The following is a 104,497-nucleotide window of genomic DNA, read 5'->3' as shown; positions in this document are numbered from 1 at the left end:
AATTACTGGAGCCTGCTGTATATAGTCTAAATATGCAAATATTAAACATATTACAATTTTTCAAGTTATTTCAGTGCTAAAATTATTAGCTTGACATTTGTTTAAAACTATATAATTGAGGAGTAAACATAGTATCAACCACAATGTGCATTTGAATGATACACAGTGTATGTCAAGAAAAATAACAATCTTGTCATTACGTTAGATGCATGCAGACCCACCTTGGAGAATGCAGGCACAATACTTGTGGAGACACTGACATCTGAATGGCGGCACTCAGCACTGAACTACAGGCTAATGAGGTTCTCCATTCCCACAGAGGCAGAGGCTGTCTGGCGCACCGGAGTCACCATATCTATTGTGCTGATGATACCCGTCTCTGTGGCCTTGTAGTTCAGGTAGGAGAACAGGTACTCCCCTGTAGACTCATTAGAGGAGGACAGGACACATATGACTGAATACAAATCAACTTGGAAAACAGCTGCATTTACAGCCTTCAACTCTCGGTAGGTAGCAAGTGAGTATCTGGGTTTTGAAATCTATAAGTACATGAAGATGATCAGTATGCATTTATGCTGTACATCTACATGAGCAGATTCTCTCCACTGACGTTTGCATTGCATTGGCCCTCCTTGTAGGTGAAGAAGAAGACCATGTAGTCCCTCTTGGCCAGAGCTGGTACATACACATAGTCCAGGCCCTTCAGGGACACAGTGCTTGATGATCTCCACCACAGCAAGGAACCAGCACACAGAACATTTTAGTACTGGCAGCTGACAAAGTTGTGGTGATGTAGTGTAGTGTGACAGAGGTAGAAGCAGTGGCATTACAAGGTGTTAAACAGCTGATAGGCATCCTGCTAAAGTAGTTGTGTGGTACTGCTGAGGGTTGGAGTGCCAGTTGTGGACAGACCCTGTCTCAATGTACGACCACAGCTTTGAGGGCCTCAGAAGTGCCATGCAGAGTGTAGAGTATGCCTTTCACATCTGGGAAGAAGAACACAGAGTCCTGGAAGAGGGAGAGGAGAGTAAGACAGTGTGGTCAGGCAACTGAGATGAATAACAGGATGCATCTACAGTGCGTAATGGTATAATATACTGTGTCATATAAACATATTATTTGATAAAACCAACATAAGTCATCTAAAAGGGCTTTGCCGTTCATTGTCAGCAACAATAAGAATGTGTCCTCATAACCACGGCTCTTCACACTACAGACACACTCAGTCTGTTCTAGAGCTAAGACAGTAATCCCTCTAGACATCCGCGTTGCCTCCCACAAGTTTTCATTTCCCGGCGTGCCTAGGGTCTGGTTTTCCAGACTACTAAGACAGAACTACAGTCAAAGTGTCTCTCACCAGGTGCTTCTTGCCATCTGGGGTCAAGACCATGGTTTTGTATGTGATCTCATAAGCCTTGTGCTGCTGGTAGGGATCAATGATAAAGGAGGAGGACCACTCCAGTGTTCCCCCTCGATCACAGGCTTCCAGCGCTGATTTGTGAGGTAGGACAAGGTCAATGATGGGGGGCATGATTCAGGAGCCTGCCAGGGTGAATTTTATGGCTATTTCTACGGTGTAGGGCAGGTCATCATATCTCAGGTCCTTACTCAGCTCCACAGGGGCAAAGGCCACCTCAAAGGGAACCTCCATCCCAGGACAGATGTAGCCCTCTGCAGGGGTGAAGTCTCTGCCAAACCTCTTCATATCCCACTGGAACTAACAAAATATCTAAATGTATCATGAGCACCAGTATGTGTGTCAGAGTACCTACCTGGCTCCAATTTCTCCAGTGTTCCGCATGATGCGATTTATGGGCTTGCAGCGCTGAGCAACAGCTCCAAAGGGCAGGTAGTCCTGGTCCAGCTTGACCTCCATGTCATGACAGCAGCCATTCAGCACCAACAGTGGGGGTACCGTGCCCAGATACTCAAGTTGCAGCTCTGAGGTGAAGGGAGCCATGCGCTACCTGGGAGAGAATAGCACCTCCACCAGATAGAGGTCCCCAAAAGTCTTCAGGGTCACCTCACCTGGCGGGTTCACTGACAGCACCGACGGTACAGGAGAGGAATACATGTCTCATCACACTCACTCACACAGGTAGAACTAAGCTAGTATGACATCTCTCAACTGTGTTCTCTTTATAGCTACATTCTGAGCAAAACATCCATTAATGTAGCTACTGTACTACTTGCCAGGTCGAGGTAGCCATATGGCTAGCCTTTCAGAGAGAGGACACAGTGACAGTGATGTTGAGGTGGTTCTGAGAGGCGTACAGTACCTTGGAGTCAAGCAGAGTGTGTACAGTGGAGCTGAGCAGAAGGGAGAGGTCAGAGAGGAGGGGCTGTTGTTCACCAGGGGAATCACCCTCCTTATCTTCTGACTAATCTGCAGAGCCCCCAGATTCACCAACTTGTGTCTGGGGTCCTCAAAGTCAACCTGGGAGAAAGAAGTGCACAGGAAACGTATGCATAAAGATGCACAAGCACACACACGTATGCACACATACATACACACAGGCATCTCCTCACCTTCATTTCCTTGACCTAGGGTCTCGACCACCTGCTCGACACAGTCATTGATCTCAAAGACCACTCGCTCATGGTATTGCACTGCCTCCTATGGGTAGAAGGTGATGGGCACCGCCATGGACCCACCAGGGGGCAGCACTTCCGTCTGGAACCCCGCCTCCAAAAACGGGGTGTTAGAGAACTGACAATCTACCCCAGGGTTCCCCAACTGGCGGCCCGCAGGTGGTTTAATTTATTTCTGAGCAACAACAAAAAATAAAACATCCGTTCCCAAGTATTTCCACACATAATAGAGAGACACGACGTGATCGCATACTGAGCAAGGTTTGAAATGATTATGTTTTAGTCAAATATTATATCTGTTTGGGCTTCTTGCTGTCAATTTGCAGCCTACTACTAATTAGTAATTATGTTCCGGCCCCCCGAACATCCACTCAGGAAAAAAATGTCCCGCAACTGAATCTAGTTGATTATCCCTGATCTGGACTGAAGAGGAGAATAACACGCTATGGCAGCTCTTTCATTGAGAGTCACTAATATATATTACCTCTGCTTTTCCCTGCCAGTGCAGTGAGGCCCTCTGTCCTATTCATTACAGTTCATTTGGAAGTATAAGTGAGAGGAAATGAAAAGGGCCAACAGCGAGCCTGTCAATGGATGTAGGCTGGTTTTTTTTTCGGTTTTAAAGTTGTCGCTCAAACAAAGGCAGAGGGCGAGGCAACTTGTCAGCAGTTACCTGATGCCCCTCTCTCCGTTGTTGCTTATGATCAGTGTCTGTGTAGCTGGCACCATCCCTGCATCGTAGATGAAGCCAATTACAAAGGTGTCTTTGGGGAAGGAGAAATCCAGGCCAGCTGAGTCCAGGATGGAACAACTGAACGCCCATTCTTAATCTGAGAGAGAGAGAGAGAGAGAGAGAGAGAGAGAGAGAGAGAGAGAGAGAGAGAGAGAGAGAGAGAGAGAGAGAGAGAGAGAGAGAGAGAGAGAGAGAGAGAGAGAGAGAGAGAGAGAGAGAGAGAGAGAGGAATAGAAAATCGCAAATCAGAACAAATGGTAGACATAGAGGGAGAAAGAGGGAGATTCATTTCTGCTAAGATTCTGCTCAGAGATACCTTGATGTTGAGGCCCATGTCTTTGAGCACACATTTCTGCAGGGGGAAGGGGTGTCATTATAAAACTTCAGACAAAGCAAAGGAGTGAAAAGGTAGCTGTGAATTTGCATTATGAGGAGTTAAGTGTATAATTAGCCTTTCTGTCTGAGTCTTAAGCTTTGAAGCCCACATTTCTCCCCCGTTTGAAGTCCACCTGATGAGGAGAGTTGCCTCAGCTCAGCGACGCCTCCCTCGGTGCTTTCACACTGCATACAGGCGTTCATGCTATCGCCCTTTGTCTTGACATTCATAGTGAGGGGCTGGACCTTCCCCTTCACCTGAGCTAGCAGGTTAAAGATCACCACTCCATCTTGTGTTGAGGTAAAGGACACTACCACAGGAAACCTGCAGGACACCAAGAGAGAGAGGATGCTTTTGTGTCACTGACAATGCCTTAACTGTAACAACGGATGGACTGCTACACCATCCGGTTACATTACATTTAGATGATTTGTTGATGTACCACTGATAAGCTGAGAGTTGAGTCACACACCTGTCTTCAGGTGGCACTACCCCTTCCATAGGCTCCAGCTGCAGGCTGTCCAGAAAGGCTTCTGATTGGCAAGACATTTCTTCAATGATAAACTGGAAGGGCTGATTCTCCCTATTCACCAGATACACTGGTTGGTGAGCCTGGTCTGATAGAGCAGTGTGTCATTTGAAGTGGATGGTCTCTCCTATGGTCACCTCTTCAAGGAGAACTTGGCATAATCACACACAGCACTGATGCATAGTTCCATAACTCTGAATGAGTTCTCTACCATAGCTCTGTGTCTGTCTCAATCCGATGGGGACAGACAGAGCACACTCAATTTACTTCACTAGTTACTGTAATTAAAATACAATGGCCTCTCATCCCTTGCCTGACGACTCAAAAGGAATTCTTCCGCCATTTGTTCGCAACATATTTCATTCTGAGACAGCCACACCCTTGAAGTCATTTGTGGTAATGTCAAAATAAGGGGTGTTGTAGAAAACAGTCATCAGCAATTGGATCATCTCTAACCAATCAGAGTATTAAAGCTAATGACACATTTTCAAAACGCTGCTTTACCCTGGCTCTGACCCAACCCATGGGTTTCTGGGACCAATCAGAACAGATAGAATGTGTTTACATTTCAGAAATCATTGGGGAGGTACTCAGATCCAGACTGATAGAGAAACTGATGTCCGTGGGCGTGGTGCGTTTGACCAGAGCAAGGAGTCTGAGTAGTCAGCAAATATCCTCCCTGCATGGGTCATGATGATAAACAATAAATACAGTCACAAAAAGGTAGCCTTTTTAGTAAGCCTGTGTGACTTTATCTTCTTCTTTGCAGACTGTTGACTACCCACCTGTTTCCCAGACTCAACCCACATGATGGTCCTGAGGCGGTCTTCCCAGTCTGGCACCTGGTCCACCTCCTGCTAGAACACCACCCTGCACAGTTTACACTTGATAGGCTGGGCAGTCAGTACTACGGGCGGCTCTGAGCAGAAGGCCATGGTCACCTCCTTGGTACAGTCTACATGGAGGTGGACCACCTGTGGAGAGAAGCAGACCTGGGGGCTGTCTGTTCCTCACATCAGGCACATAACACACACGGCAACACAGACAGAAAGTCACACAACAACAATATGAGGTAAACAGGAATAATGCAACAGTCGCTACCAAACATCAAATCAATCATCATCCAGTAATGTACCTCGAGGCATATGGCTCTCTTTAGGTTGATGGGCCATTGTCTCATGTCAGATGGCGTCACTCCTACGCAACGCTCGTTCCTCAACCGATCAGTGCAGACGGCAATCGCGCAATCTGGCTTGAGACAAGGGTCCATGCTATCCGGGATCCTTGGGGCGTCTCTACCCCTTTGAAGTTGAACTTTAAAATGGTTAAGGTAAGAATTAAGGTTAGGGTTAGGTCAGGGTTATGGTTAAGGTTATGGTTTAAATAAGGGTAGGGGTTAGGTTTAGGGTTAGGGGTTTGGGTAGGGACACCCCAAGGATCCCTAAGTATGATGCCCTGGTCCTGGGACACACTGAACTCATCCCCCAGCACCTCTAGCCTCCAGGCTACAGGCAGCAGCGTGTTGTTACACAGGTACAGACTCCTTGTGTTCTTCCTGAGGTTCACAACCAGCACAGGGAGAATGTAGTAGAGTGGCGAAAGGAAAATCAACAGAAAACTACCATGACAAAAACAAATCTCCTACTTTGTTACTGAAGCATGTTTAAAAACGATACAGCAGTTTTGGGTAATGTTAATTACAGCATTAATTCATTTCAGACCTGTGCAGCAGATTCTTTTCAAAATGCAGCTGCTTGCGTTCGAGCTCGGGATGGACCCCGCGACAGAAATGCTGGCTCTGGGTTCTCATTGATACACATTTGAACATTTGAACATCTTGGCCACGTTCTGTTATAATCTCCACCCGGCACAGCCAGAAGAGGACTGGCCACCCCACATATGCTCTCTCTAATTCTCTCTTTCTTTCTCTCTCTCGGAGGACCTGAGCCCTAGGACCGTGCCCCAGGACTACCTGACATGATGGCTCCTTGCTGTCCCCAGTCCACCTGACTGTGCTGCTGCTCCAGTTTCAACTGTTCTGCCTTATTATTATTTGACCATGCTGGTCATTTATGAACATTTGAACATCTTGGTCATGTTCTGTTATAATCTCTACCCGGCACAGCCAGAAGAGGACTGGCCACCCCACATAGCCCGGTTCCTCTCTAGGTTTCTTCCTAGGTTTTGGCCTTTCTAGGGAGTTTTTCCTAGCCACCGTGCTTTTACACCTGCATTGTTTGCTGTTTGGGGTTTTAGGCTGGGTTTCTGTACAGCACTTTGAGATATCAGCTGATGTACGAAGGGCTATATAAATAAATTTGATTTGATTCGATTTGATTTGATTTGATACACCACACTGTCTTCTAGCTGCCAGGGCACAACCATGGATGATTGGAGTTTCAAAACGAGAACAAAAGTAAATGGGCGTGAGAATGTTCACTGATAATATCAGTGAACAGTCATAACTTCTAGGTAAGTTTGTGTCACACAGTCAGGGTTCTGACTAATCCGACATCTCAGACTACATTCTATGATGTCATGAGTAGTTCTCATTGGCTTCTTGTCTCTCGTTGGGTTTAAGGGTCATGTTGGGAGGGTGCAGTTGGTAGGTGGCAGCTTTGGTGTCATGCTGGAAGAAGAAGTGAATCTCAGCATCCAGTGGGGTGTTGTTGTGTATCACCAACCTTTCCATGTTCTCTGGATACTTCCTCTTTATACGTATGGCACAGACAGGTAACACACAGGCATGCATCATACATGTTGTCCTCTATGGAGTTACAGTGAATCAACTCACAGAGTAGGGTAGTTGAAGTTAATCCCCTTACCTATAGGTGGTCTTGCCACAGAGCAGTGGGCCAAACTCATAGAGGCCAGAGCGGATGATGTAGCTCTTCTGCAACGCTTCAGCAAAGGACGCTCTTCCTGTGGGCAAATACCATCCTGGGATAGACCAAACGACACACACTCAACACATCATTTACAGTGATAATAAAACATTTCAACCTACAAAAAAGTATGAGATCTGACAAATCTCAGCTATTTATAACAATTGGTTATATTTCACAAGGAATAAAAAAACACAAATGTCTTTTAGAAACAAACAATACTCACTTTGTGTTTCTGCTGATGGATAGATATGTACAGATTCCCCCACAGTACATTTTGAAACATATCTTGGTACCCAACAACTCAAAGTTCAGTGTTTTGTCAAACTTGACAGGGACTTGGGAGTGGAACCAGATCTTCAGGATCTCCTCTCCATAGGGCGGGACATTCCAGTGGAATGTAGTGAGCCTATAGAAAACAACTAAAACCTTTAAGTCACATTCATGCGCATCAGTGTTTATTCTTGTTTATTCTTATGTAGTTTCCACTCCTGTTGGGACTCCTGTTGGCACTGATCAATGTCAAATAAGCGAGTCACAGCCTTTAGAGGAGGGGAGCGGGAGTCATTGGTCCTGGACCCCTTTTTGGCTAGGGTGCGTCTCTTGTCTTTCTGACTCTCTCTGCCCGTGTCTGCCTTCTTCCCCCGTCCTTCAGTAGAGGTCAACACCTCTTCCTGTAAGACCCATTCAGTTAGACCTGGCTATAATTAATAGCTTCATTAATTCATTTATCATCCAATTTAAATGGACAAATGTAAAGGGCATTCAGAAACCGTTGTTAACGAGGTTAACAAGTGTTCCAGGGAATGAGCATAAGTCTAGACATAATGTTAATACAGTACCATCAATCATGTTTTTCAGAGTAAGCAAGAAGTTAAAAATAAACAAGTGGATATGGTGACAATAGTGGATTGATGTGTGAAGTTATGCTATTTTTCATGGAGGACCTTTATACCTTGACCAAGCCTTAAGCTTCCTTTGGGGCTGAGGGCACCATGAAGGGGAAGCAACTAGTGATCTGCTGTGCACTGGGCACAGGCCTGTTCTTAGTGTAGAGTATGACAGAGGACATAGTGGAGGAGGGGATAGGAGTATTTTTGAGTCCAAGCCCTAAACCGTCAAACACATGGGGAACAGAGAAGAGAGGGGACATCAATTAGAGATCATCATTATTATGATTATATATTCATGGGCAAAAATACATAGAAAGGTCAATACGTATTTACCTCTTCAAGAGACTTCAAGAGACTATTCAAGTATGTTGCTTTCCAGGGTCTCTGTTCCACTAGGATAGTCCCTCCCAATAACAGAGAGGTTTATATGGGGTGCAGTCTCCTTTGGACTAGTTTGTCCTCACCCTCTGCCTCTCTCTGTGCCCTCTCCTTGGCTTTGAAGACGTAGTAGTTGATTGAGAGGTTGACCATGTAGATGAAGCCTTGATGATCTATAGGATGCTGCTGGGGTAGTGGCAGTATAGCGTCTCCATCCCGTCCATCACAACACCCCGGTGACAGTCACTCAGCTGCCAGGGGACAACACATACATCACATGCATCATTTACACGCTCTTCGGATCACACGGGGGATTTATTCAGGGTCCATGGACTATAAATTATTGTTGTTGCATTGTCGAGAAGGGACCTGCAAGTAAGCATTTTGTTGGACAGTGTATACCTTGTGTATCCTGTTCATACTGTATGTCTAATAAAACTTGAAACATCCCAGACCAAAGACTGAGAGGCCCACATAGGCTCTGTGTGTCTCTGTACTGTATGTCACCTGTGGTCTCTCTGAGAGGTTGCCCACCAGCAGTTGGTCTGGTAGCAGTCAGTTCATCAGGCCCAGCTCTACGACCTGGCTCACACTCACATTGATGCTCAGCTGCTGGTGGATAGGAACACCACCCTGCACAGAAAACAAGCACTAATAAGAGGCATTACAAACTCCTAGCTTTGTTATTGTAATACACATTACTGTGATGAGCTGCGGGTGCCATTGAGGGGGCGGTGACCTGTTAAATCCTCATCCGACTCACAACACTGTTCTTGTTACTGGTAGAGATGGATGGGGGTCGTTGACTTACTGCCCTCAGCAGGGTGTTTGGCTATAGCCTCCACACTCAGAGTACCAGCACCCTGACCAGCAGGCCCCATCACCTCCACCACAGCCTGGGCTGTATAGACACAAACACACATCACACCTACAGTTAGACAACTACAAACACAGTATATCGTTCATCCAAAGTTAGTTTAATGTTAGGCTTCAATGCCATACATTACAATTTGTTTGATACAGTTATCATTGGCTATCTACAGAGTGAGACGCCCCGTGAATACCTATCCATTAAGCTGAGACTCACCGGGCTACTCCACCCTCTTCTGAGCATGCTCAATGGCAGCCTTGGCACACAGCTTGTGGGCCTGCAGGTTAGCAGAGGTCACCCTGAGGACAATGCAACCAGCACCACAGGATCAATGCTTAGACATGCTGCACCTTAGTGTTTGTCAAGAGTCACTGTTGTGCCCGTTTTACCTGCACACAGATAAATGCTTTTCTCACTGCTACTTTTTCAAATGGTCGATGTGCTGCTGCTTTCCTGAGAGGGGAGCCCCATGCACAATGACTGCGATGTTCGGCGGTTTCGTGTAGCCTGGCCCTTAGGTGACAGGTCAATGCCCATGTGGTGGGCGATAGCTCTGGACACTGGGTTGACCTCCAGGTCCCCCACACTGGCAGTGCTGCTGTCCACTGTGGCTTTGATCATGTCTAGGGACAGAATGCAACGTGATACCTGCTGTTTTTGCTCTCTATGACTATTATTGTGTCACGGATCCGTCCGAACTGTGTCATTGCGCACACCTGGTCCCCATTCCCACTGATTGTATTTGTATAAATGTGCCCTTCATTTCACCATTAGGCTGTCGATTATTGTTACTATGTCCATTGGTGCATGGGAGTACCTGTGCTGTGTGTTTTGGCTTTCGTGCAATTGTGGATTGCGCTGATGATTACGGGTCTCGTCCTGTGTGATAATCATTGTGCTCCTGTGTTATTTATTCGAGGTACACCTCACTCTTTTGTTTGGGTTTCAACCCTGTGTGTTATACATGTGTTTGTTTGGTCTTTGTCCCCGCGCCTTTACATGGCACGCTGTAATTTGGGTGAAATAAAAAAAACAATTAGCCTTCCTGTGCCTGTCTCCCGAATCATTCATACCAGCGTCACATATAATGTCTGTGGTATTCTGTGACAAAGTTGCATGCTGTGAGCAGTGTGAATGATGTTCAGCTGTTCTATCTGTTTCTGCAATGGTAAGTAATTTGTACTGTTCGGAGTGTTATAGTGTTATGTATTTGGTCTTGTTCAGTACCTCCACATGACGTCTCATTTCTTTTCCTCCATGAGTCGTTCTGGAAAGGGTGGGGTGGCCAGCTCCTCCTCCTGCTCTCCCTTCTCCCCTGCTTCAGACGCCTCCTCATCTTTAGAGGAGCCAGCCTTGGAGTCTGGGGAACCAGACAACGCTTTGAGTCAGTGAGAACTTCCACTACAGATTATCCCAGGTCAAATCAAAGCTTCCACTGCAGATCAAACTAGGCCTTTTATACCGAAAGTCCCAGAACTCACCCCTATGGATTATACACGACCTCTAAATCAGTAAGATATCAGTAAATATTAATGCACTGCTTTTCCATCCTGATAAGAGATGTTCAGACAGTCTGACAGCAGAATAAACGTGCAAGTGTGATTCCACTGCAGAGCAGACCTACCGTCCTCCTCCTCACAGTTGTGGTCATTATACTAGTCGATTAGCTCAGGAGTTAGTGACTCTCCTGGGGCGCGTGGGGGCATCAGCAGGAAATTCTGGTCATCATAGCCCTTCATCATACGCAGAGTCTTAAGAGAGAGGGAGTGATTATATTCCAAAGCTCTTAAACAGTATTTCTTCATACTTGGAAGGTAATGCAACCTAAACAGAACATAGGAGATCATCCAACACACAGTTGATGTTTTCTTTGATAAGAACCACGTCTGCCAAGGTCCACCATTAGAGGCAGTCAAATGATTTCACCTTCTCTTCCTCCTGGTATTTCTTGTCAAACTCCCGGGATTAGAACTCGATGGGAAAGAGGCAAGGGTTCCATATGAGCACGTCAGTCTCCTCCACAGCACTGAACGGGAGGGTGGGTCCCAGCTCCAGCACAGAGGAGGATAACTCCAGCTGCGGCTCCTGTCCCTGCCCCTGGCCAGCAGCAGCATCTTCTGGGTGCTTTGGGCCACTGACACCACCAGCCTCTGGCTGTACGCCCTCTATGGAAACAACACAGCCATTCACATCCAGGGAAGCAGCCAGACACTATCTGAACAGCAGCCCAGCCAACACTCTCTCTCTTCCAGTATTCCCTTAGTTGTCTCTGTCTCTCCCTGACTCTTCAACATTACTTTCACCAACCAAACACACTGTAGAGGCTACACCAATCGTTTAGCTAGGTTCAGCTAATCTCCACAAAAAGCCATCAAGACTCTAAAGCACCAGGCAGCAGAACTGTCATTGGTGTGTGTGTATGTGATGGAGGAGGTCCATAATGCGGCAGAGAGAGATAAGGCCCTCTGTGAGTCTGTCCTCTTATCTGTGTCGGCCAGGGCTCATTTCTGTCCCCAGCTGGCTGTGACCAGTTCATCCTGATTCCATCATTCATGAGAAAGATGAGCTCTGGAAATACTGAGAAAATGCCGACATGCAATGTTAACAGAACAGACTAGAGAGACAAGTTCAAACTTTTTCTGTCATTTATGGGAGAGCCGTGGTCCCTGCAGTCATGACTGCTTAAATATATTAAACTGTAATGGGCCTTTTGGACTTACTTACCCACTCAGCTGGGCTGACTTTGACCTGGATGTTGACTCTGTCTCCATGATACAGCACGCCTGTTGAAGGAAGCATCTCAAACACACCTGGGGGAGGATGTTGCTCCAATCTGGCCTTCCATCTCAGGTGAGGGGGACATACTTGTCAATCTAAACACAGGCTATAGGCACATATTACTTGAATTAATAACAATTATTAACTGTAAAGAAAGGGATAATCAACGAGGGGCAATGCATTCTCTGTAAAATAATGAACAACGTTCCACAACGCAAGCCCCGAGTTGATTGTCCCTTTTATACCATGGTTATAATTTAACGCAGAATTGTGTTCATTTGCAGGTGGAAATATGTTCAACATCCACTGAAGTAGCCAGCAGGTTTACTAGCTAGCGCCACCAGTTCCCTTGATAACCAAACAGACTTGCTAGTTTAGCTAATCAAACCATCATCCTAGCTGGCTACTATGAAAATCGAAATAAATAATGCCAATAATGTTTTCGATTCGTCTTTTGCTTTCAAAAGCAGCTCAAACATAGAACATGTAGGAACTATAGCCATTGAATTCTACCGTGCAAATATATTGTGCATTATAGGGAAATAATGCATGTATGCCCTTCAAGCCAATCAGAAACGAGTATTCAACAATGCCATGGTATAATACATTTAAACAATAACAGAGAGATACAATATCTATACCATAGCCTAATTAATATCTATGTGGATAATGTCATTACTGAAGAGGACTTGGTGAATATAGTATCTTGATATTGGTTTACTCTGTGATACAATGCAGTCCTATTGGTAAAGATAAAGCCCAAATATAAATGAGATGAGCTTCACCTCTCAGTAGACGTAGTGTGGACCCTGGGGTCTATAATTATTCTCTGAAGACACACAAGACAAGAAGAAAAATGGGCCAAAGCCCTGCAGCTAATACCCTTAATATCCTGTTTTTAAATATTTAATCCATAATAAAACACAAGATAATGAACAAAAATGCACCTAATTAGCTATTTGCTTTAATGGTAAAAGCACATAATTTAGGTTAAACCCAATGACAAGTCATCTGTTTAAAGGGTGTGTTCTTTTGTACTGTACAGTTTTGCTGCCTGCTGTGTGTGAAAATATCCCTCAGCTTCAACAAACCCCTTATAAACCATGAGGCGGTATAGAATACCAGTGCTTATGCTGGGTAGTGTACCTTCTTCTTGGCCTGTTGTTCTTCTGCGATGCTCCACTCACAGGGGACAGGCTCGTGGTTGAACAGCTGGACAGTGGTCACCTGAAACAGTCCACACTGGAGGCTGTCAAACTGCAGCATATCCGTGGAGGTTGAGAGGGTGGATATGGTGACTACGGCACACAGACGGATCTGGACTGTAAGGCCCCCAACTATCTGGCAATCACAACACACAGTACAACGGCACCACAACGGCACCATGGCACATTCAGCCTGTTTGACCTTTAAAAACTAGGGGTGGAAATATTTCCCACATATGTTGGAAAACAACAAAACAGCACGTACACAGAGGATACTCCAGAGTGCACAGCGGTCTAAGGCACTGCATCTCAGTGCAAGAGGCGTTACTGCAGTCCCTGGTTCAAATCCAGGCTATATCACATCCGGCCATGGTTGGTAGAGCGGCGCACAATTGGCCCAGTGTCGCCCGGGTTTGGCTGTCATTGTAAATATGAATTTGTTCTTAACTGACTTGCCTAGTTAAAAAAAGGTTAAATTAAAAAAATGTAATAAAAAAATCCATGTACTGAAGTGGAGAACTACTGTTGGCTATTCGTGCAACAGTTTTCCTGCTGTACCTGTATAGGCATGTCAGTGCTGATCTCCCTCAGATCCAGATAGGCTCAGACTTCACCTCAGAAGTCTCATTCTTACAATAGGGCAGGTTCTTCACCCTGAGGGTAGGAGACAGCTCTGTATCAAAACCATCCACATATAGCATTATCTATCTACATTCATTCCAAATGCTGCCCAGGACATGAGACTTAATGAGATCCCACTTTCAGTAATGAGCTGAATATATGCATAGCCATGGTGTGATTACGTACTTGCATGTGAGCCAACCTGCTAAGCTTCTTACACCACTTTCTAGTGGACGCAGGTGTGTCCCTATGGTCCACTTGTCTCTTCTCAACAGCCTTCTGTTTCACCAAGAGCCTCTCTACCTCCATCTGCAGCAGGGAATCATGCTGAGCACAGTGAGAGAGAAATAATAATAAATGTCACACACATCTGTCCACACATCACCCAGGAATCATGTCTGGTATACAAACTGAACAAATTGGCTTTGCTAATGGTGCGATCTATGTACACGAATCACGGGAAAATAGATTAGTGATAGAGTTGACTATACTGACTGTAGGGATGTAGTCCTCGTCAGACAGGAGGCCCTCTCCAGTGGTTGGCCGAGTGGTGCCTTTATCTCCCCTGTCCTCCTCCAGGGCCTCCGTGGACTCCTTCACCATCTACACAAGGCAAGAATAGAGAGTAACATACTGTATCAAAACTGTTTCACAGTATGGAGATGGAACTCCACAACGAACAAAGGCCCATACAGAGCACTGGGTCCAGACACATCCTGGGGAAAATGTCCTCTCCTCTGATAGTGATGCTCTCTGGCTCACACAAAGCCTCCTGCAGTCTTGTGGAAAACCTTAGGGTTCCCAGGGAGATGGTACAATGACGGCTTCCGCTCAGCCTTTGCCTCGGTGTAGCACTTTGAGTAATGAGAGACAGGTAAATGGTTACAGGAAAAACACCCTAAATAGCTACAGTAAAACCACTAGATGTGTGTATGTAGTTACGCTAAATACTAAACATGGGGTGCTGATAGAGAGGATTGGTACAGAAAGCCCTGTATATCCTCTATACTGTGGGCTGTCTCACCATTCTAGGGATGACCAGGGAATGTCCAGGCCGAGAGTCCTCACACTCATCCTGGTCCCCCAACAGAGCACTGAACTCAAAGCCCACCTTCCCTGTGTTCCTCATGATGATTTTTACCTCGGCCAGATGGTCAAACAACTGGAGGAGAAAGAAGAGAAGAGGAGGGGGAATGGATCCCAAAATTGATGCAGAACCGGCAAGGAGGAGATGATTCTCCTGATTCACTCATTTACAAATCAAAAAGTCCTTGTTTGAATATCAATAATAATTGCTTGGATGCATTCATTGCACACCTAAACAGGGACATATTAAAAACACAAGCAAAGAAAGCTCACACAGATACCTTTATCCTTCACAAGTAAACCGGACACAACTAACACAGTTTCAGGATGATCATCGTATAGCTAAATACATGAAGGCCAAATTCGATCTCTGTTCTGTCCAGGCTGTAGGTGACCAGTGAGGGCTCTCCTTTGAGTTTGATCTCTTACGTGGGGCCCTCCTTGACCTCACAAAGAGCCAGAACCTAACCGTAAAAGGCAAAGGATACCAGTTGGCTTTCACCTGGCTGCAGAAGCCAATACAGTAAATAGGTAGGATATCAAAGATGAGAGGAGGAGAGACAGATAAGGAGGTATACTGTAGGTCAGAACAATGATAGAATGGTAGATAAAGACACAAGGACACATGGATAGAGCAATCGTGAGAGACAGTAGGGTGCACAAACGAATAGTCGATAAAACGAGAGGAGTTGAGATTCAATACTGTAATTCAATTCAACAATGTTCTCGGTTAAGGTGTTCCTAAGGTCTGAGCAATAGAGACAGAGAGGAAATCTCATCAGCAGGCCACCTGATAGTGTGTACTGTACTGTACCTCCTTCACTCCAGCACTGAGGTGCTCTTTAGTTATACGGCTTGCTGTGCCTGTGTTCTGATCAGCACTGGCTGGCAACTGTGCTGCTGGGGGCTTGTTGTGCTCCTATCTACTGGGGGTGTAGCTGTTTCACACCTGACTCTGACTACCCATTTGTGATGAGAGTGGGGGTGACTGAGGCTGACAGGGGATCTTTGGGAGACCCCCTCTCCTCCTTAGTTTCATTTTCTGGGTCTCTGTTCCTCAATTTCCCTAAAACAAAAAGTATAAACGGCATAATCTTTCTGTCTACAGTATTGAGCTGCCAAAAAGAAAACTCACTGGATACTTCATCTTGGATCTCGTAAGCCAACCAAGTAACAGACACATAAAATGAGCAATTAAACCAAATCCGTGAATGAATTTATTCTATCACAGTAAGTCCTCTCAGCATCTTCATGATTCTCCCCCAACAACAATTCTCTCTCTCTCTCTCTCTCTCTCTCTCTCTCTCTCTCTCTCTCTCTCTCTCTCTCTCTCTCTCTCTCTCTCTCTCTCTCTCCCCTCCTCAGTAGCTTCACGGTTGGTGCATCCATGATGTTAATTAATTACAGCATGCTCCATAATTAAGAGACATTATAAAATAACTACTCCAATGGACTGGACACCTATTTTGCAAGAAAGGGAACAGGACAGATGTTGCTAGATAATAAAGACAGACATGCAAAATAACAGAAATATACTGACACGGCGAGACAGAGAAACACACAACTGCAGAGACAAAATATAAGAAGACATAGTGATGTAAGAGACCATGCAGGTATAGCCTGCAGACGATAGTAACAGTAGGTGTTCTGGAGAATAACAGCAGAGGGCAGTATTGTATAGGGAATTCTATGGCGTAGGCTTGTGACGGTTCAGGCCACCGGCTGAGATTCTTAAATACAGATCATTAATATAATCCAGAGGACCACTGTCAGGCGGAACCACCATCTTCTCTCACTAGAATATAGAGGATTTTAAGCTTTCTATCTTGTCCCACTATTTTCATTTGTAAGCATTTGTATGTGTGTGTGTGTGTGTGTGTGTGTGTGTGTGTGTGTGTGTGTGTGTGTGTGTGTGTGTGTGTGTGTGTGTGTGTGTGTGTGTGTGTGTGTGTGTGTGTGTGTGTGTGTGTGTGTGTGTGTGTGTGTGTGTGTGTGTGTGTGTGTGTGTGTGTGTGTGTGTGTGTGTGTGTGTGTGTGTGTGTGTGTGTGTGTGTGTGTGTGTGTGTGTGTGTGTGTGTGTGTGTGTGCTGTCTGTGTGTGTGTGTGTGTGTGTGTGTGTGTGTGTGTGTGTGTGTGTGTGTGTGTGTGTGTGTGTGTGTGTGTGTGTGTGTGTGTGTGTGTGTGTGTGTGTGTGTGTGTGTGTGTGTGTGTGTGTGTGTGTGTGTGTGTGTGTGTGTGCCTGTGTGTGTCCATCACACTAATCCCCAGACACCTCACAAATTACATTTGAATAACACCAAACTGTCAGCAGAGAGAGGAAAGTAGAGATTCATATATTGTTAATGTAGTCCACGAAGCTCAATGCCTTTTCAAAGAGTGTCTGAAGTGGAGACCCTCCTGGGAGAAGCTTACTATGGCTATTCTCTGCTATAACCATGGTAGACATAGCTTGGTTGCTGTCTATGTATTATGTTCCACTCCTTGCCACAATCCATGTCTCAATTGTCTCAAGGCATACAAATCCTTCTTGAACCTGTCTCCTTCCATTCATCTACACTGACTGAAGTGGATTTAACAAGTTACATCAATAAGGGATCATAGCTTTCACTTGAATTCACCTGGTCAGTCTGTCATGGAAAGAGAAGGTGTTCATAATGCTTTGTACCCTCAGTGTATATACACTCAATATACACCGTAAACGAGTTTAGCTAAGCAGATGAAAATGGTGCAATAATAGCAGAATCGCACCTGGTTTAATTACTGATAGGCATTTCATTAGCAGGGTGGCTGGTGCATTGTGAGAACCATGCAAATATTGATAGGAAGCGTCATCCACTTCTAAGAGGATGGGTCTGGAGAAGTGAAAGCAAGAGGTTGAGTGATTCATCTTCACTGGCATGCACTTTAGTCACACAGAGAGACAGCACTATTGATTTATCTGAGGCAAGGCATGGCAACAGCTTTAGAACAATTAAAAACTATAAAAACTCAATCCTACCCCACCAGAAATTGGGACTATATTGACAGCAGAGATTTCCAACAGAGCCAGCTTAGGCCTTTGAATGCTTAGTGTTGCATTTGTTTTATTTTCTACTTCACCTTGCCATGATTTCTGCTATCATGTGCCCTCTGTTCCCCATTGGCCTGGTCGGTTATTGTTCCCTTGTCTGTTGGTCTTGTGAGTACCTGTGCTTTGTTGTTTCGGCTTTCATGTTGCGTGTATTGTGCACTATTTCGGTCTCGTCCCGTGTAGTGTTATTTCTGGTCTCGTCCCGTGTAGTGTTATTTCTGGTCTCGTCCCGTGTAGTGTTATTACAGGTCTCGTCCCGTGTAGTGTTATAACGGGTCTCGTCCCGTGTAGTGTTATTACGGGTCTCGTCCCGTGTAGTGTTATTACGGGTCTCGTCCCGTGTAGTGTTATTACGGGTCTCGTCCCGTGTAGTGTTATTACGGGTCTCGTCCCGTGTAGTGTTATTACGGGTCTCGTCCCGTGTAGTGTTATTACGGGTCTCGTCCCGTGTAGTGTTATTACGGGTCTCGTCCCATGTAGTGTTATTACGGGTCTCGTCCCGTGTAGTGTTATTACGGGTCTCGTCCCGTGTAGTGTTATTACGGGTCTCGTCCCGTGTAGTGTTATTACGGGTCTCGTCCCGTGTAGTGTTATTATGGGTCTCGTCCCGTGTAGTGTTATTACGGGTCTCGTCCGGTGTAGTGTTATTACAGGTCTCGTCCCGTGTAATTAATAGAGGTTTAAGCCTTGCTCTTTTGTTTGGGTTACATCCCTGTCTATTTTATATACGTGTTTGTTTTGGGCTTTTTAATGACATGTTGTATTTTTGGGTGGAGTAAATAAACCCCCTATTACGTATTCCTACGCCTCCGATCATTAATCAATGTGACAGGAGTCTATAGATCTTGGTGCGCGATGAACTGATATCTACTGAAGGCCATGGTATATTGTAGAGCTGCTTGGGGTTCATATTTCCTCAAAATAGATAGCTTGAAATGGTAGCCAAATAGTTCTAGTGTAGCAGATTGGATCCTTTCTTGACTGGTGTGAGTAGATTAAGAGAGCGTGGTGGTAAGTAGTCACAGCCAAAGACAGGCTTTTGGACTGGTTTACTTTGTGTTCTCAAGCTGGATCCAAGGAACGGCTGCCAAGGTTGAACTAACTATGTATGAAAAAAGCAATATATGTGCCGGGGTGGACTTTGTGCTTTGGAGGCCCAGGCAGAGGCCAGTTTGAGACCCCCCCCATTCCATTTTTTTAATGGGATTTATAGTAAAGACATGTCATGATGTTTTCATCTGATTGTCAAACAAATCACTTCAAAAAGTAGTTTGCGTTTGCACGTTCATCCAAAATAACAGTGCCGAACAGTGCGCCGTGCACCCGACAACTTTCCATCAATTTGCAAGTGGGTGAAACAATGTCACCAGAGAAAGCATCATAGCGAGCTAAACAGCACCCCTCTGTCTTTCTACAGTTTATGTAGCCCACGCCACAATCCTTCTGGCCAGTCAGCATCAGATACATGGGCTACATATACATGTCCTCTGCCTCAACGATAATGGCAATATTATCAGCAGCACCTGTCTTTTTATAGAAATATGTATTGATTCCCCTTCGAGTCTAAGGGCTGGGTTTCTACTAAGCTAACATATGGAACTGTTTTAAGAGGATCATTAAGCTATTTCATTTTATATTTTAGGAATCCTGTAGGTAGAATATATATATATTTTTGAAACATTGAATTTGGCCTTACTGCTATTAGCCCATATAGCCCATATTTTCCACCATAATTTGAAAATAAATTCATTAAAAATCCTACAATGTGATTTTCTGGATTTTTTTTCTCATTTTGTCTGTCATATTTGAAGTGTACCTATGATGAAAATTACAGGCCTCTCTCATCTTTTTAAGTGGGAGAACTTGTACAATTGGTGGCTGACTAAATACTTTTTTGCCCCACTGTATATACTGTACTCGATACCATCTACTGCATCTTACCTATGCCATATTCATTCCTTTACACTTGTGTGTGTGTATAAGAGGGTTGTGAAATTGTTTGATCACTTGTTAGATATTACTGAACAGTCAGAACTAGAAGCACAAGCATTTCGCTACACTCGCATTAACATCTACTAACCATGTGTATGTGACCAATAAAATTTGATTTGATTTGCATAACAGATTCATACATGGAAAACAGCTAGTCAAACATTTACTCAAAAGTGAGTATGTTTTGAAGTGTCTGTCCTAAATCTGAGAGATATAGGAATTACCCGTATACCTTCTATTTATATTCACTTCCATTAATTTTTCAGCCCGGTACCAAGACTGATTTTTAGGATGTCTGCTGATCTGACAAAAACTTCTGTTGCCCGGCCACCGTCCACCGCAGGTGCTGTGGATTGAGAAGCAGCCTGTGCAAAAACCAAACATATCTCAAGATGGATTTTTATGGGGAAGTTTTTATTTTTTTATTTAGTATGTCTTGAGTGGAGCATGTGGGGGCCTCAAGCGGATAAATTATTATAATTTGACCAGCTCATGAGGCCCTTTGATGATGTGAGGCCTGAGGCAATTGCCTCTTCTGCCTAATGATAAGTCAGCTAGTGTATATGTGTGCATATATTTCTTCCTGGGTGTTTCCTTCGATAATAGCTGGATTTGGCTTGCTTTTGCCACTTCAGAAAACTTTAAATCCATAATCCCAGATGTGGGCACTCCAGTACAGTACAGTGTGTGCTTACACACATACACTGAGTGTACAAAACATTAGGAACACCTGCTCTTTCCATGACATAGACTGAACAGTTGAATCCAGGTGAAAGCTATAATCCCTTATTGATGTCACTTGTTAAATCCACTTCAATCAGTGTAGATTAGGGATAAAGAAGGATTTTTAAACCTTGAGACAATTGACACATGGATTGTGTATGTGTGCCATTCAGAGGGTGAATAGGCAAGACAAAATATTTATGTGCCTTTGAGGGTAGGTTAGTAGGTGCCAGGGCGCACCGGTTTGAATGTGTCAAGAACTGCAATGCTGCTGGGTTTTCATGCTCAAAGACATCCAGCCAACATGAAACAACTGTGGGAAGCATTGAAGTCCACATGTGCCAGTATCCCTGTGGAACACTTACGACACCCTGTAGAGTCCATGCCGTGACAAATTGAGGCTGTTTTGGGGGCTACGGGGGGTGCAACTCAATATTAGGGAGGTGTGTCGATTGTTTTGTATACCCAGTGTATGTGTCCTGTTTAGTTAATCTTTAATTCTTAGGGCTAGGGTCTATTTTCCTGAATTTCCACCAGACTGACGTGCCCAAAGTAAACTACCTGTTACTCAGGCCCTGAAGTCAGGATATGCATATAATTGGTACCATTGGATAGAAAACACTTTGAGGTTTGTAGAAATGTTAAAATAATGTGTGAGACTATAATACAATTTTATGGTAGACTAAAATCTACAGAAAACCAACTGATGTCCCAGGCTTATATTTAAAGAAAGCTATGGGTCCTATGCAATTCTAGCACTCAGATTACAATTCCTATTGCTTCCACTAGATATCAACGGTCTCTGTTCAAGGTTTCAGGCTTGTTTCTTCCAAAGCGAGGAAGAATTTGGAGTTTCGGTACAAAGAGTCTCAGTGGAACATCAGTTTGTTCCCATGCGACAAAGAGGACGTGCGCCTGCTAATTTAACTTTTCTATTGAACATACTACTTTCTGTATGAAATATTATAGTTTATTTACATTTTAGGGTACCTGAGGATTAAATAGAAATGTAGTTTGACTTGTTTGAACAAAGTTTAGCGGTAGCTTTTTTGGATTCCTTTGTCTACATGTTGAATGAGTGGATTACTGAAATCGATGGCGCCAACTTAATAGGGCAGTATTGCATTTTTGGATAAAAAGACGTGCCCGTTTTAAGCGCGATATTTTGTCACGAAAAGATGCTCGACTATGCATGGAATTGATAGCTTTGGAAAGAAAACACTCTGACGTTTCCAGAACTGCAAAGATTTTCACTGTGAGTGCCCTAGAACACAAGCTTTAGGCAAAACCAAGATGTTACTGCAACCAGGAAATGAACAGGATTTCCGAAGCTACATTTTGCATTGTCTCCTTATATGGCTGTGAATGCCCCAGGAATGAGCCTACCCTTTCTATCGTTTCCCCAAGGGGTCTGCAGCATTGTGACGTATTTGCAGGCATATCATTGGAAGATTGACCATAAGAGACTACATTTGCCAAGTGTCCGCCCGTTGTCCTGCGTGGAAATTGGTGCGCAAAACTTAGCTGCTGGTATTTTTCCATGGGATTCAGAGAAAAACCATGCTTCCACGAACGGCATATCAATTAAAAGATATTTGACAAAACACCTTGAGGATTGATTCAAACAACGTTTGCCATTGTTTCGATATTATGGAGTTAATTCGGAAAAAAGTTTGACGTGTAGGTGACCGAATTTTCGGTTTGTTTCGGTAGCCAAATGTGATGTACAAAATGGAGCGATTTGTCCTACACAAAGAATCTTTCAGGAAAAACTGGACATCTGCTATGTAACTGAGAGTCTCCTCATTGAAACATCTGAAGTTCTTCAAAGGTAAATTATTTTATTTGATTGCTTTGCTGGTTTTTGTGAATATGTTGCGTGCTAAATGCTACGCTAAATGCTAAGCTAGCTATCAACACTCTTACACAAATTATTGATTTTGGTTCAAAAGCATATTTTGAAAATCTGTGATGACAGTGTTGTTAAGAAAAGGCTAAGCTTGAGAACAGGCAGATTTATTTCATTTCATTTGCGATTTTCAGAAATCATTAACGTTGCGTTATGGTAATGAGCTTGAGCAGTAGTCATGATACCGGATCCGGGATGGGTCGGACTATGAGGTTAACAGACTTTTTGGGATATAAAAAAGGATTGTATCTAACAAAACGACCATTCATGTTGTAGCTGGGACCCTTGGGATTGCAAACAGAGGAAGATTTTTAAAAGTAAGTGATTAATTTAATCGCTATTTCTGATTTTATGAAGCCTGTGCTGGTTGAAAAATATGTTGATGTGGTGCGCCATTCTCAAACAATCACATGGTATGCTTTCACTGTAAAGCCTATTGTAAATAGGACAATGCAGATTGATTAACAAGAATTTAACCTCTTGAACCTCTGGGGACAGTATTTCATTTTTGGATGAAAAACGTTCCAGTTTTAAACAAGATATTTTGTCACGAAAAGATGCTCGACTACGCATATTATTGACAGCTTTGGAAAGAAAACACTCTGACGTTTCCAAAACTGCAAAGATATTGTCTGTGAGTGCCACAGAACTAATGCTACAGGCGAAACCAAGATTACATTTCATACAGGAAGTGAGCCAGATTTTGAATGCGCTGTGTTCCAATGTCTCCTTATATGGCTGTGAATGCGCAAGGAATGAGCCTACATTTTTCTGTCGTTTCCCCAAGGTGTCTGCAGCATTGTGACGTATTTGTAGGCATATCATTGGAAAATTGACCATAAGAGACTACATTTACCAGGTGTCCGCTCGGTGTCCTCCGTCGAAACTATTGTTAAATCTCCAGGTGTGTGCATTTTTCCATTTTGTTCAGAGGAGAAACCAAACTGCCACGAGTGATTTATCATCAAATAGATATGTGAAAAACACCTTGAGGATTGATTCTAAACAACGTTTGCCATGTTTCTGTCGATACTATGGAGTTAATTTGGAAAAAAGTTAACCGTTGTAATGACTGAATTTTTGGGGGGTTTTCTTAGCCAAACATGATGAAAAAAACGGAGCGATTTCTCCTACACAAATAATCTTTTTGGAAAAACTGAACATTTGCTATCTAACTGAGACTCTCCTCATTGAAAACATCCGAAGTTCTTCAAAGGTAAATGATTTTATTTGAATGCATTTCTTGTTTTTGTGAAAATGTTGCCTGCTGAATGCTAGGCTTAATGCTATGCTAGCTATCAATACTCTTACACAAATGCTTGTGTAGCTATGGTTGAAAAGCATTTTCTGAAAATCTGAGATGACAGTGTTGTTAACAAAAGGCTAAGCTTGTGAGCCAATATATTTACTTCATTTCATTTGCGATTTTCATGAATAGTTAACGTTGCGTTATGGTAATGAGCTTGAGGCTATAATTATGCTCCCGGATACACGATTGCTCGTCACAACAGGTTAAGCTTTTAAATTATATAATATACTTGTATGTTCATAAATGTTTAATATTACGATTATTTATTTGAATTGCGCGCCCTCCAATTTCACCGGATGTTGTCGACAGGTGTCCCACTGTCGGGACGCTTATCCCTAAGTAAACACTCCTCATTAGAAATTCTTACACCCACAGTTAACAGGAGTGGAATTTGTTATCAGCCTCTTAGAAGAAAGGAAAGCGGTTTGATGAGCAGTCTGATGCTCTGCATTTTTTCAATTGAGGGCGAAATGAACAGCTTGACTAAATGCAGTCTTAATAAGGAGAAGTTCCATTCCTAGGCTATACCAGCTGCTTCTACACCATCTGTCCCCTTCGGACCTACATGAAAACTGGAGCCCTCCTGTGTGCCTCAATAGAATCTCAAATAAACCGTGGAACCACAATAAACAATATCCACAACATTTATAACAATAAGCCACCCGATACAGGGAAGGTGAGGAAAGGTTTAGGAGCACACACACACAAAGGTTAGGGATATTCTCTGCTTAATTCGTACGTTTTAGAAGTGGAGAAGTGGAGGGTGGGGAAGTGGACCTCTCTCTTCAGGCCCACTGTGTCCTGCTAAGGATGGTCTGCGGAGCGCACTTCCAGAACCTCCTCGGCCACTCATCTGGTGGTACGAGGGGTCAAAGAGCACCCACAGCTCTGTCTGCACTCCTACAGTCAGCACCCGGGTCTACAGACTCACAGACATAGGGATATGGTTCCCGCAACTCAATACTAAGCATGAATAGTCACCTACAAATGTTACATTATATTAAGTCTGAACCGAGGCTATTATCCCTGTAATGCATTGTACAAAGACTAGTTGTTCGAGGATAGGCAGTTTGTATTAGATTCATACATCAACACATTTGAAAAGACAAGACTGATTGTGAAGATGAAGTAAGTTAGAGTAACTACAGGTATTCAATACTGTAAACTCTAGAGGCTGGGAGCATGTCAATTGATTATAATGCCCATATAAAAGCTGCCTTGTCGTCATTAATAACTTCTTAAAGGTTAAGCAAAGCAAAAAAGACCCAATCTATAATCTCCATCTATCCCTCTCTTGTGTGGGCAGCACAATTTACAGCAGGCCTTATAGATGGGCAATTCATTCTCAGCCTCTCTCCCTCTTCTCAACTCTACTGCATTTCTTATCCTTTTCTTTCTTGCTGTCTTTCCTTACCCCTTCCTCTCTCCCTCCCTCCCTCCCTCCCTATCCCCTTTCCCTCTCCCCATCCCCTTTCCCTCTCTCTAATTGCTTTATCCCGGAGAGCTCCTCTGCACAAGCAGCCTGTAAATCAAGAGGCAAGACTGTCAACACATAGATGAATGGGACAGAGTCAGATAAAAGAATGCCACTGAGAAATTATAATTTTCAGTTCTAAAAGGTTGATCAGCAACAGGACCTGAAAGCAGCTGCCAGGAGATGTGAGATGTGTGTAAAAAAAATATGCACAGGTTCAGCATGAAAGGGGCGATAATACAAACATTGAGCTAGAGTTTGTGCTTGTGATAATGAAAGTGAAATAGGAGGGACAGAAAATCATTATGATGATAGTGGTGACTCCTCATTCTTCCTCTCATTCAGAATGAAATCATTCTGATGATATGAGATAGAGACTGCTTTTTGCTATCCCCACAAAATCCTTAAATAAATTACCCAAGGTTTTGTAACAATAGGCATAATGTGTATTCAGGTTAAAGCTAGAAATATCTGTTTTTTTATTCCACCGCATCCGCCAATGTCACACTTCCACATCTTTTTTATTGTATTTTTTTATTTAACCTTTATTTAACCATGTAGGCTAGTTGAGAACACCTGTATTTAACCAGGTAGGCTAGTTGAGAACACCTTTAATTAACCAGGTAGGCTAGTTGAGAACACCTGTATTTAACCAGGTAGGCTAGTTGAGAACACCTTTAATTAACCAGGTAGGCTAGTTGAGAACACCTGTATTTAACCAGGTAGGCTAGTTGAGAACACCTTTATTTAACCAGGTAGGCTAGTTGAGAACACCTTTATTTAACCAGGTAGGCTAGTTGAGAACAAGTTCTCATTTGCAACTGCGACCTGGCCAAGATAAAGCATAGCAGTGTGAACAGACAACACAGAGTTACACATGGAGTAAACAATTAGCAAGTCAATAACACAGTAGAAAAAAAGAGAGTCTATATACATTGTGTATAGGTGAAAGGTGAAAGGTGACAAAACTAGAGCGATGTTTGTCAGACCAGGAGACATCCCAGGAGACCAGGACCAGGAGACAGACCAGGAGACATCCCGCAAGTCTTCTCACCAAAACGTCTGTAGTGTCCAAACGGTTTTACCTGCAAACTATTATGACTACTGTATGGAAAAGGGACACTAATGTGACCACTCTATGGAAAGGGGAGATTCCCATGAACATTATGGTGTTCATTTTGCTTTATAGCTCCCACAAGTGTCACGGTACTCGTCTGAAGGTAACCAGTACCTGCAAAAATAAATGAATGGAAGTATGAAGTTAGTTTTGTACCTACCCAAAAAGGGGTTAAATATGTGTCAAAATATAAATAACATATTTCCTGAGCTTTCTTGTACAGGAAGATACAGATACAGGAAAAACACTTCGAAACCTTTCTTTTGTGATTGTATTTCTGCCATTTCTGAATGTGTTATTCAATGCATTACTCTGGGCTATAGTAGTAAAGGCCAAATTACATATTTGATACCTAAAAGGGTCCTAAAGTTCAAAATCAAATAGCTAAATGATCCATAGAATGACCATCTTAAAACAATTCCATAATTATGTCAACTTCAAATTTTGGACTTGAGCCAGAACCCCTCTAGTCAACAGCTTCCTCTCCTGTCCACTGGGCTCATGCATATATGTATTATTGGCAGTGGCGACGCGTCATTCAGGGCAGGTAGGGCAGAGCACCAGCTGTTTTGAGCACCACACTTTTATTTTGGCATTAATACGTGTCACAATGTTTAAAAAATGTAATAATCATTGAGTTAATAAAGCCGCATACAAACATGGTCTCTTTTATGCTTTCTTGAGTAAGGCAGCTCCAAAATGCAGGTGTTTCAGCCTAGCTCAGTGCTTTCTGTGGTGGTGGTGGTGGGGCTAGCCAGCAGAAAATACAGAACGTTGTGCCTGATTGGCTCAGTTTTCTGTCACCGATTGTCTCAGTTTTGTGACTCATGGGACAGTACATCGTCCCTATTTCTGAGTTTAGAGCTCGAAAACGTTAGCCCCTTGGGTTCTGCCATAGTTACATTAGAAGTGCCGATCCAAGAAGGCTCAAGGTCATTGGCCACAGATAGAATGACATCAAATCACGTTATATCTACTGTAGAGTAGCTTTGATTGGACTTATCATGTCAATATCTTACTTTCAAAGTCTTAGCAAGCAGTCATCATCAGTTGTCGACAATCTACTGGCAAATCCTTTTTCATCATTGTCATATGAAGAGAAATTATAGATAAAACATATCGGTGCTCATTGGCCGTTGTACATGAAGATTACACAAGTTGGAAATCGCAAATTCAACAATGAGTCACTTGGAAGGAATCAGTGACTAACTGCAAGCGTTGCAAAGAAACCTCGAAATTTAGCCTGCTTTTCAATGTGTTTTTTTTTCTCCAGAGTTCTCACCATAAATCCAGAAAATGCCAGACTTTGATGAAAGTTTGGTGATGAAATTTGCCCACAAAGGACTACTGCGCCACCTTCACAAGGTGAGTCCAAAAATGTATTGTATGCTGCAGCATAAATGATGTAATACACAAGGGGGAAATCTATACGGTAGCTAAGAAAGTAATACTAAGTGTATGTTGTGAAGTAAGCTGTTAGTAGCCCATGTGCCTCACCCTAATCATTTGTATTGTAAACACATCGTTCGTGGTCCGGTGACTGTTTGTTTGGCTACTTTTTTGTACATCTTTGACAGTGCTACTGATAGTAATGGTGGTTGTAACTTAGTTCGTCTGTTGTTTGAAGAGAGTCAGACCGAAATGCAGCGTGTAGGTTACTCATGACTTTTAATGAAGATAATGCGGTACATGAAATAACTGAAAATACAAAAACAACAAACGAGTGAAACTAATTACAGCCTATCTGGTGACTAACACAGAGACAGGTACAATCACCCACGAAATACAACGCGCACTCAGGCTACCTAAATACGGTTCCCAATCCGAGACAACGAGAATCAGCTGACTCCAATTAGGAATCGCCTCAGGCAGCCAAGCCTAACTAGACACACCCCTAATAATACACACTCCCAATTAATACAAACCCCAATACGAAATACAACATATAAACCCATGTCACACCCTGGCCTACCCAAACATATAACAAAAACACAAGCTACAATGACCAAGGCGTGACAGAACCCCCCCTAAGGTGCGGACTCCGGGACGCACCTCAAGAGCATAGGGAGGGTCCGGGTGGGCGTCTGTCCATGGTGGCGGTTCTGGCTCGGGACGTGGACCCCACTCCATAAATGTCCTAGTTCCTCCCCTTCGCGTCCTAGGATAATCCACCTTCTCCGCCGACCATGGCCTAATAGTCCTCACCCTGATCCCCACATAACTGAGGGGCAGCTCGGGACCGAGGGGCAGCTCGGGACAGAGGGGCAACTCGGGACAGAGGGGTATCTCAGGATAGAGGGGCATCTCAGGACAGCAGGGCAGCTCAGGACAGAGGGGCATCTCAGGACAGAGGGGCAGCCCGGGACAGAGGGGCAGCCCGGGACCGAAGCAGCCCGGTACTGAGGGGAAGCCCGGTACTGAGAGGGAGCCCAGTACAGAGAGGAAGCCTAGTACTGAGAGGAAGCTCAGTACTGAGAGGAAGCTCAGGCAGGTAGTAGGCTCCGGTAAATCCTGGCTGGCTGGTGGACCTGGATGATTCAGGTTGTCTGGCCGATCTAGAAGATCTTGGCAGACTGGCACTTCTGGCGGATCCTGGCAGACTGGCACTTCTGGTGGATCCTGGTAGACTGGTGACGCTGGGCCGACTGGCGGCGCTGGGCAGACAGGAGACTCCGGCAGCGCAGGAGAGGAGAAAGGCTCTGGCTGCGCTGAACAGGCGGGAGACTCCAACAGTGCAGGAGAGGAGAAAAGCTCTGGCTGCGCTGAACAGGCGAGACGCACTGGACGCGCTGGGCCGACTGGGAGCACTGGTGGCGCTGGACAGACAGGAGACTCCGGCAGCGCAGGAGAGGAGAAAGGCTCTGGCTGCGCTGAACAGGCGGGAGACTCCAACAGTGCAGGAGAGGAGAAAAGCTCTGGCTGCACTGAACAGGCGAGGCGCACTGGACGCGCTGGGCCGACTGGTAGCACTGGTGGCGCTGGACAGACAGGAGACTCCGGCAGCGCAGGAGAGGAGAAAGGCTCTGGCTGCGCTAAACAGGCTGGAGACTCCGATAGCACAGGAGGGGAGAAAAGCACTGGCTGTGCTGAACAGGCGAGGCGCACTGGAGGCCTGGTGCGTGGTACTGGAACTGGTGGTACTGGCGCGAGGACACGCACAGGAAGCCTGGTGCGGGGAGCTGCTACCGGAGGACTGGTGTGTAGAGGTGGCTCTGGATAGACCGGACCGTGCAGGCGCACTGGAGCTCTTGAGCACCGAGCCTGCCCAAACTTACCTGGCTCGATGCCCACTCTAGCCCGGCAAATAGGAAGGGCTGGTATGTGTCGCAGCTGGCTCTGCACCCGCACTGGAAACACTGTGCGCTCCATAGCATAACACGGTGCCTGCCCGGTCTCTCTAGCCCAATGGTGAGCACAGGGAGTATGCGCAGGTTTCCTACCTGGCATAACTATTCTCCCTTTTAGCCCCCCCCAATATTTTTTGGGGGGTGACTTTTCGGTTTCCAACCGCGTCGCCGTGCTGCCTCCTCATACTTGCGCCTCTCCGCTTTAGCTGCTTCTATTACCTCCTTGGGACGGCGATATTCTCCCGGCTGCGCCCAGGGTCCTTTACCGTCTAATTCCTCCTCCCATGTCCAAATCTCCAAATGATGCAGTCTCTCCCATTGCAACTGCTCTTCACGATTAACAGGGAGAGTAGGCTCAGGTCTGTTTCCTGACTCAGCCACTCTCTCTCTGCGCTTTCCCCGTTACCTTCGGTTTTCGCTCTGTATAGCAATGCTTTCCTTCTCGATTCCATACGTGTATAGCCCTCTTCGCATTGCTGTAGGGAATCCCAGGCGGGCTCCTGCACTCGCTCTGGGTCGGCCGCCCACCTGTCGATTTCTTCCCACGTCGTATAATCCCTGCTTCTGCCGTCCATAACGTCCTCCTTTAGATCCTGCCAGTTCACACGCTGCTCGGTCTGTGAATGGTGGTGGGTGATTCTGTAACGTAGTTCGTCTGTTGTTTGAAGAGAGTCAGACCGAAATGCAGCGTGTAGGTTACTCATGACTTTTAATTAAGATAATGCGGTACATGAAATAACTGAAAATACAAAAACAACAAACGAGTGAAACTAATTACAGCCTATCTGGTGACTAACACAGAGACAGGTACAATCACCCACGAAATACAACGCGCACTCAGGCTAACTAAATACGGTTCCCAATCCGAGACAACGAGAATCAGCTGACTCCAATTAGGAATCGCCTCAGGCAGCCAAGCCTAACTAGACACACCCCTAATAATACACACTCCCAATTAATACAAACCCCAATACGAAATACAACATATAAACCCATGTCACACCCTGGCCTACCCAAACATATAACAAAAACACAAGCTACAATGACCAAGGCGTGACAGTGGTGCTTGGCTTGCATGTGCAAATTCATAGAATTGTGTTATTTGACGTGTCAAATTCAAAGCTTATTTAACGTGTCAAATAATGTTATATGACATAACTTTTTTGACACACAAAGACCTACCTACTGTTTTAACTTGGTGGTGCACAAATAGCCTATAACCTGTTTTAGAGAAATGCAATCATCGAATATTGTAAGAGCTTTCATTGGCTGTTTAGATGCCCCATTTATTTATCCTACGGTTCTAACTTGTACAGAGAGAACACTGTAAGAACGGCACATGTTCTGAAATCTGTCGCTGTACATTTCTAAAGTGCTGAACAAATAGTTATATTGACTCCGTCCTTCCTAGCTCGCTCATTAATGTCTTCATCGAAATTACAGATTGCCTCTTATCTGCTTGTCGTTCCCTTATACCATAGTTTGTACATCTCAACTGTCAGTAGAAACCACATTTGTTTAAGCAAGTCTGCCATATCATCTATGTTTTTGTTAAAGGCAGTAAATGAGGCTGAATGAACTGTTTCGCTGCCAGACAAGACTCCGCTGATAGCCAGGTGTAGCAGTGGTAAGGTGTTGGGACTCTGCTGTTGGAACAGATTTACCAGGCAGTGTAAGAGGATGGCCCTAAAAATTGTCAAAGACTCCAGCCGCCCTAGTCATAGACTGTTCTCTCTGCTACCACACGGCAAGCAGTACCGGAGCACCAAGTCTAGGTCCAAGAGTCTTCTAAACAGCTTTTACCTCCAAGCCATAAGACTCCTGAACATCTAATCAAATGGCTACTCAGACTATTTGCATTGCCCCCCCTCTTTTATACCACTGCTACTCTCTGTTGTTATCATCTATGCACACTCACTTTAATAACTCTACCTACATGTACACATTACCTCAACTAACCGGTGACGCCGCACATTGACTCTATACCGGTACCGCCCTGTATATAGTCTCGCAATTGTTAATTTACTGCTTTAATTACTTGTTACTTTTATTTCTTATTCTTATCTGTGTGTATCTATATACAGTGCCTTGCGAAAGTATTCGGCCCCCTTGAACTTTGCGACCTTTTGCCACATTTCAGGCTTCAAACATAAAGATATAAAACTGTATTTTTTTGTGAAGAATCAACAACAAGTGGGACACAATCATGAAGTGGAACGACATTTATTGGATATTTCAAACTTTTTTAACAAATCAAAAACTGAAAAATTGGGCGTGCAAAATTATTCAGCCCCCTTAAGTTAATACTTTGTAGCGTCACCTTTTGCTGCGATTACAGCTGTAAGTCGCTTGGGGTATGTCTCTATCAGTTTTGCAGATCGAGAGACAAATGGAGAGCATTTGTGAACAGCAGTTTTCAGTTCTTTCCACAGATTCTCGATTGGATTCAGGTCTGGACTTTGACTTGGCCATTCTAACACCTGGATATGTTTATTTTTGAACCATTCCATTGTAGATTTTGCTTTATGTTTTGGATCATTGTCTTGTTGGAAGACAAATCTCCGTCCCAGTCTCAGGTCTTTTGCAGACTCCATCAGGTGTTCTTCCAGAATGGTCCTGTATTTGGCTCCATCCATCTTCCCATCAATTTTATCCATCTTCCCTGACCCTGCTGAAGAAAAGCAGGCCCAAACCATGATGTTGCCACCACCATGTTTGACAGTGGGGATGGTGTGTTCAGGGTGATGAGCTGTGTTGCTTTTACGCCAAACATAACGTTTTGCATTGTTGCCAAAAAGTTTCATCTGACCAGAGCACCTTCTTCCACAAGTTTGGTGTGTCTCCCAGGTGGCTTGTGGCAAACTTTAAACGACACTTTTTATGGATATCTTTAAGAAATGGCTTTCTTCTTGCCACTCTTTCAAAAAGGCCAGATTTGTGCAATATACGACTGATTGTTGTCCTATGGACAGAGTCTCCCACCTCAGCTGTAGATCTCTGCAGTTCATCCAGAGTGATCATGGGCCTCTTGGCTGCATCTCTGATCAGTCTTCTCCTTGTATGAGCTGAAAGTTTAGAGGGACGGCCAGGTCTTGGTAGATTTGCAGTGGTCTGATACTCCTTCCATTTCAATATTATCACTTGCACAGTGCTCCTTGGGATGTTTAAAGCTTGGGGAATCTTTTTGTATCCAAATACAGCTTTAACCTTCTTCACAACAGTATCTCGGACCTGCCTTGTGTGTTCCTTGTTCTTCATGATGCTCTCTGCGCTTTTAACGGACCTCTGAGACTATCACAGTGCAGGTGCATTTATACGGAGACTTGATTACACACAGGTGGATTGTATTTATCATCATTAGTCATTTAGGTCAACATTGGATCATTCAGAGATCCTCACTGAACTTCTGGAGAGAGTTTGCTGCACTGAACTTAAAGGGGCTGAATAATTTTGCACGCCCAATTTTTCAGTTTTTGATTTGTTAAAAAAGTTGGAAATATCCAATAAATGTCGTTCCACTTCATGATTGTGTCCCACTTGTTGTTGATTCTTCACCAAAAAATACAGTTTTAGATCTTTATGTTTGAAGCCTGAAATGTGGCAAAAGGTCGCAAAGTTCAAGGGGGCCGAATACTTTCGCAAGGCACTGTATATATATAACTGCATTGTTGGTTAGGGGCTTGTAAGTAAGCATTTCACTGTTGTATTTGGTGCATGTGACTAATACGATTCGATTTATGTAGGCGCTAACAGTTTATAGACATCGTTTGTCACTGTTAAAGTGCAAATAATGTATTGTTTAGTGTTGTTTGTAGTGGCTTGCTGGCATGTGTAACCGATGTGATATGGTTAACGGGGTTTGCGCTAATAGCGTTTCAATCGGTGACGTCACTCGCTCTGAGGCCTTGAAGTAGTTATTCCCCTTTTTCTGCAAGGGCTGTAGCTTTTGTGGAGCGATGGGTAACGATGCTTTGTGTGTGTCAGTTGTTGGTGTGTGCAGAGGGTCCCTGGTTCGAGCCCAGGTAGGGGCGAGGAGAGGGACGGAAGCTAAACTGTTACATTGATGCTGTTGACCCGGTTCACTGGTTGCTGCGGAAAAGGAGGAGGTCAAAAGGGGGGTGAGTGTAACCAATGTGAAATGGTTAGTTTGCGCTAATAGCGTTTCAATTGGTGACGTCACTCGCTCTGAGACCTTGAAGTAGTTGTTCAAGGGCCGCGGCTTTTGTGGAGCGATGGGTAGCTGTTATGTTCCCCAGTTTATGTGTTGTAGTTTGTGTATTTGCATGTGTTTATTTCAGGAAATGGCTTCCTGAAATCCCTCAAGCAGCTGATTGGTCGACTCCATGGCTAATTGGAGAGCTGACCCCACCCCCTCGTCAAGACGCAGCTGTCTCCAATTACCCATTCATTATGAAGCTATATAAATGCCAGTGTTCTGTTCAGGAGGGAGAGATTTGCTGGGAGGTCATTGCAGAGATTTTGCTAGAGAGATTTGCTGGGATGTCATTGCTGAGAGTTGGTATGTTTTGTGAGTTTGTTGCTCAGATAGAGCTTATTTGATGTCCTTTGTTTCTTAGTTTGTTTGTGAAAATGGTTTAATATTCTGTTTCATTTGTTCCCAGGGGGGAAGGGGAAGGCACCTAGGGAGTGCTTAGGCAAGAGGCCCGCGGGCATACATATACCCGTAGCATATTCGCTGTCTAGGCACACTAGGTAATACCTGGGCGGCCCACCCCCTTGTATTTTGGTTAGGGCACCAGGTGGTGCTAAATTAGGTAAGTAGTGGGTAGGCAGGTAAGATAGGAGAGGGGGGCGCTTTGAGATTTACTTTCTTTGCTTTGGTTCAGTCCAGCCCCTTTTCCCCATATTACCGTGTGAAGGAATAAAGTCCTTGTAAACGGTACCACATTCTGCCTGTTGTCATTCTTACTTGCATCTACAGTCCATACCTTTTTCACTTCACGGAGAGTTTAGTTGTAGCAGGGTGTTGCGTTCCCTCTTCATAGAGGCGTGCGTAACAGTAGCAATGCTTTGTGGGAGGCAGTTGTTGATGTGTGCAGACGGTCCCTGGTTTGAGCCCAGGTAGGGGCGAGGAGAGGGACGGAAGCTAAACTGTTAACCCTGCATCCCACATTTTTTTGTTTGCCCCACCAAGATTTACATGCTAAAATCAACACTTATTGGTTACTAGAATCTGGGGCAAAGCTTTTGAGCTCTGCCAGAACCATTAACATCTCCACATCATAAATCAGGAACAAACTGGTGCAGAAGTGTACAGTGTAATTTGCTTAGGAGATAATCACTGAGATCCAACTTCACAGAGCATGCAAAGCACTTCTGACACTGGAGCTGTAGAACATCGAAAAAACACAATGTCTCAACCCAGCCACTGATCTGCTGCACAATGAATGCCTTCAATGAACAAATGACTGATGTGAGGTCTAATTTTTCAAGCACTATGAAATGTGTGTCATTGGGCATGGATTGCTGCACCATGATTGTAGAAACTTATGAGATGGTTTCCATGCACTAAGGCTTCATGAACTTGCACCGATGCTTGTTTCTGTTATGTAAGGTGTGAGCAGAGAGGCAGTAAGTTTTAGGCTGTGGGTGATTGGTGATTGGTGTTGCATACTGTACCTTCTCCACTAAGAAGCTGAGCTGCTGGGAGGAGATGTCCAAGACAGGTGATGAGCTCCTTCCCACTCTGGTGACCTAGCATGGCGTGACACACCAGCCTCTCTCAACACCACCTGGGATAGAAACAGGTATTCAGTACACACATTCAGTTGGCTCAAGACAACATTTATACCGTTATATGCAATTCGGCACTGAAGCTCAGATTTTGACCTTGTGTAGGTATAAATGTGACAGTTTCCTATAACTACCCAACAGAAATACAGCCCTGTCCTGCCCTGCCAAAGCTTTTCTGAGATACAGCCATGCTCTGCTTTGCTTGGGATTTCCTGAAATACAATCCTACAATTGCCATCCAAAGATATAGGGGATCTGCAGTGGCATGGGCTTACCTCTGGGCTTACCTCTGGTTCTCGCTTCTTTCCTTCTCCTGTTCACCATTCAATCAATAAGGACTCAAGGAGAAATGCATCCCAGTAATACCCCAGAGAGGAAGTCAATACCCAGTCCTGTGCAGTGTGACTATGGTCAGATGAAGGGGGCTTTAAACACCTTTTATCTCTGTAGTATTCAACCTTGAGCCCCCTGTGTCATTATCTGAAATGCTAGCTAAGAGTGCACTTACTGTAATTCACGTTTGTCCAAATGTTAGCGAATATCAATAACCAGCTGTGAATACTATTATTAAACACTGGTACACTAAAATGAACTGGTTCGGCTGAACATAAAAACAAATCCATGAAGTTAGTCCAATGAGGTGAAACATACACGGTTCGTTTTGCGAATGAAATGGAATAATTTATTCAAAGTCCAACAACTGTGCGTGCTGACGAAGACCAATGCAGTCGGTGTTGACATTTCTTTCCCTCGTAACACAAACTTATCCAAAATGCACAGACAAAGACTGGTAACAGCCCATTTCTGATCTTTTTTTCACTATTTGGTCTTCTGACCAGTCAGATCAGCTCTGAAAAATATTTGAAAAGATGTGATTGGTCAGAGGACCAATACATTTAAAAAATATCAGAATTGGTCTGGCTGTGTAAAGGCAGCCATATCTGTTGCTTGAGGGAGTGTATCAAATCAAATGTTATTTGTCACATGCACCGAATACAACATGTAGACCTTACCGTGAAATGCTTACTTACAAGCCCTTAACCAACAATTCCGTTTTAAGAAAATAGAGTTAAGAAAATGTATACTAAAATAAATGAAAAAGTAACACAATAAAATAACAATAATGAGGCTACATTTTGTATAGACCGAGTACTGGTACCGAGTGCGGGGGTACAGATTAGTCAAGGTAATTTCTACATGTTGGTAGGGGTAAAGTGACTATGCATTAATAATAAACAGTGAGTAGCAGCATGTGTAAAAACAAAGGGGTGGGGGTGTCAATGCAAATAGTCCGGGTTGCCGTTTGATGAATTGTTCAGCAGTTGTATGGCTTGGGGGTAGAAGCTGTTGAAGAGCCTTTTAGACCTAGACCTTGCGCTCCGATACCGCTTGCCATGCGTCAGCAGAGAGAACAGTCTATGACTGGAGTCTTTGACCGTTTTTTTGGGGCCTTCCTCTGACACCGTCTAGTATATAGGTCCTGGATGGCAGGAAGCTTGGCCCCAGTGATGTACTGGGCTGTTCGCACTACCCTCTGTAGTGCCTTACGGTTGGATGCCGAGCAGTTGTAATACCAGGTCGTGATGCAACCAGTCAGGATGCTCTCAATGTTGCAGCTGTAGAACATTTTGAGGATCTGGGGACCCATGCCGAATCTTTTCAGTCTCCTGTGGGGGAAAAGGCGTTGTCGTGCCCTCTTCACAATTTTCTTGGTGTGTTTTGACCATGATAGTTTGTAACTTGAAACTCTCGATCAGCTCCACTAGAGCCCCGTCGATGTGAATGGGGGTGTGTTCGGCCCTCCTTTTCCTGTAGTCCACGATCATCTCCTTTGTGTTGCTCACATTGAGGGAGAGGTTGTTTTCCTGGCACCACACTGCCAGGTCTCAGACATCCTCCCTATAGGCTCTCATCGCTGTGTCGTCAGCAAACTTAATGATGGTGTTGGAGTCGTGCTTGGCCACTTATTAGTGGATGAGCGGGGAGTACAAGAGGGGACTAAGTACGCACCCCTGAGGGGCCCCTGTGTCGAGGATCAGCGTGGCAGATCTTTTGCCTACCCTCACCACCTGGGGGTGCGGCCTGTCAGGAAGTTCAGGATCCAGTTGCAGAGGGAAGTGTTTAATCCCATGGTCCTTAGCTTATTGATGATCTTTGTGGGTACTATGGTGTTGAACACTGAGCTGTAGTCAATGAAAAGCATTCTCGCATAGGTGTTCCTTTTGTCCAGGTGGGAAAGGGCAGTATTAAGTGCAATTGCGATTGGGTCATCTGTGGATCTGTTGGAACGGTATGCGAATTGGAATGGGTCTAGAGTTTCTGGGGTGATGGTGTTGATGTGAGCCATAACCAGCCTTTTGAAGTGTGTTATGGGGCGTAGTCATTTAGGCAGGTTACCTTTGCTTTCTTGGGCACAGGGACTATGTTGGTCTGCTTGAAACATGTAGGTATTACAGACTTTGCCAGGAAGAGTTTGAAATGTCAGTGAAAACACTTGCCAGTTGGTCCGCGCATGCTCAAAGTACACATCCTGTTAATCCGTCTGGCCCGAAGCCTTGTGAATGTTAACCTGTTTAAAAGGTCTTGCTCACATTGGCTATGGAGAGCATGATAACCCAGTCGTCCGGAACAGCTGGTGCTCTCATGATTCTATGTTTCTAGATCTCAACTTACTATCTAAGTTGTGTCTGACAGAGGACTGTTTGCCACCATTGTCACATGTTCCCACCTTGGGAGAGTCAGAGAAGCCCTCCAGCAACATGTCAGCAGTGTGTCTCGTGGCGAGCTCCATGCGTATGGGATGCAGTCTGAGGAACAGCCCATCTACAGCTGGGGGAACCAGCGAGTTGCAACTCTTTTCCTCCCTGGTTGTGTTGGTGGGCGGGGGGGCCTCTGGAGGTACCCCTCTGTGTTCCAGTATAGCTGGTGGGAGGGCTGACCTCAGTTGGTCACTCTAAAACAGTACTGATATGGACCAGAGCTGGGGAGCAGAGGACAGAAAACAAGCTTTCAGGGAAATAATTGAATGACTGGTGGATTTGAATGGGATTTGAATGACTGATTTGATTGAATATGTAAAGTATGCACATATGTACACACTCCCTGCCTGTACCTGAAATGTGCCCCCAGGTCCAGACTGGGGACAAAAGGACGGTTGGTGACAATAGTAGTGCCCTTGCCATTGGCAGAGAGAAGGATGGTGTGTTTCATTATCCTGGATGGAGAGGTACAGCTTGTCCTGGAAGTGCACCCTCTACAACCACTAAGGTTATTATTTGACCCTGCTGGTTATCTAACGTTTAAACATTTTGAAGAACAATCTGGCCTTAAATGCTCATATACTCTTAAAATCTCCACCAGGCACAGAAGAGAAGAAGACTGGCCACCCCTCAGAGCCTGGTTCCTCTCTAGGTTTCTTCCTAGATTCATGCCTTTTCTAGAGAGTTTCTCTTAGCCACCGTGCTTCTACATCTGCATTGCTTGCTGTTTTGGGTTTTACGCCGGGATTCTGTATAGCACTTTGTGACATCTGCTGATGCAAAAAGGACTTTATAAATGCATTTGATTGATTGTCATCTAGGTGAGGGACCAGCTCCAGCTTCCCCTGGGGTGGAACCTCTCCCTCACTGGGCTCCACCCGCCACCTGCTGCGAACCTGGAAAAAAAACAGTGGCCTTCTGTTACATAGGTGTTTACATCTGATGTAGTAAAAGACATAGAATCACTACGTAATAGGTATAGTACTGCCAGTTTAACCATACTGTATAATACCGTAAGACAGACAACATAATACAATTTAGCAGACGCTCTTATCCAGAGTGACTTAGTAGTGAGTGCATACATGTTCATACTGGCTCCCAGTGTGAATCGGACCGACAACCCTGGCATTGCAAGTGCCAAGCTCTAAAAACTGAGCCACATGGGACCAAATTCAATCTACTTGTATAATGCATGATAGATTCATTGAGGGCTTTGTAAGAGTATGTCTGTGATGTTCAATAAACATTCTCAAGTTAGTCAAACATCCAGGAGGTTGGCCAAAGGTAACAACAGGCAGTGAACCCTTTTATGTTTGGGCCCATGAAGATCATATGTTCTATAAAATTCTGTGTTTGGGCCATTCTTACAGAGGGTCTGAGTGCTTTCGATTAACCAAGAAATAAAATAAGGGCACCACACACGAAGCAATTTGACTCCTTTATCAGAAGCTTATCTGTCTCTTGGACCAAGCACTGTTTAATAATGAGAGATAATGTTGTGATATCAGGTCCGAGTTCCCTCCAGTCTCTTCCCTACTAATATTGTCTTATCTGTGGGCCTTTTGGGAGCCTGGTGGAGGCAGAGGAAGGCTGCAGTGGGGAAGCTCACTACTCGCCTATCAGTTTTACAGAGAGTGTGAAGCTGCTAATTGAAGCAATCACAGACAGGCTGGGGTTTTATCAGATCCAGGGCCCAAAAGCTGTGTTGCTATAGATACCAGGATTGATACAGAGGATTCAGCCTGCTTTCGCCCTATTAGATGTACTGTACAATATAATTCAGCTTGAAAACAGAATCTTCATCTAAAGAAAAAAAGCTGAAGAATTCCCCATTCTATACTACTCCATTCTAGATTTCTGATTGATTTAGATTCAACAAGGAAATAATCTAAAAAGGAAAGAGACATTCATCTTCTCTACCACTACATCTTCAGCCTTGTTCACATCAGCAGATAAGACCAAAGTGCACCAGTAGCTCTCAATATATCTTAACTATTAGCTGAAAGAGGATTTAAAATCAATTTTCCATGCAGCAGCTTCCTGATTGATTTGTTGCACATAAAGTTTTAATGGGGATTTTCAGATTGAATCCAGCGCTGTGACACTGGAGTAGGCTCTCTGATTGATAATACTTTATTTTCTCACCACCACACTGGAGTAGGCTCTCTGATTGATAATACTTTATTTTCTCACCACCACACTGGAGTAGGCTCTCTGATTGATAATACTTTATTTTCTCACCACCACACTGGAGTAGGCTCTCTGATTGATAATACTTTATTTTCTCACCAACACACTGGAGTAGGCTCTCTGATTGATAATACTTTATTTTCTCACCACCACACTGGAGTAGGCTCTCTGATTGATAATACTTTATTTTCTCACCACCACACTGGAGTAGGCTCTCTAATTGATAATACTTTATTTTCTCACCACAATACTGGAGTAGGCTCTCTGATTGATAATACTTTATTTTCTCACCACCACACTGGAGTAGGCTCTCTAATTGATAATACTTTATTTTCTCACCACCATACTGGAGGGCTCATCCAACTACCTGGATGCTTCCATGGAGTAAGCATAATCATCACATTTGACTGCCATCATGATGTCTTCTTCAGAACCACAACCAACCAAAGACATTAATGAGCTCTGTGTATGTAGAGGAAAGGTGATGGCAGAGAGGCACAGGCACTACACTTCTGTAACAAACTCTCTAGTCTGCAAGGGCAGAAAGACTCACTTTTTTACAACTTCCTTGCGCTGACATTGGCTATGCAATGAGTTGGATTTAATTGGAGTTTCAGTGTGTGTTCGAGTGTGGAGGGGACCTTATTGAACAGAGCATGGTCTGCTGGCGACAGGAGATGCTCTTGATGTTACAAGCAGTCATGTAGAACCAACCAATCATGGATCATAGCTCCTGATTAATCACCATCAACAACATTATCACTAGCTGAACTTTATGGCTACTGGAAGTTACTGAGTCACGCAGACTTCTTTACTCTCCATAAATGCATAATCTGATACTTTAGAGGGATTAATCATAGGCCCCAAAGTCTGTTGGATATCGTTATCGTGTTCATCTGTACATTAACTTGATGATATAAGTATATTCTGCTACCCTGTGAGACAGAAGTAGGGCAGATTTCTATGTCTAGTCAAAGGAACATGTGTAGTCACATTTCATATATTCTAATATAGACTCTGTACAGTGTACTTCATTCTCACTTGTAGATCAACGTGGGATGTCAGCTCATTACAGGAGGCCTTGCAGAGAAAGGGGAGTAAACGGCAATTGAGGCATTCAGCCACTACACTGCACATAAAAGACACACGGTAACCATCCATGTGAGCAGTGTGTGACTTTGGGATTCATCTGAGAGTCATAGATCACTTTCTCAGGCTTTATGTGCCATCTCTGGTGAGAGCTAAGCTGCTGGTCGATACAAAGGTGATTATGGAGGGGTATGAAGAACAAGCCAGCTGAAATGTCAATAATCAGATCAGACTTGCATTACAGAGGTTTAATGAAATGTATTGCTTTGAACCATGGCATGTCAAGGAGGTTTAAAATGAAAACCACTGTAGAACTCAGTAGCTAAGACACCAAATAGTAGATTTGATAGGGCCATCATACAATACAATTTACACTGCTCAAAAAAATAAAGGCAACACTTAAACAACACAATGTAACTCCAAGTCAATCACACTTCTGTGAAATCAAACTGTCCACTTAGGAAGCAACACTGATTGACAATAAATTTCACATGCTGTTGTGCAAATGGAATAGACAACAGGTGGAAATTATAGGCAATTATCAAGACACCCCCAATAAAGGAGTGGTTCTGCAGGTGGAGACCACAGACCACCTCTCAGTTCCTATGCTTCCTAGCTGATGTTTTGGTCACTTTTGAATGCTGGCGGTGCTTTTACTCCAGTGGTAGCATGAGACGGAGTCTCCAACCCACACAAGTGGCATCCAGGATGGGACATCAATGCGAGCTGTGGCAAGAAGGTTTGCTGTGTCTGTCAGCGTAGTGTCCAGAGCATGGAGGCACTACCAGGAGACAGGCCAGTACATCAGGAGACGTGGAGGAGGCCGTAGGAGCAGGACCGCTATCTCCGCCTTTGTGCAAGGAGGCCACAAATGTGCATGTGTCTGCTCAAACGGTCAGAAACAGACTCCATGAGGGTGGTATGAGGGCCCGGTGGGGGTTGTGCTTACAGCCCAACATCATGCAGGACGTTTGGCATTTGCCAGAGAACACCAATATTGGCAAATTCGCTACTGGCACCCTGTGCTCTTCACAGATGAAAGCAGGTTCACACTGAGCACATGTGACAGACGTGACAGAGTCTGGAGACGCCGTAGATAACGTTCTGCTGCCTGCAACATCCTCCAGCATGACCGGTTTGGCGGTGGGTCAGTCATGGTGTGGGGTGGCATTTCTTTGGGGGGGGGGGGGCACAACCCTCCATGTGCTAGCCTGACTGCCATTAGGTACCGAGATGAGATCCTCAGACCCCTTGTGAGACCATATGCTGGTGCGGTTGGCCCTGGGTTCCTCCTAATGCAAGACAAAGCTAGACCTCATGTGGCTGGAGTGTGTCAGCATACCCTGCAAGAGGAAGGCATTGATGCTATGGACTGGCCCGCCCGTTCCCCAGAACTGAATCCAATTGAGCACATCTGGGACATCATGTCTCGCTCCATCCACCAACGCCACGTTGTACCACAGACTGTCCAGGAGTTGGCGGATGCATTAGTCCAGGTCTGGGAGGAGATCCCTCAGGGGACCATCCACCACCTCATCAGGAGCATGCCCAGACGTTGTAGGGAGGTCATACAGGCACGTGGAGTCCACACACACTACTGAGCCTCATTTTGACTTGTTTTAAGGACATTACATCAAAGTTGGATTAGCTTGTAGTGTGGTTTTCCACTTAAATTTTGAGTGTGACTCCGAATCCAGACCTCCATGGGTTGATATATTTGATTTCCATTGATCATTTTTGTGTGATTTTGTCACCACATTCAACTATGTAAAGAAAAAAGTGGCGGCAGGGTAGCCTAGTGGTTAGAGTGTTGGACTAGTAACCGGAAGGTTGCAAGTTCAAACACCCGTGCTGTCAAGGTACAAATCTGTTGTTCTGCCCCTGAACAGGCAGTTAACCCACTATTCCTAGGCTGTCATTGAAAATAAAAATTTGTTCTTAACTGACTTGCCAGGTTAAAAATAAATAAATAGTGTTCCCTTTATTTTTTTGAGCAGTGTACTTTATTGTCCATTTACATGCAAACTCATTCTGTGACGTCAGCATACAAATGCACAAACACAACACAATATATTACATGCAGTACGGAAAAATGCAAAGTTCGTACACACGTCACAAATTGACATCTCCACAAATTGAAAGTCTCTGCGGCCTACTGTCCAACTGTTCAGTAGCCCGATGGCCGATGGAGTGAAACATGCTCTTATTCTTACTGAACAGTGCGACCGTTAATCTCCTTCCGGAGTGCAGCAGCTCAAAACATTGGGCAAGAATATACTAATGGTAAAATATAAATTGAAAGTATGCTTTGTTTTTAAATGTTTTACATTCTTTTGCCATCAAGTTTCGAGCGACTCTGTCATTCTAGAAGAATGACCATCGATTGATGCTTGAAAATGCTTAGTAAAAATCCTGCCTTATCAACGCACAGCTCTTTAGCCTTAGAGGTGAAAAGAGTGTCAGAAGTATTTCCTCAGCACTGCACTTTAAAGATTTAAGTGCAATACAAGACTGTGTGTGTGTGTGTGTGTGTGTGTGTGTGTGTGTGTGTGTGTGTGTGTGTGTGTGTGTGTGTGTGTGTGTGTGTGTGTGTGTGTGTGTGTGTGTGTGTGTGTGTGTGTGTGTGTGTGTGTGTGTGTGTGTGTGTGTGTGTGTGTGTGTGTGTGTGTGTGTGTGTGTGTGTGTGAGTGAGTGTACGTGCGTCTTTGCGTTTGTCTGTAGACTGCAGTATTTTTTAGGTCCCAGCATAGCAGGGTACCAATCACTAGGTTGTTTTGCACCAAAGGGATTCAAGGCAGCGCTGGTTAATGTGAGAGGCATGAAATAGAAACAGAGGGGAGAACACTATGCACAGTGCATTAATTAATATTATACAACGGGTGTGTCTAATCCTGAATGCTGATTGGTTAAAAGCACATTCCAGCCGGTGTCTATTCCACAAGATACCACTGGCTAAATCTATGACTTTAAAATGCCTATTTACTCTGTTCCATCTGACTACGCAATCCACTGTCTCATCTGCCCAGCCAGGCAATTTATAAACTTGATCTCCACTATGAAAAGCATCTAGATATTATCTCCCATTTCTTTTAGACTAACATTTAGATTTGTATAAACCTTGTTGTCTGTATCTCCGACATTTGCAACATTGTTTCAATATTCAAATTCGATCTCCAGCTGTCCCATAGTAATGAACGTGTAGGGGTCGGGAGTCAGAACGAGGCAGGCAGCATTTCTCAGCCAGCCGAAATCATGAATCAGCTGGCATAATTTTTATGTATATATACAAAGAAATGTCAATTGAAAAAAGGTAAAACAAAACAAAGCAGCTAGTTTGCAGTCTTTACAGCTTCAGTATTTGAAGTGATTGTGTTAGCGGTGTTGTTGGCTAGCTCTTCTGAACAACAGTGACCTGACGAGAGCACATTTTCTATGCCAGGCGAAATCGTGCCTCATTAGCTCATTGTTATGGATGTATCCAAATAAACGTCACTAGAAAACAGCTTAAACAAATGCAAATGCAGCTACTGTTGCTATTCTTTTTGACATTTGATGTGACTGTAAGTTAGATGTAGTTGGCTAACTAGCAAGCAAGGAATAAGAACGTTGCCAGCCGGTATGGCAATGGAACATTTAGTATGAACGACTGTGTCATGTCCATAGATACAGAACAAATGACCAACCAGCTTGAGTAGCAACCCTAGATTTGTGTCAGGAATATATCTTGTGGAATGACGAAATAGTATGAATAAATTAATCAAAATAACATTTTTAATGAAAATATGTCAATCATTATTTGAATATGTTGGTAACCCGTATAAAAGTTATAATGCCTTCGAAGCCGGTGTTTGGAGGATATATTGGCATGGTTTGCCATGCTACAGTTACCCTAACCCTTGCCAATATATCCTCCAAACACCGGCTACTCTGACATTATCACTTAAACACAATGTACATTGTACATGTCTACTAGAATAAACTCACTTTTACTCTGTTAGTACACGCTATCTAAAATACTGGAGGCTCAGGCATAGTAAACAAAGCCCCATCTTTAGCGAAAATTGTGCATAGTTAGATAATTGAAGATGATGAAATGATTATTGTCATGCTTCTAATTTGTGCCTATTGGTCAAGACTGAAAATGTAGGAGGACAGATGGAGCATGGTAATATAAGAAGGGCCATGGAGCAAACATAAAGGTCTGATGAGCTGTTACTGGGGATTGGATTGCACTGACAGCCTGATATCTAGAAAGCTAACAAAGCATTCAACAAATTAACTAATTAATTGCACACTCAATTAGGTTAGACATTAATCAGAGGCAGCATGTAGACAGAAAATGAGTACGCAGGGAAACAGAGCTAAAGGTTGAAGAGATAGTTTACCCTTGGAAGAAAGAGAGAGAGTTTGACCCACCATTTGTGCCACAAAGCAGGCTGGTATCAGGGACTGGTTTGAGAGCTGCGATGTTCTGGAGACATCGGTCAGAACCGGTATGCTGCCAAAGTCCACCTCTGTGGCCATCACATTAACAACCACACCCTCCCCAATGCAGGGCAGGAGCAGGTTCTATGGAATTAGAAGACTTTAGATGGACCAGGGGTATAAATACAAGGCTACACACACATACTGCTAGTAGCAGTGTCTATCCTACATCTAGGAGATATAAGAAAGACCCATATTTAACAAACAAAAAATTGTCACTCAACTATTTCCATATATATACAGTACTTCCGTAATTTTTTTAAACTGGTACCGGGCTACCTTCAGACGAGTCTTGTGAGACTTGTGGGCATCTCGCCTTTCAATAGAGGTGTCATATTAGTGTGCAACGGACGCTACAGACAGGAGTTGGAAGATCGGCTGTACCGACTTCAGACGAGTCCCATAATGATTGTGGGTTTCGTAGAGCAAAACAGAGAACATCATCCTGTTCGTGAGAATCATCTTTTCCATGGAGTGGTCATATTAGTTTGTTGGCCAAATCGTTCTGACACTACAGACATTTTCATGAGAATTTTTAGGATGTCTCATGTTCTGACAAACACCTCTGTAGCTCGGGCAGTCTGCAATTGGCAGATGTCATGGAGATGCAGCCCATACAACAACAAAAAACAGATATCTCTATTTCAAACAGACATCTCTATTTCAAACAGACATCTCTATTTCAAACAGACATCACTATTCCATGCAGATATCTATATTGCAAACAAACATCACTATTTTAAACAGATGGATTTTGGTGGTGATTTTTGTATTATGCTAATTCGATTTCCTGGTGGGCGCTGACATCGACTCTAGGGGATCATCTGCTCTGAATGAGGTGCTTTAAAATGAGTGCCCTCTGACCATAAATCAGGACATTTACTGTAAGAGGTGTATTTTGACCCTGGGTGTAGATCTGTAACCTGGCATTGATGGGTAGGGCCAGCACCTCCTCTCCCACTCCTTGTGCATCCAACACTAGAGCCAGGCTGTAGCGCTGCACACTGTTGGAGCACAGGGTCACCTGCAGATAGTGGTACACAGCATATATAGACAGACAAGCATAGCCACGGCATTGGCATCTCTGTGAAGTAGAAGTGCTCGTTTGGCAAATATATTCCCAGTTCACACTGATTCACAGACTTTTGCCTAGTTATCAAATCACAACATTTTCCAATCATGCTTCCATTTTGGTCTTCTTTACACTTTCTGTATTACATACCGAAGAAGCCTACTACACTACCTTCTAACACCTGTCAAGGCTGTCATCAGAGGAAGACACTACACTGAGAGTACACTGCATGTTCCACGGTGTCTGTATCTGGGGAGATTTCTGCACCACCCATGAATAACTTCCAATACTGTGAAAGGTTAGCCAAAGCCCATTTCCTCTGCTAGGTGAGAGCTTACCTCCCTCCAGCATATTTGACTCCCTCTGACCTCTTCCATATATTCTGCTCTTGTAAGAGAACTCATTAGAGCCCGGGAGTGCCGCTGTGCGGTCATTGGGCTGGAGAGCGAAGCAGAGTTTTCCAGACAGCCAAAGGAAGGCAGCAGACATGAGACACCCTATACAAAGGGTCCAAGACAGCTGCACAGATTCCCCTGATCTACCCGCCGCAGCGCCTGACAGCTCTCAGTGATGGGAAAAGACCAAACAGTCTCCCATTGATAGGAAAAGACCAGCATATGACAGATACACTTAGTAACCAGAGGCAGCCAGAGCAAGCTGATGTAATAATCTAAGCTCTGCAGAGCCACAGGGAGAAAGGCATTTTCCTAGGCATTTATCTGTAACAGATTCTTTCAATATTCAACTCCACTACTGAATACAATTAAGGTCTGGCCCCTTCAGTGCCAATCATTGATTGAAGCCGTTGTGATTAGAGGGAATTAATTTAATGATTAGGTTATTCAAAATCTCAAATGAAAAATCTACAACACACAATATAGCACTAAATTGGAAAACAAACTGACTCATCATGATCCACCAGTCCACAATTAATAGCGGAGTTAAATGATAATTACATTTACATTTAAGTCATTTAGCACATAAACAGTTTTTCTTTGGAATAATGTTCACATACGGTATGTTTTCAGATAATGCTTAATATCTATAACAAGTAGAAAATGGAGGTAACTTCCTGGTCATGCTCCCCGCTAAATTCACACACCTGGATGTCAACAAGTCCCTGAGGACGCATGGTTCCTGAGGTGGGTGTCAGGGTGAACACAGTGGGCCGGTTCTGTCAAACTGAGGTCTGAAACCTAGGAGGTACTGGTGATGCTGGAAGGCCCACTGCCATCCCCTGGAACCCTCAGCCCAAAGGTCATAGCGACGTGTCATTCAGACTGCAGGTCAGTGTGTGAGGGAAACCTAGAGGTGAGAAGGAATAAGGAATGAAACATAGAGCAACCAATGTTACGGTTCTAAAGATTAGGGCAAAAGAAACTCCAAACAGTGTTAACTGACATACAGCTACAATGCCAGAGGGAAATTCATTCTAAAGAGGTTGATTTGTCTGTCTTCTTTAAAAAGGTCTGGTTTGTGTAAGGGAAATAAACAGTGAGATGAAAAAGGTGTCATAGCATACTTATTATCTGTCTGCAAAGAACTTTGCTGTTATTGATCACAAGAGAAACGTGCATTCTACCCTAGTTGATTCCGTGTTTAGTATTATTCCACAGTAAGCCATACACAAGTCATATTGGAGATAGATAAAGGCCTACTCAAAATATTTTCGCAGAAAATGTATCAACCTGGACAATTGTTGGGAGGGTTGTATATTTCAAATATATATATATATATTTCACCTTTAGTTAAGGTAGGTGTAACGGCGTTCGTCTGTTGAAGGAAGAGAGTCGGACCGAAATGCAGCGTGTTTGTTACTCATGATCTTTAATGAATGAAAACGAAACGATACATGAAATAACCAATACAAAAACAACAAACGGAATGAGAAACCTATTACAGCCTATCTGGTGAACACTACACAGAGACAGGAACAATCACCCACAAAATAAAGTGAAACTCAGGCTACCTAAATACGGTTCAAAAATCCGAGACAACGAGAATCACCAAACTCTGATTGAGAATCGCCTCAGGCAGCCAAGCCTAACTAGACACACTCCTAATCATTCACAATCCCAATAATACAAAAACCCCAATACGAAATATAACAACAAAACCCCATGTCACACCCTGGCCTGACCAAACATATAACGAAAACACAAAATACAATGACCAAGGCGTGACAGAACCCCCCCCCCCCCCTAAGGTGCGGACTCCGGACGCACCTCAAAACCATAGGGAGGGTCCGGGTGGGCGTCTGTCCATGGTGGCGGCTCCGGCTCGGGACGTGGACCCCACTTCATTAATGTCCTAGTTCCTCCCCTTCACGTCCTGGGATAATCCACCCTCTCCGCCGACCATGGCCTAATAGTCCTCACCCAGATCCCCACATAACTGAGGAGCAGCTCGTGACTGAGGGGCATCTCGGGACAGAGGGGCAGCTCGGGACAGAGGGGCAGCTCGGGACAGAGGGGCAGCTCGGGACAGAAGGGCAGCTCGGGACAGAGGGGCAGCTCGGAAAGAGGGGCAGCTCGGGACAGAGGAGCAGCTCGGGACAGAGGAGCAGCTTGGGACAGAGGGGCAGCTCGGGACAGAGGAGCAGCTCGGGACAGAGGGGTAGCTCGGGACAGAGGGGCATCTCAGGACAGAGGGGCAGCTCGGGACAGAGGAGCAGCTCGGGACAGAGGAGCAGCTCGGGACAGAGGGTCAGCTCGGGACAGAGGAGCAGCTCGGGACAGAGGGGCATCTCGGGACAGAAGCAGCCCGGGACTGAGGGGCAGCCCGGGACTGAAGGGAAGCCCAGTACTGAGAGGAAGCCCAGTACTGAGAGGAAGCCCAGTACTGAGAGGAAGCCCAGTACTGAGATGAAGCTCAGGCAGGTAGTAGGCTCCGGTAGATCCTGGCTGGCTGGCGGAACTGGAAGATTCTAGTTGACTAGCAGATCTGGAAGAGACTGGTTGACTGGCAGATCTGGAAGAGACTGGTTGACTGGCAGATCTGGAAGAGACTGGTTGACTGGCAGATCTGGAAGAGACTGGTTGACTGGCAGATCTGGAAGAGACTGGTTGTCTGGCAGATCTGGAAGAGACTGGTTGTCTGGCAGATCTAGAAGATCATGGCTGACTGGCACTTCTGGTGGATCATGGCTGACTGGAACTTCTGGCGGATCCTGGCAGACTGGTGGATCCTGGCTGACTGGTGGATCTAACTGATCCTGACAGACTGGCGGCGCTGGGCAGACTGGCGGCGCTGGGCAGACCGGGAGCACTGGCGGCGCTGGGCAGACTGGGAGCACTGGCGGCGCTGGGCAGACTGGGAGCACTGGCGGCGCTGGGCAGACTGGAGACTCCGGCAGCGCAGGAGAGAAGACAGGCTCTGGCTGCGCTAAACAGGCGGGAGACTCCAACAGCGCAGGAGAGGAGAAAAGCGCTGGGCAGACTGGCGGCACTGGAGGCCTGGTGCGTGGTGCTGGAACTGGTGCTACAGGATCGAGGACACTCACAGAAAGCCAGGTGCGGGGAGCTGCCACCGGAGGACTGGAGTGTGGAGGTGGTTCTGGATAGACCGGACCGTGCAGGCGCACTGGAGCTCTTGAGCACTGAGCCTGCCCAAGCTTACCTGGCTCGATGCCCACTCTAGCCCGGCCAATACGAAGGACTGGTATGTGCTGCACCTGGCTATGCACCCGCACTGGAAACACCGTGCGCTCCATAGCATAACACGGTGCCTGCCCGGTCTCTCTAGCCCAACGGTGAGCACAGGGAGTTTGCGCAGGTCTCCTACCTGGCATAGCCATACTCCCTTCTAGCCCCCCAATAATCTTTTGGGGCTGCTTTTCGGGCTTCCAACCGCGTCGCCGTGCTGCCTCCTCATACCAGCGCCTCTCCGCTTAACCGCATCTATTTCTTCCTTGGGACGGCGATATTCTCCAGGCTGAGCCCAGGGTCCTTTCCCGTCTAATTCCACCTCCCATGTCCAATTCTCCAAGTGGTGCAGCCTCTCCCACTGCAACTGCTCTTCATGATTAACAGGGAGAGTTGGCTCAGGTCTGAACCCTGACTCAGCCACTCTCTCTCTGCGCCCTCCCCCAATAAATATTTGGGGGTTACTTTCGGTTTTCGCTCTGCGTCGCCGTGTTTTCCTTTTCGACTCCATTCGCCTATAGCCCTCCTCGCATTGTTCCAGGGAATCCCAGGCGGGCTCCTGCACTCTCCCTGGGTCGGCCGCCCACCTGTCAATTTCTTCCCACGTCGTATACTCCATGCCTCTACCGTCCATAACGTCCTCCTTTCGCTGCTGAAGCTGTCGCTGTCGCTGCCAGTTTACACGCTGCTCGGTCCGTGAGTGGTGGGTGATTCTGTAACGGCGTTCGTCTGTTGAAGGAAGAGAGTCGGACCGAAATGCAGCGTGTTTGTTACTCATGATCTTTAATGAATGAAAACGAAACGATACATGAAATAACCAATACAAAAACAACAAACGGAACGAGAAACCTATTACAGCCTATCTGGTGAACACTACACAGAGACTGGAACAATCACCCACAAAATAAAGTGAAACTCAGGCTACCTAAATACGGTTCCCAATCCGAGACAACGAGAATCACCCGACTCTGATTGAGAATCGCCTCAGGCAGCCAAGCATAACTAGACACACCCCTAATCATTCACAATCCCAATAATACAAAAACCCCAATACGAAATACAACAACAAAACCCCATGTCACACCCTGGCCTGACCAAATATATAACGAAAACACAAAATACAATGACCAAGGTGTGACAGTAGGCTAGTTGAGAACAAGTTCTCATTTAAAACTTCGACCTGGCCAAGAATAAAGCAAAGCAGTTCGACACATACAACAACAGAGTTACACATGGAATAAACAAACATACAGTCAATAATACAGTAGATAAAAATCTATTTACAGTGTGTGCAAATGAGGTTAGATGAGGGAGGTAAGGCAATAAATAGGCCATGGTGGCAAAGTAATTACAATATACCAATTAAACACTGGAGTGATTGATGTGCAGAAGATGAATGTGCAATACTGAGGTGGAAATGAGCAAGGTAAATAAATAAATACTGTATGGGGATGAGGTAGTTGGATGGGCTATATTACAGATGGGCTATGTACAGGTGCAGTGATCTGTGAGCTGCTCTGACAGCTGGCGCTTAAAGCTAGTGAGGGAGACATGAGTCTCCAGCTTCAATGATTTTTGCAGTTCGTTCCAGTCAATAGTTGAATAGTGTGTATTTTAAGAGCTCCAGTGTGAGAAAATGTGTGCAAATGTTGCAAGAAGTGCACCAAAACAGTTTTTTAAGGGACTATTATTGCAAGACAATACACATAGCTAATTATATATTGTGGGCTACGTATTTCATTGACTTGTGGTAATGGTTGCTTATTTGCATCTGTCTCTCATTGATGTGTGTGTGCTTTATACTGTAAATAGTACCACAAAGCAGTAGGTATGCACTGTTTGATAAATCTGCCGCCAAGCCTTACACAAGCATCTAACGATGAGTAACAGGCAGCATTGATGAGGATGAATGAAAAACTCACCGAAGGACACATCCTCAAAGTTGAGCTCCGAGACGTTGAAGTGAAACGTGGGGCCCATTATACAACCCCTAAAATAAATAAAAGTGCCAGGAAATACAGAATACATCTGTGCTGACTAGCAAATGTGAAGGTCACTGGACAATGCATAATAATTAAAGGAAAACACAGGGCTGGGCAAGTATAAAACAACTGAAGAACAAAACAAGATCAGTCAATTTCTTGGATGACAGTGTGAAAGGGTAATTCTGTAATCCTTACACTCAGCACTCCTCAGCAGTAATACATCTTAATCAGGGAGAGGTGCCAAGACTGGCAGGTGTGCTATGGAAACAAAAGGATTTTCACCACTGTTCTGCTTTGTACAATTTAAACACAACCTTTAGGGAATAATTTACTCAAACCTAGAGTATAAAATGTGTTCATCAAATGGGTAAGTCAGGGAGAGTAAGAATTCAGGAGATGAAGCATTCGGTTGATTAATGTAGGTCATGAGTTTTCTACATTGCTACATTTACATTTGAGAAAAGTCTAGCTGCTGGGGTTTGGGGTGATAGATGTGTCTGGACATGCCCACCAATGTTTTATCTACCAAGGTGGGGATATACTGTACTGACCCTAATAAGACAATGATGGAGAGGTAAAGGATTGTGCTGAGATGGATGAGCGAGGTGATGGGGTGAGGGAGGGTATCCCCCACGGTGAAGAGTAACTCCTCAGTGAAGACCCCCAGGGTGCTGGAGGAGAAGCAGACCTCCAGAGTGTGACAGGCCCCAGGGAGGGATGCGTCACTTGAGTGGGTTGTCACTGACGTGATCTTCCTGTCCGGGTTTGGTGCCCCCCTTGGGTTCGTGCCGTGGGGGAGATCTTCATGGGCTATACTCAGCCTTGTCTCAGGGTAGTAAATTGGTGGTTTGAAAAAATCCCTTAATCCTGCCTGGTTGGCCCTGTCCGGGGTATCGTCAGACGGGGCCACTGTGTCTTCCGATCCCTCCTGTCTCAGCCTCCAGTATTTATGCTGCAATAGTTTATGTGTCGGGGGGGCTAGGGTCAGTCTGTTATATCTGGAGTATTTCTCCTGCCTTATCCGGTGTCTTGCGTTAATTTAAGTATGATCCCTCTAATTCTCCCTCTCTCTCCCTCTCCCTCCCCTCCAGGAGGATCTGAGACCTGGGACCATGCACCAGGACTACCTGGCCTGATGACTCCTTGCTGTCCCCAGTCCACCTGGTCATGATGCTGCTCCAGTTTCAACTGTTCTGCCTGCGGCTGTGGATCCCTGATCTGTTCACCGGACATACTACCTTGATCCGGACCTGCTGTTTTCAACTCTGTCTCTCTACCGCACCTGCTGTCTCTAACTCTGAATGGATGGCTATGAAAATCTAACTGACATTTACTCCTGAGGTGCTGACCTGTTGTACTCTCTACAACCACTGTGAATATTATTATTATTTGACCCTGCTGGTCATCTATGCTGGTCATCTAACATCTTGGCCATGTTCTGTTATATTCTCAACTCGGCACAGCCAGAAGAGGACTGGCCACCCCTCAGAGCCTGGTTCCTCTCTAGGTTTCTTCCTAGGTTCCTGCCTTTCTAGGGAGTTTTTCCAAGCCACTGTGCTTACATCTGCATTGCTTGCTGTTTGGGGTTTCAGGCTGGGTTTCTGTATACCACTTTGTGACATCGGCTGATGTAAAAAGGGCTTTAAAAATATATTTGATTGATTGATTGAGGGAGAGCCATCCTCTTAGTGGGGCTAAAGGAGAAACACTGGACAAAAGCTGAGCCGGGAGGAACCAGGTTAAAGGAGGCCTTGGGGCCTGCCACGCTCTCAATGAGACCCTTATTGGATAGAAGCAGCACCTGAGAACCAGGGAGAGAATACCTGTAGTGAAATCTACTGTAAATGTAAGAATGATTAACCAAGTACCATTTGTTTTCTATCTAATGCACAACATTTGATCAAATCAGAATTCCCATTTAGCCTACTGTAAGTGCACTGCAGTAGAAATGTGTGTATATTGCATGGTTTTATCTACAGTTGTTTGCTGCCACTGAAAAGATAGATTCTGTAAAACACATTATCTGGCAATACATGACCCAACAGTCTTAACAGGGGGTTGGGTTATTACAGTAAGACTGCCACATATGCCCTCTGAACTAAAGGGGCTGACTGGGCAGGCAGACTTTAAATAATTCACCTAGCAGTGAATTCAAACAGTGCCTGCCAGGTGCTGTTCTATTGTAGGACTAACAGTTATCACAATTATACTTCAATTATTCAATGATTAAGCATCTGCTGACTAGCGGCAGCAGTAGTGTCATTTATTTTGATGTGAGCCACGTCTTATTACAGGAGATCCTCTCACAGCTGCTCTTGTATTACATCTTTATAACAGCTGAGACTCTGTATGTTATGAGTCCCAGTTGTGGTGAGCTGAACAACTGGATCCACGGTATATAGCAGAACACTGTCATTCTTATTCAGTGTATTTAAGTGTCGATTTTTTAGTGTTTTTGGCCTTAGCTGTTTGTGTAACTAAGGTTAAGTGTCTCATAGCTGTGCTTGGAGGCAATAAAGATGTTACCCATGTCAAGGAAGGCAAATTTGAATTGCAATTTGGGGCCTACGCCCTCCCCCTTTATTCATAGAGGTAGGCGAGACTCACGGCCTAGATGATGAAGAGCACAGAGAACACAAAGACGCATTAAATAAACACACTGAATGTGCAAACAGATGAGCATGAATCAAGCACATCTGCCACTCACTGGTGTGTAGATAAAAAAATCATACACACACTGTACACTGCCATAAGGGGAAAAAATCTACTGTCAATGATGTGTTATTGAGGTCACCACATGCCCATTAAACCCTGTCAGACATGGAAATTAATGGAAATCTAACCTCCGGAAGTGGAAATACAGATGGATACCAAATGCAAAACAACCAACAACTTCTCTTTTAGTATGAGAGGATAGAAATCTAAGAGGCTTTCTCATCAAAGTTTCATTTCATTGCTGTTCATCACACTTTCTGCGTGTGACCTCTTTAGAATTGGATTCTACATTATTAGTCACTGTTATTGCTTCAGCAAGTAGTCAATCCCTGAGCATTCTCTACCAAAATCTGATCAAATTTGATCAAACTCTTCACCTGTAATGTCAAAGTAGACCATCTGCTAATAGATCTTGGCTTCCTGTGGTTTGAAAATGATGTTGACATCTGAGGTGGTGTTTGGCCAAATGTCCTCCTCCTGCAGGCAACAGAAAGGCTACCTTAAACACTATGCCTCTTACAGTATCAAACATGATTACTGATATCCTGCTGGTGTAGAAACTGGCATAGCTTGTCTTTGTCATGTAAGTAAGATGTTGTATATTTTTAATTTGTCAAGTGTAGAGTAGCTCAATGATATAATGCTGGTGATATACACTACTTCAGCAATAAGGCCTGAGGTATGGTATATTGGCCATATACCACAAACCTGCAAGGTGCCTTATTGCTATTATAAACCGGTTACCAACATAAATATAGTTTTCCGTCATATCTGTGGTATATTGTCTGATATACCATGGCTTTCAGCCAATCAGCATCCAGGAGCTTGGTTTATACACTGAATAAAAATATAAAAAATATAAATAAAAAATATAAATAAAAAATAAAAATATAAATGCGACATGCAACAATTTCAAAGATTTTACTGAGTTACAGTTCATATGAGAAAATCAGTCAATTGGAATAAATAAATTAGACCCTAATCTATGGATTTCACATGACTAGGGACACAGATATGCATTTTTGGTCACAGATACCTTTAAAATAGGTAGGGGCGTGGATCAGAAAACCAGTGTGTTTCTGGTGTGACCACCATTTGCCTCATGCAACTCGACAACTGTCCTTTACATAGAGTTGATTAGGCTGTTGATTGTGTCCTTTGAACTGTTGTCCCAATCCAATTATAATACTCCCCTAATCCAAGTATTATTCTTTATCATCAAAGACAACTTATGTCTGCTGAAAGATAAAGCTTCTGTCCAAATGATAGTGTCTTTATCAAATAGATCAAGTCATTCAGTGGAAAAGAAAAGCAGCTGGGTGTTAATGTAGTACTTAGAAAGACACTAATGTAATCGTAATCAGCAGACCTCTGGAGAGCAGAAGGACAAGTTTGCCTTAGGGTAACAGTGGGGTTCTGGCCTCACTCTGTGCTGACAGAGCACACCTCTTCAAGGTGCTATACAGAATACTTGGGTGCAGAGTTTGTCTTTGGGAGGCTTGGCTTTATTTGGAGGGTGTCTGTGTTTGTTTTCCACTCTTCCTTTCCAACTCTCTGACACAAAACCACATGACCAGACAGGAGAGTGAGACATCAAGGGCAAATGTTGGCGAGACTTCCCTGAGGACATAGTGTGCTTAACAAATGCCTGGGGAGAGTTGGGTGTCAGGATGGATGAGAGAATGAGTGGCTGTCTCCCCAGGGGCATCTCAGTCCAACGGTCAGACTCCGAGACAGCAGGTGAGCTCAGGTTAGAGGCTGAACTGATCCAAGTGGCCTCGCCTCTGACTCAGCAAGGACAGTCTCCCTCTGTGTTTGTGAATACTGAACATATGGCTACTCATAAGTGCTCACACACACTGCCACATAAAAGAATTCAACACAAATTGGGATGAAAAATATGAAATTGAATATAGGAATATCCAGGGGACTTTTATAGCTGCTGTGGAGCAGTGCCTCACTGCTAGCTGCATGGCAAAATGATATGCAGAGAGAGTTTTAAATGTGTTTTTAAAGGTTGGAGTTATTTCATCAAAGTGCTAAAGTTTGTCTTCTACCACAGCTGAGTACTCCACGGAGACAGATGTGTCACTGTCACCAGAGGCTGGAGGTGTGAACCAGGCAACGGGAAAACAAAGGCCTACGCCCAACCACTGCAGACACCACACTGAGATATAGGGGTTGGTACAGAATGCTGGTACAGGGTATAATGCGATAAAGTGCATCCCTGAAATTAGTTATTAAAGTTTCCTTAGGGATTACAGGGCAAACCAAATAAGCATGAGGATACTATGGGAGGATTTTGGTATGCAAGTTGGCCTAGCTACTGCTGTGTAAAAAAACATGATGGCATGTGAGAAAACTATCCCTTAAATGCACTTTGCATGCACTTTGTGACTCACATACTGAGTAAAGTCTATAATCCCAGAGGGGGATTAGGTATCATGTAATTCAGCCTTGGTGATACTGTGTACTGTAGCGTAGCCTGCATTAGACCATAAGCTAAGACAAACACATTACGTTTGTTTAGACTGTTGATCAATGGGCATGGGCACCAAAGCTACTGTACCATAAACCATTGGACTCCCTATAAGAGAACATTTGCTATCAGCTCACAGTAAAATGCCCCCATCCTCCCTCCATCCCGTCTCTACATAGCACACCAGAGGTTCCACTATGATGTAGTTGTCTGAGAAGGACAGCCGTTTCTCCTTCAGCTGCCTGCGTCGGTCTTGGAAGGTGCGTGAGAGCATGGACAGGCGGAGTGGGGTCTGCGTCACACTCTGTCAGGAACTGATCCATCTCATCCTCCTCTTCCCGCTGCAGCTCGGAACAGAACCTAGATTCACTGCAGAGCAGAGAGATCCACAGCGAGAGAGAGTGAGTAGGGGATGAAGACAGAGGAGCATCTAAACAGGCTACATACAAAGGCGTTGATCTGGACCGACCATCAAGCTTTTCTGATGATCCATTAGCTAAGGGTCACTTTAGATGTTTGTTTTACAGTAAATCAATGTATGTTGATGTGTTGATCACGTTTACATTGGGATGTACATCATGGAGATGAACATGAACGGACATCCCACCTTAGCTTCTGCTGCTCCTCCTCCTGTTCAGTGGCACATCTCTTCCACTGATAGTGGACTATAGTATCACTCCTGTTCACTATGGAGACTGAGCTTTGGTTGGCCATGGAAATGTAGGTTGTCTCCACTATGACAGAGTTCCTAGCCAGCCTCACATTCACGTCTGTTGACACTCCATACAGACTGATGTAAACATCCTCCCCGGAGGAGAAACAACAGTCACACACAGCTACTGGATTATCTAACAACTCATTAAGAGTACTGTAGCTGGGCAATGTACATACACTGTATGTAGAACGTCAAAAGTACATGTGGGTAGATTCTAAAATACAGGCCTTTTCTATTAGTAATGGGGGGGGGAATTGATACAGTTACATTTCGGGATATTATTTTTGAGTTTTGGTTTAGCTGTACCTGTACCAAAACTCCAGTATTTTTCCTTTATAGTTTTTTCACCTTCATCTTCTTTTTAAATTGGGAGCAAATTTGTTAACAGCACTTTATTTCCATGACTGATGAAAACTTGTTTTCTCATGGCTCTCTGTGTAATTAGGTGACGGTGATGGTACGAGGGCCAGATTGGGAATTTAGCCAGGACACTCTTACGATACTGTAAGTGTAAGTACAATGGGATCTTTAGTGACCACAGAGAGTCAGGATACACGTTTAACATCCCATCCAAAAGACAGCACACTACACAGGGCAATGTCCCCAATCACTGCCATGGGGCATTTTTTTTAAACCAGAGGAAAGAGTGCCTCCTACTGGACCTCCAACACCACTTCCAGCAGCCGCTGGTCTCCCATCTAGGGACCAACCAGGACCAACCCTGCTTAGCTTCAGAAGCAAGCCAGCAGTGGAAAACAGGGTGATATGCTGTAATAAAATGACAGTATCGAATTGCAATACATAGTGTATCGGAACCAAAATATTGTGATTATTTAGTGCCGTGAGGTCCCTGTCAATTCACAGCCCTATTTTCTAAACAGTTCATTATCTGTCAGGACTTTATGGCAAAGCCACAAATGTGATGCTATAGTCTAGCACAGTAGTCTAGTGTTTCTTAAACCTTTTCTAAATGAGTAATTGACCATCCTCCCATGACCCAAATCGTCATCCAAAGACCCAAATTAAGAAGAAAATACTGTGTGATGATAGATTCTCATAACTGCAACCCACCTCTCACATGCCCAGGGTCCACCAGGGCCTATAGTTTCAGAAACCCTGGTCTAGCCAGTGGGCTACTGTTGGTCGGTGCTTCATAATTGGTCATGGAGATGGCGCTGTTGGATTAGCGTGACAGGTAGGCTATACTCTGTCTGAGCCATCCACAACAATTACAGAGTCTCTCTTGGACCAAGTGACACAAAACACATGGTTCCCACCGGAGCAGTCAGCTTACAGAATGAAAACAGAAAAACAATGCAAAAATCAGCCTGTGGAATATGTAAATACTTTGAGCATTTTGTTTTGTTTGGCTAGTTTGGATACATTCAAAACAGAACCATGGTGCTTTAGCAGAGATCCCAATCTGACCCTAACGAGTGAACCAAGACACAATTGAACCCCAAATTAAATAGACTGGTATTCAAATTGCATCCTGGATTTAAACAAGCAGGAAGCACTAGGCAGCCATCAAACTTTATTTAACCAAAATTAGTTTTGTGTTAGATTCAAGTAATACAATACAATTAAACCCAATGTGATGATGTGGATGATTATCTAATAGGCTTTATTATTATTATTCTTACTACAATTTATCCACAACGGTATAGTCACATTTAACATTATTCATATTTTCTTCAAGGCCAAATGAGCTAAATCCATCAATAAGAATAAACCTGTAACAGAGAAGCCCTACTTCAGATTTACAAACAAATGAAATGTCCCTCGGCTCCGCAGAGCAAGAGAGGGAGGAGGAGGAGGGGGGCATCTGAGTCCTGGTTCCTTGGAGAATGCACTGAGTAAACACATACTGAAAGTGCACATGAACAGTCTTTACCATTGCATCAATGACATACTGACTGACAGACTGACTGACTGACCAACTGTGGTAGATACTCTAGACAAATAGGCTAGACAGACAGGCTAGACAGACAGGCTAGACAGACAGGCTAGACAGATAGGCTAGATAGACAAACTAGACAGACAGGCTTGACAGACAGGCTAGACATATAGGCTAGACAGACAGGCTAGACAGATAGGCTAGACAGACAGGCTAGACAGATAGGCTTGACAGACAGGCTAGACAGATAGGCTAGACAGACAGGCTAGACAGATAGGCTAGATAGACGGGCTAGATAGACAAGCTATGCAGATAGTCTAGACAGACAGGCTAGACAGATAGGCTAGATAGATAGGCTAGATATACAAGGCAGACAGATAGGCTAGACAGACAGGCTAGACAGACAGGCTAGACAGACAGGCTAGACAGACAGGCTAGATAGATGGGCTAGATAGACAAGCTAGACAGATAGGCTAGACAGGCAGGCTAATAGATAGGCTAGACAGACAAGCTAGACAGATAGGCTAGACAGACAGAATAGACAGACAAGCTAGATAGACAGGCTAGATAGACAGACAGTCTAGACAGACAGGCTAGACAGACAGGCTAGACAGACAGGCTAGATAGATGGGCTAGATAGACAAGCTAGACAGATAGGCTAGATAGACAAATAGCCTAGACAGACAAGCTAGACAGATAGGCTAGACAGACAGAATAGACAGACAAGCTAGATAGACAGGCTAGATAGACAGACAGTCTAGACAGACAGGCTAGATAGACAGGCTAGATAGACAAGCTAGACAGATAGGCTAGACAGACAGAATAGACAAATAGGCTAGACAGACAGGGTAGACAGACATGAGTTCCGGTTCCGGTTGGAGCGAGTGGTCGCATCTGCACGTCGCTCCAACGGGTAGTATAACTTTTTCATTATATTTCATTATATCACAACGGTTTGATTTGTCTTATCTTAGCAATTTCTTCTCAGCTAGCTACATAGCCGTCTTTGTATCAAAGATAATTGCGTAATTATCGTATTTCGCCGTCCTAACGTAGTCTTCACTAGCCAGCTAGCTAACGTCCACTGATTAGCTGCACTGAGAAACTTTTACACTCAACTGAACGACTTGATTAGTTTAGTGTTAGCTACCTACATAGCTGTCTTTGCTGTCTTCGTATCATCGTATCATCGTATCCAAGATAATTGTGTTGTTTAGGTTTAGAGTGTGTAGTCTTAGAGTGATTATCTTAATTTACCGAGGTTAGCTAGCCAGCTATTTGTCGTCCTTAACGTAGGTGACTCTGCTAGCTAGCCAACAGCTAGCCAACGCTAGCCAACGTCTTCTGTATAGAACTCAACTACCCGGTCGCATTCACAGGTTGTATCACATTTTCACTTCATTTCATTACAGTACAACGGTTTGATTTGTTTGATCGTAGCTAGCTACTTAGCTAGCTACATAGCCAGTCTTTGTATCAAAGATAATTGTGTAGTCTAGAGCGATTTTCTAGGTTCGCTAGCCATCTATTGTCGTTCTTTTAACGCAACGTAACGTAAACAACACTGCTAGCTAGCCTGCTAGCCCCCGAATAGCAACACTGCAGAAACTATTACACTCAACGGAATGACTTGATTAGTGTAGTGTCAACAACGCACCCACTGCCAGCTGGCCTACTTCAGCAGTACTGTATCATTTTAATCATTTTAGTCAATAAGATTCTTGCTACGTAGCTTAACTTTCTGAACATTCGAGACGTGTAGTCCACTTGTCATTCCAATCTCCTTTGCATTAGCGTAGCCTCTTCTGTAGCCTGTCAACTATGTGTCTGTTTATCCCTGTTCTCTCCTCTCTGCACAGACCATACAAACGCTCCTCACCGCGTGGCCGCGGCCACCCTACTCTGGTGGTCCCAGCGCGCACGACCCACGTGGAGTTCCAGGTCTCCGGTAGCCTCTGGAACTGCCAATCTGCGGTCAACAAGGCAGAGTTCATCTCAGCCTATGCCTCCCTCCAGTCCCTCGACTTCTTGGCACTGACGGAAACATGGATCACCACAGACAACACTGCTACTCCTACTGCTCTCTCTTCGTCCGCCCACGTGTTCTCGCACACCCGAGAGCATCTGGTCAGCGGGGTGGTGGCACCGGGATCCTCATCTCTCCCAAGTGGTCATTCTCTCTTTCTCCCCTTACCCATCTGTCTATCGCCTCCTTTGAATTCCATGCTGTCACAGTTACTAGCCCTTTCAAGCTTAACATCCTTATCATTTATCGCCCTCCAGGTTCCCTCGGAGAGTTCATCAATGAGCTTGATGCCTTGATAAGCTCCTTTCCTGAGGACGGCTCACCTCTCACAGTTCTGGGCGACTTTAACCTCCCCACGTCTACCTTTGACTCTTTCCTCTCTGCCTCCTTCTTTCCACTCCTCTCCTCTTTTGACCTCACCCTCTCACCTTCCCCCTACTCACAAGGCAGGCAATACGCTCGACCTCATCTTTACTAGATGCTGTTCTTCCACTAACCTCACTGCAACTCCCCTCCAAGTCTCCGACCACTGCCTTGTATCCTTTTCCCTCTCGCTCTCATCCAACACCTCCCACACTGCCCCTACTCGGATGGTATCGCGCCGTCCCAACCTTCGCTCTCTCTCCCCCGCTACTCTCTCCTCTTCCATCCTATCATCTCTTCCCTCCGCTCAAACCTTCTCCCACCTATCTCCTGATTCTGCCTCCTCAACCCTCCTCTCCTCCCTCTCTGCATCCCTTGACTCTCTATGTCCCCTATCCTCCAGGCCGGCTCGGTCCTCCCCTCCCGCTCCGTGGCTCGATGACTCATTGCGAGCTCACAGAACAGGGCTCCGGGCAGCCGAGCGGAAATGGAGGAAAACTCGCCTCCCTGCGGACCTGGCATCCTTTCACTCCCTCCTCTCTACATTTTCCTCCTCTGTCTCTGCTGCTAAAGCCACTTTCTACCACGCTAAATTCCAAGCATCTGCCTCTAACCCTAGGAAGCTCTTTGCCACCTTCTCCTCCCTCCTGAATCCTCCGCCCCCTCCCCCTCCTCCCTCTCTGCAGATGACTTCGTCAACCATTTTGAAAAGAAGGTCGACGACATCCGATCCTCGTTTGCTAAGTCAAACGACACCGCTGGTTCTGCTCACACTGCCCTACCCTGTGCTCTGACCTCTTTCTCCCCTCTCTCTCCAGATGAAATCTCGCGTCTTGTGACGGCCGGCCGCCCAACAACCTGCCCGCTTGACCCTATCCCCTCCTCTCTTCTCCAGACCATTTCCGGAGACCTTCTCCCTTACCTCACCTCGCTCATCAACTCATCCCTGACCGTTGGCTACGTCCCTTCCGTCTTCAAGAGAGCGAGAGTTGCACCCCTTCTGAAAAAACCTACACTCGATCCCTCCGATGTCAACAATTACAGACCAGTATCCCTTCTTTCTTTTCTCTCCAAAACTCTTGAACGTGCCGTCCTTGGCCAGCTCTCCCGCTATCTCTCTCTGAATGACCTTCTTGATCCAAATCAGTCAGGTTTCAAGACTAGTCATTCAACTGAGACTGCTCTCCTCTGTATCACGGAGGCGCTCCGCACTGCTAAAGCTAACTCTCTCTCCTCTGCTCTCATCCTTCTAGATCTATCGGCTGCCTTCGATACTGTGAACCATCAGATCCTCCTCTCCACCCTCTCCGAGTTGGGCATCTCCGGCGCGGCCCACGCTTGGATTGCGTCCTACCTGACAGGTCGCTCCTACCAGGTGGCGTGGCGAGAATCTGTCTCCTCACCACGCGCTCTCACCACTGGTGTCCCCCAGGGCTCTGTTCTTGGCCCTCTCCTATTCTCGCTATACACCAAGTCACTTGGCTCTGTCATAACCTCACATGGTCTCTCTTATCATTGCTATGCAGACGACACACAATTAATCTTCTCCTTTCCCCCTTCTGATGACCAGGTGGCGAATCGCATCTCTGCATGTCTGGCAGACATATCAGTGTGGATGACGGATCACCACCTCAAGCTGAACCTCGGCAAGACGGAGCTGCTCTTCCTCCCGGGAAGGACTGCCCGTTCCATGATCTCGCCATCACGGTCGACAACTCCATTGTGTCCTCCTCCCAGAGCGCCAAGAACCTTGGCGTGATCCTGGACAACACCCTGTCGTTCTCAACTAACATCAAGGCGGTGGCCCGTTCCTGTAGGTTCATGCTCTACAACATCCGCAGAGTACGACCCTGCCTCACACAGGAAGCGGCGCAGGTCCTGATCCAGGCACTTGTCATCTCCCGTCTGGATTACTGCAACTCGCTGTTGGCTGGGCTCCCTGCCTGTGCCATTAAACCCCTTCAACTCATCCAGAACGCCGCAGCCCGTCTGGTGTTCAACCTTCCCAAGTTCTCTCACGTCACCCCGCTCCTCCGTTCTCTCCACTGGCTTCCAGTTGAAGCTCGCATCCGCTACAAGACCATGGTGCTTGCCTACGGAGCTGTGAGGGGAACGGCACCTCAGTACCTCCAGGCTCTGATCAGGCCCTACACCCAAACAAGGGCACTGCGTTCATCCACCTCTGGCCTGCTCGCCTCCCTACCACTGAGGAAGTACAGCTCCCGCTCAGCCCAGTCAAAACTGTTCGCTGCCCTGGCCCCCCAATGGTGGAACAAACTCCCTCACGACGCCAGGACAGCGGAGTCAATCACCACCTTCCGGAGACACCTGAAACCCCACCTCTTTAAGGAATACCTAGGATAGGTTAAGTAATCCCTCTCACCCCACCCCCCTAAGTTTTAGATGCACTATTGTTAAGTGACTGTCCCACTGGATGTCATAAGGTGAATGCACCAATTTGTAAGTCGCTCTGGATAAGAGCGTCTGCTAAATGACTTAAATGTAATGTAAATGTAGATAGACGGGCTAGGTAGAAAGGCTAGACAGGCAGGCTAGATAGACAGGCTAGATAGACAGACTAGACAGACAGGCTAGAAAGACGGGCTAGACAGACTCACACTTGAATTGTGTAGTAAAAAACATGTTGTGTCTTTTAAGATAGTTCCACAACAGGCTCATTAGTAATTAGTAGTCCACCCAGTGGGACCAGTCTGTAGTCAAGTAAACTGTCCCTGTGGAATCCCTTGCCCTTATTCCACAAATGTGAGTAAATACTTCCGTTAGTGAAATTGAAATAACAAGCAATTTATTCTTTGTTTTCCAATAAGAACCCTGAGACTACAGTATACCTAAATCCATTGCTGGAAAACAGTCCATCTGTATCAAAAATTATGTAAAGCCTACAGTACTCTACAGTACTCTACCCCATGAAATATTAGTCAAAGAACGATACATGTACTTAAGCCATTATATACACCTCCTGTAACCATGCATCTTTTATCTGCAAAATGAGGGATGCAGATTAGGCCATACAGTACAGTAAAATGATCTCATTAAAAAAATATCTTCAAAGAACTTACTATGAAGGATTGGCTTGACAGTTTGTCTCTGAAATAGGTGTCTCAGATCAAGTCAGATGAAGGACAACATCCAGGGATAAGAAGCTTTTTCATTAAGACATTCGTATCGATGTCACAACCTCATAAATCTATCCACTTTGTATTTGATCCACCAAGTTCTCCTGTTGAACACCGAAGTAGACGTGTTACAGTGGATAGACTGTGAGAATTCAGTGAAAGCACTCTGTTGGGACGCAGGGACAATGCAAGGTGGGTAAGCAAGCTAGCTACTATAGTTGCTGCCCAGATAAATAACTCAATGTTGTCTCAGGAGGAACCATGGATGGTTAATAGCATCTCTAGAGCAAATATACACTTAAAACCAGCATGTACACTAAGTGTACAAAACACTATGAACACTGCTCTTTCCATGACATAGACTGAACAGGTGAATCCAAGTGAAAGCTATGATCCCTTATTGATGTCACTTGTTAAATCCACTTCAATCAGTGTAAATGAAGGGGAGGAGACAGGTTTTAGAAGGATTTTTAAGCCTTGAGACAATTGAGACATGGATTGTGTATATGTGCCATTCAGAGGGTCACTGGTCAAGACAAAATACTTACGTGCCTTTGAACGGGGTATGGTAGTAGGTTTCAGGGGCACAGGTTTGTGTCAAGAACTGCAACACTGCTAGGTTTTTCACGCTCAACCGTTTCGCATGTGTATCAAGAATGGTCCACCACCCAAGGACATCCAGCCAACTTGACACAACTGTGGGAAGCATTGGAGTCAACATGGGCCAGCATCCCTGAGGAACACTTTCGACACTTAAAGTATATGCCCCGGCAAAATGAAGGCTCTTTTGAGGGCAAAAGGGGAGGGGGAGGGGTGTTCTTAAATGTTTTGTACACTCAGTGCATAATGACAAACATGCCTAAAGCCTATAGAATTGATATTATATTTTGTCAGGTGTCAGGTGCAATAAAGCTGTGATATACTTGTATGTCCTACAAAGAAAGAGAATAGAAAAGAGGGGGAAATGAAGGCACCATAATTATCGCTGACATCCTGATGCTATGACAACTGTTGACAGGCAAGGAACATTAGCCTCTCTCCCACACTGCTCAAGCCAATCTCATGCTTTCATCATCTCATTTTCTCAAGAGATTAATTCTGTACAGCCATCAGTTTCCAGGCTATGCAGAGGATATTTTAACCTCAGCTGATACTACTGCTGAAAGTTCTCCATTTGATTGCCCATGCTGCATTTCACAATAGACTGTGTGTGTGTGTGTGTGTGTGTGTGTGTGTGTGTGTGTGTGTGTGTGTGTGTGTGTGTGTGTGTGTGTGTGTGTGTGTGTGTGTGTGTGTGTGTGTGTGTGTGTGTGTGTGTGTGTGTGTGTGTGTGTGTGTGTGTGTGCTTGTGCCTGTGCCTGTGCCTGTGCGTGTGCGTGTGCGTGTGCGTGTGCGTGTGCGTGTGCGTGTGCGTGTGCGTGTGCGTGTGCGTGTGTGTGTGTGTGTGTGTGTGTGTGTGTGAGAGAGAGAGCTCCTGTAACGTTCTGAGTGTGATGGGTGAGAAGTCAGGCGCAGGAAGCAGAGAGTTCAGGGGAGTGCTACTTTAATGCACAATAAACGGTGAATATAAGCCAACCCAGGGCGTATAATACAACAAACGCCCCAAACAGGGGGACTTAAACTGTCCAGCAAAACCCACAAAATGGGAAAACACGTAACCCATAGACGTGCACACAAGTTTACACAAAACAGAAAGTCACAATAATTAATCCCGCACAAGGAACCAGGCGGGCCGGCTGACTAATAAAGCCTCACTAATTATACCCAACTCAAAACAGGTGCACTCAATAAACACATAAGGAGGGGGAGGAAATAATCAGTGGCAGCTAGTAGGCCGGCGACGACGACCGCCAAGCGCCACCCGAACGGGAAGGGGAGCCACCTTCGGTCGGAGTCGTGACAGCTCCTGTGCTTTCCTAAAAGAGTCTGGGCTAAACTCATCAAGAAACTGTCTCTTTGTTCCTAAATAAACACACAAAAAAAGTAAATATGAGCAGCGATAAGACAATAACTAATTCATTCATTCCAATAGTGGGTGGGGTTATATCCTTCCTGTTTGGCCCTGTCCGGGGGTGTCCTCGGATGGGGCCACAGTGTCTCCTGACCCCTCCTGTCTCAGCCTCCAGTATTTATGCTGCAGTAGTTTATGTGTCGGGGGGCTAGGGTCAGTTTGTTTATCTGGAGTACTTCTCCTGTCCTATTCGGTGTCCTGTGTAAATCTAAGTGTGCGTTCTCTAATTCTCTCCTTCTCTCTTTCTTTCTCTCTCTCGGAGGACCTGAGCCCTAGAACCATGCCCCAGGACTACCTGACATGATGACTCCTTGCTGTCCCCAGTCCACCTGGCCATGCTGCTGCTCCAGTTTCAACTGGCCTGGGCCCTAGGACCATGTCCCAGGACTACCTGACATGAGGACTCCTTGCTGTCCCCAGTCCACCTGGCCATGCTCCTGCTCCAGTTTCAACTGTTCTGCCTTACTATTATTCAACCATGCTGGTCATTTATGAACATTTGAACATCTTGGCCACGTTCTGTTATAATCTCCACCTGGCACAGCCAGAAGAGGACTGGCCACCCCACATATGCTCTCTCTAATTCTCTCTTTCTTTCTCTCTCTCGGAGGACCTGAGCCCTAGGACCGTGCCCCAGGACTACCTGACATGATGGCTCCTTGCTGTCCCCAGTCCATCTGACTGTGCTGCTGCTCCAGTTTCAACTGTTCTGCCTTATTATTATTTGACCATGCTGGTCATTTATGAACATTTGAACATCTTGGTCATGTTCTGTTATAATCTCTACCCGGCACAGCCAGAAGAGGACTGGCCACCCCACATAGCCCGGTTCCTCTCTAGGTTTCTTCCTAGGTTTTGGCCTTTCTAGGGAGTTTTTCCTAGCCACCGTGCTTTTACACCTGCATTGTTTGCTGTTTGGGGTTTTAGGCTGGGTTTCTGTACAGCACTTTGAGATATCAGCTGATGTACGAAGGGCTATATAAATAAATTTGATTTGATTTGATTTGAATAGCAAAGGTAGCCTGTCTTGAACCCAATGATAGCATTTCTCACCAGAATTGACTTTGAGGTTTTTTTCCTGTGTGAATATTGTTGCTGGTTTTTATCTAGCACATCAAAAGAACAGGAGAGAGTACCATTTCTTGTCTCCTGTCACCTAGCATCCAAGTATTCAGGCAGGAGCAAAGGTAGCAACCTGACCCCTGTTTTCATTATTGTGTTGATTTTAGGAAAATAACATAGCAGTGACTGGAGAGCTGGATTCATATATAACGAGATGGTTATCATATTGAATCTCAGTAACTAGCAGTCACACCCTTGAGCAAAGGAGGCTAATTTGTGACGCATCAGCTACAGTTCAATAAAATGTACAATATGTAAAGGTGTTCAAGATGAGGGTTTCTAGAGGGCAAAATAATAAATCAATAGATGGATTGATTAGAATAGATGGACACTGTATGTACAGTAACATCAGAGAGATAAATGCATTGCACCACTGCCAAAATTTTACCATGGTTAAAATGATATGTTCATGGGTCAAACATGTACTACTTGTCCGGTACTTCTTGACAAGACACTTATGACTTTCTGCCCAGAAATGTAAGTTTGAAGTCCCAATATGAGAGTGAAAGCCTGCAGTAAGGCTGCTCTCTGGCAGGCTCCATTCGCTGACTCCAGAGCGTAACCTCCAGATCAGCTTAATCTGAAACATAGATGAGAAGGAGACAGGGAAAGGTGCTAAATTAAAAATGATATTCAACTGATGGGCCTAAAGTGGTCTTTTAGAGCAGAGCACTTTATAAAACGTTAATGCTGCTGCCCTTCAGTAGACCTGGATGTTTATGCAGTGAGACAGCAGAGCACCAAGCACCACCTGAGGCAAACACACACACACACACACACACGCACACACTAGGGCTTGACATTCAGGGCTGCCCACTGGCCCACAGAGGTTTTGGAACCCCCCCTGGCCAGTTGATCATCCCCGTCAGTGGCCCATCATTCCTGTCAGTGGCCCATCATCCCCGTCAGTGGCCCATCATCCCGGTCAGTCGCCCATCATCCCGGTCAGTCGCCCATCATCCCGGTCAGTCGCCCATCATCGCGGTCAGTGGCCCATCATCCCCGTCAGTGGCCCATCATTCCTGTCAGTGGCCCATCATCCCCGTCAGTGGCCCATCATCCCTGTCAGTGGCCCTTCATCCCTGTCAGTATCACATGCATGCTGCACACATAGCCTATAGCCTAGTTTGAATGTTCCAAATGATGATATATATCAGTAAATGCTAAGGCAAGAATGGGTATGCAAACCAGGTATAAAAACATCAGTCTTGAACCTGACCAAGCATCTCTGGAGAGATCTGAAAATAGCTGTGCAGTGACGCTCCCCATTCAACCTGATAGAGCTTGAGAGGATCTGCACAGAAGAATGGAAGAAACTCCCCAAATACAGGTGTGCCAAGCTTGTAACGTCAAACCCAAGAAGAATTGAGGCAGTAATCACTGGTGCTTCAACAAGGTACTGAGTAAAGGGTCTGAATACTTATGTAAATGTCTAAAACCTGGGTTTTACTTTGTTATTATGGGATATTGTGTCGAGATTGATGAGGGGAAAAAACGATTTAATACATTTTTTAATAAAACTGTAACATAACAAACTGTGGAAAATGCCCGGGGGTGTGCAATTGTCAAGTTGACTTGAATGCCAAGACCTGCACACACTCACACATGCATGCACACTCACACCAATCAAGTACTCCTTTGTCTGTTATAGGTTTACTGTATCTCACACAGATAGAGTTCTCCATCACATCTTGCATGAACCTTTTTAGCAACTTTAATGTTTGTTTTTAATTTTAATTTTACCCCTTTTTCTCTCCAATTGGTAGTTACAGTCTTGTTCCATCGCTTCAACTCCCTTACGGACTGGGGTGAGGCTGAGGTCGAGAGACATGCGTCCTCCGAAACACAACCTTGCCAAGCCACACTGCTTCTTGACACACTGCTCGCTTAAACCGGAAGCCAGCAGCACCAATGTGTCGGAGGAAAGATTGTCCAACTGGCGACTATGTCAACGTGCATGCGCCAGGCCCGCCCCAGTGCGAGGGGACAAGGACATTCCGGCCGGCTAAACCCTCAACTAACCCGGATGACGCAGGGCCAATTGTGCACTGCCTCATGGGTCTCGCAGCCACGGTCCAGCTGCAACACAGCCCGGGATCGAACCTGGGTCTGTAGTGACACCTCAAGCACTATGATGCAGCGCCTTAGACCGCTGCATCACTCGGGAGGCCCAAACAACTTCATTTCTACCAAAGGATTTAATTTCTACCAAAGACTTGTCACAATGATTAAGTGATAAAGCGGACTGCTCTAAATCCTACATCAACCCTGGATTTCACCATAGCCTAAACACTTTTTTTCAAATTGTATTAACACTGCAATCACCTCTGAATTCCACATGGTCACTTCTCCAGCACACGCATCATCATCACAATCACAAACATAGGACAGTTTAAGAGCTCTAATTAAAATAAAATAAAATTACATCCATTTACAGTCCGGCTGGAAAAGAAAGCAGTTCTATTAATATCTCAAACCATTAACTAGTATAATCACACAAAGAAATCAAGAGAGAAGTGTCTCCAGGGGCTGATAAAGCCCGTTCTAACTGGGCTGAGCACACTGCTGTAAGAACAGATAACACCCTCACCCCCAGCCATCCACACTCATAAATCTGTTAATAGGATATGCATAGAGGGTGTTTTCCCTCTATTCTAGGTGCAACCTGTGTGAAAGAGCAGAGATTAAAGACTGTGTGGATAAATGCTCCTGAAATGATTAGCACTGTTTTACCATTCCTGCTGCAGGGTCATTAGGGAGGGGATATTTTATTATTGTGTTCACAGCGAATGTATGGTAAACAGATTCATCCTTTTAGTTCCACTACACTTGATGTAGCTGATTATCTTTATGCAAAAATACTTATGTAACATGAGTGTGTGCGTTCATGTGTTTCTGTAAAGTAACTTACTACTTACTTACTGTAGAGCTAGTACTTGTGTGCTAGCCTATTGCAAAGTGAGTTGGTCTATCGGTTGGGATTCTGGGGGAGGGGTGTATAATGAGTATGTTTTGTACTTTGTAGGGGGAATTTTGTAGATGGTTGTAGAGTATAGATGCGTGGGTAACATCTGTATAATGCTGAATGTTTCCCTAACATTTGAAAAGTTCCAGAAGATACTGAACCTCTGCTAGCCAGACCTGTGTGGCGTAGCTGGTGCTTTAGAGTAATGGTCTGGCATGTGTATGGTAGTGAAGCAGCAGGTCCTCGTTGTGGTCTCTTTCAGTCTTGGGAAGGAAGTCCACCCTCACCTGGATGCTCTCACTAACATCAATGGAGGGGGCTACACTGAGAAAGGGCTTGACAGAACAAAGGCATGAACAGGCAGGATTGGTTGGTTTAGCATAGGTTAGATTAGAACAGACTAGAGGCTGGAATAGACTCCTAGCATAGATCATATCTCACCTGTGTGTGCTAAGCTGGAACTGGGCCTCACTTTTGCACAATGTTGCGCACTAGCAGGGTCGGCAGTGAGGAGCCCTTCACAGGGCACAGAGAGAAGTGCAGCTGGTAAGGGAAGTCTAGAATGGTCCACGCCATCCTAGAGAGGTTACTTAAAAAATTCCAAGGACAACGGAGGTAGATTTCAGATTCAACTTTGATCAGTTTCTTATGTACTTCCTGATTAATGGCTTGCGCCTCAAGTGGTGCATGAAGGACATGTCCTGATCGGGAACATCTAGTTACTATATAACACATGCATAACTGAAGGTTCACTGCTGCTCCAATTGTTCAAATCATTATAACATTACGAAAAGTATGCTTTTTCCTTGAGAAGCTGTCATCCAAACAGACCTCATCGCTCACTATTGTCTCCATACTGATGAGTTGCTTCAAGGCCTGATTATGTTGCCAAGGGCCCTGAGCCTCTCTCTCTCTCACACACACACACACACTGTTATAGTATAGCTACAGCACTCTGTATTCATGTGCAAACAAAGCAAAGCAGATTACCAAGCCATATAAGAGCCTGGAGAATGGAAGCTAATGGAGAGAGGGTAGGCGGTAGTGGAAACATTTCCTCTCATGCTCATCAAAGCACACTCTCTGATAGAATTACATTGCAGAGGCGCATTAACAAGGAATATGAGCTTTGTCATTAATGTTTCACCGGGTTGTCATTACTGAATAGGAAATCTGAAGAATTGCAATCTTTCATTCAGACCAAATGTTATGAATGAGACTGGTTTCATAACTAGGCCTACATTTCTTTCAGGAATTTTCAGAACATAAGAAAGCAGGTTTTCCTTTGAAATCAGACAGAGGTCTTTTTATGAGCATCAATCGATTGACTTAAGTTGTAATAAAGTTTGAAACTCTTTTGATTTGATCCATAGCATTTAAATAAAACGTAAAGGTTTATTACAGTGTTCCAACTGTTTGTTAAGTGTGTTGCCATGATTTAAAAAAATATCTTTGACAGTACCTTGTTCTCCTGAGGTGTAAAGAGGACATTGAATGTGGACTCCATCCCTGGTGCCACTTTTTTACATACATCCACTGGACTGACCAATTTGAAATCCAGGGAGTCGTCCTCCACCACCTTCACCAGCCGTGGACTCAGGAGACCAGACACACACGCACGCACACACACACACACACATACAAACCCACATACACGACTACACACACACACACACACACACACACACACACACACACACACACACACACACACACACACACACACACACACACACACACACACACACACACACACACACACACACACACACACACACACACATACTACCGGTCAAAAGTTTTAGAACACCTACTCATTCAAGGGTTTTTCATTATTTTTACTATTTTCTACATTGAAGAATAAAAGTGAAACATGAAACTATGAAATAACACATACGGAATCATGTCGTAACCAAAAAATGTGTTAAACATTTGAGATTCTTCAAATAGCCACCCTTTGCCTTGAGAACAGCTTTGCACACTCTTGACATTCTCTCAACCAGCTTCACATGGAATGCTTTTCCAGCAGTCTTGAAGGAGTTCCCACATATGCTGAGCACTTGTTGGCTGCTTTTCCTTCACTCTTTGGTCCAACTCATCCCAAAACATCTCAATTGGATTTGGGTTCGGGGGATTGTGGGGGCCAGGTCATCTGATGCAGCACATCATTTTCCTTCTTGATAAAATAGCCCTTACACAGCCTGGAGGTGTGTTGGGTCAATGTCCTGTTGAAAAATAAATGATAGTCCCACTAAGCCCAAACCAGATGGGAGGGCATTTGGCTGCAGAATGCTGTGGTAGCCGTGCTGGTTAAGTATGTCTTGAATTCTAAATAAATCACTGACAGTATCACCAGCAAAGCACTCCCACACCATAACACCTCCTCCTCCATGCTTTGGGGTGGGAAATACACCTGCGGAGATCATCCGTTCACCTACACAACGTCTCACAAAGACACAGCGAAATTTGGACTCCAGACCAAAGGACACATTTCCACCAGTCTAATGTCCATTGCTCGTGTTTCTTGGCTCAAGCAAGTCTCTTATTATTATTGGTATCTTTTAGTAGTGGTTTCCCTTGCAGCAAAGAAGGCCTGATTCACGCAGTCTCCTCTGAACAGTTGATGTTGAGATGTGTCTGTTACCTGAACTCTGTGAAGCATTTATTTGGCTGCAATTTCGGAGGCTGGTAACTCTAATGAACTTATCCTCTGCAGCAGAGGTAAATCTGGGTCTTCAGTTCCTGTGGCAGTCCTCATGAGAGCCAGTTTCATCATAGCGCTTGATGGTTTTTGCGACTGTACTTGAAGAAACTTTCAAAGGTCTTGAAATTTTCCTTGTTGACTGACCTTCATGTCTTAAAGTAATGATGGACTGTCATTTCTCTTTGCTTATTGGAGCTGTTCTTGACATACTATGGACTTGGTCTTTTACCAAATAGGGCTATCTTCTGTATACCTCCACCACCCCCACCTTGTCATAACACAATTGATTGTCTCAAAGGCGTTAAGAAGGAAAGAAATACCACAAATGAACTTTTAAGAAGTCACACCTGTTAATTGAAATGCATTCCAGGTGACTACCTCATGAAGCTGGTTGAGAGCATGCCAAGAGTGTGCAAATATAAAATATATTTTGATTTGTTTAACACTTTTTTGGTTACTACATGATTCCATATGTGTTGTTTCATCGTTTTGATATCTTCAGTATTATTCTACAATGTAGAAAATAGTAAACAATAACGAAAGACCCTTGAGTCGGTGTTCAATAGCTTTTGACCAGTAGTGTGGTCCTGTACAAATAATCTTGTGGGGACATACAATTCAGTCCCATTCAAAAACCTATTTTCCCTAATCACCTAAACCTAACGCTAAACTAAACCCGAAAGCCCAACCATAACCATAACCCTGAACCTAATTCTAACCCTATCACTAATTCTAATCTTATCCCTAAACCACCTAGAAATAGCATTTGACTTGTGAGGTCCCAGTTGGTCAAATTTTTGTTTGATTAATGTTTTTGTGGGGTCTTCTGGTTCCCACAAGAATAGTTCAACTCGTACACACACAGAGAGAGAGGAGAGAGAGAGACCCTATCAGACCACGGGAAAATCACAGTCTACTTGATCAGAGCAATACTCAGTCATGAGGCATCAAAGCCAAAGGAACTGAGTAACATTAAGAAATGCTATAGATGGAAGGAATGCAGTTTGGAAACCTACCAAAAAACAATGAGCCAATAAATTCAATCCCTTTTAGACAACTTCATGGGGTAAAACATTCCACTGTAATAGTGAAGGTGTAAACTTGGCAGTAGAAAATATTAACAGTATATTTGACCTCTCAGCTTCCCTGTCAAAGCTAAAAATCTCAAATAGAAAACTGAACAACAATGACAAATGGTTTGATGAAGAATGCAAAAATCTAAGAAAGAAATTGAGAAACCTGTCCAACCAAAAACATAGAGACCCGGAAAACCTGAGTCTATGCCTTCACTATGGGGAATCACTAAAACAATACAGAAATACACTACGCGAAAAGAAGGAACAGCACGTCAGAAATCAGCTCAATTTAATTGAAGAATCCATAGACTCTAACCACTTCTGGGAAAATTGGAAAAAACTAAACAAACAACAACACAAAGAATTATCTATCCAAAATGGAGATGTATGGGTAAACCACTTCTCCAATCTTTTTGGCTCTATAACAAAGAACAAACAGTAAAAACATATACATCATCAAATACAAATCTTAGAATCAACTATTAAAGACTACCAGAACACACCTCCTCTGCATTATCATTAACAGCAGACTCGTAAATTTCCTCAGTGAAAACAATGTACTGAGCAAATGTCAAATTGGCTTTTAACCAAATTACCATACAACAGACCACGTATTCACCCTGCACACCCTAATTGACAAACAAACAAACCAAAACAAAGGCAAAGTCTTCTCATACTTTGTTGATTTCAAAAAGGCCTTCGACTCAATTTGGCATGAGGGTATGCTATACAAATTGATGGAAAGTGGTGTTGGGGGAAAAACATGTGACGTTATAAAATCCATGTACACAAACAACAAGTGTAGGGTTAAAATAGGCAAAAAATCAAACACATTTCTTCCCACAGGGCCGTGGGGTGAGACAGGGATGCAGCTTAAGGCCCACCCACTTCAACATGTATATCAACGAATTGGCGCGGGCACTAGAAAGATCTGCAGCACCCGGCCTCACCCTACTAGAATCTGAAGTCAAATGTCTACTGTCTGCTGATGATCTGAAAAAAGGAGGGCCTGGGACCTGACAGTAAATCTTAGTAAGAACAAATTAATGGTGTTCCAAAAAAGGTCCAGTCGTCAGGACCACAGATATAAATTCAATCTAAACACCGTTGTCCTAGAGCACACAAAAATACTATACATACCCTGGCCTAAACACCAGCTCCACAGGATGGTGGAACAAACTCCCTCACGACGCCAGGACAGCGGAATTAATCACCACCTTCCGGAGACACCTGAAACCCCACCTCTTTAAGGAATACCTAGGATAGGATAAAGTAATCCTTCTACCCCCCCCCCCTCTTAAAAGATTTAGATGCACTATTGTAAAGTGGCTGTTCCACTGGATGTCATAAGGTGAATGCACCAATTTGTAAGTCGCTCTGGATAAGAGCGTCTGCTAAATGACTTAAATGTCTTAAAAATGTCTTAAATGAAACTTCCACAAAGCTGTGAATGATCTGAGAGACAAGGCAGAAGATCATTCTATGCCATCAAAAGGAACATAAAATTCAACATACCAATTAGCATCTGGCTAAAAATACTCAATCAGTTATAGAACCCATTGTCCTTTATGGTTGTGAGGTCTGGGGTCCGCTCACCAACCAAGAATTTTAAAAAGTGGGACAAACACCAAATTGAGACTGCATTCAGAATTCTGCAAAAAATATCCTCCGTGTACAACATAGAACACCAAATAATGCATGCAGAGCAAAATCAGGCTGATTCCCGCTAATTAACAAAATCCAGAAAAGAGCCGTTAAATTCTACAACCACCTAAAAGGAAGCGATTCCCAAACCTTCCATAAGAAAGCCATCACCTAGAGAGAGATGAACCTGGAGAAGCGTCCCCTAAGCAAGCAGGTCCTGGGGCTCTGTTCACAAACACAAACACACCCCACAGAGCCCCAGGACAGCAACACAATTAGACCTAACCAAATCATGAGAAAACAAAAGGATAATTATTTGACACATTGGAAAGAATTAACAAAAAAACAGAGCAAACTAGAATGCTATTTGCCCCTAAACAGAGAGTACACAGTGGCGGAATACCTGACCACTGTGACTGACTCAAACCTAAGGAAAGCTTTGACTATGTACAGACTCAGTGAGCATAGCCTTGCTATTGAGAAAGGCCGCCGTAGGCAGACCTGGTTCTCAAGAGAAGACAGGCTATGTGCACACTGCCCACAAAATGAGGTGGAAACTGAGCTGCAATTCCTAACCTAACCTAATATATGACCATATTAGAGACACATATTTCCCTCAGATTACACAGAATCACAAAGAATTCGAAAACAAACCAAATTTGGATAAACTCCCATATCTCCTGGGTGAAATACCACAGTGTGCCATCACTGCAGCAAGACGTGTGACCTGTCGCCACAAGAAAAGGTCAACCAGTGAAGAACAAACACCATTGTAAATACAACCCATATTTATGCTTATTTATTTTCCCTTTTGTACTTTAAACATTTGTACATCGTTACAACACTGTCTTTATTCTTTTGAAACTTGTGAGTATAATGTTTACTGTTAATTTCTATTGCTTATTTCACTTTTGTATATTATCTACCTCACTTGCTTTGGCAAAGTTAACATATGTTTCCCATGCCAATAAAGCCCCTTGAATTGAATTGAAGAGAGAGAGAGAGAGAGAGAGAGATAGAGAGAGAGAGAGAGAGAGAGAGAGAGAGAGAGAGAGAGAGGAAGAGAGAGAGAGAGAGAATATATTCCTACTCCCTACATAGTTTAGCGCAGAAATCATGGTGATTAACTACAATGACTATAATCCATTGCGTGACAACTTGTCCGGTCTGTGCGTTTATTTTATGCTTCATTAGGTTAGTTGGGGCAGACACAGAGAGAGAGAAGAAACAGAAGATTGCGAGATCAAGAGGGATAGCGAGTAGTTGCTTTGCGAGGTACAGTGCAGGGAGTACAAAGTAGGAAACACTGAAAAGACCATCACTGAAACAAGAAAATACGAAATGCAGTTTGTCACATCAGATATACAGTGCATTCGGAAAGTATACAGACACCTTGTCTTTTTCCACATTTTGTGATTAGATAATACAGTGATTGACACAATAAGATAAATCTGTCTCTCACTCGTGTATTGACACAAATATCCTGTCATTCATCCTTATGAACTACACACAATGCATTCAGAAAGTATTCAGACCCTTTGACTTTTTCCACATTTTGTTACTTTACAGCCTTATTCTAAAATGCATTCATTAATTGCTTTTCATCATGGATCTACACACAATTCCCCATCATGACAAAGTGAAAACTAGTTTTGAAACATTTTTGCAAATGTAAAAAAAATGTAAAACAGAAATAACTTATTTACTTAAGTATTCCTACCCTTTGCTATGAGACTCAAAATTGAGCTCAGGTGCATCCTGTTTCCATTATTCATTCTTGGGATGTTTCTGCAACTTGATTGGAGTCCACCTGAGGTCAATTCAATTGATTGGACATGATTTGGAACGGCACACACCTGCCTATATAAGTCTCACAGTTGACAGTGCATGTAAGAGCAAAAACCAAGCCATGAGGATGAAGGAATTGTCCGTAGAGTTCCGAGACTGGATTGGGTCGAGGCACAGATCTGGGTAAGGGTACCAAAAAATGTCTGCAGCATTGAAGGTCCCCAAGAACACAGTGGCCTCCATTATTCTTAAATTGAAGAAGTTTGGAACCATCAAGACTCTTCCTAGAGCTGCCAAACTGAGCAATCGAAGGAGAAGGTCCTTGGTAGAACCTTCCAGAAGGACAACCATCTCTCTGCAGCACTCCACCAATCAGGCCTTTATGGTAGAGTGTCCAGATTGAAGCCACTTAGTAAAAGGCACACGACAGCCCGCTTGGAGTTTGCCAAAAGGCACCCAAAGGACTCTCAGACCATGAGAAACAAGATTATCTGGTCTGATGAACCCAAGATTGAACTCTTTGGCCTGAATGTCCAGCATCACGTCTGAAGGAAACCTGGCACCATCCCTACGGTCAAGTATGGTGGTGGCAGCATCATGCTGTGGGGATGTTTTTCAGTTGCAGGAACTGGGAGACAGGATCGAGGGAAAGATGTACGGAGCAAAGTACAGAAAAATCATTGATGACAACCTGCTCCAGAGCGCTCAGGACCTCAGACTGAAGTCATCAAATTATACAAATGTAAATTACATAACTGAAATATTTGATTAAAGTAAAGAAATGTGAATAAAGTATGGTTAATAACTGATAAGCAGTAACGGGCAGTTACTACCATCATGGGATTTTTATGAATTGAATTGTGTTTTCGCAGCATTCAACCCACAAAATGCATAGTGCGTTTAATGTTTCAAAAATAATCGAAACCGTAATCAAAAACCTTGAAATATTTTTGGGAGTTTCGGCTTTCCATGGTGATACCATCATGTGGTAAATTGGTTAATAGACCAATAACAGAGAGTTCCAAACCTCTCTGCCAATAACAGCTAGTTTTCAGTGTTAGCCTCCTCATTCAGACCACTCCCACAGTCATAGAAAATGTTTTGCTTGAGAAATTGTTTTTTGCTAAAAAGCTATTTTTGCCCATTTTAATGGAAATCTATTACAGTAAGGTACTTAATTTATTTATTTCTTTACTCATTGATTCTTGAAGAATATAATTTATAAATGCCTCATGAGCTTAGTTCAACTGTCGTTCCCCATCAGAACTCCAAATATAATTTGATGATATACATAGATTTACACTTTAGCAATTTTCGTAATTTTTTAAAATCTAATATTGTGACTTTTGTTCTTTCCAGATATGTGTACATAAATAAATAAAAATATGATTATGACAAAAAAAATTAAGGTTATACATTACGATAATGAAATAAGTTATGAAATAAATGTGTATAATTTCATTTTAAATAAAAAAATTGTCAGGATTATGTTCATCTCAGGCCTTTTCATTAGAGGAGCAATGTTAAAAAATATAAATTTGGGAACTTTGAAAACTGTTGTGGTAATGAATTCGATTTTTGCATTGGTAGTTGTGGAAATTGTGGTAAAATGCTAAATATCTGTTAAAAATATATAATAATTATGAAATTACAGATCCTAATCTCAGTGATCCAAGAGGAACTTTATTGAAAAATAACACAATAATTTTTGTGTCAAATGTCAGTTTCTTGAGAATTGAGGATTTATGTGACAAGTAAATGAAAGGAATTGACTGTACAGTCAATATTTTTTTCTAGGCGTGGGACTGCAGTGAGACATTTCTTAATGTTTCATACAATGCCTATTCATACCCCTTGACTTACTCCAGGTTTTGTTGTGTTACAGCCTGAATTCAAAATTGATTACATAGATGTTTTTCTCTCACCCATCTACATACAATACCCCATTAGGACAAAGTGAAAACATGTACAGAAATATTTCTTTTACATAAGTAAAATGGCAGCGATTACAGCTTTGAGTCTTTCTGGGTGTCTCTGAGAGCTTTATACACCTGGATTGTGCCACATTTGCCAATTATTCTTTTGAAAATTATTCAAGCTCTGTCAAATTGGTTGTTGTTTATTGCTAGACAAAGATTTTCAGCTCTTGCCATATATTTTCAAACAGATTTAAGTCAAAACTGTAACTCGGCCTCTCAGGAACGTTCACTGTCTTCTTGGTAAGCAACTCCTGCATTGGAAATCCTCCCTTGTCTTTGTGTTTGAATCTGTGTTTGAAATTCACTGCTCGACTGAGGGACCTTACAGATAATTGTATGTTTTGGGTACAGAGATGAAGTAGTCATTCAAAACTCATGTTCAACACTATTATTGCACACAGATTGAATCCATAAAACATATTATGTGACCTGTTAATCAAAGGAGTTGATTACTTTTTGACTCAAGACATTTCAGATTTTGATTTTTTATGAATTTGTACAGATTTCTAAAAACATAATTCCAATTTACCATTATGGGGGATTGTGTGTTGGCCTTTGACCAAAAATCTAAATTTAATCCATTTTAAATTCAGGCTGTAATACAACAACATGTGGAAGAAGCCAAGGGATGTGAATACTTTCTAAAGCACTGTATATTTTCTCCTTGCATCTTAAATGTAACTACGCAGTACAGCTTCAATGTGCTCATGAAGATTTTGAATAAAGAGGGAATTCATATTCATATTTCCATAATTATTACAATGTGTGTCTCTCTACATCTCCCCTAACCTTAGCACAAACAAATAGAATATTTGACTCAAACATAATCATTTAAAATATGATATACGTATATGATCATACATCATATTATACAACAGATTTACCAACAGATTTACCAAATTAAAATAAGTTGGAGCTGATTTACTGGTGGTTTTGCAGTCTTTTATGTCCAACAATAAAACAAAAACTATTATTTATACATTTGTTTTGCTCAGAAAACTTAAGGGGCCAAATAAAATCACCTGTGATGGTACCCCTCTCAGGGAAGCTCATCTGCATGCTCGTCGTCCTTACCAGGACCTTGACCTGAATGCAGTTCGGCGTTGTAATCGACTTCAGTGGGCAAATGCTCACCTTCGATGGCCACTGGCATGCTGGAGAAGTGTGCTCTTCACAGATAGATCCCTTTTTCGACTGTACCGGGCAGGTGGCAGACAGTGTGTATGATGTCGTGTGGGCGAGTGGTTTGCTGATGTCAACGTTGTGAACAGAGTGCACCATGGTGGCGTGGGGTTATGGTATGGGCAGGCATAAGCTATGGACAATCAACACAATTGCATTTTATCTATGGCAATTTGAATGCACAGAGATGCTGTCGTTCCATTCATCCGCCGCCATCACCTCATGTTTCAGCATGATAATGCATTGCTCCATGTCGCAAGGATCTGTACACAATTCCTGGAAGCTTATAATGTCCCAGTTCCTCCATGGCCTGCGTACTCACCAGACACCACCCCGATTTAACACATTTGGGATGCTCTGGATCAACGTGTACGACAGTGTGTTCCAGTTCCCACCAATATCCCGCTTCGCACAGCCAATGAAGAGGAGTGGGACAACATTCCACAGGCCACAATCAGCAGCCTGATTAACTCTATGTGAAGTAGATGTATTTCGCTGCATGGCGCAAATGGTGGTCACACCAGATACTGACTAGTTTTCTGATCCATGCCCCTACCTTTATTTTTAAGGTATCTGTGACCAACAGATGCATATCTGGTAACTAATGCACTCATAGTTGTTCTTTAATGGGGCTAGCAAAGGGGTAATAATTCACAATGCACATCATCTGGGCAAGTCCAGAGGTTTTATTATGTTGGGAATCGATGTTGCATTTCATAGTAATTTTACCTGCTCTCCTAATGTCTGTGACTTCCACAATGCATTATCAACATTCATCTCCATGTCCTAATGGTTTTACGCTACCTCTTTTCTCATATCCACATAAGAAGATATAATTGTGTTCTTCAAGTGTAGAGTTATAAGAAGCCTATTGTTTTCTGTATGCATCATGCTGTCTCAGAGAACTAAGTTCATTTCATAGTTGGCCTACTTCACCTCATGTGAAAGAGGAGAGGATGTACTGTAGGTGTTACTATAAAACAGTCTGTGGTCTGCTCCAGAAACACCATTCCTCGTTGATGAGTGGTGCCCACAACTGAGAGAGGCGTATGAAAAAGATAACAAGCATTGCAGCGTAAAGATTGTCAGGCCATTTCAAGTGTCAAAAACGGACATTCTCCAGATTTCATGCACTTCATGCGCAGAACACTTTCACATTTGAATAATGATGTGACAGTTACAATCTCATTTAAAATGTACACAATATGTCAGTCAGATATATGGGGTTGGGTATTCACACTTTCCGCTAAGGTCTAGGTACCCTATGCATTAATTCTAGAAGCTAGACCTTACAATAGATTCCCTTGACCTACCTCTTACCCCATAACTGGGTTTTAGGAGATACATATTTTCTAACTGTAATTGAGCCCATTTAAATGATGGATCTACTCATGATTCAGCCCTTTCATCTGATTAATTACAGTAAATGTAGTGTTTGTTCTGGGGCACTTTTTAATGGATCACGTATTGCTGTGGCACATGTGGAGCTATGATTAATGACATGTGGGCATTGTGTCCTTATAACCTCTGCTGTACAATTATCACTGGGATGTCAAGCCGGATCAAGAAACTCTCCAGATCTACCCACTCTTCACATGTCTTGTATACTGAGTGTATCATGTACACTTATAATTCATATGCTTTGTTTAACTGATTAAACTGATTTAACAGATTTTTGTTGTACTTATTTGTGTGTTGTGTTTTTAATATCAGCCCTTTTGGGCTTCCAACCTCACCTGCACACCGTTTTTACCAGTTGTTTCGTCTGTACTGTTGTGTCTTTCACTTCTTTTCTTTGGTGCGAATAAATACAATGTAGAACTTAAAAAGATTGCTGCTCACTCAGGTTGGTCTTGAAATATAATGTCCACATCAACCCTCCACGCATCTCTGGCACCGAAACCCACCCTGCCCTACCTTGTCATTGTTACGGAGAATCTCATAGGTCTCATAGGTCTCAAGGCATATCATTCTGGAACACAATCTCTGAGGGTTATGGTTGGAACATGGCCTTTGTTCACATCTGGTCCATCTGGTCCTTCTGTAGCTCAGTTGGTAGAGCATGGCGCTTGTAACGCCAGGGTAGTGGGTTTGATTCCCGGGACCACCCATACGTAGAATGTATGCACACATGACTGTAAGTCGCTTTGGATAAAAGCGTCTGCTAAATGGCATATATATCTACAGTGGAGAACTGAGAACAGCACAGAGAAACCGTTCAAAAGGGTAGGAAGGAACAATAAAAGATTTCCCATCATCGCTTTTCTGATCAAGCCACATTGCACATTTAGTAACAAAAATGTCACAAAATAAAATAACATAATAATGTAAATCCTTAAAGTCACTTTAAATGGCCTCTATAACTATTAGGTCACTGCTGACTAAGAGAAAGCTGCTTCCAGGTGAGGTTCATAAACTGAACTTAATTAGCCTATATCAAAATGACCATCTCATAATGATGACGCATGCTGTGTGATGAACTGACTTAGACCACTGACATTGTTCAAATGGACTCCAACCAATTGCTCAGCTTCTAAGTCAAACAGAGGATCACTTGATTTGAGACCCTTTACTCCTGTTTGACTTCCTTTTTATCAGCTTTGATTTATTAAGCTGCATTTTTTCTGCTAATGTACAAAAGCCCTGATGTTAGCTAACATTAGTGTTACAGAGGCAATAAAAAAAACCCTGTTACAGAGGTAGAAAGAGAGCAAGAGAGAGAGAAAGAAAGAGAGAGAGGGAGAGAGAGAGAGAGAAACAGAGAGAGAGAAACAGAGAGAGAGAAACAGAGAGAGAGAGAATGGAGAGAAAGAAAGAGAGAGAGGGAGAGAGAGAGGGGGCGAGAGAGAGAAACAGAGAGAGAGAAACAGAGAGAGAGAGAATGGAGAGAGAGAAAGAGAGAGAGGGAGAGAGAGAGAGAGAAAGAGAGAGAGAGTAAGGGAGAGAGAGAGAGAGAGAGAGGGCGGGGGGAAGAGAGGGAGAGAGAGAGAGCGAGAGGATCAGAGGTCAGATGCTTTATAAGATGAGAAAAATGTCTGTCTGTTCTTTCACATTCCCACAGTAAATGAAATGATTTTACTCTATAATCAATCCAATCTAATCCAGTTTATGTTCTAGGGAAGGAAGAAGGGGTGGATGCACAGTCCTATTTACAGAGGCACGCTTCATGCATGTTGCTAAAAGTAAAGCTAAAAGTGACATGAATCCCATCCAGGGCCATTTTATGGTGTAAAAGCTGAGAAATATGTTGAAACCATACACTTCTAACATCAATCAGGTTGGGATAAATAGCCTAGTTGTTTTCTTGTTTGATACAAGCTTTTGGCCACTGTATTATCAGTAGCCTAATATTTATAAATGCATTGTTCTCCAAGGCAACAGAAACAGTTTCAGTGTTAATTTTTTATTTTTTTATTTATTTCACCTTTATTTAACCAGGTAGGCAAGTTGAAAACAAGTTCTCATTTACAATTGCGACCTGGCCAAGATAAAGCATAGCACATTCGACAGATACAACGACACAGAGTTACACATGGAGTAAAACAAACATACAGTCAATAATACAGTATAAACAAGTCTATATACAATGTGAGCAAATTAGGTGAGAAGGGAGGTAAAGGCAAAAAAGGCCATGGTGGCAAAGTAAATACAATATAGCAAGTAAAACACTGGAATGGTAGTTTTGCAATGGAAGAATGTGCAAAGTAGAAATAAAAATAATGGGGTGCAAAGGAGCAAAATAAATTAATTAATTAAATACAGTTGGGAAAGAGGTAGTTGTTTGGGCTAAATTATAGGTGGGCTATGTACAGGTGCAGTAATCTGTAAGATGCTCTGACAGTTGGTGCTTAAAGCTAGTGAGGGAGATAAGTGTTTCCAGTTTCAGAGATTTTTGTAGTTCGTTCCAGTCATTGGCAGCAGAGAATTGGAAGGAGAGGCGGCCAAAGAAATAATTGGTTTTGGGGGTGACTAGAGAGATATACCTGCTGGAGCGTGTGCTACAGGTGGGAGATGCTATGGTGACCAGCGAGCTGAGATAAGGGGGGACTTTACCTAGCAGGGTCTTGTAGATGACATGGAGCCAGTGGGTTTGGCGACGAGTATGAAGCGAGGGCCAGCCAACGAGAGCGTACAGGTCGCAATGGTGGGTAGTATATTGTTGAGTAGGGTATTGGAGGCTATTTTGTAAATGACATCGCCAAAGTCGAGGATTGGTAGGATGGTCAGTTTTACAAGGGTATGTTTGGCAGCATGAGTGAAGGATGCTTTGTTGCGAAATAGGAAGCCAATTCTAGATTTAACTTTGGATTGGAGATGTTTGATATGGGTCTGGAAGGAGAGTTTACAGTCTAACCAGACACCTAAGTATTTGTAGTATTCGGTCCAAGAATTGAACCCTGTGGCACCCCCATAGAGACTGCCAGAGGTCCGGTCAGCAGACCCTCCGATTTGACACACTGAACTCTATCAGAGAAGTAGTTGGTGAACCAGGCGAGGCAATCAATTGAGAAACCAAGGCTGTCGAGTCTGCCGATAAGGATGTGGTGGTTGACAGAGTCGAAAGCCTTGGCCAGATCAATGAATACGGCTGCACAGTAATGTTTCTTATCGATGGCGGTTAAGATATCGTTTAGGACCTTGAGCGTGGCTGAGGTGCACCCATGACCAGCTCTGAAACCAGATTGCATAGCAGAGAAGGTATGGTGAGATTCGAAATGGTCGGTAATCTGCTTGTTGACTTGGCTTTCGAAGACCTTAGAAAGGCATGGTAGGATAAATATAGGTCTGTAGCAGTTTGGGTCAAGAGTGTCCCCCCCTTTGAAGAGGGGGATGATCGCAGCTGCTTTCCAATCTTTGGGAATCTCAGACGACACGAAAGAGAGGTTGAACAGGCTAGTAATAGGGGTGGCAACAATTTCAGCAGATAATTTTAGAAAGAAAGGGTCCAGATTGTCTAGCCCGGCTGATTTGTAGGGGTCCAGATTTTTCAGCTCTTTCAGAACATCAGCTGAATGGATTTGGGAGAAGGAGAAATGGGGAAGGCTTGGGCGAGTTGCTGTTGGGGGTGTAGTTCTGTTGACCGGGGTAGGAGTAGCCAGGTGGAAAGCATGGCCAGCCGTAGAAAAATGCTTATTGAAATTCTCAATTATAGTAGATTTATCGGTGGTGACGTTGTTTCCTATCTTCAGTGCAGTGGACAGCTGGGAGGAGGTGTTCTTATTCTCCATGGACTTTACAGTGTCCGAGAACTTTTTTGAGATTGTGTTGCAAATTTATGCTTGAAAAAGCTAGCCTTGGCTTTTCTAACTGCCTGTGTATATTGGTTTCTATCTTCCCTGAAAAGTTGCATATCACGGGGGCTGTTCGATGCTAATGCAGAACGCCATAGGATGTTTTGTGTTGGTTAAGGGCAGTCAGGTCTGGAGAGAACCAAGGGATATATCTGTTCCTAGTTCTACATTTCTTTAATGGGGCATGCTTATTTAAGATGGTGAGGAAGTCATTTAAAAAATAACGAGGCATCCTCTACTGACGGGGTGAGATCAATATCTTTCCAGGATACCCCGGCCAGGTCGATAAGAAAAGCCTGCTCGCTGAAGTGTTTCAGGGAGCGTTTGACAGTGATGATTGGAGGTCGTTTGACCACTGACCCATTACGGATGCAGGCAATGAGGCAGTGAACGCTGAGATCTTGGTTGAAAACAGCAGAGGTGTATTTAGAGAGCAAGTTGGTTAGGATGATATCTATGAGGGTGCCCGTGTTTACGGCTTTGGGGTGGTACCTGGTAGGTTCATTGATCATTCGTGTGAGATTGAGGGCATCAAGCTTAGATTGTAGGATGGTTGGGGTGTTAAGCATGTTCCAGTTTAGGTTGCCTAGCAGCACGAGCTCTGAAGATAGATGTGGGGCAATCAGTTCACATATGGTGTCCAGAGCACAGCTGGGGGCAGAGGGTGGTCTATAGCAGGCGGCAACGGTGAGAAACTTGTTTTTAGAGAGGTGGATTTTGATTTTATTATTTATTTTACCCCCTTTTATCCCAAATTTCGTGGTATCCAATTGTTAGTAGTTACTATCTTGTCTCATTGCTACAACTCCCGTACGGGCTCGGGAGAGACGAAGGTCGAAAGCCATGCGTCCAAAACACAACCCAACCAAGCCGCACTGCTTCTTAACACAGCGCACATCCAACCCAGAAGCCAGCCGCAGGAAACACAGTGCACCTGGTGACCTGGTCAGTGTGCACTGAGCCCGGCCTGCCACAGGAGTCGCTGGTGTGCGATGAGACAAGGATATCCCTACCAAACCCTCCCTAATGGCACTAGGCCAATTGTGCGTCGCCCCATAGACCTCTGGTCGCGGCCGGCTGCGACAGAGCCTGGGCGCGAACCCAGAGTCTTTGGTGGCACAGTGCCCTAGACCACTACGCCACACGGGAGGCCGCGAGAGGTGGATTTCTAAAAGTAGATGTTCAAATTGTTTGGGTACAGACCTGGATAGTAGGACAGAACTCTTCAGGCTATCTTTGCTATAGATTGCATCACCGCCCCCTTTGGCCATTCTATCTTGTCTTAAAATGTTGTAGTTAGGGATGAAAATTTCAGAATTTTTGAGGATTTTGAAATCCTAAGCCAGGATTCAGACACGGCTAGAACATCCGGGTTGGCAGAGTGTGCTAAAGCAGTGAATAAAACAAACGTAGGGAGGAGGCTTCTAATGTTAACATGCATGAAACCAAGGCTATTACGGTTACAGAAGTCATCAAAAGAGAGCGCCTAGGGAATAGGAGTGGAGCTAGGCACTGCAGGGCCTGGATTCACCTCTACATCACGAGAGGAAAAGAGGAGGAGTAGGATAAGGGTACAGCTAAAAGCTAAGCTGGAACAGAGAGTAAAAGGAGGTTTCTGGAGGCGATAAAATAGCTTCAAGGTATAATGTACAGACAAAGCTATGGTAGGATGTGAATACAGTGGAGGTAAACCTAGGTGTTGAGTGATGATGAGAGAGCTATTGTCTCTAGAAACATCATTGAAACCAGGTGATGTCAGCGCATGTGTGGGTGGTGGAACTGAAAGGTTGGATACGGTATAATGAGCAGGGCTAGAGGCTCTACAGTGAAATAAGCCAAGAAGCACTAACCAGAACAGCAATGGACAAGGCATATTGACATTAAGGAGAGGCATACTTAGTCGAGTGATCATAAGGGTCCAGTGAGTAGTGAGATTGGTAGGGGTCATGGCGATTCAGACAGCTAGCCAGGCCATCGGTAGGAAGCTAGCAGAGGATGGAGGTTTGTTTTTAGCCACCTCGTGCATTTCCGTCGGTAGATTAGTGGGGTTTCGTGTGGTTGAGGGGATCAATCCAATTGGCAAAACAGATATAGTTATAGAACAATTGTCCGATAGACCTATTCAGACAGCAGCCAATAAGACAGCTAACGATAAGACAGCTAAGCATACGTTTAGCCAATAACAGATGATGGTCAGTAATTTCAAAGGCAGCACTGAAGTCTAACAATACAGTTCCCACAATATTCTTATTATAATTTACAGTCATTTGTGTCAGTGCCGTACATGTGGAGTGCCCTTCTATTCACAGTGAAATAACATTGTATATGGTCAAATAATAATCTTATAAGATTATAAGATTGATTCAATTGTTTTTCCCCTCATCACTCTCCACACAATGCCCCATAATGACAATGCAAAAACTGTTATTTAGAAATGTTTGCAAATTTATTTTAAAAAACAGAAATACATTATTTACTGTTATTTACTGTCACCTGTTAGGTGGATCGCGTAACATTAATGGGGATGTGAAGACAGTTGTGCTCAAATTTTAAAGAAATAATATTTTTACAGACCCTTAGCTATGAGCTCGAAATTGAGCTCAGGTGCGCCCTGTTTCCATTGATCATCCTTGAGATGTTTTTACAATTTGATTGGTGTCGAAATTTGTAGCTTCATACTCAAGAAGACTCGAAGCTGTAATCTCTGCCAAAGGTGCTTCAACAAAGTACTGAGTAAAACTTATGTAAATGTGATATTTCTGTTGATTTTTATACATTTGCAAAAAAATCTAAAAAACTGTTTTTGCTTTGTCATTATGGGGTATTGTGTGTATGTGGGTGAGAGGAAAACATATTTAATCAATTTTAAAATAAGGCTGTAACATAACAAAATGTGAAAAAAAGTCAAGGGGTCTGAATACTTTCTGAATGCACTGTAATACAGTATGTAGCCAATGAAGTAAATAATTGAATTAAATAGATGATCTGATTGAAATCGTTATATGTGGGTATCTATATATGATACATTTTAGATCTATCTCACTAGGCTTAAATAGTCGGCTACACTTTTAGAAAAGAGGGTTATTTGGCTGTCCCTATAAGAGGATCCTTTTTGGTTCCCGGTAGAGTTGTTTTTGGTTCCAGGTTGAACTCTTTTGGGTTTCATGGGGGAAGGGAACCCAATTGGAACCCAATAGGGTTCTACTTTGAACTAGAACGGTTCCAGTTGGAACAAAAAACTGTTCTTCAAAGGGTTCCCCAATGGGGCCTGCCGAAGAACCATTTAAGTTCTAGATAGAAAACATGTGCTAAGATATGCATGCATTAATTTCTGATGTTTCAGCAAAGCACTCAAACTACAAGTGAAATAAGTTCTAAAGTCTTGCTGGAGACAATATGTTCAGTAAATGTGGGATATGAATCTATAAAATATGATGCAAGCATATTTATACTGTTTGCCATCAAAAACACAGTGTTTTATTTCTTTAACAGTTATTTTATCTATTGCAGTAGAGATGTATGCATGTGTACACAATACATAGTAGAATGTGTGGAGGAGAATGAATAATAGAACAGCAGACCTGTCCTGAAGAAGATCGTGATAGCAGGGAAAATACATGTATAAAAAATATATAATTATATACGTCTGGGTCTAGGCCTAAATCCCTGACCCCACATTCATTGATAAGATACAGTATCTTATGTCAGGATGAGTTACAACATTACAAAGTAGAGGATTGACTACAGCAAAAGTAGTGGTGGAAAAATTACTCAATTGTCATGCTTCATGCTTCAGTAAAAGTAAAGATACCTTAAAAACCTCTTAAGGATAGGACCCTATCTTTCAATTTTTTGCCTAAAATGACATACCCAAATCTAACTGCCTGTAGCTCAGGACCTGAAGCAAGGATATGCATATTCTTGATACCATTTGAAAGGAAACACTTCGAAATTTGTGGAAATGTGAAATTCATGTAAGATAATATAACACGTAAGATGTGGTAAAAGATGTGGCCTTTCTCTTGAAATGCAAGAGAAACAACAGCAAAGGACCTTGTGAAGATACTGGAGGAAACAGGTACAAAAGTATCTATATCCACAGTAAAACGAGTCCTATATTTACAAAACCTGAAAGGCCGCTCAGCAAGGAAGGAGACACTGCTCCAAACCGCCATAAAAAAAGCCTGACTATGGTTTGCAACTGCACATGGGGACAAAGATTGTACTTTTTGGAAAAATGTCCTCTGGTCTGATGAAACAAATATAGAACTTTTTGGCCATAATGACCAAAGCCGAAGAACACCATCTCAACCATAAAGCACGGGGGTGGCAGCACCATGTTGTGCTGGTGCTTTGCTGCAGGGGGGACTGGTACACTTCACAAAATAGACGGCATCATGAGGCAGGAAAGTTATGTGGATATATTGAAGCAACATCTCAAGACATCAGTCAGGAAGTTAAAGTTTGGTCGCAGATGTGTCTTCCAAATGGACAACGAGCCCAAGCATATTTCCAAAGCTGTGGCAAAATGGCTTAAGGACAACAAAGTCAAGGTATTGGAGTGGCCAACACAAAGCCCTTACCTCAATCCCATAGAAAATTTGTTGGCAGATCTGAAAAACCGTATGCGAGCAAGGAGGCCTACAAACCTGACTCAGTTACACCATCTCTGTCAGAAGGAATGGGCCAAAATTCCCCCAACTTATTGTGGGAAGCTTGTGGAAGGCTACCCGGAACATTTGGCCCAAGTTGAACTATTTAAAGGCAATGCTACCAAATACTAATTGAGTGTATGTAAACTTCTGACCCACTGGGAATGTGATGAAAGAAATAAAAGCAGAAATAAATCATTCTCTGCTATTATTCTGACATTTCACATTCTTAAAATAAAGTGGTGATCCTAACTGACCTAAGACAGGGAATTTTTACTATGATTAAATGTCAGGAATTGTGAAAAACTGAGTTTCAATGTATTTGGCCAAGGTGTATGTAAACCTCCGACTTCAACTGTAACTGTGCACTCTAGTCAAACAATACCATGGTAATCTTTCACTGTAATAGCTACGGTAAATTGGACAGTGCAGTTAGCTTAAATTCTTGTTAATCTTTCTGCCCGTATCAGATGTTCTTGTATCAGGTTTCAGGTAAGACAAAGTGCAGAATGTGTGAAATAACAATGTTTAATAAATCGAACATGGTCAGGCAAAGTCACAGGACGGCAGGTAGGCTCAGGGTCAGGTCAGACTGAGGTCAGTAATCCAGAGTAGTGGGGCAAAGGTACAGTAAGGCAGGCAGGCTCAGCATCAGGGCAGGCAGAAAGGTCAGAAAAATAGGAACTATAGACAATACAGGAGCAAGGGGAAAAACATGGGTAGGTTTAATGAACAAAACAAACTGGCCACAGACAGAACACAGGTATAAATACACTGGGGATAATGGGGAAGATGGGTGACACCTGGAGTGGGGTGGAGACAAGCACAAATTCCGATCAGCGTGTGACTAGCTGGGCGCATACCTGGTTGACCGGGGTGTCGGCGTTGGAACTCAGCGATGAGGCCTGGGTCCAGGATGTCCCTAGTGGAGACCCAGCACCTCTCCTCCAGGCCATAACCCTCGGAGTCAACCAGGTACTGGAATCTTCTTCCCCCCAGTCGAACCATCAGGAGGCGCCTCATCGTGTATGCCGATTGGCGGGCTCAATGAGACGGGGAAGAGGGGTGGGCCTGGAAACAGGAGACAAAGGTCTGTGAGACATGGGATTACATCTAGACATGTAAAGTGAGATGTGTACGGAGGGTACGGGGCAACAGAAGATGAACAGCAGAGGGGCTAATAATCTTGGAGACGGTAAAAGTGGCTCCACCCGGAGGGGCAGATCTCGAGTGGACAGCCATACCCTCTGCCCGAGACGATGCCGGTGGTGGTCACTTGTAGCCGATACCTGGAGGTAATCTTGAAAATAGCCAACTGGGCTCTCTTCTAGGTATGGCGACTGTGGTGGACAAACATCTGGGCCGGGGGTATGCCAACCTCTTCCTCCAGGAAGAGTGGGGGCTGATAATCCCGGGGAACACTCAAAAGGCGAGAACCCGGTGGCCGAGCAGGGGAGGATCAAAAACCAGGAGATGAGAAAAAGAGAGGCTGGGAAAAAACAGGGTCTGACAGGACAAACGCTGGTAAAATTGACGAACTGGCAACAGACAAATAGAAAACACAGGTATAAGTACACAGAGGATAAGTGAGGAAAATGGGCGACACCTGGAGGGGGTGGAGACAAGCACAAGAACAGGTGAAACAGATCAGGGAGTGACATCTTGTTACTTACAACGTCTTGCTAATCCCATTAGCGTTAGCTCAAGCGTCCCGTGGGGGGGACATCGATCCCGTAGAGGACAACCCTTTCCAGCACTGTTTCAGTTTTCGGTAGTGTGTACTGTCTACCATACAGGTGTATCTGGAAAGCCAGCTCAAAAAGTGAGCAGAATTGCTAACTCTGTAAGATGTCAGGCATAAAGTGAAAAACTGACGTTTTTTTCTGTCAGATTTCCCACCATTTGAACTAATACATGCATAAGGGTTGCACACAATTTTTTTTCCACAGTTCTTTAGTAGAAAATCCTATGACAGAGGATAAGCAGAGGACACATAATAGCTGGTTATATAGTTGTTGTACAATAGTGTTAAAACGTAATGAACCTCCAGGAACCTCCAAACAGTCACCACTCGAGAAACAACACTTACAAAACTCTACAAAATCAGCCAGAGCCAGACATATTTGTAAAAGGATCAAACTAATAGGATTTGTGGGCATGAAACGGAAAGCAAATTCCCCTTCTGTCATTACTGTTCTAGTTCTACATTCCCTGTGAGACACCATGTCCTCCATAGTCGTCGTCCCCCGTCATGCCTTGTGCAAAGGCTGCATGGGCCGCCTCTGAAATACCAGACATCTCAATTAAAACTGCAGCTTCATGGTCAGACTTCCAATGTGGGTGCGTAGATGTGATCAAGAGAATTCACTACAGTAGCTTTGGGATTACAGTAAATGATGACATGAACAAACAGTTGCAATTTCTTATAACATGCTGCCTGCCTCTTTCGATATGAGTTCAGTGTGTAATCTGGAATATCTCTTCAAGATCATACTGTATTGTGAAACAGTATACCAACATCTACAACCTCTGCAAGACACATTGGGATGATTGCGAACAATGACCTAAACCTACAGAGCACTAAAAGGGATAGTTATTTATTTGGGAACTTGGTGGGAACCAACTGGGTTAGTAGGAATGACTTTATAAGAGTCTGTTGTAAATGAGAAGCATAAATAATAATGGAACTCCTAGTACTGAATTGAAATGAGTTGAAGTTAGCTATTTCTATAAAAAAAAACATGGTGCATTATTCACACTTTTGCTTGGTGGTGTAAAGTACTGAAGTAAAAGAAAAAACATTTAAATACTACTTAAGTAGTTTTTGTTGTTGGTATCAATACTTTACTATTCATATTTTTGGTAACTTTTACTCCAGTAGATTCCTAAAGACAATATGTACTTTTTCCTCCCATACATTATCCCTGACACCCAAAAGTAAACCTACTCATGACATTTCGAATGCTCAGGCAGGATAGCAATGGTCCAATTCACCTACCTATTAATATAACACGTTGTCATCCCTACTGCCTCTTATCTGGCAGACTCACTTAACTCAAATAGTACTTTTGTAAATTATGTCTGAGTGTTGGAGTGTGTCCCTATCTGATCATAAATACATTTTATTGTGCTTGTTTGCTTAATATAAGGAATTTTATGTATAGCATTTAATTGTACTTTTTATAATTTAGTATTTTTCCTACCACTGTTCTAAAGTTAATTTAGTACCAGATATTTTAAGACTTTTAGTCAAGTTATATTTCACTTGGTGACATTCACTTGCGTTAATTTTTTATTATATTTCAGCATGAAAGCTGCTCCTTCGTGGAACTCAGCGAAGTCTTTTGTCTGCGCGCACACTGACCTAAAACTAAGGGATAGACCTATGTTGCCAAATTGTATCTATGATCGTATGCTATCCATTCATGTCTTTGGTATGTTATTTTTATATCTGAGAATCAACCTATGATATCAGGCCACCACCGGCCATGGTTACAGACACCTGTGTGTGTCCTTTGACACTATTTAAACTAGTCACCCCACAGTGTTTGTCATTATACCCTGATGAAGGCAGCTTGTCTGTCGAAACGTTGGATATTATGTTATTAAATTATTGCATCTGAGATCCTAGTGTCCAGCTCCCCTTTCATTTTTCAAGTGTTCTACTCTGCTTGCCAGCACCTCGCCTAAATTGGGGTGCGTTTCTTTCGCCTCTGGAGAACAGAAGAACCTGACAAGGCAGTGACATGTCTCAACTACTACCAGACAATGCCTTCAGATGCTTTGAAACATAATCCACAGGGGGAGAGAAAGACAAGGGCCAAAGCCTGGCATTTGAAGTATTTTATTACAGCCTATGTGTTCTAAAAAGGAAGAAAAATACAATCACGAGGATCCACTTTTATAGACAATATACCAACTCACAGTCAACGCATTCCACAAACAAAACAACCCTTGTAATATCATCTGGAATTATTGAACTTTTTGTTGAAAACAAATATTTGAATGGGAATTGACTGTCACTGTCAGTGATCTTCAGGTCGGAGCTCAAGAAAGAAGCCCGAGTTCCCGGCTTGGAATTCCGAGTTGGATGACGGATCAAAACGGATTTCCATGCTGTAGCTCGTTTTTTTCCCAGTTCCCGGTTGTCTTAAACTCACTGAGGTCTGAGATTTCCCAGTTCCAAGTTTTCAGTTGTTATGAATGTGGCAGAAGTTATGCTGGAATGACAGCATGGCAAATGTATTCAACCTTTTCTGGCCCATGGTGTTTAATGTTTATCCTTTTAAGCTTGGAAAATAGACCCTTTCAGACAGATGTTTTAAATCCTTAAAGCCAGACTTGGACTACACACCCTCTCCACCAAATAGCAGGCAAGGGAAGCAAAGTAGTAATTGCTTTCCTATACTTGCAGTTAGCCACTGATTCCTTCCAAACCACGCATTGTTGAATTAGCGATTTCCGACTTGTTGTGTAATGTTTTTGTCCAATGGCCAATAAGTACAGATAACTTGTATCTATAATTTAGCTTGATAAGGATTGAAAAATAATTGCCAGTAGATTATCAACAAGATTCATGATGATGACTGCTTCTCTTGTCATGTTTTGTCATTTATTATCTTGTCTTGTCCCTGTGCTTCCTTCTATTCGTTTCCCTCTGCTGGTCTTATTAGGTTCTTTCCCTCTTTCTATCCCTCTCTCTCCCCCTCCCTCTCTCACTCTCCCGCTCTCTCTTCTCTCTATCGTTCCGTTCCTGCTCCCAGCTGTTCCTATTCCCCTAATCATCATTTAGTCTTCCCACACCTGTTCCCGATCCTTTTCCCTGATTAGAGTCCCTATTTCTCTCCTTGTTTCCCGTACCTGCCCTGTCGGTTCCTTGTTTAGAATTCATCGTGCTGTGTTTGTGTATCGCCCTGTCGTGTCGTGTTTTCCTCAGATGCTGCGTGGTGAGCAGGTGTCTGAGTCTGTCTGGTTCAAGTGCCTTCCCGAGGCAACCTGCTGTTCACCTGCTGTTCAAGATCGAGTCTCCAGTTTGTCCTCGTCATTTCGAGTGAAAGTTGTGTTTTTTTTATTGTATTTACTTTACTGGATTAAAGACTCTGTTTTCGCCAAGTCGCTTTTGGGTCCTCTTTCACCTGCATGACAGAAGGAACCGACCAAGGAATGGACCCAGCGACTTCAGACGCTCGTTACACTGCCGTCGAGATCCAAGGAGCCATGCTCGGCAGACACGAGCAGGAATTGTCTGCTGCTCGCCATGCCGTGGAGAACCTGGCCGCTCAGGTTTCCGACCTCTCTGGACAGTTCCAGAGTCTACGTCTCGTGCCACCTGTTACTTCCTGGCCTGCCGAGCCTCCAGAACCTAGGGTTAATAACCCACCTTGCTACTCCGGGCAGCCCACTGAGTGCCGCTCCTTTCTCACGCAGTGTGAGATTGTGTTCTCTCTCCAACCCAACACATACTCTAGAGAGAGAGCTCGGGTTGCTTACGTCATTTCACTCCTTACTGGCCGGGCTCGAGAATGGGGCACAGCTATCTGGGAGGCAAGGGCTGATTGCTCTAACAAGTTCCAGAACTTTAAAGAGGAGATGATTCGGGTTTTTGACCGTTCAGTTTTTGGTAGGGAGGCTTCTAGGGCCCTGGCTTCCTTATGCCAAGGTGAACGGTCCATAACGGATTATTCTATTGAGTTTCGCACTCTAGCTGCCTCTAGTGAGTGGAACGAGCCGGCGCTGCTCGCTCGTTTTCTGGAGGGACTCCACGCAGTGGTTAAGGATGAGATTCTCTCCCGGGAGGTTCCTTCAGATGTGGACTCTTTGATTGCTCTCGCCATCCGCATAGAACGACGGGTAGATCTTCGTCACCGGGCTCGTGGAAGAGAGCTCGCATCAACGTTGTTTCCCTGCTCCGCATCGCAACCATCTCCCTCCTCTGGCTCAGAGACTGAGCCCATGCAGCTGGGAGGGATTCGCATCTCGACTAAGGAGAGGGAACGGAGGATCACCAACCGCCTGTGCCTCTATTGCGGAGTTGCTGGACATTTTGTTAATTCATGTCCAGTAAAAGCCAGAGCTCATCTGTAAGCGGAGGGCTACAGGTGAGCGCAACTACTCAAGTCTCTCCATCAAAATCCTGTACTACTTTGTCGGTCCATCTACGCTGGACCGGTTCGGGTGCTACATGTAGTGCCTTGATAGACTCTGGGGCTGAGGGTTGTTTCATGGACGAAGCATGGGTTCGGAAACATGACATTCCTTTCAGAGAGTTAGAGAAGCCTACGCCCATGTTCGCCTTAGATGGTAGTCATCTTCCCAGTATCAGATTTGAGACACTACCTTTAACCCTCACAGTATCTGGTAACCACAGTGAGACTATTTCTTTTTTGATTTTCCGTTCACCGTTTACACCTGTTGTTTTGGGTCATCCCTGGCTAGTATGTCATAATCCTTCTATTAATTGGTCTAGTAATTCTATCCTATCCTGGAACGTTTCTTGTCATGTGAAGTGTTTAATGTCTGCCATCCCTCCCGTTTCTTCTGTCCCCACTTCTCAGGAGGAACCTGGCGATTTGACAGGAGTGCCGGAGGAATATCATGATCTGCGCACGGTCTTCAGTCGGTCCGGAGCCAACTCCCTTCCTCCTCACCGGTCGTATGATTGTAGTATTGATCTCCTTCCAGGGACCACTCCTCCTCGGGGTAGACTATACTCTCTGTCGGCTCCCGAACGTAAGGCTCTCGAGGATTATTTGTCTGTGTCTCTTGACGCCGGTACCATAGTGCCTTCTTCCTCTCCGGCCAGGGCGGGGTTCTTTTTTGTTAAGAAGAAGGACGGTACTCTGCGCCCCTGCGTGGATTATCGAGGGCTGAATGACATAACGGTTAAGAATCGTTATCCGCTTCCCCTTATGTCATCAGCCTTCGAGATTCTGCAGGGAGCCAGGTGCTTTACTAAGTTGGACCTTCGTAACGCTTACCATCTCGTGCGCATCAGAGAGGGGGACGAGTGGAAAACGGCGTTTAACACTCCGTTAGGGCATTTTGAGTACCGGGTTCTGCCGTTCGGTCTCGCCAATGCGCCAGCTGTTTTTCAGGCATTAGTTAATGATGTTCTGAGAGACATGCTGAACATCTTTGTTTTTGTCTATCTTGACGATATCCTGATTTTTTCTCCGTCACTCGAGATTCATGTTCAGCACGTTCGACGTGTTCTACAGCGCCTTTTAGAGAATTGTCTCTACGTAAAGGCTGAGAAGTGCTCTTTTCATGTCTCCTCCGTTACTTTTCTCGGTTCCGTTATTTCCGCTGAAGGCATTCAGATGGATTCCGCTAAGGTCCAAGCTGTCAGTGATTGGCCCGTTCCAAGGTCACGTGTCGAGTTGCAGCGCTTTTTAGGTTTCGCTAATTTCTATCGGCGTTTCATTCGTAATTTCGGTCAAGTTGCTGCCCTCTCACAGCTCTTACTTCTGTCAAGACGTGTTTTAAGTGGTCCGGTTCCGCCCAGGGAGCTTTTGATCTTCTAAAAGAACGTTTTACGTCCGCTCCTATCCTCGTTACTCCTGACGTCACTAGACAATTCATTGTCGAGGTTGACGCTTCAGAGGTAGGCGTGGGAGCCATTCTATCCCAGCGCTTCCAGTCTGACGATAAGGTTCATCCTTGCGCTTATTTTTCTCATCGCCTGTCGCCATCTGAGCGCAACTATGATGTGGGTAACCGTGAACTGCTCGCCATCCGCTTAGCCCTAGGCGAATGGCGACAGTGGTTGGAGGGGGCGACCGTTCCTTTTGTCGTTTGGACAGACCATAAGAACCTTGAGTACATCCGTTCTGCCAAACGACTTAATGCCCGTCAAGCTCGTTGGGCGTTGTTTTTCGCTCGTTTCGAGTTTGTGATTTCTTACCGTCCGGGTAGCAAGAACACCAAGCCTGATGCCTTATCCCGTCTGTTTAGTTCTTCTGTGGCTTCTACTGATCCCGAGGGGATTCTTCCTTATGGGCGTGTTGTCGGGTTAACAGTCTGGGGAATTGAAAGACAGGTTAAGCAAGCACTCACGCACACTGCGTCGCCGCGCGCTTGTCCTAGTAACCTCCTTTTCGTTCCTGTTTCCACTCGTCTGGCTGTTCTTCAGTGGGCTCACTCTGCCAAGTTAGCTGGTCGTCCCGGTGTTCGAGGCACTCTTGTGTCTATTCGCCAGCGCTTTTGGTGGCCGACTCAGGAGCGTGACACGCGCCGTTTCGTGGCTGCTTGTTCGGACTGCGCGCAGACTAAGTCGGGTAACTCTCCTCCTGCCGGTCGTCTCAGACCGCTCCCCATTCCTTCTCGACCATGGTCTCACATCGCCCTAGACTTCATTACCGGTCTGCCTTTGTCTGCGGGGAAGACTGTGATTCTTACGGTTGTCGATAGGTTCTCTAAGGCGGCACATTTCATTCCCCTCGCTAAACTTCCTTCCGCTAAGGAGACGGCACAAATCATTATCGAGAATGTATTCAGAATTCATGGCCTCCCGTTAGACGCCGTTTCAGACAGAGGCCCGCAATTCACGTCACAGTTTTGGAGGGAGTTCTGTCGTTTGATTGGTGCGTCCGTCAGTCTCTCTTCCGGGTTTCATCCCCAGTCTAACGGTCAAGCAGAGAGGGCCAATCAGACGATTGGTCGCATACTACGCAGCCTTTCTTTCAGAAACCCTGCGTCTTGGGCAGAACAGCTCCCCTGGGCAGAATACGCTCACAATTCGCTTCCTTCGTCTGCTACCGGGTTATCTCCGTTTCAGAGTAGTCTGGGTTACCAGCCTCCTCTGTTCTCATCCCAGCTTGCCGAGTCCAGCGTTCCCTCCGCTCAAGCGTTTGTCCAACGTTGTGAGCGCACCTGGAGGAGGGTGAGGTCTGCACTTTGCCGTTACAGGGCACAGACTGTGAGAGCCGCCAATAAACGCAGGATTAGGAGTCCAAGGTATTGTTGCGGCCAGAGAGTGTGGCTTTCCACTCGCAACCTTCCTCTTACGACAGCTTCTCGTAAGTTGACTCCGCGGTTCATTGGTCCGTTCCGTGTCTCCCAGGTCGTCAATCCTGTCGCTGTGCGACTGCTTCTTCCGCGACATCTTCGTCGCGTCCATCCTGTCTTCCATGTCTCCTGTGTCAAGCCCTTTCTTCGCACTCCCGTTCGTCTTCCCTCCCCCTCCCGTCCTTGTCGAGAGCGCACCTATTTACAAGGTACATAAGATCATGGACATGCGTTCTCGGGGACGGGGTCACCAATACTTAGTGGATTGGGAGGGTTACGGTCCTGAGGAGAGGAGTTGGGTTCCGTCTCGGGACGTGCTGGACCGTTCACTCATTGATGATTTCCTCCGTTGCCGCCAGGATTCCTCCTCGAGTGCGCCAGGAGGCGCTCGGTGAGTGGGGGGGTACTGTCATGTTTTGTCATTTATTATCTTGTCTTGTCCCTGTGCTTCCTTCTATTCGTTTCCCTCTGCTGGTCTTATTAGGTTCTTTCCCTCTTTCTATCCCTCTCTCTCCCCCTCCCTCTCTCACTCTCCCGCTCTCTCTTCTCTCTATCGTTCCGTTCCTGCTCCCAGCTGTTCCTATTCCCCTAATCATCATTTAGTCTTCCCACACCTGTTCCCGATCCTTTTCCCTGATTAGAGTCCCTATTTCTCTCCTTGTTTCCCGTACCTGCCCTGTCGGTTCCTTGTTTAGAATTCATCGTGCTGTGTTTGTGTATCGCCCTGTCGTGTCGTGTTTTCCTCAGATGCTGCGTGGTGAGCAGGTGTCTGAGTCTGTCTGGTTCAAGTGCCTTCCCGAGGCAACCTGCTGTTCACCTGCTGTTCAAGATCGAGTCTCCAGTTTGTCCTCGTCATTTCGAGTGAAAGTTGTGTTTTTTTTTATTGTATTTACTTTACTGGATTAAGGACTCTGTTTTCGCCAAGTCGCTTTTGGGTCCTCTTTCACCTTCATGACATCTCTAGCATGCTAGCTAAGATTTGATAATAACATGATCAGTCCAATCAAAGCTACGGTAGATATAACGTGATTTGATGTCATTTCATCTGTGGCCAATGATCTTGAGCATTCTTGGTTGGGCTGTAGATTCTGCAGAGACGTAGTGTCCCCATGAGTGACAGAACACCGAGACAATTACGGCGCAACTAGAGAAGATTACCGACACCTACGTTCTGTATATTCTGCTGGCTGCCCCTCCACCACAGAAAGCACTGAGCGAGGCTGAAACACCTGCATTTTGGAGCTGCCTTACTCAAGAAAGAGACCTTGTTTGTATGTGGCTTTATTTGCAAACTGATAGGTGACATGAATTAATGTCACGCCCTGGCCATAGAGAGGCTTTTATTCTCTATTTTGGTTAGGCCAGGGTGTGACTAGGGTGGGCATTCTATGTTCATTTTGTATTTCTTTGTTGTTTGGTCGTGTGGTTCTCAACCAGAGGCAGCTGTCTATCGTTGTCTCTGATTGAGAACCATACTTAGGTAGCCTTTTCCCACCTGGGTTTTGTGGGTAGTTGCTTTCTGTTTTTGTGTCTGCAACAGACAGAACTGTTTGGGTTGTTCTCTTTGTTGTTTTGCTATTCAGTGTTCAGTTCAACTATTAGAGGATGAACACATACCACGCTGCACCTTGGTCCTCACCTTCTTCCACCAACAGCCATTACAATTAATGCCAAATTACATGCGAAACAAGTGGGGCTCAAAACTGACAGGTTGCCATTGCAAACACCCCTTAAAACACCCATCAAAAGAGTGCCTAATAAGTCATGTCAAACTGTGTAGAGTTGCAGGAAATTAATATGCATAAAGATATGCATTTATTTAACAATCCTACATGAGGAAATAGCAAGCATTTTTTAAACAGTCTGTTTGAGATACAAGTTTCAGGTGAGGTTTTTGAAGTGTTTTTTTTTTCTCTAATTCATGCTCTGACAACAAATACGAGCATAGGATGAGTCAACAACATTATTTGGGTATGAGTTAACAGAATATTAACTTTTAAAAATTTGACTTTCACTGGACAGTTACTTGAAACTGCAACATTTTCTCTCCTCCTCATGGCAAAGTGTGTAGATTAACAGGAAATGAGTTTTAAAAATGCCAAATGTTTTCTCAGACTAATGACAACATCTGCACTACAATTAAGCTCTTGGCCAAGGAAGACCTTGAAGTAGCCTGCTAGAAGTTACACTTCTGCATTGGAGAGAGCTCTAAAATGCAGAAGAAAATAATAATTGAGTAGTCCTTCAAGCACTACCATAAACAGAGTGACTGTTGGGGATGATTAAAAGGGATCTCTCTCAATGTAGGCCTTCACAAGGTAAAATGAAATCAAACCCTGACATTTAACCACACTCAAATGACAGGCATCATGGGTAATTATGCATTTCACCTGATGTCAGTGCAGGCTCTTTGACCACAAAGAGACATTCAAAAGCCTGCCATGTGGGCACATCTGCTCTGTGTGAAAGGGACGTTTAAATGGGGGATTTCCAGTGTGGGGGCATGGTTTCAGGCAGCCTACACATATTACACATCAAATGTTCCTCTTCATCCATTTTCACTATTTCAGTAAATCATTTTGTTGTGGTGAAGTTGTAATGTAGGCCTAATGAATTACAACACAATGATATCCTGCCTGTTTGGCCTTGTATGGGGGTATCGACGGACGGGGCCACAGTGTCTCCCGACCCTTCCTGTCTCAGCCTCCAGTATTGTGTCGGGGGCTAGGGTCTGTCTGTTAAATCTGGAGTATTTCTCCTGTCTTATCCAATGGCCAGTGTGAATGTAAGTATGCTCTCTCTAATTCTCTCTCTCCTTTTCTCTCTTTCTTTCTTTCCTTCTTTCTCTCTCTCTCGGAGGACTTGAGCCCTAGGACCAT

General features: G+C 44.2%; 1 pseudogene; it reads right to left on the bottom strand.

Annotated features, from left to right (window-relative positions):
• Positions 1-1,014: 1,014 nt before the first annotated feature.
• Positions 1,015-93,635, bottom strand: LOC124043171 (annotated as a pseudogene).
• Between the last annotated feature and the right edge of the window lie 10,862 nt (positions 93,636-104,497).

Source organism: Oncorhynchus gorbuscha, linkage group LG01 (assembly GCF_021184085.1).
Source record: "Oncorhynchus gorbuscha isolate QuinsamMale2020 ecotype Even-year linkage group LG01, OgorEven_v1.0, whole genome shotgun sequence".
In the NCBI taxonomy this organism is placed as follows: domain Eukaryota; kingdom Metazoa; phylum Chordata; class Actinopteri; order Salmoniformes; family Salmonidae; genus Oncorhynchus; species Oncorhynchus gorbuscha.
Note: the sequence above shows the minus strand (reverse complement) of the source record. Positions and strands in the feature narration are given on the sequence as shown.